The following is a 121,896-nucleotide window of genomic DNA, read 5'->3' as shown; positions in this document are numbered from 1 at the left end:
CAACAGTTACTAAGATAATCTTTGAAAAAAAAGACCTTCATTGTGACTAAACTGGCCACATGTTGAAAAAGTCTTTTAATTATGTGCTTGGTCTAATTAGCTGTTGAAAATAACAACAAAATCCAAGGTCGAGTTGCTCTATTACCTACAAATCATAGGTTTTTTATATAGATAGTCCTGTTTGGTGGTTCTGAATCCATGCCAACACCCTTTAGCTGATGCGTAATTTACCTCGCCGTGCGTAATTAACTGAGTCGCCATCAGACCCCGGTACGTGTAACACTTTATTTTGAACGGCGCAATACGTTTCCATTAAACGTTATTAAAGCGCAGGGAGTGACGAGCTCTCATTTGTCTTGTCAGGACATCTGACAACCTCGTTAGCTCCCATTTTCCCCTGTCAGCTCACAGCGCGACACGGACACTGACTTCAGCCACTCCTGGCAAGTGAGTGATAAATGCGCCTACTCAGCCCTGCGCAAAACAGCAACATTATTGTTGCCAGCACGAAGCATCAGAATCAATCACAGTCAAGTCTGAGTGGCAGGTGTCAGTCTTAACACTTTGCTATTATTATTATTATTATTTTTAACTTCAGACCACTGTCAATCTTTAATCTAATTTAAAGGGTCACAGATTTGGGGGGCATAATATCGCCTCTTTGACTTCTCACTCCAGCCTAACTGACCATGAGTAGCCCACATTTAACGCTCCACACAGGCTGGAGGTTTCGCAAAATGAACTGTTATGAATATTTGTAAGCAAATGGATGATCTCGTTACTTCGCAAAAAAGGGGCAGAAGAACACTTAATGGCATTGAATCTTTCCGCTCCGTGCACTTTCAGATGCGATTGTAGATCGAAGTCAGACTTGTCACGTTGAGGCAAAGTGAATTCCTAACATCCAGGACGTGCCTGTCTACTCCGGACAAATTGCATCCAATCACCCCGGGGGAATTCGGCTAATGTCTCGATCCAGGGCCGGGGAGCATGGAGAGAAAACAAATCAAACTCTGCACACAGAGCGTGTAGGGCTTATGAAAACATTTCGCACAGGGGAAAGAAAGGACGAAACGAGGAATATGTGTCTGTACACGTGTATGCGTGCGTCGGCTGAGGGGGTGGGCTAATTATGATACATTATCTTTGGACATTGTAGTTTTTAATTGTAAATATCAGATGTGCAACCTAAACATTTTCACACTACATGCCAGCTGTTTGAGTGGCGGAGAGCGCATGAACTGGGCCTGGCTGTTTAATCACTTCAGCAGGTTCGAGTGGTTGACTAACTTTGGTCTTATTTAAACTCATGTGGGCCTAGCAAGATATTCGTGACGCTAAATACAAACAATATGCTCTAAAAAAATCCTAAGGCTAAATGCACACGAAAGATTCTAACAAATTCTCGTTTGAAGCAAGTTTAAACGCGAGGTTCAAATAGAACTTACCTCCTTATCTCCATTGCAATTAATCCTAATTTAGATGGATGAAATGCCCCCCTTTGAACGCAGCATCAGCTCTGCGTGCACCCTCTGCTTTCTGGTAACGTGCTCGGTCCCCTGGACATTTTTCTCTGTCTGCTACAGCGACAGTAAACAATAAGCTCATGAGGCGTAGGCTATGGCAACATAATGTTCTGCATGGCTACAGAAGGGAGGTCGATCATTACACAATTTGTTTTAAATTTGATCAGTCACAAAGAGATTGGCATCTCCCTGGAAAGCCCGGGCAGGGTTGAGTTACTGTAGCTTAAATCCAGGTTTCACTCGTGTTATCCTTACAGACCCCTTCACGTCAGCATCTTCACTGTAGGCCGAAATAATGTCAGGTATTTAACTTTGGCTAGAGTGTCCGTGGTTGTTAAATATGCAGTATAGGCGGAAAGACTGGGATCGCATGCAAATGTGGGTCGATATTTGCTATCATAAATATTTGATTTGCAAAATTGTTTCCCTACTGACATAAAAATTCAGAAACTGACAGTATGATTTTAATGTGTGTGTGTGTGTGGGGGGGGGGGGGGGGGGGGGGGGACACAGAGAGAAAGAGGGGGAGAGGGAGAGAGAGAAAGGTTGGTTTGTGTAGCAGCGTGGTGACGGCAGAGGGAAAACCGGCTGGACAGATTTGCGTTTACGCCTGATCTGCTTCTGGAGAGCGGGGCTGTGTGGGAAGGGAAAGGGAGCACCTGGCTCGACCGCTGTATCCCATCTCGTTTTATTGACAGCCTGATAAGCAGGGACCAAGCCGTGCGGTTTCCAGCGCGGATGTCGAGCACCCTGCTGCGTTGCACAGTATCAAGGCCTCTTAATGGCTGTTCCTCTAAATAATGGCCCAAACACAGCCAGTCCTGACTGGCCCGTACCTGCGCTGCCCCGGTCTCTTCCTGAGAGACAAGCGGTGGCGCGGTTGCCCATTTACTCAGTCTTGTTCAAATTGACACAAACATCAGAGGTTGTGAAATAGGATTTGAGGCTTTTAGCCTGTCTTAGTAAAAGGGAAACTAAAGCCCCCATTATGAGTCACAGTGACAACTTTATAGGGCTGTAGAAATAAAAAGGTTTTAGCGCAGACTAAAACACTGGGATTGTCTACAAATATAAGTAATGTAATGACTCTTACAGCCGGAGTACGTCATAGGGAGCAGCCAGGGGGCATCTATAGACCCCGAGCGGGACTTTCCTGCATCCGTTCCCCCCACACCTGTTGCGCTCTGAGCATGCTCAGATTTAAGAACACAACAGTGTACTTGCTAATCTATTAATATTCATATGACCTATCTATGACCTAACACCAGCAACTGTTACAAGCAGTAACTGTTAATGGGGAATTTCAAAACTTGTTGTTAGGAAGATGCATTTTTGTTACTTATAGCTTGTACATTCGAAAGCTGGAACAAATATGTAAATAGCGCCAAGACTCTTCACAGTTTCAGTGTAAGACCGGATGCTCGCTCAATCTCAGCCAATCCTCTTTATTCTTAAAATCAACGGGAACACATCCGAGTCATAAAAAAAATTATTATTATTATTATTATTATTATTATTATTATTATTATTATTATTATTAATAATAATAATAATAATAATATTTTTTATTTGAAAAATATTATTATTATTATTATTATTATTAATAATAATAATAATAATAATAATAATAATAATAATAATAATAATCATACAGTGCTTCGATCGGGTGATTTTGAGCGCAAACAGCTCAAACCTTTTAAACCATACGGCACGCTTCTTGCTGAAGTGCTCTCGAGCAAGTTTTCGGCTAAGTTCCATGAATAAATAAAACACGAACAGAAAGATAGAAATCAAACTTTGGATTGAAGATAAAGTGGATAACATTCACTAAGGTGATGATGTAAATAAAAATCAAATCAATTATCAATCGGGGAGCGAGCCCGCAGAGTGAATTGTTAGCTGTCCGCCCCTGCACACAGCCGACACACCGGGAAAGTAAACAGGCCGGTGTGCTCCACATGTTGGTTACCTTGCGCACTTCCCCATTCTGCGCTCAGCGTCCTGTCCAAGGCGTGACGTCGAGTCGTCGCTCCAGCCAATCACCGCCAACTTGAGGCTGATGCTGAAGGGAAAGTTGCTGGTAAGAGTCGCAGATTTTTCCCCCCTCTCACTGACATTTCAACTTCACGACGGATTCAAAGGTAGATAGATTTTCATCGGGACCTATAAGTTTCTGTTTCTGTGACACGGAGGAGAGATCCGGGGAGGGAAGAAGCGAGTTTATATGCACAGGATATCGGTCAGACGCCTCTGCTGCCTTTCTTCCGGTGAGTTTGGCTGGACTATAGCCTACTTTTAAATAGTCTCTTTTTAAAATTTAAATCTACTGTAACTTACACGATAAACCTCTGAGAATATTTACAGGGTATCCTTTCTGTATTTTTGTATTTTATTTCATTTTATTAAATCCTGAAAAAAAAAACGCAGTTAAAAGCATGCAGACTGATTTCAATTCGGGCGCACTGGGAAAGTTGGGAAAATTATTGGTTAAGTGTTTGCACGTTGCTTTGTGTATTACAGAGTAGGAAAACACCAAAACAAAGTGGAAAACAATAAGCCCAGTTCGTTTTTGTTTTTTGTTTGTTTTTTTGTCATCTATCGCACACGCGCACACAACGTGTAATTAGCGATCTTCACACAGGAATTAAGCGCTCGTCATTTCTTTTAAAAAGCGGCTATTATTGTGCGAGTTACGCCTGGAGGGGAATTCAGCCTATACATCAGGAATGTGTACAGTGAGATCCATTCATCTATGCACGATCTATAAGCGCAATGGAAACGTCGATGTCCATCACCGGAAGATTTGATTCTGTGGGCTTTTTCATCAACATGACACGTCTGTGACATTTTGGAGAAACAGCGCGATATTTTGGTTGAAATGCTGTGAGTTAACGTTTAAAGTCAGAGGTACTGTTAAAGAACTATAACACTTTAAAAAAAAAGTTGTGAAAGCAAATTGCAAGCACGTGCTTCAAATCTTCAAAAACAACGAAGTGAAGTGACACGCGCGCCTTGGTGGTTTTCAGATTGATTTTGTTCGGAGGGCCCGGACCTGCTGTTTATGTTTGAGGTTATTACCATTTAATTTCTTCACACACCCCCTCGTCTAATTACGAGCTTTCAGTTGCATTATTATTTACACCCCTCACACATGTACTCATTTCCACACAGTATCTGGAAGTCTTTGGAAGCCTCGGGTCAAGGTTCTTGTATGTTTGGCTGCAGCATGTCTTCCTGTCACACTGGCCGATCAGCGCTGTGACACCATTAGCCCCGGTGTTTATCACAGCCCTCAGCCTTTTGCTGAGGGCTTTAGCCTTTTGTGGACTGTACACATTCTGGGAACTACACAAGAACACGCCGTAGTCTTCACTGTGTCCCCACAAACTTTACAAATTGTTAGGTGGGGTTAAACTACACAGGATAAACTAAATAAAAACAAAATTTACCTTAAACGATGTACAAAGCACTCCACACTGTGGAGGTGAATGTGACTAGAAAATGAAGCCATTAGATGAGCCACGAGGACGTTAACTGTAACAACATGCTTAAAAAAATAATAAAGAGCAGGGTTTGAGCGTGTTTGGCATCCCGACAGAGCAAGACGGGGGCCACCTTAGGAAGCTACATGCGGCTGCCCACTCCGTGATGGAGTTGCGTTTCTTTATGTTTACTCACTCTGATGAAAAATGAGTTGCCACTAATGGAGCTTCTGTTGCGGTACGCTCTCCACGTGCGCCACCACGCTTTCAAAACAGCAGATGGATAAATATCGGCGCAGAAGTCGAACAAGCAAGTGACTCTTTGATTATGGCTCATGAAAACAGAATAATACAATCGTAAACGCGCGGATGATTTATGCAAATAAACCGGCGACGTGCTCATGAGGAGAAATGTGACCGGTCGGCTCTGTCTGATGAATGACAGCTCAGAGCTTTGCAAGAATGCAGCTACACGTAAAAGTCGAAATTTTATACATCGGTGACAACAACAATAACAACAACAACAACAACAACAACAATAATAATAATAATAATAATTATAATTATTATTATTATTATTATTATTATCAACATTTACAATACTGCTTAAAAACACAAATGATAATCATTTAATTGAGAATTTCTATAATAATAAGATTATTTTAAAAAGAATAGTAGAACGTTTATAATAAAAGGTAAATTAAAGTACATTTGTTATATTCATAAATATTTCATTTATATTTATTTATAATAAATAACAAATTTATTGTATATAGAAAACTCATATTTATATAATTATTTGCTCACCAGTGAAAGTAGGTGTAATACAGTTCTGGGGCTTGTATGTGTACACCACTTAATATGTATTTAATTGTCTAAGAAAAAAAAATTCCCCTCCTATATTAGATACAATTTAAATACAGAAAATGAAGATGCACACCACACCAGGCTTTTTATTGTCTGAGTGAATCACCGTGTTTTCCAAGCGATTACTAACTCGAATCAATGCTGCAACAATATTTATAATAGAAAGCTCAATATATATATATATATATATATATATATATATATATATATATATATATATATATATATATATATATACACACACATATACATATGTACATGTATATATAATTTTTTTTCCTAAGGTGAGTAAACTGTGACCTCCAGTGGAGGTCATCACACAGTTGTCAATTTTAAATAAATAATAAATCAAAGCAGGCTTTTAGGTGTGGGGGTCGTGTCCAAATATAGTGTCAAGTTGTGAAGTGAAAATGAGTTAAAATACTCTATCTTTCCTTCACCAAAACAAGGTTTTGTTTTTTCAGCTAGCTCTCTCTTTTTCTTTTCTTTCTTTTATTGTATTTAAAAGTTTCTGCAGGGGTACGAATACCACACTGCCTCAGGGGAAAATAGCGACGAGATTAGGCTTTCCTTTCAAGGCCTGTGACATTAGTTGCTGCTAATCCGAATTGGGCTAATTGCTTTCCCAACATCACCCTTAAAGACTTTTACAGCAATGCAATCTACCTTATAAAAAGATAAATGTACACATAAGAAATGTATATATTCATAGAGAGGTGCCGTTGACCGACTTGGCATATCACTTAGGTTTCTGAATAAAAAAATAAAAAAATAATAAATAGATGAAAAACTAAAAAGAAATATCTTGAGAATGGATACAACGAATTAGCTCTTGGAGCGGATTTACAGCTTAACCAAAGAAATCAATAACATGCTGGAGGTATTGTTTCCAAAGAAAACTACTTGACACACTCATCGGGGAATCCGTCTTTCTATGAAGGCAGGTTAGTGGTGTGAATTTTTGACAGCTGCAATCTGTGACAAGTGAGTAGCAATAACATTTGCACTACAAAGGTGCCTCACAAATACACTTATTCAAGCGTCTCACCAGAAAGAATTTAACATTTAGGCAAGATGTTGAATGTGTTTTCTCGCTCAGTACTGTTACACTGATTATGAGAAGATGACATTCTACTTTTGACAACTTCCCTGTCTTATTACTAGAAACCAGCAGCTGCTAAAAGTGGCACACATCCCGTGCACGCGCGGCTGACCGAGGCGTCCACGAGGACGCAAACTTTAGCGCAGAAAGTTTCACCTTGCGAGTATTCTTGCGTCAAAGAGTCAACAACCCACCATAGATTTTTTTTTGTATTACACGTCGACTTTTAGTTTAATTCCTTTCAAATATCTTTTCTCAAATTAGCCACAACATAATCCATAAACCTGTGAACTTGAATTGCATTGATGTTTCATAATAACTGCTAATTGAAAGTTCCAACTTCGCCGTGTCCTTGATGTATTTTTTTACAGTAAATTATAACCAACACGAGGTCTCTCACTGCACAAACCCCTGTCAGGAGGGGCGACAGGGTTGGGTTGTGTGTGAGGGGGTGTTTGTGGTCTGATGCATTCTAATGGAGGGGTTCTTGACGTAAAAATGCTTGGGACCCCCCCTCCTCTCTTAACTGATATAAGCTGCGGCCATTCACGGTAGGCCTATAGGCTGAGCCACCAGTCTAAGTGAGTAGAAACAATGCAGGAAGGAGAAACAGATGAATGTGCTCGTTTAGTTTACGGGTTGTTTGATGAAGGAGTATTGGCCAAAGTGTTGTTCCTCACCGCGGGACCCTCAGTGACAGTTTGAGCCGGTCCTCTCAGCTCATTATCTCGCCGGCCCACTGAGGGCCCCATTCAAGCCGGGCAGTCCCTCTCCCCCTCCCCCCTGTCCCTTCTCTCTCTCTCTCTTCTCTCTCTCGCTCTCTCTCTCACCCTCTCTCTGGCAGCGTCGTTTGTCTACTCATTGAACCCGTAGTCAGGAATGCGATGGTTGTTAGGGAGCCCTCTTTCACCTCCGAAGTGTTTTATTGATGAGCTCGGACTTCTCCTACTTTTTCACATGTCAAAGAAAGTCAAGTGTAGGCCTCCACGACTTCATTTCACGGCCTCCCATCCCAATAAGAAGAAGAAGAAAAGGGAAAAGAAAACGCATTTCTCTCCCCCTCCCCCTGCTCATGTCTGTCCCTCTCCCGTCTCTCTCGCTCACTCTCTCCCTCTTTGCCCTTTCACGCACCCCCTTTTCTGCTTCTCCACTTTGGCTTCAGCATCCACACAAACCTCATTCTCTTCCCCTCGGTTTTCCTTTTTGGAATAAGCAACGGGGCTCCTCAGTGCCGAGACTGGTGCTGGCCAAAGCTGGGAGTGTACGCTCAAACACGGGCGCAGAGGGGGTTGATTTTGGGTGCGCTGAGGTGTGCGCTAATAGTCGGTCATTCAGCCGGCTCAGTTTGGGAGCGTGTGGCCATGGCTACGCACTCATTTGCTTTTACTTTATTTACGCGTGCTATTTGCTGTCAGGTCGCAGGAGTGACGTCGCCGTGCCTCGCAAATGTGTCCATAAAAAGCACCCGAGCCTGCCTAAAGGCCGGACTCTTTATGTACGGTGCTCTTGTTGACACGATGGGGGTGGTGGGGTGGGGTGGGCAGGGTGATACTCAAAAGAATCAACAAAAGCACGTGGTGGACATTTTTGGTTGCTTTGAGTGTGAGTGAAGGCCGGACAAGTGCAAAATGATTTTCAAAGTAAAACAACTTTCTTTTTCTTTTTTTGGTGGGGGTGATTAGATGATTTACTTTGGAGCTCAATCGCTGTGGTATAAGAGTTTAAAAGTGGTGGTTTTTCAAAGTAAAAGTTTTTAAACCTTCAAAGATGACTCCCAATTGCGGCACTTGCGCAGGTGCAACATCGCGCTACATTCAGTCCAGAAGGGAAAAAAGGGCGCTGAAAGTTTTACGCAGCGCGGATGTGCGTCTCTATAACGTTAATCGCATCTGTAGTGCATCGGCTGCTTCATAAAAGGCACGCTGCAGCTCTTTGTAATTTTAATTTGGTGTTACGAGCTCCAGCATTCCAAGTGTGCGCTGCTCCACTGCTAGTTTCCGTCCCCCCCACTACAACAGACACACACACCACCACCCACCGCCCTTGCGGCTCCAGCTAGCCTCAGGTTGGCGCTGAGCATGCCTGAGATTCCCTGTGCGGACCCAATTCAGCCTGGAAGAATAGAGCCTTCCGTCCAATGGGCATTTCCGAGGCACTTCCTTTGCAATAGGGCAATATTCAGCAAGTGAGCGCAGAGTATTTGCATGCGTGGGCTGATTAGTGGGTTGGGAAGACGCGACTCTCTCTTTCTCTCTCTCTCTCTCTTCCCCGCTTTCTCGCTCTCTCTCTCTCTCTTTCGCTTTGGCTCGGCCCCGTTTCCCGCTTTGGCTGTGGTGCAGGGGGAAGTGTTTATATGGGGGATGATGACAGAGGTCGGGTCGCGCTAATGGGCCAGTGAAGAGCGGCGGAGGGAGGCGAGGCGAGGCGCACACAGCAGACCAGGAACACATACATTAATACACTTGTTCCATCACCAATCAGCATAGGTGTGTTCATTCTCTTACCCCCACCTCCTCCTACCACCACTCACTCACTCTCCCTCCCTCTTCCCCTCCTTCCGCTCTCTCTCTCTCTCTCTCTCTCTTCCCCATCTCTCTCTTCCCGACTCTCTCATTCGCTCTCTCACACGCCAGCGCGCATCCTCGCCAAACTCCGTGCGTCCTGACATCTGAGTTCACTGTCAATCTCTGTCTCCTTCGCAGGGATATCCCCTTTGTCTCCGCCGAAGACCACTGGAAACTAAATTTTTTTTCTCTTCGAAACTTCCCGGGAGAGAGCGATCCTGGTCGCCGCTTTTTTCTCCCCCTTCTCTCTTTCTTTGGTGTGGACAACTAGGCTGCAGCCCATAGTTTACCCAGGACTTTGATAACGACGCAGGATGCCCCAAAAAGGTGAGATCCTGACTAAAAGTTTGTCTTGTTGCTGTTAAATTATGCATTATTATTTGTGATAGCCTAAATTATTATTATTATTATTATTATTATTATTATTATTATTATTATTATTATTATTATTATATCGGGTTTATTCGCGGCTGTAAGTGGAGGGTCAGTGTGAGGTAGAGAGTGTTTTATCGTTTGGACTGTGCAGCCTGGACTCCCTCAAAAGTGCGAACAGCCTTTTAGCGTCTCTGTCGGTTTTATCTGCTCGATTTTTGGTTGTTGTGTTTAAGCCCACGGATAGCTTGCTGCTTATTTATGACAGCAAAGAGTAAAAAGTCACGTTGGGCCAGGACAGTGATCATCGTGGAGAATGGGGCGCAATGACCCGTTGAGGAAAGGTGTCAGATTGATTCATGCAGGCGAGTCACCCAAGCGCCTTCTTAAAAAAAAAAAAGCCTTCATGAAGCACTTGCTGAGGAGGCCCGTGTTCAGCGTGTTTGTTTGTGTGCCGGGGATAACACAACTTTACTCCTTGTCTCTAATCTTCTCCGCTTTAATGACAGCGACTGAACTGCTTTTACATTTTAGCAGTCAAGCTGTGGAGTATTTTAAAATACTCAGATAAAGAGTCCTTGGCTGGCCTCAAATTTAAAAGTAAATGTCTCAAAAAAATTTAAAATTAATAAAAGACAAACCGAGAAACAAGCACAAATTGTTGATGCTTTGAAACTATTTTTTTAATCCACGTAAATAAGCAAAACCTATATTTTAGTGCAAAGCCTCTATTGTAATTTTAAATATAATTTTTAAAGAAAAAAATACATAAAATAATTAAAATAAAACTGCAATGAAAGAATAAATCACTCTGTAGCTTTCTATGTTAACTTACTCCTTTACTCTTAAATCAGATTAAGCTCTAATGCAATAAATGCTTTCTGTGACATGTGACTTTTTAAAAAAAAAATTAATTCGCCTTCATGTGCATATTTTGTCTGTTAGCCAACAGCAGGGCCACTGTAGTTCAGGCCTACATGTTCTCCTTCCTTGTATGAATGTTGTGAGCGCAGGATCCAGCGGTCAGAATAAGCATGTTGAATTAACACATTGTTGTTGCGGATTACTAAAGGGAAAGAAATGCAGATTAGATCGCAGTTAACCTCAGGAACAACAACGTTTGAGCTTTCGACCTTAAATAAATGATTAACCACTTGGACCTTACAGGGCTATAAGCTACTGGCAGCAGTGTATTTGCAGGCTGAAGCCGGTCTCTTTTTATTTTTATTGTTATTATTATTATTTCACGCACACATACAGAGATATTCACACCTGCTAAAACCGCCGTGACATTAAGTCGCGGCTAATAAAAATATGTAGTATTATTTACAAGTTTCCCGTGTCTTTAAGATCAGTGGGTAACTCGGCCTATGCGGGCCAGTGTGAAGGAATCTGAATTTGATTAATGACCGAGCAGGCTATTTGTTACAACATGAAAGAAAGCTACACAATCTGAACGTAACGGCGTCCCTACGTGCATCTCACCGACTAGCCCGAGACTAAACACAATCTGTTAGACGTCGACATTACAGGCCATTTTACTCTGCACACAACACAACTTTGCACGGAGAGAGAAAATGAAAACTTCAGACTTCTCCCTCCGTGGCCCCCTTTTTATCTGTTCCCCCATTCAGAAGCTTCTTTAATGCATTTGTCTTTTCCAATTGAGCGCCCTACTGCGCTGTTGTGTCTTTAAAACCGCTTTACAACCCGCACCAGCAGCACAAAATAACCACCAAATATTTATAACAAGAAATTACTTTTCCAAAAAAAAAAAAAAAAAATCTTGTTCTATAAAAGCAGGGCAAACAAAACCCCACATTCACGCACTAGCGGCGCAGGGGTCACGGTCGTGTGTGTGTGTGTGTGTGTGTGTGTGTGTGTGTGTGTGTGTGTGTGTGTGTGTGTGTGTGTGTGTGTGTGTGTGTGTGTGAAAAAGAGAGAGTGCATGTGTTTGTGTGTATGTGTGAATGGTCCCGGAGGGGGTGGATGCATGCCTCCGGCTCTTTGTATTAATCTGAACTTGTTGGTGTGTTTAGAGGGGAAGCTGCGTGTTTCTAGTCGTGGAGGCCGAGTTTTCGCCCCGGGTTTGAGGTATACGGAGGCAGAAAAGGGGGTGCATTGTTGGGAGTCCAGCAGGCTTTGTACACCAGCTTTGTACCCCCTCCTGGTGTGGACTTTTGCGGATCAGTGAGGCGAGGTAGACAGCGTGTGTCACTGTACAGTTTCCACGACAGACTCCGCAAGAGGAAGGCTATCAAGTTTTAAAAACTACACTAAAGCCTCTTGCTGGGACGATGAGGAGCTGATTTCTTTATAAGAACTAACAAGAAAAAAATGGGGGGGGGGGGGGGGGGGGGGGGGGGCACACCAGGACTATTTTTTTAAAGAGACAATGCTGTAAAGGAGTTACAGGCCCAATATCACATCATGGCTAGGCTGTTAGCTGAGATTTATTGTGACAGGTGCTTTCGGAAACAGGCCTAACAGAGACGTGAAAATAACGAAGATGAATGTTGTCCCGCGTCGATTTTAATTGATTTGTTTGGCACCAAAATTTAGGTTATCTGTAAAAGTAGGGCAAAAAAAATAAATAAATCTGAAAATACAGTAAGTACATCAGTGTAGCTGTGGCTGTGCTAATGTGTTGTTTTGCTTTGTCCTATAGGGAGACATTAAGTAGTGAAAACGGCAGATGATTGACTAAATTGTTATAGCGTGGACAGTCAACTCTGTTTCCAGGCAAGTTTAATTAAAATACATACATACACTCAGGATGTTTTTATTTAAAAAACAAAACAAAATCATAATTATGGATCAGTAAATGTTTAAGAACCAGATCCGCAATTAAAAAAAAATAAAATTTAAATCGGACGACATGAGAAACTTTTTTTTTGTTGTTCAAAGAAATGTTGCAAATTATTTGACACCTTAAAACAATAATAATAATAGTAAAACAGATCTGTACACCAGTTTTCTGATTTGCTGCTAACCACTTTTGTTATTTCCTTGTGACGCTTAGAATACCACAACCAAGCCACGTGGGAGTCTGGCGTAGCTTCAATGATGCAGAACAGTAAGTTGTTTTCTATATATTTTATTTTGAAACTTTTGATTACAGCCGCAATGTGGTTGCATGGAAGCAACACCCACTGACATTTTTCTATTTATAATTTTATCTTTTATATTTATTTATTGCACTGCTTGTTAACATACATTTCAGAAACACTATTTTTTTAAATTTGATTTTTTTTAAAGAGGGCAGATGCATGTGCAGCCATACATTTTCAGGATTTTTTAAGAGCAGGGATGATAATATTTTTAAGTTATTTGATGGCGCTTTCATTGCTGTTAATTTATTATTATCTCCCTCCCAAATGATAGGTAGGCAAGTTATTATTGAACAAGTTAATCACACGTCGTCCTTCCTTCTCCAGGGAGAGAGAGAAAGAGAGAGAGAGAGAGAAGGGGGGATTAGAGGGGGGTGCTGGGTTGAGAGGGAGATTTTTGTTTCTGCTTGAGTTGGTATTAAATAATTGCACAGCCGTCTGCATTAGCGTTAGAGCTGGCTGCCAGGCTGCATACAAGATTAGCTGCGTAGAGAAGAGTCCTGCATGAAACATGAGGGAATAGCAATAATGTCTTATGTAGATTAGTCCATATTCTTCACGGACAGACAGCATGAACTAGAAAGAAAATGCTCATATTATAACCGCAGGCCTCACTGTTAGGTGCAGGCTGAACTCAGAGAGGAAGATAAATATTAACAACCATATTGTCGTGGGTGCCAATCAAAAAAAACCCCAACCCAAAACATGGTAGATGAAGTTGCTTATAGGCCTCATGTGTTTAAAGTGGCCTCTTGCAGATGAATGATTTGTCTTGTTCCTGGTGTGTGTTGAAACCAAAAAGGATAAACATGAAACATTTTCTCTCTTGCTGCTGGACAAGAGGTGTATGACATCTGTGATGAAGGTGTGTGGAATAATTTTATTATATTATTCTCCATATACCTTGATGACGTGTCTGTGCTGTAACCTGTGCGCATTAGTCCGAGTATGTTTGAATCCAATGTTGGACCACGTGAGAGGTGGACTGTTTTATGTGTAGAGAGCTGTGATTCATAAGAAAGCGCTGCGGGGGAAAAAAACCCCCAAAAACACGAGTGGCTTACTTTTGTTTTTCTCCTACTAGATTTTTTTTCTTACGTTAAATGGCACAGCAATGTGATTTCTTTCTTTTAATCTTATCAGTTGTCAGTTATAGAGATGACAGAGCCTTAACAAACCTGTGTACAATACCCACTGGATTGATGTTAATAGGATGCTCCCCTGGCTTGGCGTGTGATGTCTGGTGCGAATTGCCGAGGAGATATCATTGGGCCCGGCCCTTTGGGTTGTCTAAAGGTCGCGACGGCCTCGCTGGCTTTTGTGCTAATAACTCCTGGGTGTATATAGTGGGGAGCGTCCAAATTGACACCATATGTTTTCCTATTAGTCGACTTGCAATAGAATACAAGGCGCATAATCAGCGCCAGCGGGCGAGATCGACTCCGGGCACTTGAGGGAATTGTGCCATGATTAAGACTTAACCTTAGGAGAGTTTGATTTTTATGTGATGTCGTTATCTGACGGGTTTTATCGATCCGGAGGATTTATATGATGGTTATAAACCAGAGGTGACGGAGCAACCCTGGAGAACCCGCAGAGCAGGGCTGCTTAATGTGGGTAGGCCAATTTCAGCGTAAGAAGTCTATTAATTCCACTTAATCCTGGAATTACCAAAGAGCAGGAGGGGATGATAATGGATTTACTATTAATCAGATCCACGCAGGAAGATTATAACACATAGCGGCCAAAAGGGATATGTTGCTCAGTTAAACAGGTTTATTCTCACTCAAGTAGCTATAAACAGGCCCGATCCCCCTATTTTTAATTTTCTTTCTTTCTTTTGTGTCATCTATATAAAATAAAGTCCGCATTTAAAGCCAACTCCTATGGCACATTTCAGCAAGAAGACGCCAACCGATTCCACACAACAGGACTGCGGTGGCTGTGAGCATTTGTTGTCAAATACAAACAAGGGGGGGAAAAACTGCATGTCACTTTTAATATGTTAAGAATCCAGGCGCGCCCTCGTTTGTGTGACCGCGCGTAGCCCCTGGCCACCTTAAAAACGAAGTCTCCCTCGGAGGGTAAACGAGTAGCGTCCAATTTTGTCTGAGTGATATCCAAATGCAGACAGAAAGGGTCGTTTTATCATGCTACTATTTGTCGTGACGATGCGATTTTCAAAAGCAGAGCGGTGTCATAAAGTGACATGCCTGCCACAAGTGCTCCAACTGATCTTTTCAATTAGCCTCCCATGCATGATCCGAGGCGACTTCCGCCTATTTCCAGAAATTAAGCTCAAACTTGACGTGCAGCTAGCTTTATTTTAAAGACAAATGTCAGGCAGGCTCATCATATTTTCCCCCTCTTCTATATTTGGAGCTTATTTATTGCTAAGGAGCCTCTGCTCCCGGAGTCAATGTACCGGGCGGCAGCGCAGGGGAAGGGAGCGGAGAAACAGAGAGCAGCTCAGGCACTCCGGGGAGTCAGCTCTCCCTTTTGGCTTCAGGTTTGCGGGCTTTTTCTGTGCTTTAGAGCGATTCCATACAATAATTTAAGGATAATTTCTAAATATCACTAAATTTTTTAGACAATAAGCAAAAATAAAACCTCATATTTTAAAGCTAAAATCTTATTGTTTCCTTGTCTTTTTGATGCGTAATTATGGCATGTTTTTTATAAAGGATTGTCATGGGAAGGATTTTAGCGATTTAATATCGTTTTTCCTACAAGATACTTTTGAATTGATGCTAATTTAACACATTATTGTAGTGGAGTGTTTATGGGATCGTCGGTGTGGCTGGTTATTGTTTTAAAGCACTGTTTGTGAGAGAGGTGCAGGTCTTGGTGATGGGAGTGGATAACGGTGCGGGTGTTTTAAAGCCCAAGTTTGCCGGTTTGCTACAGGATTGGATGAGTTTTTTCTGACCAGATCATCGACTGAGCTGTAAAATTACTATGAGGAAAAAATTCTATATTTTTTTTATTCGGTGTATGTCGTGCTGCTGTGGTTTGATCAATGTTTTTGCATGTGTTACTAAATAGCTGATGATGCGCCGAACCTCACAACAGCTTAAAAAAAGATTTCTGGAGTGCACTCCGGTTTAAGATATTTTTATAAAATCGTGTGAGAGTTTATTGTGAAACTTCTCTATTGCTGTGTGCTCTGCATCATATCACATTGCATCTATAACTCGATTATTCTGAACGCTTAAATCATTCTGCTCACCATTACTTGGAAGCCGTTAGCTTTATCATATATTTCAAGAGGAGCTGCGACATGATTTGATGACTCCGGTGCTTTTGTCTCCATGTAGGTCACAGTGGCGTAAACCAGCTTGGTGGTGTGTTTGTTAATGGCAGACCGCTGCCGGATTCCACCAGGCAGAAAATAGTTGAACTTGCTCACAGTGGTGCTCGACCTTGCGACATCTCCAGGATACTCCAGGTGACAATCCCACTCCTTTTTATGAACAGAAAACGCCTTCATAGAGACGTTGGTCTCAGTGAATACAAGGAAATTAATAATAATATCCAAAAGCAAAAATATTGAAAACAAACCGATTTGAATTTTCAATTAAAGCCAGGTTTCCAGTAGCAGTTCACGACCGCTTTAAGCCAGTAAAACCACTTATTACTTTGCAATTAAAGGAATGTTTTAAGGACAACAAACGGAAAAGTAATCTGCCTGCTGTTGTAAAGAATAAATGCCTAATATATCATTCAAGGCATATTTTCTGTATTTATAGACCCATGATGAAGTCCAAGTGCTGGACAGTGAAAAGGTGATAATTATTTGAGCCATCTTAGCAATTCCGTTCATAGTCGTAAATAATGTATGTGAATTGTGTCTTTTGTTTCCCGTCCAGGTATCCAACGGCTGTGTGAGCAAGATCCTTGGTAGATATTATGAAACAGGCTCCATAAGACCGAGAGCAATAGGCGGCAGCAAGCCCAGGGTCGCCACTCCAGAGGTGGTCGCGAAAATCGCGCAGTACAAGCGGGAGTGTCCGTCTATCTTTGCGTGGGAGATCCGTGACAGACTTCTGTCGGAGGGGATCTGCACCAACGACAATATACCCAGTGTAAGTGTATTGACTGTAAGTTGTGTGCATGATTTAATTTGCCACATGAAATGACTTTTTTCTCATGCACTGGAGGAAAAGGAGAAGGGCATCCAACCATTCAGTCTTATTAAGTGCACTGCGATTCAAAGCGTGGGGCACACATTACTGCGTATGTGATCAGCCAAACATACGCTCGGTTTTGATGGGGCTCGTTGTTCATTTGTGCGCTTTGCCAGAAACATCTTCCTGTACATATTTATTATGATTATAATGCTCGCGTTATGCGTGTAAGAACACGTGTTTTGCCCGCACGAGCAGAGACGTGCCGATGCTGCGCTCCATCCAATCCTAATCCAGACTTTTATCATATGTAATTTGTCATTCAGGTGTCATCAATAAACAGAGTCCTCCGCAACCTGGCTAGTGAAAAGCAACAGATGGGCGCAGATGGCATGTATGACAAGCTGAGAATGCTCAACGGTCAGACAGGAACTTGGGGGACCCGGCCCGGCTGGTACCCCGGAACATCAGTGCCAGGGCAGCCCAACCAAGGTGAGCCTCATTGTCATGCAGTAGCAATAAAGACACCTTGACGCACGCACAGTTGTGAGGTTCTCTACCAAAAAAGAAGTATACATCCGGGTGGTGTGCTGACACGCAGTAACATTTATGGTCACCCACAAAAGCATCTGATTTGAATTCAATGCATTAGGTTTAAAGTGAACTTAGTGAGGTCACCACAAGTTGCCATGTATGAATATGAATAGGTTTACGGCCTACTCTTCCGGTGATTCCGACCCGTGGCTGTTTGCAGGAAGGTATTGTATGGTCATGCTTTTGATGCTCTGAACAAGACTGAAAATGTAAAACTAGTCGATCAGAGGAAGCCATAGGCCATGCATGCATTCTGAATGTCTCCACTGTCCCAGACATGGATGTGCGTGACAGAAGCTTGTCCTTTCAGCAGAGGTGTCCATCCAACAGCCTGCATTTTCCTCCCCGATGGGGAGGCAGGGAGCCGGGGGAGAGCTGTGTGCGGCGATGTTAGCACAAAGGAATGCTTTTCCTTCACACGCAATGATTAGTTATGGGAACAGTCCTCACTACGTGTAATTGCTCATTAGAGAGGGCTTTGTCTCTCATTATGGCAACATGCAGGAGTGTGGAGATGGTGAGGCTGCTGTGGAAATGTTCCACTTCAGAGGGTTTCCTGACGGCCTACTGCAGGCCAAATACAGAGCAGCTTTTCTTATAAGAAACTACAACTTTGCAGGCAGGAGTTTGCGATCACGGTTTATTTGCACATGTAAAGCGGAAATGCAAGGGTTGGAATTAAGTCCGACAAGATTTAATAAATTAACTAAAAAAACAAAAACAAATTAGCATTTGTGTGACGGCAACTGGTCACGTGGGGCTGTCAACGAGCAGTAAAGCGGGAAAGATCATATTCATGGCTAAAATAATTCATTTAATGATGAAGCTATAACGGCTAATTTAAATAATAATAATAATAATAATAATAATAATAATTATTATTATTATTATTATTATTATTAGATGTAACTATTTAATGTTAGGTATTTAATTATAATAATGATCATCATTTTCATCTGTTGTATATATTGTTTTGCAACCTAGATTTAAAAAAAATCTCCAGAAATAAAACATATAATAATAATAACAATGATATAAAAATCTAAATATAACAAAGTTGTGTTTGATTAAGTATTTGGGTAAAACAGTTGTTTCAAGGGAACGAAAATATGTTTTCAATCAGACAGCCGAGTAAGCACATATAATGGCTACATGGAGAGTGACAGGGCCCCAAAAGAAGACAACTCTATCCAAAGAGAAACGAATAAAACTCCACACCGATGCTGTCTTTCATCTCTTTCTCATGCTCAGTCGCTGGCTATATGGCTCTAAATCCCGTCTATAGGATTTAGTCTCTCACTTTCTCTTTCAGTTTTAAGCGGTTTCTCAAGAGTGTTTTGATCCAGTCTCAGCAGCTGAAAGGTGCCGCAATTGGTTCGGTATCTCTTTTTTTTGCTGCTTTTCCGCCTCACTGGCTGAGACATCGTGATACTAAAGAATGAGTTTATTTCCCAGCGCTTTTATAAAGAAAACAAATCCCATCCTAGCGTCAGTGGGTCTGGCGCATGGATAATAGCTGCACATTCACTCCTTTTTATAGATTATCCGGAGTGAAGAAACAAATAGCGTGGATACAAACTATTGGCCTATAGAAGAATACTTTGGCTATTATGCAGCAATGGAAATTGTCAAGAAATGTGTCCCATCAGGTTTCCTTCACTGAACAAAAACGGACACATATAGACACACTAAATGTGTTTGGAGGCCTGCGTGATGCAGGGAGAATTTGCACGCAGCGGAACTATGAGGAAATGTGTAATTTGGTTTATTTTTCTATGAGGCAAACACGTGTTTTATTTTGTGCTATCGCTCTATAGTTCATAGAAACACATTAAGTAATTGGCTGATCTTATAATCCACGTAGGTGAACAGTTACTCGGCCTTTTTTGCACCTTTTCCCCAGTTTTGCAACAACCTGGAGTACAGGGCTCCAGCTGCTCGGCTCTGGGTTTTTTAGAACACAAATAAAATTTGCTCTGAAAAAGAAAATGCTGAAATGCCACTTCGTGGCCCCAGAGCGCCATCGTTGAGATATTACATAAACCTCTATCAACGCACCCGCTGCTTAATTTCGCATTAACTTCTTGGTGTGGTAATGATGTCCAACAACAAGACAGACATTAGTCGATAAGCCTCGCCCTGCGAGTGAAGGGGCCTTCAGGCCCACCGCGGACAAACAGCAGCAGTGAATAGATTGGCCTTATTTTGGTTGTTCAGGGGGTTGCATGCTCTCTCCTCACTCATTTGTTTCCAATTGAAGACAGAAATCCTGACTGGCGTGTAGCTGGCCGGGGGACGTGATTAATGATGGTAGTGGATAAGGGTTAACACACTGGACTCAAAGCTCTGTTGACTGGGATCCTCGTGCGCACAATGCCAAAGTACTATAGCCTGTGTGCCTCCAGAGAGAGGGGATCCTTTTGTCATCTCCTCCAAAAGCTCCCCTCCACACACACACACACACACACCCCCATCCCATCCCATCCCATCCCATATATTACACCCACCGAGGGCTCACTGCTCGTCCCTGGCTGTGTCCATAGTTTAATGGTTTCCCTTACTCCTGAAGGCATTGTATCATTCTGAAAAGCGTCTTCTTCTATTCAAAAGTTGGTGGTCACCTCAATGGCCATACCAACGCCCATATGGGAACGGCCATTGAGGCACTGCTCTGTCCTGGAGGAAAAAGGGAGGGGGTTTTGGAGCTGTGTAGAGAGTTTGGGTTTTAAATACATTTCATAGGCTCTGAAAAGAGGCTCAGCACATCTTGTCACATTTCTCTTAACCTTTTGAGAACACACGCCATTGTTGGGACACGATAAGTACGCGGAGCTTTCCCCTTAGCCAGCCTGTTTTTCCCACAATATTTTATCAACAGTTTAACCACGAAGCCGGTTTGATGTTGTTCCTTTTTCACGCAGCCAGTCGTCTGTAAAGTGGCAAACATTAGGAAGAAATTGCAATAATTCCTCCAATTTTGAAACAAATTAACCATGATGGGTGCTTTAATTAATGATGTACCACCGAGGTCTGTACAATTAGCGCTAGGCTGATACGACACGAGCCCCGATAATTAATTATTCAATTAAGCTTAAGTGAATGTATATTTCCATTAATTTCTCTCTCCTTTTTTTAGATGGCTGCCAACAACAGGACGGTGCAGGAGAAAACACAAACTCCATCAGCTCGAACGGGGAGGATTCAGAGGAGACACAGATGCGTCTGCAGCTCAAGAGGAAACTACAGAGAAATCGCACATCCTTCACACAGGAGCAAATCGAAGCACTGGAAAAAGGTCAAATATGCAGTGGATAATTTGTATAATTCGTTTTAAACACCCAGACTAATGTTTCATCGATAACACAATACAAACATTTTGGTTATTGTAAGCAAATTCAAAGAAAACGCAAACTGCGTGAGGGACTACATTTCTTCATTACACTGCGTTAAATAAGAAGCCTAATTAAAAACCTAATGTTTTGGATCCAGGGCGAAAGACACGCAATTGTTTCACTAATAGCTCTGAATAAAATTAACTGCCCTTGACCTAATCTTATATTTACTAACACTTATACCTGTGTGATTAATCCCACTGCAGAATTTGAAAGAACTCATTATCCAGATGTTTTCGCGCGAGAAAGACTAGCAGCGAAAATCGACCTGCCCGAGGCAAGAATACAAGTGAGTGATCGCAACTTTTATGAGCACGTTTAAAAGAGGTTTTAAACTTGAAGCTAAAATTATGCTTTTCCCATCCTTCATCTGCAGGTATGGTTCTCAAATAGGAGAGCAAAGTGGAGGCGAGAGGAGAAGCTGCGGAATCAGCGCCGGCAGGCCAATAACTCCTCAAGTCACATTCCCATCAGCAGCAGTTTCGGCACCAGCGTCTACCAGGCCATTCCACAGCCCACCACACCGGGTAGGTCAACCTAATCAGAGATATTACTTTGACCATATGCCCAGTAAGGTAAAATAATACTTAAATTTAATTTTTCAACTGAAATTATTAAAAGTGCAGTCCTACTTCACACACGCTGCACAAGCACACACTACTTTGTTAAAAAAAAATTTAATGCATTAATACTGTGATGGGTTCCATAGGCTCAGTGGGTTAAATATTTACTAAACAGTATCATGCCACAACCTGCGGATTCATATAAAAAGGGCAAAGGAGGCCTCGGTGGCTGTGCGCTCTAGTTCGCATGAAGAAGCGCCGTTGCTTCCCTTTGATGGATGATTGAGCAAAACTTCTCAGCTGACTATCTGAGCAATTACCGAATCAGGCACGAGGGTACACCGGCAGAGCTGAAGCTCGTGAAGTCAATCACCTGAGGCTCTCGCTGTAGAGCTATCTGTCCGGGCCCATCAGCCTGTCAAATAAGGCGTCACCTTCCGCACGCACTGCTTAACGCTAATGAGATGACTTCTCTCACCGGAGCTCAGTGTGTGTGAGATTTCTGCGGTTTCAAGCGAGTTTTCATTTTCATCCACAGTGTCTTTCACCTCGGGGTCAATGCTGGGTAGACCTGACACCGCACTCACAAACACCTACAGTGCGCTGCCGCCGATGCCCAGCTTCACCATGGCAAACAATCTACCTATGCAAGTAAGTCAAATACTCTGCATACATTACATACGAGTGCTTAAATAAAATGAATTTAAAGCTGGGTTTTTACAGTGACTGGTGTGACTATAAGAGTGGCAAAAAAAGTACAAAATTACATAGGCCTGCATACTGTAACTAAAGGATTCGTGAAATAATTTGATAGTGTTAAAAGCAGACAAACTAGATTACAGACTACTGAGCTGCAAATTATGGTTGGCTAAGCTAATGTAACATTCTCTCCTCATTTTTAGCCCAGCCAGACCTCCTCTTATTCCTGCATGCTGCCTACCAGTCCGCCTGTGAACGGGCGGAGCTACGAAACATACACGCCCCCTCATATGCAGGCACATATGAACAGCCAATCTATGACCACTTCTGGTACCACCTCAACAGGTAGGCAGAAAATTTCACTTTTTTAATTTTTTATTTTTAAAGCAGCCTGCTTGGGAGTTAAAAAAGCAAACACTGCACTCTTTGAAATATCTGCCACCTTTCCAGTAATCAGGGGATACTACAGAGTCATGTCTGATTCATGATCTGTCATCCCAAGTTTCCTTTTCCTTTGGTTTAAATGTCTGAGGATCTATATCTCTACATCGCACATCATTTTTCTCTCCGCAGTTGCATGAACGAGGCTCATTTCTTTGCCACTCTGGGCCATCATGTCAACCCCACTACTCCAGCCCATAGTTTAGTTCCACCCCATTAGGATGTTACTGAGAGCCATATATACCGGTTATAGTCATGAAGAGTTAATCATGCATAACCACATTTCCTCTGTGCTAAATTGCTAATTAATTTGATTCATTTGCTGTTGTATTCTCTCTGTTTAAATGCCATTGCCAAAGCCTCAATTTATCGAGCTTGCAAGCATTTTACCGAGCCACCACGTGCAGAGCTTTGTGACTCATTGCAGGCCCATGCTCATCTACCTATTTGCAAGCATTTAAAGCACAATGCTCTGTTAGTTAACTGTCGTACTAACCGTGCATGGTAAACCTGCTCATCTAATTTTAGCATTTAGACAGCTTTTTTTTTTTTTTTTAAACTTCCTTACGTGTTTCCAATCTGACATCAATCTTTCTCTCTTTGTCTTCACAGGACTCATCTCTCCTGGAGTGTCTGTCCCAGTCCAAGTCCCAGGAAGCGAGCCTGACATGTCTCAGTACTGGTCAAGACTACAGTAGAGAGAAGAGCTACTTCACCCTGTAACCACCCACTCCACCATCGCCCTCCGGCAGTGTTCCTCACACATACACGGCACAGGAGAGTAAAGAAGGCGAGAGAGGGTTGAAAGGAGGCAACAGACAGAAGAGGAGGGGGAAAAAAAAGAGAGCTAAAGGGACTCTGGGAGAGCCTTTGGGACGTCTGGGCTTTGTTTTTCCAGTGGGACAGTGTGCTGTTATGTAGCTCTAGGCACATTCAAACGAGGACTTGGAAGAGTGAACAACGATGGAAAGATGGGGGGGGGGGGGGGGGGGGGGGAATGGACCTCTGTAAAGTGCCCGGTGTTAAATTTATATGGAACAAAAACTTCTTATCTGTTTTTTTTTTTTTTCTATTTCCAACTTCAGTCATTGTTTCCTTTTGTTCTCTGGTGTGTTTGTAAATGGCCATTTGTATGTTAATATGAAAAACCAAGATCAAGTACTGATAGATGGACTGCTAGAAAACCATGTTGGTCTTGCGTTTGTTTGAGAGAGGAGAACCTGAGAGATTCTGCCATGACTATCTTTTAATCTGCTTATATCAAGACTTTCTACCAGCCTTTGCATGGTCTCTGGACGCTGTTGCATATCATTAAAGACGAAAAGCTGGAGGGAAGACTCTTACTGTGTCAAAGAAAAAAACACAAAAGAAGCAACAACTATTTATTGGTCTTATTTCTTGCGAATGGATATTTTAGCAGAGGAAACTCAAACTCGATCCACCCACTGAGGCTGTGGTCTTGGCTCCTCTGACGTGAGCCTGCATTTGCTGGCTTATTAGACACGGATCACTATGAACAGCTTCAAGTGTGCAAAGAAGGTGCGACACGCAACCCAACTCGGACCCTTTTGCTTTGGTGGTTGGATTGACACTTGATTACCACGAAGAACGTTAAATGTGGAAAACACGGGTGCAAAAAAACCCTGTAGTCTGTAAATGGTAGACTGCATCTTCGATATAATCCAGTTTGTTTATGTCAAAATGTAAAGTACTTGTCTTCCCTAGAAATCTTCCAGAAAGATTTCACCAATAAAAGTTGATTTCATTTATCCCCCTCCCCCCCCAGAATATTCTATAAATGTTCCATGCATCATAAAATACATTTTCTTTAGGGTCAGGTACAATTTGTCTCTTAGGTATAGTTGTATTATAGTGTCCTATGGTCAAAAAAAAAATGTGCAACTAGAAATATTTAATTCCTATAATTATGATTAAACATTGCTTGACAGAGTTTTAAACTTAAGTGTTTGGCAGTTGTTTACAAGTACATATCAGATTTAATCATTGTTGATTGTAAAACAGACCAAAGCCTTTGTATTTCATCTAGTACACAATGTTTTTTTAAAAAAAGATATTAGTCTTGTGTTGCAAAATTTTGTAAACACGTTCTGTTCAACTATATTGGCTTCGAGTTCGTAAGACTGCAGTCGAAACCCGCAGTCCTTATTTATAATTGAAGACCATGGGAGGGTTTTTCTAGCATCATCTGTCATGCTCTTTTGAGTTTTGCATTTTTATTTCAGTGTGTACGTAGAACATGGACACATACTGGGTTTACGTCTGAGCATTGCTTCTGAGATAAAACGTCTACACGCTGTCTCTTAAATATTTCAATTTAATTTTATTTAAAATGGAGCTTTCTAAATGTATTTTGTGAAAACTATAAAAAACATTTTGTACAGTAAAATTGTGTCTTAAAGAAAGCCTTTTTGCCTGGTTAATGCTGTGTCAGCTTTTACTGAGCAAGGAGAAACTCTGTTTTTTTTTTGCATCGTCGCTGCTAAAGTGAACAACTCTAACACGGGCCGGTGCCAGTGCGACAGCTTGTGGTGAACGTAACACGTTCGATTCCTTCCCAACAAAGGCGTCCAAAATAAAAAAAACACATTCCTGATGTGTGGGGCCGAACCAAGTCGACACAGACCACACAATGAGAAAGGTCAAGCAATTCAACGTCCCTTGCTCTTGTTTTAGTAGAGTTACGATGGTATGGAAAAAGAAAAAAAAATACAGGACCGATGATGGGACCAATGAGGAAAAGGAGGGAGCAGAGAAGAGAAAGGGGGGAAAAAAGTCATGAAATAAAGCAGTCAGTGCCTAGAGCGAGGTGGAGGAGCGATTGTGTGGCAGAGTGAGTTATTTTGCTTCACTTGCTGCCTCAGCAGGGGGTGGGGGGCTTGTGTGTGTATGTGTATGGATTTAAAGGGGTATGGAGGGGGAGAGAGAGAGAGCGAGAGTAACCATCTAAAAGGAAAAGTTATCCATGAGAGAGTGAGGTCAGGTAAGATTCACTCAGCATGTACCAGCTCCGAACATCCTGCTAAATTGATCAACTTCATGTAGATGTCTCACTCGATATTAAATAGTTCAGTTAGAAGTTTGCAGGATTGGAGGTTAATCAGATTTTTAAGAGGATTTTTTTTTTTCTTGGACTAAAGCAATTTCTCTGTTCATTTAGTCCAGTTTATCACACAAATGGAGGAAGTCTGTTTCGGGAGCACGAGGAGGGGAAGACGGAGCGGACTCGATGACTGCGGCAAGACAGAAGAGGAACATTAATAATTACAGAGAGATTCAAAATGCAAGAAAGACTGCAATTAGTGGAAGTCTAAATAATACACAGCTTCGGGATAAAATGGTTTAAATGTAATTCTTGTGCGGAACAAAGTCAGGCAATAGAAGTTTCTGTAAAAGTTGCAGATAACTTTTTACTTTTCGATATGATTTTTAATGAGACACAATAATTCTGACCTGGAGAAATCTGAATCTGAATTCCCACAGCAAGTGAACAAATGCTGACGCCCGGCTACTTAGCGTCTCAGCGTGAGCGTGTGCTTGAAGCAAACATGAAGTCATGCCTCCCTCATCATTATGAATACAAATAAAGAGTAGTATAAGCTTTGAGTAAGATGTTTTTGACAAGTATGGCTTAATTGGTTCTCATCTCTAAAGCAACACACAACAACACATTTGAAGGGGAATCTGCTTTTACACTAAACTTCTCAGAGAAATAGTTAATGCAGAAAAAATTTATTGAATGTGGTTAAGAAAACACCCCACTTTTTACTTCTTTAATAGTATGTGATAAAATACAATCCATAAAACCCAAGTAAAAGCAACTATATTCAAATAGTTGGCTTTAGCTAAGAAACATATAGATGTGCAATCTCCACACTACTTCAGGAAGAGCTGCATAATATACCTACAGCATCGAATGTTCATCTTATGCGACAGTAATACGGATTTCATTTACAGACTGGTAACATACCTAGTAATAAAGGCGCATTGCATTTTGAGCAACAAAACTGAATCAATCAGAAGACAGGTGACAAAACAGGCAAACACTTGGCTAATCATAAGCCGCTGCATTGTGGGAGGACGCTGACAAATCCGCTCTATGATAAGTCATATGCTAAATTCTAAATTTGATTCAAAACATTTTATAAATTAAAAAAACAATCAGCTCAAGTGCTTCTGAACCGAGTAGACAGAATGTGAATCAGCATGCTGACATAGAAACTTGGGCTAAATAATGTAAAACAAAAAAAACAACAAACTTGCATGCTAGTGAAATGGGAACATAAACACGTGTCAAAATGAGTCTGTTCTATTTTAATCTACCTTTAATTTGCACCCTGAATATGTCATCAGCAACAATAACTTTAAAAAAATGCGTTTTTATCTTTCATTCACATGCGTAAGCGACCTGCGTACGAAAACTCGTTCTTGCTCATAATATACACCTGATACAAGAGCGCTCCACTCATGTATGAATCCGTCAGGTAACACTACCCTCTCCCGACAAGTGTTGCAGATGGTTACCAATACTGCCAGTTTTTACGAGCAAAAATATTCAAACTGGCATCAACAGCAGACTGAGGAAAATAAAAATGAAACATTTAATTTTTCATGTTGATTTTTTTGTTCTCCTCTGTTTCTCCATGTCACCGTTTGACCTAATTTGTTCTTTTGGGCTTGTCATGGCAAAGCAGCTCATCCAGCAAACATGCCTGATGAGGTGTGAAGCCTGCACCCAAATTCAGCTCTCCTACCCTCTGCCCACATTCCTGCTCTGCTCTGCTTACTGGAGGTATACATCACTCACAGGCACAGTCTCAGGGTCAGATGGAGGCATCCCTATCCAAACCTGAAACCAGTCAGGCAAACCAGAGATCAGTCCCTCCCAGTCTCACAGTCTATTTTCTCCTCAGAGTTGGCGATATACACAATATAGTGTGTGCCATGTTCTGTATATTTATTGTTTATTATTTACTTTTACATAAGAAAATTTGATCAACCTGCAAAATAAACTGTATTTATAGACTTTTGTAAACTGGAGTGAGTCGACAGAGGCCCAGAGATTAGTTAAATTATTCAATATTTACTTCCGACTGTCTGTCTGTAAAGAAAGGTTAAAAAAATAATAATTAACGGCTGCACTTTGCTTGTAAACATATTCTCTAGAGGCAGAGAAAACAACAAAGAACTTACAAAATGTACCAAACCTGAAAAAAACACCCAGCTTGTATTTTATTTAGGTTAAGTAATCATCACCTTACCAGCCATTTACATTACATTTCAAAACAACACAGTGTTTCTATGTTTCTGCAGCTTGCAGGAAAAACAGAAAAAGGTTTGCTAGCAACAAAAGTGAAATGAGTCCGTAATGACAGCGTGGATTGTGTGAATATCAGCTTTCAGAGTCAGGAAAAAAACAAAAAGCATGTAGACTAAGTGTAAATAAAAGAAGAGCTGTGAAATATAGGAAGAAATGTGTCGGTTATGAGAAGAGGTACTGTGGATGTTTAGATCTTCACCCCTGGCTGTGTCAGTTGGCAGGTGGTAATGGCTGGCAGGGTTATAGATGTTGACATTATGTGGGCAAGGGAACAACCTGGTCACCGCAGTGAAGAGGACAACGCTGCGGCATTCCAGGTGTTGGTTGCCTATAGCGACTGTGTGGGAGCTCTAGAAGTCCAGGTGTTTGTTGCCGGAAGTGCCGGAGCCACAGGTTGACGCCACCGCGGCTGCTCCTGCCAGCTCCCCCCTGCTCACACGACTCACTGTCTCAGACAAGTCTGGAGGCAAATGCAGTCTCTGCACAAATCAGAGAGAGAGAAGAGGGACAGAGGGAGGGGGCAGAGCGTCAGTGCAAGAAGAAAGCTCTGCAGTGGATCAGCATACAGTAGATGTTACTCTTCAGTGATGCTTATTCGCAGAGAGCCATGTTGGGTTGAAATTGCATTAGATGCTTCAGCACTCCCCTCAGCACTGGCAGCATGGAGTAAACCTGCCAGCGTGTTGCTAAATGCTTCAGAGAGCTTTAGGTCTGTTACACCTCATGGGGAATATATATATGTGTGTGTGTGTGTGTGTGTGTTAGGGTTGTTTTGGAGAATTGTGAATGGGACACAAAATCACTCATTTATGAAGTAAGAGAAAGTGTGTGTTCCAACACAACTGTGCCCGGAAAATCTAGATGGATGCATTTGCATCAGTGCAGCAGCGCTGACTGCTTTACTGTAACACAAATTGTGCTCAGTTGTCTACAAGAAAGTCTTTTACAGTAAAGCTTATCTACAGAGCAGCCCTGTGCCAACTCAAAGCACAAAGACGCTAAGAGGTTAATGAGGGCCACTCGTGTAAACCCCCCAAACACCAACATGCTTACTGCTATAAAGCTTAAGAGGGGTTTCACTGCCTGCTCTGCTTTCTCCAGATCTGCCGTGAAAGGCTGTCGGCGGCCCTCCATGAACAAAGTCTTGAAGAGCTGTTGAGAGCGTGAGAGGAGGTGAAGTATCTCCGGAGTCAAGTGTGGCCCTGACAATGGTGCTGAGTGGCTTGTTGCCCGAGTGTCTATTGAGGAAGTTAAATCAGAATACTGCCATTCTGGGTACAAGAGAAGTTAAACCCTATAATTTCCCCCTGAAAGAATCTGCCATGACATCTGAAACCCACTGGCCAAAGCCTGCACTCCCACACCTAGCCCACCTCAACCCTGTAAACCTTCCCTGCCCGCCACGTCCTTCCCCTCCAGACATCCAGCTTTAGCAGAGCCCTTCCACTCCCACAGATACTTATCTTTTTCCTAATGACTAGGTGTTTGGGTACGGGGTTTAAGAGCGTCATTACTTAGAGATAATCAGAACAACGCCGCACTCTTTACCCCTTCAGGGTAGATGACTTCCAGCCTTTATTTTTTTAGAGTGCTGAAACACCTGAGTGTGTTTTAAATGACTGATCTTCGTGTCTGATATGAAGCCTTCTCTTCCTGCTCCTGTGGCCGACAGCTCAAGTTGTTGAGCATATTGCCTTTGTGTGTGTTTCAGAAAACCATTTGTGAGGCAAACAGAGGAAAGAAGAGTAGTCTTCCTGCAGATTATCTAAGGGAAGGTGAGAACTGAGACACTTGTGAAGGACCTGTAATTTAATGTGAGATGGTAAAGCTAAGGTTACATAGAGGCAAGGAAAATGATTCCCAGTGAGGAACAAACATGAGGCACATAATAAGCATGAACTAAGACTGGTGAGACCAGAAGATGAAGTTGTTAGAAAAACATGAATCTGTTCAACTTCTCTCTGCATGTTAGTCTTTCTTTCACTCCTTTTTTTCCCCCCACACACATGCACGCACGCACACACAAACATCCCAGGCAAACTCATACACCGGCCTTGAGGGGGCCTCCAGAAGCGCTGCTTTGCTTCCATACCCTGCCAAACCTCACCTGTGTAACCTTTCGTGTCTTCAGCTCACTCGAGTGTGATTGAAAAAGAAAAACAATGCATTGATCAAGCCTGGACTCAGTCCTGCTTAGCGCACTGCAGCGGAAACATGTTAGAGAGAGAGGTAGGAGAAAAATCAATCACATATACATCATGGGTGAGTTAAAGGGGAAAAAAAGACATCACACCGTTGTCTGGCTGTCACGCACCCACGGGCCTGGCTACACCATGTCTGTTTGGCTCTGGGCTCTGTAAACCCACTGAGCATGTGCAGAGCGAAGGTCAAAGCAATTCAGAAGTGCAGCTCAGCTCCTCTAACCTTTGAGTTCAGGGGCAGATGAGAACAATCAATGGTAACATCAAAGTTGGAGGGAGGAGCAAACAAACCAATCGATTGGTTTGACACACAGGGAAAAGACAGCCTAGTAACAGCCAGCAACCACCACACACACACACAGCCAATATAAGAGTCGATAAATGTTATCAGAGCCAAAAAACTCTCTTCTATACCAAATGAAGTAATCCTAAGCACAGCTAAATGCATGAAGACAATCAAATTATTTTCAATAATTTTGAATTTATCTTTGAAATTTACACCAAATATTTTAAAAGCATTGTAAGTACAGTAGATTATTGTAGCAATGTTTACAGCAAATGCATTACTGCCCTGAGCATTTCACACTGACAACAAATGAATGGAGGTCAGTGTAGGACTTCGAGAGACATAGTCAGGGAGGCTCTGAATCTGCTTCCCTACGTCCTGCACACTCCATGATGTAAACAAGGACATCCGGATAACCCTCAGAGGCATAGTGGGGTGTATGTGTGTGTGAAGTCTTTCTTTGCTGCCTGGCAACCTTCGCGAGGGTGGAGAAAGAGGAAAAACATAAGAAAGGGGCGAGGGGTGGGGGGTGGGTGTTGGAAAGGAGTGGACGGCGGGAAAATAGACCATTGGCTGTGGTGCCGTGGTGGAGGGGGGCAATGTGAAATTGGATGTGTGCTACAATCTTAGTCAATGTGTGTGTGTGTGTGTGTGTGTGTGCGTGAGTGTGTGTCTTAGAGCTGTGATGTCAGTGTTCCCTCCCTGGTGGTGGGCAGGGGTAAAGGTCTGTGGTACAGCTCCGCCACCACAGCCAGAGGGGATGGGGCCATGCTGGCAACAGGGCGAGGGGTGACAAAGCTCCAAACGAGCACTAAGCACTTGAAATGAGCCCTCGGGGTCGGCCCACAGACTAGCTTTGCCTAAGAGGGTTACTGATATCACCCCACAATGGACAATTCCCTTCAGCTTACCAAAGACCCCAAAGACCTGTTTCTCAGAGAATACGGTGTTTTATGCTGCCCGGTCATTTCCACTCTCTGTAGTTTTATTTGTGGATATGACGTCAGTCGTTTAAGGGTCAGAGAACACACTAAATCACTGTTTTGGGCATCTTCTTTTGTTTTGCTTGTGTGCGTTACAATGGAAAGCAGTTGTGTAATATTCCAACATCTAAATGGAGAGATTTTTCCAAGTGGAGCTTACAAGGGACCTACTCACACAAAGCAGCGCCATCAAAGGCATTCCAGTGGTGGTAACGGCTTGCTAATGACTGGAGTATTAGGTGCTAATTTAACGAGTCATTTCTTCCATAGAGTTTTAGCCACACTTTCAAATGGCCCGTGTCACTGTACAGCTTAGGACGATGGGAAACCCAACACCTTGTTAGAACACATGATGACCGGTCTGGCTGTTCCAATCAGATTAGCTGGCACAGGAATATGTTTAAGGAAGTGACAAGATATTTACCATAAACACCTACTTAATCAATCAGTGCTGTAATGCTGACAGCATTTCGTAAACTCGGTGATTTCACTGAAATTACATAAAACTGAAAATTGCTTCTCTACATTGAAGTCATTACAATTGCAGTGGAGAAAAAGTGACTGAAATCTGGGTACATGCTGTTACCAATAAGATAAGCTTGGGTCATTTTATTAATGCAGAACAATTCGACAAAATGTATTTTTAATATATAGCTCTAGGTCCAGTATTCATAGACTGCGGTCACATTAGAGGTGATACCTTTTGCCAATTCCATTTCCTTGAGCGGCACAGCTGCAGTGCAGCCACTGTAAACTAATGTGTACATCTGTCCGTGACACCAGGTCAATGTCTTCCATTTCCAGCCCCATTTCTACAACCAGCCAAGGGTCAAAATGGCAGCAGACTGTTTCACGGCTGAAACTGGTAGACTTGCTGATCTGTTCAGTGACTAAACCAAGGTAAATCGCCTGCCAGCGCTGTAATCCCTCGCAACTCTAAAGTTTCACAGCATTGTGTGGGAAATCATTTGCTGTATCTATAGGAACTAGTATTGGCTTTAGCACACCAAAAACCCACATAATGAGGTGATGAACCTTTCTATTCGACAAGTAAACTATGAGCACATTTACCCTGGCAATTTCGGAGAATACTTCCGCCACCTTCCCAGAAAAAAAAATGCAGAAACAACCCGGCATAAATCCTTTATGCCAATCACTTTGGAAATTCTAGCCCACCTGCACCTAACAAAAGCTGAGAAGAAGCTCTACCTTTCTCTTCTTTTGTGGTAACAAAGAGCGTAACACAATCCCTGGCCTTGCCCTAAGAATAACCTGTTGACTAGCAAAGTCTTTCTCCTTTAGACTTTGAAATTTTTAAGTAAAAATTTGTTCTCATCCTTTTATTTTGTCAAATTAATTTGACATTATTAATCACTTTTAGAATATTTGGGATTTTATTCTGCATTCTTTTCGGTAATAACATGGTTTATTGTAGTATATTTAACCTTCAGCGTCATTTGAATACTAGCAAAAAATACGCATGAAAGGACGGATGCATTTTCTTGCTTGTTAAGTTGCATGCTACCTGATAAAGCTTTTTCCTTTTCCTTTTTCAGGAGACAAGAGAAGAAAGAAACAAACGCAAACTACACTGGAGCTTTCTCAAGTTTCTCTTTGGTAATTGGGTGATGGTCACCTGCTCACCATGTCACCTGCTGCCTGATCCGGGATAATCTAAAAGTCAGGCATACAGACAGTCAGGAGGACTGACAGATAGACAGATACAGACACAGGCTCCTCATCTATTCCGCTTCATGGCCTAATGCATCTGACAGAGTAGGCAGCAGGCAGGCAGAAGGATGAGTAAGCATTTTCAATGTAATTATATTCCCTAACACTGGAAAAAGGGGAAGGGACTAATAACTGACTGAATTTCATTAAAAGCGAGCATGTCCAAACAGGAAATTGATTAGCTGACAATATTTCAAGTTTTTTTTAATACCTAATGGAATGTTTATTCTTGTTCTCTTGAATAGCTAACTCCTCACTTACCCTTCACGCTCCACAGACTGATAAAAAGCAGCATTTGATTGTATCTGTCATGTTACTAAACATGACATGCATGGGAATCAGTTAGCTCTGTGATGATTCTGAATAACTAAATGGACAAACAAGGGCCAAAGTGTAACTGTGCTGTAACACAACAACTTGTTATATCTGTCGTCATCATCTTCAACTAAACCCTCCTCTGGGGTCCTCCGCTTGGGCCTGTCAAGAGCTTTGACAGGAGAAGCGGCGTGGGGCCATTTTGTCTCTTTTCAGTTCAGTTTTGTTTCTCTTTGGAGGGCAGTGTTGGTAAAGACCGTGGGCATTGTAGGGTGAGGGCACATTGACCCTTGTGATGGTGGATAGTGAAAAGAGGGGGGTTAGTTGGTGTTATGAACTTGGGCATAGCCAGAGAGTGCTGGATTTCCCCTGGAGTGACATGGTGCCTGGGGAGAAAGGGAGAAGGATAGAGGGCGAAGAGTACAAACATATCTAAGTGCTGCTTTCACTACCAATAGGCCCATAGCAAAAAGTGTGGTTTCATGGGTTATGACAGCATATCTGGGGGATCTCTTGTGCCCTCCATCCTTCAAACACACATTTTACCCCTCAAACTGTGACTCTGATATTGGCATCCTCAAGCTAAAACCTCACTGGCAACTTTAGTAAGAGCAGGTTGTCTAATGTCCTGCTTTAACAATCACACTTTTGGGAATTTAAAATGATTTAGTAAGAAAAAAACAAAGAAAAGCAGAGCTATAACAATAAGATTTAAGCTGACAATGATTTACCAACTATTGGTGTTTACAGGTGAAGTGTATCATTTCTCCCTGTTTTTTGGGGGGCTACAAATCAAGTTTACTTTAAATTTTACTTCCAATATGCACACACGGGCCACTTTGTTAGGTACACCTAACTAGCTGAATCCGTTTACCATCACGACTACCTTAATTCTTTGTGGCAGAGATTCAGAAAGGTGCTGGAAACATTTCTGAGAGACTTTGGTAAATAATGACATGACAGCACTACACAGCTGGTGCTCTGCTGGATTGACATCTGGTGACTGTGGAGGCCATTTGACTACAGTGAACTAATTGTCATATTCAAGAAATACCTGCTGGAAGCAGACACTAGAAGATGGGTATACTGTGGTGATACAGAGATGGACACAATACTAAGTTATGCTCTGCATTTAAATGATGTGCAATCGGTACTAAGCGGCTCAAAGTGAGTCAAATCTCTCCCACACCATTAAACCTCCTCCAACAGCATGAATTGTGATACAAGGCAAAACAGATCCATGATCTTGTGTTTAGGCCAAATTCTCATCCGAATGTCACAGCAGAAATCAAGACTCATCAGACCAGGCAATGATTTTCTTCTGAGGTGTGTTCATGCAAATTGTAGCCTCAGTTTCAGTTCTTAGCTGCCAGGAATGATACCCAGTGAGGTCTCTCTCCGCTGTGGCCCATCTGCTTCAGGGTTCGGTAAGTGGTGTGCTCAGAGATGCTCTTCTGAATGATTATTTGGTTTACTTCTGTATTCTTACCAGCTCAAGGGAGTCAGTCCTCTGACCTATGGCATCAATAAGGTATTTTGAGTCAGAGAACTGCTACTCAAAAGATATTTTCGGAGGGGTTTTTGGACCATTTTCTGTAAACTCTAGAGAGGTTGTGTGGAAAAATCCCAGTGGATCAGCAGTTTCTGAAAAACTCAGACCAGCAAGTCAGACAGCAACTACTATATCACACTCAATGTCCCTTAAACTTCATTAGGTTGTTTTGATCCTGTTCTTATGTGTAAATGCATTGAGTTGGTGCCATATGATTGACTGATTAAATATTTGTTTTCAAAAAGATGAGATGAGGACTTCTACCTAATGAAGTCAGGTGCAAGTGTATATGAAATCTGTTTATATTTTAAATCAGAAGAATAACAGAAGTAACAATGTAAAGAAATAATTGAGATTTAGATTTTTTTTACTTGCAGAGGTGATTGGAACACTGAAACAATTCATATGTCTCACCTCAGGGTGAGTTTGGAGGAAGCACCAGTCATCATAGCTTTGCATAAATACTAGCAACAGTGGGGAATAGACTCTTTCCGAAGACAGCAAAACTATCCAGCTAACAATGCTAAATCTCACTAACAGTAGATTCGATATGCACTAAAGCTGCATGTTTTATGAAGCGCTCGTTACTTCAAAAACTCTACTACCCTTTCACGAAATCGTCTGTCACTGTTTCAGTAACCCAAAAAATAAATAAATACAAATTTGAAAAAAATAAAAAAAATAAAACCTAGAACATTTCCACAGATATTTTGTCATCTATTATTCATGTATTTTTCGGTGCTGCACTCAGTCTACAACGCACGGCTACTTTCCTATGCATGTGTCACACAGAGGTACTTACAACATGAGTGCACAAAGCAGAATTGTACATCTAGGGTTACCTAAACCCGGCTTTAGCTCCCACTAACAAGTCTTGTTCTTTCTTTCATCATTTACTGTGATAAGAGTTCACGCAGTTTACAGGCATAACATTTGGCAAAGCGAAAGGTCGTCTGGAGGTTACTGTGTCAGCCTGGGTAAGTGGCTGACCCCTCGGGAGGGGTGTGGGGTAATGACTCTCACAGACGAAGTCTAGTGTGCAAGTAAAAGACCAGAACTGAAGGCAAAATCAAAATAAAAGGAGAACACAACAATATATCATCGTCCATTTAAAATGTCTTCAGTGCTGAAGATATTAAAACTACAAGTTTATAAACTTAACCTGCTCTTACCTCTCTTACTAACAAATTGCACATAGCATTACTGCAATGTAAGCCATGAGATGCACATGACACCAGCACTCTTGTTAAGCGTGTCTGCAACTGAAAACGGCAGCATATACACTTGTAAACAAAGGCACAGCTGTGTATAAGAATTATGGGCCAATTCTTTACACTGGGGCCGAACAGTCTCTCCAATTGCAGGTTTATGCCATGAAGTTCACCTGCTAAATCTTTTGGAGCCAAGCAGCAGTTAAACAACTAAGATTTAGCAAAAGATGGTTGAATCTAAGGAGGAAGAAAAAAATTCAGGAAAAGAGAATCTGACGAAAAACAAACTGTGGGGATCACGTCAGGTTCACCAAAGAAAACTATACATTTACACATGTAATGCTTTTTATGCTGAGTGTGACATTACATACATATCTGCGTATACCTAAGACATACATGCTCGCTCACATCTTTCTCTGTTACCCTGCCCGGATGAATAAAGAAGGGTGGGTATAATCCATCACCAGTTGATAGTCCTCACAAAAAAGAAGCCCTTTTTGCTGAGAGGACAGCCCTTGTGTGGACAAAGACCACCATACTGGGGACTTCATAGGACCCAGCTGAAAAGGTGTTGCCCAGAGTAACCCCATTCACACTAACAGGCATGCTGGCCAAAGCCAGTCATTACTGCTGACTTGGACCAGCCGGGCCACACATAGACCAGCCTAGAGCCTCTAAGGCCATTCACTCCACATCAGCCTACAGGCAATCAGCCTGAACACTGCCATTGGGGAGCATCTAGAATTGTTACCATTCTATTCGACTGTCCATCTTGGGAGCTTCAATATAAGCATGCTTTCAGTAAATTTATAAAAAGCATAAATATGGTTTAAGTGGTTAATACTTATGCCTATTCATAAAACAATCATAATCATGAGTAAATAAGCCGACAGATACTTTATCACACGCTGACATCTCATTTAATTACTGAATTTTCAGTAACAATCTGTTTGGCAGCTACTCTGAGCACAAAACCAAAACAGCTCTTGTAGTATTGGTATTAATAGCTGAACACTATATATCCAATAGAACTGTACACCATGGACGAGTAGTCGTTCTCGTTATAATTTTTTGAAGTCAGCCACATGGACGTTGGCATGGAGCTTCGTTCTCAATGACTCTGACCTGTGGTGACCTTAGAAGACTTGTGGGCAAGGAAACTTAAAACACATCTGTAAGAAGTAAAAACTGGTGTTACTGCAGACCACAGACATGTTGGTTGAAAACATAATTTTTCATCTTTTTCATACAAGCCGTCTGGATTTATTTTGTAATTTTGGCTGTAAAATTCAAAAATATTCATATTTTTCAGAAATTATTTGAAGTTTCTCTCTAAGTCCAGAATGGTTAAGGATGTAATGTAAAGTAATGTAAAGCTCACATAGTAAAATCTAGGCACAGCTGATATTTCTGTTCAGACAGCAGTACCTTGTGCTTTGTGCTACAGAAAATCACAGAATATTCCCTTAAATCGCGTCTTCTCTTCTTTCCAAACCTGTTTGAATTTTGTCTGTAGCACAAATGGTGAGCTAATGGAGTTAAAGAGTGCTTGTAAAACAGGCACACCACCAGGCCAATCATTTAAAAAAAAAAAAAAAAAAAGGGGGGGGGGGGGGGGGGCGTAAATAACACAGTACAGGTGGAACACGTTTTTTCCTTTACAACAGACGATAAACTGGAAAATATCTCCCATCTGAGGTAAATTAAAACAACAAATAGGACTGAAAGTAACTACGTAAACATATTTTGTATTGAATTTCTCTTGCACACCAACATACTTCAGTCCCTCCCCCCTCCTTCTCTCTCCCCCATTTGCCCTCCATCGCCACTCCACCTCCACCTCTGCTCTCCTCTCTAGTTCCCTCCCTGTGGGCAGGTGGTTGTGTAAATTTAGCCACAGCTAGGTAAGGTGCTTCCTGGGTAGACTGTTGGCAAAGCCACCTTTAGGGTGTTCAAGATGTCAAAGGGAATGAGGCATCACCTCGGCTGCCCTGTCAAAAAATTCACCACCTTCCATTTTGCCCATAACCACTAGGTCCTAAAAACACTGTGGGTGATGGGGAATTCTTGTTTTGTGTTTTCTAATTTAGCCTGAAAAACACCAGCCATGACCTAACCCAGAGCGCTGGCTGAGTGTTAATTGTGAAGCATTACTAAAGCTATTAAAACAGTGAGCCAAGGCCTGGGGAGAACACATGCTAAAGTTAAGAATCAGACAGCGCTAAATGCATGTTATACCCTCCCTGCAAATGACCCCATAAGAGGTGACACTTCAGAGAATGTCGAGATTTTAAAAGAATGACAAGAAACAAATGTTCTGAGATAGATGGCTGTGACTATTGTTTGTTTGTCAGCATGAATGTGCACAAAACAACCAAGATGATTTTCATGAAACTAGGCTAGTCAAAAAGTATTGAGTAAGGGAGAACCCATTAAATGTTGGTGCAGCTACAAATCACTTCTTTGAACTGCAATGATCACTGTAATAAGCTTCCAAAGCAAAAAAAAGACAAAATATTCTATTTTTTAAGGATTTTACAGCAAGATTTTCAAAAAAGCAGATGTTTCATCAAACAGTGCAGATGTTTTAAACACCCTTTCATAAAATCACAGTTTTTTGTTTCACTTCTTGACCAATTAGGCATGAGAAATTTTATTTGGTGTATTTTTTCATGCTTTTCTTTTCTCTAAAAGTGCAAAAATGTTAGGTTTGTTGTTGAGGAAAAAAATTACTGCACGGAAAGTGTCATTTACAGTTATATGAGTGACTAGAAAATGGTCTTTATCATGCAGGAAGGAAGAAAGGAAGAAGAAGGAAGTGATGAATCAATGCATTAACTCAACAGGAATAATTTTAGCATCTTAAACTGGATCTTAAATAAGCTCTTATGAGGGTTTATTTTAAATAAACTAATTTATAATGTCAAGTATGACAATACAACTAGTGCAGAGATTTTTTTTCAATGATTAGATAATGTTGCATTTGTGCCAATTATGAAGCACTATTAACTTCAATATGTTAAAAGAAATGAATCGTGAGAATTAAATATGACGTGTGCAGAATGAAAGTGTTTCATGTCTTAAAGCTGTGTACCTCTGCAGCTCCAGTTGTGGACTTTTTGAAGTTATGGGCAACTGAAAAAAGTTTAATGTGAAATGTATGAACCCTTGGTATGTAACACTAGCATATTGCAGTTGTAGGTTGGTTATTATTTAGGTTAGGTAGGTTACAATCGCTCAAAATAACACAGTTTTACTAATTTCAGAAAAATGCTTTTGTAATTACTATGTGTTTCATTTTGCTGGTAGAGCTTTAGAAAACTATTGCAGTGTTTCTTTTTTTTTTTAAGGAAAAGCTTTTCTGTGGTTAGGGTGGTGAGGTTTATTGTCAAAAACCTTTGATCACAAAACCACAAACGCTTGAGGAGACTAATGAGTAAGAATATTAGTTTAAGCCATGCAATTAGTGTGCAATTATATTCTGTGAAGTTTAAAAGAAAAAGAAAGTATAGAGGTGGCTACAGAGTACCGTTGATATCAAAAGAATAGCAGAATTGGAAAGCAGTTCAGATGTGACTATCAGCTTCTTCATTCTCCCTGATGTGGAGTTAGGCGTTTTGCTGGGAAATGGGCGGCCTGCCAGATTGGGGCCAAGTCAGAGTTGTCAGGGGATTACAGTTCTGCCTTGCTCACTGCAGGGGGTGCGGAGTGGGCCTCAATTACCCTGGAGCGGCGTGTTTGATTTGGCCCGGCACTTTTGGGGACAGACCAAAAGCTGAATAATGCACCATTAGCAACTCAAAATCCTGCCGTAAAATGAGTCCACTTATGCATCACATACAGTAATTGTGTGTCTATCAAAGGCTGGCAGGTCCACACCAATTACCCTGATAACAACAAAACAATCTATGCATAATATTATCTGCTGAACACCTGTGGGTGCCCACAAACATCCAAGCTTTCCTGTTTAAAACTTCTACCGCTCATTCAAAGTCTGTCACCAACACACTGCGGGGTAATGAAGTGTCAACTTTGGAGCGCAAAAGCACTAAAATGCAAGGTTGCTCTGATATAATGTGGGAAAATGTGTTATGGTACAGATGTTTGTATTTACAAATACATGCAAGACGCTAGACTGGGGGAGAGACAGAGCGTGTCATGACAGAGCTAGAGAGCAAGAGAAAGAGAGCGAGTAAGAGAGGGAGATCCCACGACTCTGGCTACAGTTAGAGCTGTGCAATTGAATTTCACAGGATATGAGGCAGCAAATGGCATGTAAAGGCTGAAGCGTCAGACGGTTCCTGCCACACGGGCCAGACAGATAAGGGAGGTGTAAGTGAAATCATTAGGTAACTCTGCAGGACATCAGGGGCAGTTTGAGGTTGGCAGGGGGCTATGAAAGCCAAAGGTCCTCCTTGAGCTCCATTGAACACCCACTCAGCCTGATATACATGCACTTACAAACACACAGAGAAAATCACTTATACAAACACAAGCTGCAAGGCAAACAAGGACTCGAGACAGAGACAAGCACACAGCCTAGCGCTGTTTTTCCACCCCCCCAATCTCCACCCACAAACACATGCACATGAACACATATGGAAATGCGCTCATGCACACATACACACACCACTTCAGACGCCTCATTGAGGTATCAGCCCCAGCGATTGTATTTGTCCACCTGGGTATGAAAGAGCCATTCTGACCTGTGTGGCGGAGACAGCAGTGTGGTACAGCTCCAACCGGAGCCCAGCTAGGCTACGTCTGTCTCAGGATCTCAGGGAGGGGAGCAGCCAAGTGTGGATGCACCTCATTACCTCACTCATCCACACACCAATTACCCCTAAATAAATACACCCAGCCCACAGGCAGCAACAATGACATCCAGCCTGAAAGGGAAGAAAGGACGGCGTTCAGAAAGCATTTGCACGCAAAGAAAAGTGCTGTTGGATAATGATGAAAAAAAGTACGAAGAAAAGAAGCAAAAAGAAGAACATGCAGGGGGCTCCAAGTCTTTTAAGGAGCTCAAAGACGAAATGGAGGAAGAGAAAGAATGAAACAAACACAGAGCAAGCAGAGTGAAGTGATTCAGAAAATGATAATTTCTTGCTAAATTTCACCCAACACATCCGCAAATGATTGTTGTGGCGGGGGAGGGGCAAAGTTTAATTGTTTTAATGCATGCAGCCATGAGATAGCTCTGCCGCGGACCAAAATGGTGATCGCTGTAGAGCCGACACATATTTGCATGTAAGACAGACTGCTTGGGGTAATGGTAACGGCGCCGTGTCCGAACGCCAAAAAACCCAAAGCTAGAAAAAAAAGACACAGGTTGCAATAACCAGCCGCTCAATTCCCACAAAGTTTGACAAAATATCGCAGGTGGCATGAACTGTGAGAAGAAATCCTCACGCCTTAAATATGAGAAAACGGTTTAAGCTGTTAACAGTGAAAAAAAACAAAACTCCATTACTGGAGTGAGAAGGTGAGCGAAGGATGCAGAAAAGGTGTGTGGCAGAGAAAAGAAGACAGATGTGTTTTCAGTGAAGGGAGGTACAAACGAGGAGAGGAAGCCAAGAGTTCCTTCATGCCCCCCACCCCCACCACCCCACTCTCCCACCTCCCTCCATGTGGGATCTTTCTGCATGAGTGACTCTGTCATACCTGGGGGACAAAATGGTCTCTCTCTCTCTTCCTCTGTTTGTCTCTCTATCTGCCCCAGTTCTTCCTACCTCTACTCTTGTATGTCTGATGTGATAATAGTAAGCCAAGCTTTGCTAGTTGTGTGGTGCTGTGTGGTAAAACAATGTTAAAACTAAAAGTATATTAGTTCTCACTCCAGTACTGAAAATAGTTTACTACAGTCCTCAATATATACATTTATTAGAGACCCATGAATCCCTTATTTTGGCACCAAAAGCAAAAAAAGATCATGCACTTGCACATGCAAGCAATCAGGTGACGGGTGTAACTTTAAGTTGCTAAGGATGGTGCGCTCTCCGCTCTCCAGGATCATGTAGAAACTGAAAATAACCCACATGAGCAAAGCCAACCGGTTCACCTGACCACAGGCAGATTCCTGGTTGACGGAAACAGTGGCTGAGAACGTATCAGATTTCCACGCTGTTGATTCGGTTTAATAAACTGAAGATGATGGATAGAGTGGAAGTGAAAGAAGCAGGTTTATTAGGATTCCTTCCTGATGGAGAGCTAATTGAGGGAAGGCACGTTGTGCAGGTTTGGTGCCACAAGTGGGTGGAGTAGCACAGACATGCTGTGGCAGTATAGTAAGGATTCCTGGCGTACAGCTCAACCCTTAACTGGAATCAGAGTGCATGAGAATGCCAGGCTCGGCCACACAGAACATCACACAAGAGGCCTGCACGGACTTACCTACTTTTTACCAACTGCATTGTCTGCTGGACATAAAAATAGGAAGCTGTTGTGTCACCCTCTCTCTCCTTTTCTTCCCAGCTTGACATAGCCTAGAGGTTTCTCCTGAGACCTCCAGTGTTTTAATTTCCTGCACCCTACAACATCAACACATGCTGCTGTCAAACCCTGCAGCACGCTTCGCACACTGATGTATTGTGAACATATCACATTTTCTTAAAGGATTAAAATTTATTTTTTTATTTTTTTTAGATTAAGGCTTTTAGGCACGCACACACGCACACACACACACACACACACACACACACACACACACACACACACACACACACACACAGAAATTTGTATCTTCATAATTTCAGAAAGCGTGTGAAAAACCATGAAAATGCTGCAGCAATTACAGTATCTGAACCAGCTTCCAAGACAGGTTTGCGTGACTTGAGAGATTTCACACACTACCTGTGCCTGATTGGAATGTACAGGAGATATGCAACATCCCCAACACACACCCTCAGGTGTTTTTCAATCTGTACAATTCAGGAACAAACGAAATTAAATCCGCCTGCTGTTGTTTGTGTTCATCGAAACATGTCCAGTGGACAAGATTACACAAGCCAGTCATCGATGTCTCTTACACAACTGATCACTAAATTTATTCACTAATGATGAACTCGCAGCTACAGGTGTATGTGGTCTATAAATACAAACTCTCAATGGCTGAAGGGTGTTTGCACCTTAATGGTACCTCTGAGACTTATGAGTTACGGATCAATCAAATAAACTTGTTAATGTTTAGCAGAGATAAAAACTGTTTTCTACTGTTTTAGATCCCTCCTTGTTACAAAAAAAACAGAACATCATAATTATATAACAGCCACTGTTAAAAATCAATGTGTATTTTACAATGAGACAGTGTAATTCTCCAGTGTTTTATCACCAGAGATAATGTATAGTGGTTTTTTAGAAGAAAGGAAAAGATAAGACACAGTTCCTTTAAAAATAGAATTTAAGTCGTTGCTCTTGTATGTTTCCTAATTGAAATAATGTGTAGTGTACTTCTGTGTGAATTTGTCAGATCTGATTTGTCATCAGAACACAACCTGTTCTGGTGGGTACCGGTAAAGCTTGTTGCGTGAAAACAAAGGTAGCTTTTCCTATTTCTTAAAGACATAACTTCCCGACAGTGTTCGTCTGCTGGATATACTTTTTTAGGCCTGCCACTTCTAATTTTTCTCCTCCACTTGAGTGGTTTCCTCAATTTTGTTCTGGACACACTGCACACCATGAGATTTCGGACAATAGCTCTCTGAGGATCACCTTCTTGGTACAAAAATACTATTTTATGCCTGTCAAACTGTGTTAACTTTGGCATTTTTCATAGATTCAAGCAAAGAATGCCGAACAAATGTGTGTTTGTCACAGGCTGCTAGTCACAAAGTGCCGAAAGACACAATTCAGAATTGGTTCTTTGCCAATTTGTTGAACCAGTGTTGTCTAGACACAACACTGGTTCATCCTTTGAGTTAAGTATCTCTTTTTTATGCTTGAATGATTCATAGGTCAATGTTCAGTGACTAAACAAACAAACCAAAAACCTTCCTCTGAAAAGTATTAGTTTCAAGGACCCGACTGAAAGTGAGGGGGAAAAGAAGCCCACGTCCAAATAAAAACTTTGAAAGAGCTTCAGAAAGCTGGGAAAAGAATTACTCCTCAACATCACTTTAAAAAATTACAACAAACTCTCAAAGTATAAAGAAATGACGTGTACTTCATGACTTTTGCATTTCACTGTAAATAGAAGTACCAGTTATAATAATATGTTAACTTTCTATTCTTACAAAGAGCAGGAACAATGTCATGTGCTAACATTACAAAGTCAACAAGTCATAACTTATAAAAACAATATAAAAATGTTAACACCTTTGTAAACATGAGGCACCTGCTCATTCATCCACCCAACAAATCCCTAAATTAGACAGCTACTCTGTTTGTCATATACTGATTTGTGGTAAGCAGACAATGACATAACTTGGACAAGGTGCTTTGAGCACAATCTCTGAATTAGCAGGACAAAAATGGCGCATCCCAGTTTCATTGGCCATACAGACTGGCAAACAGACTTACTTCATCTGCCAAATCCCTAAATTAACACCTTTTTGGTGAGAAAGCTCAATTTGGAACACATCACACCAACACCACAGCTGGCATTCAAGGGTAAAATTAATTACTTCAGATACATGTGCTTCCTCTCAAAGTGGCAGACTTATTTGCATTGAGGAACATTCAGCAGAAGTAATCGATGCACACACAAAATACGGCCACCCAATGACCCCGGCCCCGTCTCAAAGTCCCTCCCCATCCCCAAAGCCCTGACGGCTCAGCCATGCATGGAGGAACAAACACAGGTAGCGAGAGCAAATCAGACTGCAACAAAACACAGAAACATGAATGGGAAGCATTACAATGACGGGCTGGATGCAGGACAATGGGCCCGCCATTAAACAAACGGCAAATCCCAGGATGGGCTGCGGGAGTATGATACAGATTACAGGCACCTAGTCCCTGCTTGGGGAACAGGGGAGAGAGAGAAAAAAGGACACAATATTGCAATCTGACAGCTGACGTCTTCATATAAATGTATGAATTTACATTCCAATTAGAGGAAATTTACATCTTAATCACAGCGAGCAGTGTGTCGGTCCCTCGGTTAGTGTGTTGCTACGGTAATGAGGTGGGATGCTGCTGTGCTCTCTCATCCAGACAGTGATCTGTCAGCAGACGACACCTCCCTGTTATGAGGGAGCTGCACCCTTAAATGTAACCGCCACCACAATCCAGTAATATTCGCTGAAATCTGTCTTAAATACCAACAAGGTGTGAGCTGCCACCCGAGCATAATGTGCCAAATATGGAGTTTGAAAAACATCAAACACATCTTAAATACAGTGCACTGAACCAGGAGTGTCTTTAACTGTCACTCAAGTGACAAGCTTTCAGTACTCTGTGGCATTCCATTTCAAATTTCCATACTAATAATGGGTATATTATCTTTAATGGTTTGACTTTGTTTTATGGCATTTGAAATGGATGGTGAAGCCATCTGTGGAATTACTCAAACATACAGTATTATGTCATCAGATCACATGCTTTGGCTCTAATGAAAGCAATGTGAACAGGTGAGATGGAACAATTGCGAATATATAGTCAATATCATTTCGGTCATCTTTTACATGAATGTAAATCACAGCATCCAGCACACACAAAAACTCAAGGAAATGACACTATGAGTTCTCAAACAGCATGCATAACTTCGTAATGAGGGGGAAAAAGCCAGCCTGCAAAAATAGTAGCGGGGAAGCAGTCAAATCCTCTTTTAAAAAAAAGGACTTTCCTGAGGACTTGAGGACTCTTCTTGTGGTTTCATTTAATTAGCAGGTAAGCGCCACTGGTTTGAGGTTGCAGATTCAACTTCTGCACAAAAATCGCACTTCTGATGTCAAATTTAGCAAGATCAGAAAAGGGTTGATTAAATTAAACTCCAAAATTTTCGGAAAATGCTTTAATCCAGTGAAATCATGTACAGGAACGCTGACTGCTGACAATGCAGTCAGGGAGCACAGATTAGCTACCACCAAATAGAAGACCACATAAATCAGTTTAACACAGTCCTTTGCCAGCTTCACGCTTGACTTTAATACAAGGAAGTACGAACAAAAAAATTGGAGGGAAATGAGGCATGGCTTCTTTATCACCTACCTCGTAGCCAATCAGACCCCTCCTGCCAGAGACATTGCTCTAATGGCTGATATCTATGGAAGCAGCCTATTACTGAATACTGCCTGTAATTAAGACAAGTCAGATTACACCGAGCCAGTGCATCTCCTCTGATATGTAGGCTGCCATTAAGGTCTGAATTGGTAATGCACTTGTCCGCCGCATTCAAAAAAGGGAAAAGGCCCATGTGGAAGGGGGGGAAAAAATCGACTGTAAAATATTGCGTGTCTACGGTAAGTGCTGAACGCATCCTCAAACATTACATGGGGTGATATGTGGGGCGTGGCTGGGATTTCACTTTAGCCTGCAGGCTGTTTGAAAAGGATGCCAGTAAGCCGCACACAACCCCTTTGGGTTGCAGATTGATTCCCACAGCAGTGCTACTTTGCCTGAGCACTTTTGTCCAGGCATCCAAATTAGTTCGTCTCATCTTTTTGGGGGGATGTGTGAGTCTGTGTGTGTAAGTGAAATGAGGTTCGGCGGTTGAGTTTAGCTTGAATGTTCGCCATGATTACAACTTCTTAAAACAGGCAGCAGCTTATAAGGTGCCAGGTCGACTTTGTGTCTGGAAGTAAATGAGGTGAGACGAGTGAATGCGAACGCTGTTAAGTTGGAAGCAAGGTCGTGAATGTAGAAAGATGACAATCTTAAAAAGCTGACTATGATTAAAAAGAGGACTAGAGTACGGAAGCCTCCCACAAAAGAAACAGTGAATGAGAGGGACACAGAAGGAGGGACAGCGAGTGAGTATGAGAAGGAAAAGCACTTCTTTTTCTACACAAAGTGACTCTGCTAACACTCTATCTACTCGAATATTCATAACTACACTTGCTTTGATGCACTATTCCTCACTCATCCGAGCATGCAAACCCTCCTCTCGACACACACACTCTTCATCATAAAAATTTCCCTGCCTGTTAATATCTGTGCAAGTCTCCATGCCTCCACTCACACAAACACATACTAAGATGTAAAAAAATTTACTGTACTGATTTTGATTATAATTTTGCATTGCATACCTGCCTCCTTACAAGTCCTCTGTTGATTCAGAAAGCTCAAACGATGACTTTGTTTTTAAGAATATGCATTAAAGGAAACTGTGGACTTTGATGTTTATATAGATAAGGACATCGTGTATGATCTTTCCCCTTGTTGAAGGGAACAAGGTATTACTCATATGACTAAATGAAGTCACTGAGTAGGTGAAAAATGTATTATTTATTACAAAGTCCAAAAATATTGGCAATTATATCTTAGTGTACAAACAATCAAAAAGAACAAAAAACCTTTTGGACTTTCCAATTAAATTGAGGCGCTTGAGTTTCTTGCTTTTAATCTAAAACGTTTCATTACAAGTACTGAAACACAGTTTTCATGAAAACTAAATCAGTATTTTAAAAACTGTATAGTCCATGTACACATAAATCTAATGAAAGACTAAATTTAAGCACACCAATACATATATACACTCACACCCATTCGCAGAGGGTGATAAAGCAAGTGTACAGTACATGACACCCCCATTCAAATATCCTGTGTAAGTGAGCATACAACATCAGACCATCAGATCACTTCACTCTCCAAACATGAAGCCTTTAATAGATGTGGAACTGAATCTTTTCACACCACTGAGTCGCAACTCACACAGAAGAACAGCAGGCACAGGATGGCAGTGCAAAAAGAAAACAGAAACAAAAAAAACCCTAATAATAATTATATACACACACATATGTATGTATATATATATATATATATATATATATATACATACATATATATATATATATATATATACATATACATATATATATACATATACATATATATATATATATATATACACACACACACGCACACACACACACACACACACACACACACATATATATATGTACTTGTGGCACAGGGATCAAGCAGAAGTGTATTACATTCAATTAGACTCAGACAAATGTTTGCAGACTTGACAGAAAACACACTTGTCTGAAGAGGGGAGAAAAGATTCATAAGAATCCTCAGACTAACATATGGAGTAACCTTTGTGGCCTTCCGGGACTTAGGGGTGGTGGTATGGTTACGCGGGGGGGTCTAACGCTCCAAGGACTGTAGGCACGCTAGGGAGAGGTGAGCTGTCACCCCCCATTATGATCACTGCCTGTACCCATAAAGGGGGAGGGCTAGGAAGAGAGCAGGCAAAAAAAAAAAAAAAACGAAAAAAAAAACTGGTTCCTCTCTAACCGCCATCTAGAGCCATCCCTGGGCCTCAGAACCCTCGGACTACAACTGCCTCCTGGGAAACACTTGCACGCAAGTCCTTCTCATCCCTGGCTAGCGGTGGGGCATAATGTGTGCATGTGGGCAAAAGGAGGGGTTTGTGTGTGCTTAGTTGGGCTGTGTAAGCAGAATGTATGGATTTTGCGTAACAAAAAGAGACGACTGTGCATGTTTTCATAATTGGCTCAGAGTAAGAGAATACACTGTTATTCAGTTTGCCAAAAAACAGAGATGCAGAGAAATATAGTGCATTATGAAGCAACTCTCTTTCATTAAATGTAAACAGTAATTCAAGGGCTCAGTGTAATAAGAGTCCCAGTAGAAACACATTTGACAATCAGTAACTGACATAATTTGTATTTCTTAAAACATCTGGGATGCAGTGCAGCAAAATAAAACTGAAGCACAAATAAAACAAACAAAATGTTCATGTTTATTATAGTGCAATATTATGTGCTAGTGGACGAGTAGCTTGCCTCAGATTTGACCTTTTGCTGCCTTTTGTGTAAGTTTGGGTGAGCGCTGCTTCTGTGCATTCTGTTCCCCAGATCCCACTCCTAACACCCCTGTCACTCACCATCACTCATCATTGTTAGGGACAAAAGGAAAGTTTGGTTAAGCCACACACTGGAGTGCTCTCCCACCCAGTGTCCACCCCCCCACCCTCACACGTTCATGTATGTGTGTTAATACACATACAAGCACACACACAGACGCGCACAGATTTCATTTTTATTTTTACAAAATAAATATAAAACCTCTGAGTCACACATGCTGTCTAACTCACAAAAAGGGTCGCAAACTTTTCAGTGAAGCATCATCACCTTGCCCTCTAACTTTTCTTTTGAACTGCAAGCTGTCCTTCGAATGGCCCTCTGACTCATCTACTCTGTATAATTAAAGTCTATTCAGGGCTCTATACATGCCCTAACTATCCTCCATCATCTGACTGAGCCTTTCAATGGCCACCTGTGAACTCTGAAGGACAGGGACACTTGCCCTCGTAAAATTCATGAGCACCACTACATTCAGCAGCCGGCTAACTTCACTCAATGGCCAACACCACTTTAAACAACTCTGTGTTGACTGTTGGGTGAATCCTTTTTAAATGCAACCATATTCACAGTAGCAAGGGTTAAGTAGCTGCCATGATTAGCTGAAACAAATGCCTGTATAGTGTGCTCGGGGAAGGAAAAAGAAAGAGGATCAAGAGATCCAATTTGTTTTTGTCATTGAGGGATTGCAGACAGTGAAAGTAATTTGAAAAAAAGGCTAAGTGTCCAACTGATCTGGTATTTCTAAGCCTACTACTTTGTGATGCAAACAAATTAATGAGTAAATGATGTAAGCACATTCTTTATGTCCAGAATCTAGAAATGATGGATTTCTAATACCAAGACTGTTGGAGTAAGAATGGGAAAACGAGCTTTTAAAAAAATGTTGACGTTCGAAGAACAACATGATTAAGGGACCAAGTTTCTGCTACTGTATTACTATAGTTATTGCACAATAGCACAGATATGTAAGGCTGACTGCAAATCTTTGAGATTTCACCTGACTGAACAATATGGAATCTTAACACAAGGCCACATCACTACCATTAGTAATGATGTTTTGAGAAAATTTTAGCGACAAAATGAGATGTGTGACCAAAAAGAAGCCAGAAAATGGGTGAAGAATGACATCTTCAATGTAAAATACATTTTGAATTCATCGTTTGTTATCATTGAATGGCCTAAATGCGCAAACTGTTTGCTTGTCAAACTATTTCACAGGAAGATTAAACTGTTAACAAACTTCAAATTACCCGAAAATTAAAGGAGTCTCTGGGTTTTCAAATGTATTAATATTAAAACAGCATAGCACTACATCGGCACTGAGTGGACACATACACACACTCCTCCTCCTGACCCCCCAGGACACTGAGCGGTGAGAGTGTGGGAAAGTTATTTTTAGGACCCATGCAGACTGCCTTCCTGAGTTTGATGCTCCTGCTCCGGATCAACATTCCACCTTTGAACCACACCGACCATAGAGCCGTTTGTGCTCATGATGGCAATTTTAACGTTCTCTGCGGACCAACAGCAGGAAGGACACCGTTTCATTTAAAATGAGAAAGCCACTGCCTTTTGCATTTTTTTGTCCAACGATAATCATGGCAACAGTCTTTCTGTGCAAGTTTAGAAAGAACACGTTTTGAATGCAGAATATCTGTAATATTAAGTGTTTATATCTGGATTAATGCGTTTGAAAGTTCTGAAAGTACAAATTACCAAAATTTACCTCTTTTCAATTTTACATGCAAATTTTAAAACATACCCATTGCAGTTATTTATTCAGAGGTCTCTGAAATTAACCACTGAACATTTTTTATGCTGCTGGATGTATGTTTGTTTGGGGGGGTTGTTGTTGTATTTTTTAAAATCAGGATTGTGCCTGACTATGAGGAAAAGGAATATCAGAATTTACAGTGGCAAACTTGACACTCTTGCAAAGAGTTTTTAAGACTTGCACGGAAAGTACATAAACCTAAGGCAAAATTAGACAGAGTCTTTAAAAAGATAGGAAATAACAAAAAGTAAATAAAAATGAAGAAGCCAAATATACAGTGAGACTTAGTTTATAAGCACCAGAGGGCCTATAGTTCTCCAGTCACTACCATTATGTTAATACGAGCCCTTTTTGAACAGGCTTACACATACCCTATAGTGCCACAAGACCCCATGGATGCGGGGTGGCATACACGTTATAGCCTTTTTGCCTTTCTCTAATGGGAGCTGAAGACAACTAGGGCTACTTTAATCAGGTCTGAGTCCAATGTGGCCAGTCTAGTCTGATGGGGGCTGAGTGGTCCATGGACCATGTTAAGGGTTCACTGCTCACTGATGAAACAGCTTCACTTCCAGGATGAGTTCAAGCAGACCACACTCTTACTCAATCTGGCAGGAGGAGCACATATGCCTTGTTTTGTTTTGCTTTAATACTGTCTGTTTGAAAGAAAAGTTTTGGCGTTTTGTTGATATGGTATGGAGGGCAGCACATTTGGCTGCCCCAAATATTCTCGCACTGAGCTTTGACTTGGCTACAACAAACACAACTGCTACTGCTTTTTCTCCCTAGGTGCTGGACAATGAAAAAAAAATGCTCATTTGGACTGTTTTAACCAGTGTCTTTAGTGATTTTCTGAACCTTGACCTTGCTTGCACAAGCACATCTTTAATAGCTTGGCAGACCACATATAGCACTACAGGGAGTAACATTTCCACTCCCACACATAAAACTCTGCTGATTTGTTGTGGCATTAGTGGAGTGGATTTGGTTGTAGGTTTGTGCTTGTCTTAATTAACACATTTATCAAAGGTCGCTATTTAATAAATACATAAACTTGTGCAGACAACCTGAATCGCACGGATGTCAAGTGCACCCAAAAACAAACAACCCCCCACACCTCTTAAGAAAAAAAAAAACTTGCACATTTTTGCAATCCACACACACACAAGACTCAGCCACGGTATGAGCTAGGCTTTTCAAAGACACATGCACATTTGCAGAATAGATAAAAACTCTGCTAAATAATAGATAACAATCTGATGTATGTTGAGAATATTGTTCAGCTGAGGGGTGCGATGGCGTGCTACTGACTGGCCTGCACCAAATTGTCTCTCTTGTTTTCATACACGCACAAACCATAAGCACACCTCATTCCCAAATGCAACAGAGGTTGATGTGCACCAAGGGAGGAAGTATAAATAATTCAACTGAAATATTATTCCAAGGGTACCATTCCCATCCGATCGTGATTCCCAAGCCACATGTGGGAATCACAAGCAGGTGTATGGAGTTTTCAGTGTCATTAATAGGTTCAGGAAATCCTGTAAGCCCACTGTTTCAGATTTCTTTTCTTATCCGACGAACCGTCATTATGATCTGCTATTGGAAGTAAATATTAAATGACTGGGTTCAGCTCTTTCTCCATTTCTGTTCTTCTCAGCATTGGCTTTTCTCTGATCTTTAACACTGGGCATTATTGGAGACTTGGGGAGTCTTATATACGATTAGGCATCGAATACAAACAACCATATAAACAAATGTAAAAATAAGGCCCTGAAGCTTGTTCTCTGTCGAATTCATTATGTATTTTACAATTCTTTCTTTCCGTCCCTTTTAGACGGTTTGGTGCCTCTGAGGAAAAGCCCTCATTTTAATTAGACCTGACCTGAGAATCACTTAACTGCTCCTCTCCGCTCATGCCTTCCCCCTCCTCTCCAAGTCTTCGCTCTGTTCCTCACATAGGTCCATTAACACCCTTCCCTTGGCACCCACAGGCTTCAACAGGGGGGCAGACGCAGGCGTTGTCTTAAAGACGTTTTGAGGACATGCCAAGAAACATTAACCTTCTCTATACACCTCCCTCGGACTCTTCAGTTTGTCTTCCCGTTCTTCTCAAGTCTTATTCTTTTCATCACTATCATTATCCTCTTAATATTATTTTCTGCTATCTTGTGGCTTTCCTCCAACGCACGGAAAAGTTAATTACGCACGTTCATGTCATGTGGGATGGAAGGTTTTTGGACAACTTGAGAAGTTTTGGGAGAGAGGAGTTGGTAGTGTCAGAGGTAAATATATAATATAGTGTAAAAAAAGTTCAAATATGGTAGACTCTGCATTTTTAATAGCATTTATATATGGAGATTTAAATAATAGAAAAATCTAATCAAAAACAGATTTAGAGCAGTTCTAACAAGCTTGAAAGTCAATATTTGGTATGACCACATCCATCAACGCAGCTTGAATTCTCTTAGACAAGCTTTTTCTTTAAGTAGTCTTCAGGAATTGTTCTTCAGGCTTCTTGAAGGACATTCAAAACCTCCAACACCAGTGGCTGAAGGGCAGTCCCAAACATAACCGAGCCTCCACCATGTTTTACCATGTTTTACAAACAGCTGTCGACACTCCATGTTCTTCCTCTATCCTGAACTCCTTTACACATAATGACCACAGAAGTCTTTGCTGCATTTTTTGCCATTCCTCAAGGACACGACTTTCAGATACTGTTCGACTGCTGTAGATTTTTTAAATTTATTTTTTGGTCTGCTAGCTCTGTTGTTGTCCACTTGTCCAGTTTCCCAGATTTTTTAAAGGCACACTGCACACCATGCTGAGATATGTCATTTTCAGCTACTAGCTCTTAGAACTTCACCTTGTTGGTGAAAAAATATTATTTCATATGTGTCAAACGATTTTATCTTTGGAATTTTTTGTTGATTCAGCTAAAAAAAAATGGAAACAAATGAAATGTTGACAGGCAGCTAGTAACAATGTGACAAAAGATTCTATTTAAAATGAGTTCTTTGACAAGTTGTCTGTCATGTACGGACAAAACACTGTTTCATCCTTCTAATTCTAGTTAGGTTCCTTTTAGATGCTTGAATAAGTCATAGGTCAACATTAAGAGGCTGAATTAAAAGTATTTATGCTGAAAATAAGTGAAAAAGCAACCAAAGTCCAAAGAAAATCTGAAGCTATCATGTTTTTATTTAATTTAATAACTGTACAGTACTCTGTTTATACTAACCATTATCCTTAATGTAAATATGTAAGAAAAATTGTGTATGTTTCTGTTCTGTGTCCTGTTTGTTGTATATGTGTCTTTCTGGCTGCTGTTACAACCAAATTTCCCCTTGTGGGGCAATTAAAAGATTATTCTATTCTATTCTATTCTATTATCCTTCAAAGTAAATAGCAGAAATTAATATTAACTGTACCTTGATAGGTGACAGAAATGGTTAAGCCATTTCTAGTTGACCCTGAGGCTGGTTTGGACTGACACCTCAAAAAAGTGGTGTCATACAAATGAACCAGGATGTGCAATATTATTACACGTAAGAAACTGATGTAATCCCTATATTTTATATGACCTTTGTCGTCATGTGTCATCCTTTCTTCACCAGCTTCCTTTCACTGACTCCTTTCTCTTTATAATAATGCAAAATACTCTAAAAATATAACAGTTCTCAATGACATGAAACTTTTCCTATGTATACACTACACCGCCATAGCAAATGACTTGTCAGAGCAACAGACATCTCCGCATAGCATCTCTAATAGAGGACTAATTTGACATAAATCCTTGTCTTATGGCGTATTTGACCCCGTGACCTACCTCTGGCACCCCAGTACCCCACAGGCACACTGCCTGTCAGTTTAAAGGGTCAACCAAAGGTAAAGAGAATGTACTATCTACATTCTTCAGGGCTTCATCCTTAAAGCATCTTCCCTTGTGAAACCACTGACAGAAGCCTGTATTAGCTGAGTGGCTGGGAAAATTCTCACACACATTGCGTGTTTTCAGAAAGTGTCTAACAATTAAGGCGTGTCCGCATTTCCCAATACATATTTGCTTGTGCCATTGCATGAATGTGAATATCTGTATGTGTGTGAGAGCAAGTATTGTTTGTATATGTCTCTCTGAGTATGTGTTAATCTCTTAAACACCTAACACTCCTCTACCTGCTCAGACAGGGCCACGGGTTAATTCTGGCTTCAGGCGTCGTGGCTAATAACTGCTCATCAACCGCAGCTTGAACTCTGAGAAACATCATGAGCTATCGTGGTGACCTTAAAAAAAAGAACCAACAGAATACCGATTGAGGAATGGGGGAATTTATTTGCTAAAACCAAAACCCACCATTTAAAAAATAAAATCAAAACTAATAAATACAAGATCACTTTCTTATAAATAATCCCTGCACTCTGTGAGCTGGCAAACAAACACTTTCCGCATTCCAGAAATGTTAGGGGATATAAACATGAGTCAAACAGCAGTTAAGAAATTAGTTACCAGGACAAATCTATGTGTGGCTGGGGAGACATGCAGCTGCCTGACCGAGCTGGTGAGAAGGTAGCACTGTCAATCATCTGTCACTTTCCACCACCGCATCGCAAATTAATCCAGATAGATGATAAATAGAAAGCTGCTGCATTCAGTGCCTTTCATATATGGAAAATGAGTCAACAGTTGAAAAAGGTACATAGCAACATGGATCTGTTGAAGACTGAGCAGTAGAGAAAATGTTGTATTACGTGGCTCCAGGCAGAAGAGTTGTAGCATGAGTAAATGAGGTGATTAGCAGGGATGGTGTGGGCTGTCACACGTCAGACACCAGGCTTAAAATCCAGTCACCATCTTATGTGTCAATCAGCGGCCCACCGAGGCAGTTAACCAATAGGTCAAACACAGTATACACTGAGCAATGTATGTGTGAGATGCACACCAGTAGACATATATACCCATACTCTGCAACAGTGAAGGAAGAGCACGTGCATTCATACCTTTGTGACATTTCTAACTCAGATGATGTACAAATTAATGACAGCGAATCACAATGCCAGAGAACACAACACAAAGCACATAATAGGGCATTACAATGACTAATATGTGTTTTGGCTGATTTGATGCATGACTGGTGATACGATGTTCTCTGGAAAATTCCCTAACATATAGCAATGTCTCATAGGACTGTGACATTTTATATTAAGTACGATCTTGTGTCAACAAGTGCATCCATTTTACAATCCTTAAAAAAATCATAGGTGGATATTGCAGAAGTTTTAAGCATATGTTATAAAGACACCGATATGGAAACGATATATATAAATCTTATAAAGTTTGTATCTGTCTTGTGTGAAACTTATATGAAAAGCATACAAGAGTGAAAACAGATATAAGATCCCTTGAAAAATTATATAAATGAAACTTGTATGTTTTGGATACTTCCTAAAAGAATATATGAAAGTAATGAGAAAGTGGCCACTTTCATGAGTGAATCATATAAGCCTTATATGATTCACTATATTAAGTAAGCCAAATCTTATGCAAGTCTTTTATAAGTTTTTACTATTTCTTTTCCAAATGGGCAGCGCAAGAGTATGACTCCCACTCAGCAAAAAACTTCAATAAAGCTCCTTAAACAAGAAAGGCAGACAAAGCTTGGTCTTAACAATGTGCTGCTGGAATATATGACAGGGGATCCAGGCCCCACAGAGCTACTGGGATTCTCTAGGCCTCTGAACTCCTGGCCTGCCCAATACAGAGCCTAATTAAAAGACCATTTAGGATAACTACCTTGACTTTTACAAACATAATAAATCACTGGAGTGGTATGTTGGGGAAATCAGAGAAAGGAGGAGGGATTGGGTCAGACAGAAGAAAGGGTTGGAAGGGCAGTTAAGGCGGGCAAAAAAAATGAGAAAGGATTGACCATAAGATGGAGGGAAGTTTGGGGGTGGCACAGGCATTTCTCTCCTCCCCTACAAATCCTGGCTGAAACAATAGGAGTCACTAAGAGCCATGGACCAGAGGGTGTGATAAGGTAATGATAATGTAATGAGGACCAATCATGAGGCTGAGCTAAGAGGAGGGCCCCTTAATTTCTCTCTGGAATGGCAGCTCAGTGACAGACTGATTGCTCTGCCCGAGAGTGATCGTGCAAAAGAGAAAGAATATGATCAATCATACATCAAAATGAATGAAGAAAGAGGAAGCCCATACAATCACCTAGGTACACACAGTAAAATAAAATGCAATCCAAGAAAACATTTCCACTCTAAATTCTACATAATTTCTATTATTGATGGCACAGTGGTTGTTGGTATAGGTGGTGTATTGCACTTCATTACATCATTTTGCTCTCTTGTGTATATAATATACTGGATAAAATGTTAGAAACATTCACTAATACTCTAATTAATTTTAAGTCATACATGCAAATGCACTAATGGGTCTTTAGATGTCACACTGGAATTTCAAGCTATCTTACATATTAAGGTAATGTTGCTCCTTATTAGAGTAAGCACGTAATCTGAGAGCTTTTCTTTCTCTCTGCAAACCCTGTTTGTTGCTGTTGCCTCATTCTTGTGGCTGAAAAACAAAAGTACTGAGTGCTAAACTAATGCAGGGTCACATCCTTGGATCAGAGTCATGGCTGGTAACAAATTAATGCAATCCCAACATAAAAACATAGAAAACTACATAATTAACTGTCATAAGCAGCAGAAGCAGTATTGTGTATTTATGATTATAGATGGATTTTTCTCACTTTGTTGCCTCTTGGCATTACACTCAAATAACTGTGGTAGCAACAGAGTGTAATCAATAGCTTCTCCTTTGATTTTGTCACCCAATAGCAGACAAAAGTAAACAAAGGTTGGCAGAGATTCGCCTACGTGAGAGAGTTCTCATCTGCACGAAGCAAATGTAATCTTTCTTAATAAATAATTACTTTGTATCGAAATCGCTTTTGGTTTTAGGTTAATGGCTACAAGGCAAGTTACAATTAAAATAGACCAGGGAGGTAAAATCAGAGCAACTAAAAAATTCAAACATTTTTAAAAAAAGAAAGAAAAACAAAAGAAATCTGATGAGATATCACATTATACAGGGTTTAACGGGTGTAACCCTTGGAATACCGTCTTTTTAATGAATAGATCCTGGTTACGCTGAGTACCTTTGACAACATACCTCAATACTGAACTGTTTTCTCTTGAGCTTAAAAGCCAGGTCCTTGTGGTCAGGGAGTTGGCTCGCCAGACAGTTCAGGTAAGGTACTTGGCGTACGTGTAGCAGGCCTGTGAAAGGAAGAGGGAGCAGATTAAACCTGAAATACCACACAAAGTAAGAGCTTCCTTTACTTCTTCCTGCCTTACTACTTCATTTATTACAGAGCATGTGTATTTTATTTGACTGTGCCAACAGAAAACCCCATCGTGTTTCTCACACGTGCCATTTTTTATATAAACATAAAATAAGTGACAGAATTTTACAGATTTACTGAGTTACTACCAACTAGCAAGAAATTAACCTTCATTATTAAGCTCAATACCCCTATTTTGGAAGAATGCTGTTCCCCTGCACCTTTCAAGGTAACATTTTAGTATGTAGGCAGTAGCTGTATGAGAAGAGCTAATAAAAAATTGCTAGTGACCCCACGTTGACCTCAGCAAAAACTAATATTAAGTTTGATAAATCCATTCATAAATGCAAGTCTTCATGTCTTTACAGTATTTTAGTAACAGATTATATTTTTGAATGTTTCAAAGTTTTGCAATGGCTTTCAAATGTCTAACTGATCATTATAAGGTGAAGGATTTTTTAAAGTTTGGGGGTTTGTTTTGAAAATTTGCATCTGTACAAGAGGATTAAATTTAAGGCACAAATTAATTGTAAAATTACTAACAACTAAATCTGCAATAGAATATACTGAGTAAATGTCATTGGCAGACTGAAATGAAGAAGTATTTTGTTCACATATCTGCATGTTAGACTTTTCCTATGATTTGGAGTATGAGCGAATGAAAATTTGCCAACTTACACTGGGACATACTAGAACAATAAGGACACAAGACAAAAACGCAAGCTACGGATTCTTACAAAGTTTTGGTGGATTTTTTCCCCCCCACTCTTAGTCCTCAATTAATTCACCCCAGTTTTCTTAAAACTGGTTACATACTGTAAAAGTAGGGAGGTATAAATAAGTGTGAGAGAGAAAAGGAGTGATCGAGGGAGTAATGGAGAAAGGAAGACAGACATAAAAAGTGGGGGATGGTGGGTTCTCTCCTCTGTGCACTTGGGTGATTTCCCCTTGCCTGATTTGCAGTGACAGGCTTCCCAGCATGCTTTGAGCAGCCCTCAACTGCTGCCGCAAACACGCACGCGCCTCCGCACGCACACTCTCACACTCGTACCAGATGCGTTTGCACTCATGAGCACACATCAAAACAATTGTACACGTAAATGTATTTCATAACCCAACCAGAGATTCTCTGGCTGGTTGAACAGGGCAAACATATATTTGAACAAGGTGTGCAAACAATATTAACTGCAAATTAAAAAGAACGTTCTGTTTTGTTTTTGCAAAACAAAATCATTAAAAAAAATTATACATCCTCACACTCATGTTGCATGAGCTGAAAAGCCACCTGCCCTCACAATGCAGAGGAATGTGATCACTGCTGGGATGTGTGATCTAAATAAAACATGCTGTTGGATGAAAACAAAATCTGCCATTGAATGTTTTCAATCTCATCCCTTCATCTGTCACAACTAGGGCCGTCTAACACGAGGGGGGGTGGAGGGGGGGGGTGAGAGGAAAAGCGCAAGAGCGAGTGGGAGAGTTCGAGAGGCACTGCTAAAAATACCCAACTCGCTTAAACTGACCTTTATGCGTGGAGGGTGTGATAGAGTGACAGAAAAGAGGAAAACATGCCGGAGAAAGAAGGAAAGATGAAACTGTACAGAAAAAGTGATGGTGAGGATGAGGAACGCAAACACAAACTACGGTGCCTGCCCTCCCTTCGTGTTTCCTTATTTCTTTCTCTCCAAGTGTCCCTTACCAGTGTCCTTTCCCCTACTGAAAGCCTTGCCCTCCATTTATTAGCAGAGCATGCTGGCCACGGAGACATTGACCGAGGGATAGAGCGATAGAGGCAGAGAGGAAGAGAGAGTGATGGTGAGAATATCGATTCCCCAGTGTTGGTCTGCTCTGCTCCAGAGCCTCAGGGGTATGGGACTGGGGATGAGAGTGGGCGAGGCAAGAGGGAGAGAGGCTCTGCTGGAGGGGGGAGGCAGGGATGGAGGGTGGGGGCAGTGGGTGCGAGGGAGAGGGGGTACAGCGTGGCAGCTGAATCCCCCCCGGCCTGTCTACTGAGGAGCACGTCTGATTGAGCAGCAGCACACTAACGCGCACTGACAGTCTGGCCTGCAAGGGGGCTGCCCTGCCTCCATCCACAGCCCAGCCTCAGCCTTAATGCACTGCCTGTATGTATGTGTGTGTATTTGATGGAAAAGAGACAGAAAGATAAGCGTGTGTGTTCTTACCATGGTAGTCTTTGTAGAGAGGGTTGGTCTCTCTCTCAGAGCCTTTGAATGATTCTAAGGCTATGGCATTGTCACATAGCCTGGTAATGTTGCCCATTAGAGCCCGGTCCTGTAGGACAGAAACAGACCAAGATTGAGGGAGGGAGGGAGGGAGGGAGGGGGAAAGAGACACAGAACATTAACAGGTAATTAAAAGCCTCCTGACGGGCCATCAGAGTTTCAATTAAATTAGGTCATCATTTCCTGTGACCAGGTCATTTCTGCCCATGGCTTATGTGAATGTGATGAGGGATAGAAGGGAAAGTAGTGATGGGGCAAACAAATGGAGATAAACCTTACGTCATAGATTTGAAAAAAAGAGAGAAAGAAAAGCATGGGAAAATGTGCCACACTGTAAATATTTTATTTCATCAAATGTTTCACGAAAAAGCTTATAGCTGGATAGCTGGTGCACAAACTTAAACCTGCACCCAGCAGGGGAGGACTGGGGAGAAGTTTGAGAAGTAACATAGGCTTGGAGTGGATAGCTCCCCCTACTGGTTTGCTCAGTGACTTGACAATAAAGTCGACAAATTAGGGCTGAATACAGTAGAGTGAAAGAGTGAAAGGGAGGAAGAGAGAGGGACATTGGGACATAGGGGGAGAGGGAGTCCTGCATTATTAATCCCTTTGCCTCCTGAATCATTCACATCCTTCTCTCTGTGTTGGCTGCCACCGCCTAATGCAGTTTTCATGCCTTCATGTCTTTTCCCCACTCTTTCTTCTTCCTTTTCATTTTTGTCCTACTTTTAAAGTATGCATATCCTACCAGTCAGTACCACCAGCACTTACAGAGAATCTGAAGTCACTCGTGCAGCAATTACAGCCAATTCGAGAGTTTCGATAAGCATTATTCAACACATTATTAAAAACACTAATGGCACAATATGACTCAGTATCTGAGCAATAGCCCATGAAAAACTTTATCTGTACAAATCTGTTTAGAGGATTATAACTCTTCTGTGTGCACATAAATAGATAGATTAGATTCCTTATCAAGGAGTGATTTGTTTCAAACTTTCCACATAAAGCAGCTCAGTTTAATAGCAACAGGGCAGAATGAGGTCGGTAAGACACGCACATGCGCCTCAGCTTCTTGAGTTTTTAAAGCAATAAAAGAAATGCTCCCCTCTGCTGAATATAATTCTTTATATGTTATTTATAATTAATAAAGGGCTGTAACAAGACTCGTTTGAGTCTTGTAATTAAACTCTATGCTACCTCAATAAATTCAGATTAGGTCAGTGCAAATCCCCTGAAACCCTCAGCTTCAGCGGATGACCACTGTCTGACAGGTCACAGAGAGGGCCCAATGTTCACCTCATGCTGCAACATTACAGCTATTGTTGTTTTCATTTGGCTGTTTGACTCAATGGCATACAACTAATGCCACTGGGTATACATGTCATCAAGTAAACAATCTTATTAATATGATCCCAACTCAGTCTGAGTGAGTTAAAGATGACTTTCTGATGATCAAAAGTTGAACAAAATGAAAATATGAAATATTCTCTTGAAGATATGCAAAGAAATAAAGTCAGTAACAGGAGTTATTTTACAATTGAAAAAACTGCTCTGCTCTTCGGAATTACAAGAATAGGCAAGTGCTATATTCATAGGTAAGACTGCAGCTTATATAAATGGTGTAGAGGCTATGTGGACATCTTTCTGGACGAGCTGCAATATTTACGTCAATCAGGACAACGCGTTAGTCTGAGCACCAGGTGAGTATAGATGAGAGTATAGATGCATTATGGGGAAGACTGTGAACTTTACATTTGTGTGTGGGATGGGTGTGGTAGCAGGACCAAGTAAGATTGAGGGGAACCGGGCTAAGACGAGCTTAATTAATATTTCAGATGGATTGTAGCACTGGGCTGCTGTGAGTAGGCTTTCAGTGAGTTGTTCAGCTTCCCAAGCTGCTCAATAATGCATTGAGTATTGTAGGCTAGCAGCAGTGGGCTAGCTGGCCAAGACAATAGAGCCTTGGCCAGGTAGCCCATTGCTACTAGTCTAGACAGTTTTCCAAAGGCCATACCTTCTCCATTATAACTATTTAAGAAATGCTCTGGCACAAAGAAACTCTTCTACCATGTCAAACTAATTTCTGTTATCAGTTTGAAATGAGTAGGTTTTACACACCACTGCCTTCAAATGATTAATCACTTTACTGAGTGAATGAAATTCACATTAATTGTATAACTAAATTATATAACTAATAATAAGGTCACATAGCCCTAATTACCTCTATGTTGGCTTAGTTACTGAACACCTGATTCAGTCCAAAATCTCCTCTCCTGTTCTTCCCCAACTCATTCACTTCTCTCCCCAGGGTGGAGGAGGGGGAGGGGACAGATTAAGGGTTTGGAAGCTTGGCCAGAGTGGGACAGGGGGACCGCTCCCACCACAGCTGACATCTGCTAGTTAGCCACTCTACCTTTTTTTGACTAGGCCAAGGCCGCTGTGCAGTGAGCACATATAGGCCTGGAGCCAGAGCAAGTTATGACAACACAGCTGTTCTGTAAGTTACTGACCTATATCTCTGTATAAAAGGCTCAGAAATAACAGTGTTTTCATGCTCATGTGATTGAGTGAGTGAGTAAGAAAGTAGGGTGTTACAGTAAAAGAGTGGGCAGGTTGAAACATTTTGGCAGAAAGTCTCAGATGGCTTTTCTGGTGAGTGTGCTTCTGTGGTTGACTGTCTGGGGGAGGGCTGTGGTTTGCCATATGCCTCAGCAGATGACTCCATCTTCACACTGAGAGGCCAGACTGGACACAGGCGCATGCACGTGGACTCCCCCCAATTGCCTAACCACACCACCCACCTCCTCCCAAGATTTACACTTACAACTCGCAACTGCAAGGACTAATATTAGTAAGATAATAAAATACATACACAGGCTCACACTCTGCTTAAAACTCTAATTTTAAAAACAGCACCATAAACCCCCTCACAGATTCAAAGGCCTTTAAAATAAGTATGCAACTGACTGTGTTTGCTGCAAAAGCATGGCTTCCAGGAAGTGGCCTGAGTAATACCAAGGTGACACTGAACTACAGGGTCAGGAGGATGACACAGTACAAAAGACTTCATACTATGCACTCTACTAATAAAAAAGACATAATCAAATCAAGTTTAGAACATCCCACTGGAGGAAAGAGACACAAGAATAAATGTTTTTGCACGTCATAAAACTACCGACAAACCTCTTTCAAAAAGAGATTCTCAACTATGTTTAACTGTTTACACGTGTCAACCAGTGTTTTACCTGAATAAGATGAGAAGGAACAGTAACTACTGCAACTGACAGTGATGACCTCAGTAAGGCACGCAGTCCATAAAGGAAGGTAGTCAAGGCGTGGTTATGCATGGGGTCGTCGTGGCAACTTAGGTCATCATTCCACAAAGCTGACCCAAGAGAGTGAAGACCAACACGCAAGATATTACGAGACATGGACTATAAGATAAAACAAAAACAAAAGAGAAAAAAAACAGTGTCAGAAACACAGAAAATATTCAAGAAAGAGTCATGCAAATGTGTTTTATTTTACAGTACAGTCGAATGCAATAACACTGCTTCTGAACATTATCTGAGAACCGCTTTTAAATGATTTCAGTAAGCTGCTGTGGTCTTGGGTAGTATTCCCAAACTTTGGAAGAGAGAGAATGGACAGTCTGCTTACCAGCACAGACAATCCGAACACAGTGCCCAAACGTGACTGGACACAACTGCCCAATCACAGAAGCCATCTGACACACGCACAATGGACCTGTCAGACAGGCTTCCAATATGGCCGCCACCCAGAAACTCCAGCACATTCTTGGCACCACAGCGATGCGCTGCAGCCAAGGGGGCCTGGGTAAGGGTGGAGTGCCTTCCCTTGAAACCCCCCCACCTCACTACAAGAGATCAACGGTAACCCACTCTCATGGGCAAAGAAAAAAAGTGGCCAAACAGTGGTGGGATATATATATCACTGAAACTGAAAGAATGGAGGAGCCTGTCCAAAGTGTGAGAGTTTTTTAGCCTTTAGTACAATTGCCTTTTATTTGGGGTTTCGTAAGGATGGCTCCTAATTACTGAGGTGAGAGCCAAAAGTGATTAACAAAGTCTTGGCCTAAAATCTGCTCACTTTTTGCTTTTGTCCCCCAGTCTCTTCTCTTCTTTATCCCTCCCCCTCTATTTTCTCAACCCTCCCGAAATCTCCTCTGCCCCACTCCCTCCTGCTTCCTCTCCCGACAACATGACCTAAGCTTCATTTGGGTCTGGAGCAGAATCACAGGGATCTTAGAAAAATAAACCCCATTGTTTCTGGGAAATTTTTTTTACAGTCAACTCATGTTGACTCATGTTATTCACCACCAGTGCTTCATTTCTATACCTTACTATGCTTAAATATGAGTTTTATGTGCGCTTCCCTTAAGTCACTTTCTTTGTTGAGCAGTCTCTTCAATCACGGGTTTTGTGGGACACAGAATTAGAAATTTATTTCTGATCCAGGAGATTTTTTTTTCTCTTCTTTCTCTTTTTAAGTGCCCTTTCTCACTATCCCTCAGTCATGTCTGTCCCGTCTGTAACAACTGAAAATAAAATAAATAATAACAACAAAGGTTGATCAAATGGACCAATACAGCAAGGCCGTGATGATCCATTTGGCAAAGTAAATCCATTGGGTATCCTTGTTGGTCTTCAGACAACAATTCTGACGGCTAAAGAACCAAATGGGACAGGCAAAAAAAAAAGAAAAAAAAGAAGAAATTTATTTCTATGTGCAGCCCAGCAGGGGGGAGCTGTGGTAACATCAGTGTTGCTGTGGCAACATTAGCAAGGGAGGCCAAACTTAACTCCTATAGTTAAGCCTATAGAAAAATCAGGGAACAATGCCAATAAGGTCCAGCCAGAAGCCAGCCATATAGACTACAACAAGCCTGGAACCCCGACCTAATCAGCCAGTGTTTGTGGAGGCTCACACAACTCAACGGAATCCACCAAAAACATGCACAGGGAGATTAATCAACATTGTAATCTGTTATTTACAATTTATATTAAACCATCACAATATGAGCAGTCTCCCAAAAGCAGATAAACGAATCAACATAAAGATGCATACACACTATCATCCATACTGGCCTTTTTTCTGTGTGTGCCCATGTCGCCCTGTGCTAGTCTGCATTCCTGGACTGTGCCAACAGCACATCGGGCGGCCACACTGCTTTAATGATGTCAGCAGTTAATCTGGTGTGTGATTGACAGCGCTTGGGGAGGGAAAGTGGGGGGTAGGGGAGGTAAATCTTGTGCGTGAGTGACAGGGGGGGAGAGGTGGCTCCAGGTGACAAGCAGAGGGGTCACAGAATGTAGGTGAATAAGGCGCGCACATATGTGTGTGTTCATACATGCACATGCACGCACTGGATCACAAATAATAGAGTTTACATGCTTTTGTGTATGAACACTACTTATTAAGTATTGTTTTAAATTAACAGTAGGACATTTAATAAACAAGTATGGAAAGTGAGGTAGATAAGGCCACAAATGCTTCTGGCACTCTGAAGAGAACCGGTGATTATTCCGAAGATTTATGTCAAAGATAAGACACACAGCTGGGAACACACAGGTGAGGTCAACCTGAGCAGGTGAGAAAGAGGTAAACAGGCTCAAGTAGTGGTTGGGGGTCACAGATGCAGATCTAGTATCTCCCTCTGTGCTACTCCAGTGCTTGTAACAAACATTTATATGAACAATAGCTTGTAATTAAAAGTGAGCTTAAGACGTGGTATTTGTAACCTGGTACAGTTTCAGAGTTCAGCATCGTTGCCATACACTTACCATAAACAATAATGCACACGAAACATGGTTTAGGTTATATCACAGAGATTTGGATCACCCAGCACTGATAAGTGTTTCTTTGAACATTTTAAAGGCTGCAACTGGTTGAATGGGCAGAAAGGAGCAAATTTAAAACTGAAGGATCACCTGAAGTGGATCATATTTTTATTCGATTGTTTTGTTTACAGTTTTAGCCAAAAAAGTAAACCCATAGAGTTACATCTTTCTATGTGTATTAGATGTTTTTGTTGAAGGGACGGGCTGCAATAATTGAAAATACAAACTGTAATTGCAAAATCATCCATTTCCAGACTCTCAAATGAAACAGATATAATACTGGTTCTTACCATGGGGGTAGACAAATCAAAGCCTTCTCTGTGTATGACCTCTTGAAGGGACTTCAGCAATGCAGAGTAAGACTCAATCATGCGACTGGAGAGAGCACAGGGTAGGGCAGAAAGAATGGGAACAGTGAAGCAGACACCCAGAAAGAGAACACAAAAGGGTTATTTAATATATGTAAATTGTCACTGAGACTATTTTGATAAAACTGGGCCAAGCCTATCACCGCAGTAGTTTAATCGTCTATGACTGCAGCATGTTCTTCCTGACTGTGCTTTTCTGTAGCCACTGAAGCAGACAGATGATCCATATCAAGAGATCCAATTAATTTATTTGGTTGATTAAATTACAACATGACTGGTTCTCTGTCAGCTCCCTGAGGATCTGATTGTGCCGAGACAGACAGATAGACAGATGAGACGCGCATATGCACAAACATACGCACAGCAAAGATGATACGTGAGAAGGACAGGAGAATTAATGGGTTGATATCTAAAATTAACAGGGAACAGCATTTTGGGTTTAATCAGGGGTAAGATGTGCACCACTGCCAAAGGGCATACAGTGTTATCAGAGCAACATTTAGCAACAATCAAGGGACTTCCGTGTGTCTATAGGATGGCCAACAGGAATGTTAACCCCATCTTTTTACACAAGACCCTCCACTTAAGAACGCCCCACCATTGTAATGACCACTCTGTGGTAACTCACACTGGGCTGCTATGTCAGTTGTCAATTCGACCTGCAGGCTACAAAAGCTGATACACATAGATTGGTCACACGCCAATAGCCATGTATAAAGAACAGTAATACACACTCGTGTTGATTACACTTGGCCAAGTATATCCACGTACTCTATTTCAGTTATTCAACACAACAATGGTGCCTCCTGACCCCGCTGTGGCTAATGATAGAGCTGGCTTGGTGAAAGAGGGACACCTACCCTCCACGGCCTCTCTGCCCATGCCCCAGCTCTGAGGTAGGGGGCTGGGATGGTGTGACATGTAGTTGAGGAGGTTGCTACTGGTTGGCAGCCATTGTGAGAGGCAGCATTGTGTTTTAGCTACCCCTACTGAGCAGCCCTCATTCAGGTACCAAAAAGGTCTAGGTGCTTAGCTACAGGGGCTAGTGCGTCAGCTAATTAGGATCATGCACAGGGAAGCTTCTTTATCTCAGCGTTCATATTTCAGCAAGGGAAGAAAAGAGGAGAGAACGGGGATGCTTGGTCTTAAACAACAGGATCTGTATCACCTAGAGAGCAATTTGTGCCAATTATGCCTTCAAGTGAAACGAAGCAATTTAACAGCTAGGGTATCAACATGGGGCTTTGGACACGTGCAAGGGGGAGTAGCCTGCTTAGGAGTTTGTGTGGTACATGTGCGTGTGCAATGCACTGTGTATGTGAGCACATGCATGTGTGTTAATACCGGGGCGGGCTTGGGGCACAATGCTGCAGTGCAGGTGTAGTTTCCCGCTGTCAAAATGCCTGTGAGATCTATAACCCATTCAGACACTACAACAGCACCACTATGTCAGGCTTACTTAGATTCATCAGTGGACAAGATTTTTTTTTCTTTTATGTTTTTCCATTAGGCAATGTTGAGTTATAACAGCTAGTGGTGTCCACTTTACCATCCACACTTTTGAAAGTGAATGTTAACAAAATTCAGTGTATTGGGACAGTTGCTCTGCTAAAGAGTCTGTTTGCTGACATAAAAGAAGAGTGATACCATAAAGCCTCCTCCACATCCTCTGTGCTCCAGATTGCTATATTTACCCTGTGTGTGTGTGAGTGTGCCTTCGTGTGCACTTGTGTGTTCAGCAACACTCTTTGAGTAAAGAGCCTGCATGACCTCTGAACCCTAAGTACACTCAATGCAGGAGAAATCAAACAGACGCTGAGCAAACAAGGCCCTTATTTGAATAGACATACGCAACCTTTCCAAGAGCCTGAATGACTTGGGCCAGTGGCACGCTGCTCAGAACAGAAGACAAACCAGCCAGATTTTAATGAATTTGCATCAGTATATTTTTGAAAGTGGACATTTGACTCAAAAGTACAAAACAATGTGGATACTTTTGAGCAGGTATGTAAAAAGCACAAAAAAGCGATTTCAGCCTTACAGATATGACATTTTCGTATTTTGAAGAAAATCAATGAAAAGCATAAACTATTAATGCAAAATTTAGCAAGATGCATGCTTGCTTTGCTGCTATAACTAATGAAAACACATAAACTTGACTGATTTGGGGAATAACAGAAAATTAGGAAATATAATAATCATGTTTCATATAATTAATTCAATAGCAGTGGATCCTAGACTCAAAAAGGGACATATACATGATAAATTATGTTTTGTAAGCCATTAAAAAATATACTGTGTAAAATTATAGACATTAAAAAATGTAATCAAGAAAAGAGAATATAATGATTATTAATCAAATAACAAGGAAAGCAATTATACCTTGCAAGCCTAAAGTTTAATAATTTCCTACAAATCTTAACCAAAGGGAGAAACCTCAGTCCTCTCATACTCTCTTCTTTAATTCATGTGACAGTTACAATACAGTAATGTTACCTTAAAATGATGTTGGTCTGTTTGCATTGTACCTGTATTCTGTGAAAAATGCCATGTTTGCTTACCTGTGTTCTGTGGATGATGTCTTATTTGTATAACTGTGTTTTGTGGGTGGTGTCGTGCTTGTGTGCCTTTGTTCTGTGGATCGTGTCTCATTGGTTTCCATGTGTTCTGTTGATAGTGTCTTGTCCTTTTACCTGTTTGTTGTTGATGACTGGGTGGGATGTTCTGGAAGGTAGAAGCGGTGGCACTTGGCTGCCTGGCGAATTTCTGGCTCCATTGTCTTGGAAACATCATAGTAATGCCCAAATCGGGAAGAAGAGGCCAGGGCACTCTGAAAAGGTCAAAGGGTCAATTTTTGGAAAGTGAAACAATAAAAAATCTAACCCAATTAATTTAAAAACCACTTTCAATAAAATCGGACACCTCTACCTGCTTTGAACTTTTTTAAATAATTGGTGTGTATTTAATGTTTTTCAAATAAGAATAGAACAGTTCACAAGAAAAAAAAACTTATTTGTTTTCCTAATTTGTAAAGAGTTTGTTTTTCCGCTCCATGGTAAAGCAATTGCATTGTTTATGGGTCATTCCTCCACATTCCTACAGCAGAGAAGTTAAATAACCACTATGACCACACTCTTAATCATTTCTTCACATAAATGTCCACTTCTGGCTGTGAAAGCAAACGCATCACGGACGCAGGGAAGGCGGATGTTTTCCTGCAGCTGAAAGAGAGAGTTTTAGCTCTTCTCTCTGAGTGAAACCAGGGATTCTATTGTTAAAGGGGCCCTTAATCTACTCCTAATCTGGATTAGGGCCCCCGGTGTGTCCCTCTCCTGGCGGGACGAGGGGGTCAGGAGGGCAGGGGGGTCAGGAGCTCATCTTCTCTTTGTGAGCTAGGCAACCCGCTTAGCGTTCCATCCCCGCCCTGACGGCCTCACCTTTGATCTGATGTCTTCATCGGGAGAGCAACTCAGTGGGCTATGCCAGGAGAGGTGTGTGTAAGGGGAAAGTAAGCGTTGACTCTGCGGGTGAATTTGGGATGCAAATCCTCTGGTTGGGCTTACTAGTGGTTTGTAAAGACGATTTTACAGGGGAAGGGGGAGAGGTGAGGAAAGGACACAGATATAAAGAAGTTTCCAGGGAGAGAGAAAGAAGGAGAGGATCCCCAGGGACACACTGTGTGCTGTTAATCCACATAGCGATATGGATTATAGAGCAACGGGGGTAGACTGCAGAGAAGTAGAAGGGGAGGGTCACCTCTCCTCAAAGCGGAAGAAAGAGTGTAGGGCTGCCGACCCTAGCAGGGGGAAAGGCAGGGATTTGGGGAAAGACAGAGGCGCAGGTCTGGGTCATAGGGTTGAGCGAGCAGACATGTCAATGCACAGGCTGCAAAGTACTCTTGTTTCCCAGGCTAAGCAGGGGTGCAGGCGTGTGTATATGTGTGTATATGCAAGTTGGGGACCAGTGAAAAGCCTACCTATTGCCAGTTAAGTGTGAGTAATCTGGCCCAGCTCTGAAAGGAGAGGCTGAGGCCTCATTCACCCCACAAAGGAGTTTAGAAGCTGATAGATTTAGTGGTTGAGACAATTGCCAAACCACTAAAGACCAGAGTGCCAGTGCAATCCATTGGCAAATCATCATTAACAGAGACACATTTTGAACTTTTAAAAATTAAAAAAAGATTACCTTTACTCCAACACAATAGGAGACATTATATATAATGTATATATCAATCTGACTACCTGCACTTTAGGTAGATTCTGATAGCGCCAGGCAATCTTCATAGCATCCAAATTGTCCTGGGGTTCACAAGACAGCCTGGGCTGTTCCACAGGCTTGTGAATGGCCACATCGTCCAAGATGGGAGCAGGGAGTTCCTGTTCAAAACAGTACATTACACTTCATGTAACTGGTATAAGGGTTAGTTATTTCTATTGGTATGGAAATTTTGAGTAGAATATGGGGACTATGGAAAGTCCCAGTGTAAGAAGAACCTGGGCATCAGTTTATTATGATAAAAAAATTTTTTTAAATCCATATAAAAGAATTAAAATAAACAGATACCTGTCATTATTACCAGTGGTGGGTCAAAAACTAGATCCTGAATGATTTAGCATCATAAGTGCCAATGAGTTTCTAATAACATGGTTTTTATAAAAGTTTATGTGCAGGCCAAATATTTTAAACTAAAAACAACTGTAGTGGCAACACAGCAGGATATATAATCATGTGTATTACATTACAAAAAAATAATAATCTAAAGACTGACTCATTGCAGAATTTAATCTCAGTTTCTAAGGCTTAACATAAATACAATGTGGAAAGAGATCCTGATAAGAGACTCAAAACTAAATCTCTCTAGTTAAGTAACAACAATACTACAGTGCATCACAACTTCATTTCTCCTTCTAAGCACTTAACTGCATCTTATGGTAATCCATAAAGAGGAACCTTAACATCAGAAAACTAGAATACTGCAAATGTAGCTGTGAAAACACTAAATGATGTGATATATTCCCATTGGGAGCCCCCCTCTCTTAATAAGTCTTTGATATGTAAAGAGAGGGTGACGCCATGACCCCTCCCACTATCAATCAGTGGGAGAGAGGCCCCCCTCCCTTATGCGGGGTGGCAATCAGCTTCTGGGGCTATGGTGCTCCTCACAAAGTGATACGTCGGGAAACATTTCAACAATGCTATAACCAGGCCACCCTCGACCTCCCAGATACCCCCATTGACCCTGACACATGTTAGCAAAAGCTGTGTGCCTGCACTGTAAAGCAGGTGGGGGTTTATATTATGAGCACAAAAAAATCTATCATATCTGTGTGTGTGTGTGTGTATATATATATATATATATATATATATGAATTATACAAACATCCACAAGTACTTTCCAACATTCAAACAAAGTTCTTTTTGTTTGACAGTTGTACGGGAAAATGTTAAAGCAGACATAACAACACAAGGCCACCTTGGCGTCAAAACTCGCAGCTTAGAAAAATAAATCATCCTCTGCAGTACCTCAGTTTCATTTCAAGTTGTTACAGAATGGCTGACACCTCCCCTCATACCTGTAAGATGTCATCAGGGTTATCTTGAGCTGATGCAACAAAAAGTTCATGCCGACACACCACTCCTTCTGCCAGGAAGTACTTGAGGATCATGCGAGAGTAGCTATCAAATCGGTCCTCCTCTAAAAAGAAATATTGATAAAACAAAGACAACAATAATTAGAATTTGATAATAAGTGGAAAAAATCTCTGTTTAATGCCAAACTGTTTAATGCCAAACATTGTTGATATTCTTTCCTTCTTCAACATTCATTCACACATCACAGATCCAGCAGTTCATGACCACATCACAACTGCAAACTGTAATTGATGTAAGGAGCACATTCTGGTTACCTTAGGAGGGACATGAAGTGGCAATCGACATGTCACAGGGACATGTAGTGTGATCTGACTATCAAAGTGGAGATGACATCTTCACCTTTCTTGTTAGGGTCTTAAAACAGTATTTCTATCATTTCGCCACACAGCAGTGGAGGTGAGACAAAGACACCTGCCTTAAGCATTCACCTGGACCCTCCCACTAAATGGAAAGGTACTACAAGTGACAAGAGAAGGCAGAAGTAGGATAAGGTAGGAGCTTCTCTCAAAATGCTTCCTGACACAGGTTCACATGAATCTCTCAGATTTTTGTGTGCATTCAAGTGGCAATGGCATCCTTTCACTATCATTCTCACATCATTTCCATCAGGTGTAGTTAACAGTGTAAAAAGTAAGTTGTGCACGGTGGGCAGATCTCTGCTCTGAGGGGTGACATTAGAGCCACATTAGAGGAGGCATTAAATGGACCGGCACATAATTCTAAACAGCAAACACACTTTCCCAAAAGTAGTCTTTGTTCTTGCGTACAAAGCAGCCACCCGTCCATTCCTCACCCCCAAACCAGCAGAAAAACCTGCATCATCAATATGAAACCCTACAGAGCAGGGCCCAGAACCCTTCACAGCATGCTATTGCTGCTTCCTGTCACAATCACCATTTTGTAAAGATTTCATAGGCCTCTCTTCACAATGACAACCAGTGGGCACAAGGACAAAGGCAGCAGTGACAGTTGAAGGTAATGGGCATACAGCTGACAGCTTGGGAATGACATCCTGAGGTGTCATCCTCGAACATCCGGAGAATTCCCTTCTCCTCCCACGTTCCTGGTCCAGGTCCTCACCTACGGACTCAGGATGGCTAAGGAAATTCCATGGCTCTTCAATTTGTTGTCGGTGGGGCTCCCTGTTCTCTTATTGATGGGTTTCTAGGTCAGCAGGCCTTTGTGGCTTTCAGCAGGCCCCACAAAGACTCCCAGATGGGCCCTCTCAAGATGGGGCCTATTGTAGTTGTGTTTCTATGGGAGCCTTACAAATGGAACCTCCAGGAGTCATTAGGCAGTTGAGGCGGGGGGTATGAGGAGGAGGCGGGAGGTGGCAGGGTATAGGAGCAACAGGGGGTGGGGGACAGTCATATCTTTGAGGTAGATCAGTCACTCTGGACAGTCATGGGATGATTTTTTCCCCCATCTTTGTTTTTTGTTTTTTTTTTGGTTATTCTGACTAAGGGGAATGCCTCTGCTTCATTTGCCTTCAAACAAGGGAGCAGGAGAGAAAGAGTCCTGAATCATATCTACTAAAGCTGCAGGGGAGAAAATATCTAGGTCACAATGTTTCCCCTTGTATGTCTTTGGTCCATAAAGTACTATTATTATTATTTCTACTGAGCAGCTGAGTTAAATTTAGGACACATAGCAGGTAAACAAAAGAATACAGTTGTTTAAAAAAGCTTTCAAAAAGTGAATCACTACTATAAACACTACTACAAATAAGGGTTAATTTAGCAGCATTTGCAAGCCTTTAATGTCTATTAATGTATCTCCAGTGGTAGGGTTCAACTCACAGCTGCCATTTGTCTTTGCGCAGTTTATTAATGTTAGACCTATGGTGTTATGATTTTTCTGACTGATCACCTTGACACCAAAAAATATACCTTTAAAACATATTTAAAATATTTGTGTCCTTAAAGCTCAGATAAGAAGCTATTCATAGAGAAAATACATAGAAAAAACATCTCTATTTCCTCCAAAAGAAAATACTTTTAATTTATATGTAAGTCTTATAAGACCTACATGATTCATGTTATTGTTCACAATTCCCTCATAACATACACTTGATTTATACGTAATTATTATCGAGTTTTAACTGAGAACCTTTACTTGATTTTTCTTTGCTTTTATCACTTCTTATAAAGTTTTTTGTTTACCATATATTACGAAGGAATATTAACGTATATGTGAGCTATATTAAGCCTTAACTGAGTTATTTATCACCAAGAATACCCATTCAACCAATAAAAATAATTTTATTTTGATTTGGCAAAAAAACGAGTGATTTTCACATCTCTTTCAGTAGGCTCTGGGACAGTTTAATATTAAAACGTATTGAGTTTAAAGTTTCAAATATCTAATCTACGGATGTCACATCAGAAATAAAAATAACTAAAGTGAAAATGTTTATTTTATTGCTTTGTGCTAAATCCCAATATTAATCACTTTCTGTAGCATTAATCTCTCGTCTTTTGCTATTAGATTTTTTTTGTGTTCTATCATCATTAATTGTTAATGTCTCCAACTGAAGTAGGTGGCACTCGTAGGGATCAATTTGTGCAGAAAATACAGTCATATGACTTGTGAAATCCTCCTTTTTTTATGCGAGCATGCACATAGCTTGAAGTTGTCAACTACTGTTGTGATACCCGTTATCTCTGACTGGGGATTTAGATTTTGTCAAGCCAGCCAACACAAAGAAACCCCAGCTATGTTGAACTTCCTTACTTCATAATATACCCTTCAGTTATCTTTTGTTTTTCATCTAAATCTGACTAAACTGAACCAACTGGCATCCAACCAACTCTTAAGGCCTCTTCAAGCCACCTATGCCACTAAGCATCCTAGCAGGAAATTCTACCATAATAATAACAGTTAAACATGTCATCTTCTCAATCACCATCCACATTGTGGTCAATTCTCAACATAGTCCATATGTATATAGTCAAAGAGCACCTTTATTCACATGTCATAAAATGTAGTGAAATTTAACGGTGATGGCTGATTAAAGAAAAGAGACATTTACTAAAACTATAAGAATGAGACCATACATGACCAAAATAATAAAAGCTTGGAGGCTTTGTTCCTCCTCTTGCAAAAAACACAGAGATGAGAGATCTTCAGACAGCAGCCATACTGGACTGATCCCCCTCTGGATGACAAATCAGGATGGACAGCTCAAGACACTTCAAAGGCAGACAACGACCAGTCTGATAATTTTATGTCTGTGTCTCACAAACAGGCCATCACAGCTAAAGGGGCAGAGTGTAGGAGATGACTGCCTGAAACAAACACAAACAAACACACACTCCAAACTCCCCCCATTCCACCCACCCACACAACAAAACAGACACAGAGACACCACAGTGTACACACACACACCATCTCTCTCTCTCTCACACACACACACACACACACACACACACACACACACACACACACACACACACACACCACTCTTTGAGAGACAAACACAAGAGAATGCACACACACGCATTTCACCTTTACTGTGTCTCTCATTACCAGATGAAACCAACCGTACATTGATTCACAAAATGGAAGGGAAGAACGCATTAGTGTGTAATCACTGACTCCTGCATCGATTGGGGGGATGAATTAAAGGGCAAAGCAATATCATCAGTTGGTATAGGCCTTGGCTACACACAAATTACAGCTTCAAGGGGAAACATGACTATCTTAACCTTACTGTCCACCAGTGCATATAGCCTAGCCTATGATGAATGATAATAATAACAATAATAATACAGTGGAAGACATTTATGTCCCCAGAAAATCCACTTGCTTTGAATGTAATTCTGAAAAGTTCTATAACACATCTGCAGATGAGCATATTAATTAAGGATCACAGTAGAAGTGTGAACACCTGGGATTCTAACTGGAGACCAAAGGGTCATCAGTCTATTTGCCATTCTGCTAGACAGCGACATGTTAAAGACAAAGATGGAGAGAACAACCAACAATATTGTCAGCTGTAGCTTGCTGATTTCATTTCAGGAATACATTTAATTTTGGCTCTACACGAATGAATATATGAATATAAGAATAAAGAATAAGAATAACTTTATTGATCCCAAAGGAATATAGAGGATAAAGTAACTATGTGCCTTGAAATCTCTTCATTGAAACTGCTGCGGAGAGTTTCTAAAAAGCTAATTATGCAACAGACTGAATTCCAAAAGGCAGAATTTCATGTCTTCTATATTAATCACATAAAGTGGAATATTTTAAAACTTTTTTTTCTTTGAATACCTGAAATTATTAGATTATTTATCTCTGTGTTCAGGTCCTGCAAAAATATCATATATCTCTTGGTGTCATTCAGTATAAACAATCGCAATCATGATGAAGACTGCTGACTTGAAAGTTGTCCACATGATGATTACCGACATACTCCACAAGGACCATAAGACAAAGAAGGTCACTGCTTAAAAGGCTGGCTGTTCTCAAAGTGCTGTATCAAAGCATATTAATGTTAACTTGACTGGAAAATGTGACAGGAAAAGATGAACAAGAGACAAGAAAAGGAATGCCATTGAGAAGATTTTCAAGAAAAGTTGATTCAAGAACTTAGAAAGCTTTGTAACGGGTGGACTGAAGCTTTTGAGCACTTTAAGTCATGTTTTTCGAATTTTCCAGTGGATTCAATATCATAAGGCCGACCCTACTGGGCAATAAGCTGAAAGTGATGCAGGTGGATGCCTCTCTTGTGTCCTGGATTGTTGAGCACCTGACAGAAAGACTACAATATGTGCATCTTCAATATTGTGTGTCTGAAAAGGTGATCAGCAACACCGGGCACCACACGGGACTGTCCTCTCCCCTTTCCTGTTTACCCTCTACACCACAGACTTCAGCCACTACACAGAGACCTGCCATCTTCAGTATTCTGATGACTCTAGAATGGTTGAATGCACCTTTGAGGGTGATGAGACAGAGTACCGGGCTGGTGGACTCCTTTGTCACATGGTGTGAGCACCATCATCTGCAGCTCAATGTGACAAAGACCAAAGAATTGATGGTTTAGGAGGACCAGGAAACCTGTGATTCCTGTTTCAATCCAGGGGTTCGATCTGGACATTGCGGAGGACTATAAAAACCTCGGAGTACACATTGATAATAAACTGGACTGGGTTAAAAACACCACTGCACTCTACAGGAAGGGATGCAGGGATGGAGCTGGATGGAGCTCCCTTAAAGTAGTGTTGGAGAGATGGATGTTGTCCAAGATAAGGACAATGATGGACAACAGCATTGTGGGAAACATCCACTCCCACCCAGACCATGATGTGCTGACCAGTCACAGGAGCATGTTCAGTGAGAGAATGACTTGACCCAAATGCACCACTGAACGACATTCCTGCCTGTGGCTCCCAGTACAACTCCTCCATGTAATGCACAGTACACAAGTTACACCCTTTTGAACATCCTCTACAGTGAAAACAACAAAATAACAAAGCTTTTAAAGTTTACAGTTTAGAGTAGAATGTCAATCATATATCTTTAATCTTTGTAATATTCTGGATATTTATAATTGAGCTATTTGTATATATTAGAGCTATTTCTTATATTTTGTATGTTTGTAATATGTTGTATTATTTAATTTAATTTGGTAAAATAAATATAAAAACCTAAAATGCCTTTGCACACATATTGAGGCTTAATATACAGTAAGGTGAAGATGAAAGTTTCCACATAGCTTTATGCAGTCATGTGAAAAACTAAGTACACTCTTACTGCTTCCATAGTAGGGCTGAACGATTATGGAAAATAATCTAATTGCGATTTTTTGCCCCAATATTGCGATTGCGATGCGATATGCGATTATTTTTTAAGGTCTTTGTCTTCTGTATTATTAAACAAAGACAAGCAATACATCATATAGTATGGCCAATACTATATTACATTAATTTTAAACTGTTCTTTCCTGGAAGACAGACCTCTGTTATGATGACATGAGGTGATGCATGAATTGATGACTGACATTTTTATTTAACTTCTTCAATCACAACAGTATATTTGAACATACACAATAGTTTATTTTTAGCTTACAAACATCTGAGCATAAAGTGCTGACAAGGAACCCTGGTGTAAACATTAAAATGAAAGTCAGTACAATGTGCAGATTGCAGAAATATACATAAACAAAATCAGTGGCTTTACCACACTCAGTTTTTCGACATCTGTGAACTACTAGACAGTCATTCAATTAAAAAATAATATTAAATAAATAAAACTAATAAATAAAAAATACACACATCTTACTGATCTCTGCAGTCAGTAACATTACACATAAAGTTCAAACATAATAGCAATTGTATAAACACACACACAAACACGCCTTTAAAGTTTAAAGGCGTGAAATTGGACGGTCTAGTTCTGATTAGCGTCACCGCTGTCTCGGTGGAGTTTAATAAACTCGGCCGTCTGCTTCTTGCTATCTAAAATATAACCAGACACTGGTGTAAATTCTCGACTGTCTCATACTTCTGTTTAATAAGTTTTCTGTTTGACGTTTAGTCAGCTGTGTGAAAACCAAGGAGGAACCCACCCGGGGGATTAATAGTTTTATTTTATCTAATCTAATAACTTTAATCTCAGCCAAACCGATTTACTCACGAACAAACAAAACACTGAACAAAACACTGAAAAAAGCCCAACAATAACATTTTTAGGTTGTCTAAGTGACTTATATATTACGTTTAACCCGAGCAGCGAAACTCCGCGGTGATCTGAAAATGATGTGCCGGGAGTTGTGCCGTTCTCGGCCGCATCAGTAACCCTCGAGCTCCCGGCTAGCTGTCGAGCTGGTGGGTAGCAGACGCCTCTGAAAACGTCGAAGCACTTTTGCAAATATGGGATATCTTGATAAACCGAGCAGATATTTGATGTTTACACAACTACTTTCTCGCCTGAAAATATGTTAAAAGTTTATTTTGTGACCCAGAAAGATTAGTATGAGTAATTTTAAAACTTAGTAGCGGCCGCCATTGCTGGAAACTGGAATTTGGCTGGGCCGCGCTATGAATTCTGGGATATGGTAGTTTTTTTTTTTTTTTTTTTTTTCTTTTTTTTTTGTTTTTTTTTTGTTTTTTAAATTTTATTAGTAATATAAACATACAAACAAAATGCACCATATATTACAGATTCAGAGAATAAACATTTCTTACATATTAGCAACTTTCATATATAGTGAAAATAAAATATAAAGATGGGGTCACATAAATTAACAGATTATTAACTCACTAAATCAAAATCTTCTATAAAGGAAACAAAAAAAGCAGCCTTTTTCTTTTTAACTAAAGTCAAAGATTTAACCAACAGGTTTAGGTCGTTTTTCCAGTGAGCCAGTGTTGGTTTAATCTTAAAAAAGCGACATTTATGTATAAAATACTTACACAAGATTAATAACACATTAACACCATAATTAGCTTTCTTTTCTTTCAAAAACACTCCAAACATTATCATATTTAAGGTAAATGGGGTAATTTGAATCCCACTGGAATAAAGCCAGGTATGAAAATCCAACCAAAATATTTGTATAAAATTGCACAAAAAGAATAGATGGTCCAAATCCTCCTCTTCTGTTTCACAAAATACACAATTACCCGTTTCTATTTTGAATCTATCACTAAGGAGTCTATTTGTCGGGTAAATTTTATTCAAGATTTTAAATTGGACTTCTTTCCCTTTAGGAGGGATAGGGAAGGTGATATAATCAGTTCTTATTTTTTCAATTTCTTCCCTTTGGAAATCTTTTAATATGTAATTACGTCTAAGTAAATTTGGAGAATAAAGACTCCTTAATGAAGATCTAAGAAACTTATTGTTGCATTTAACATCACAAAATCGAATACCATCTATATATAATTGCCTTAACTTGGGGGAGATGTCAGAATATATTATATCATTTACAACTATGTTTTTAAGTGACAATGGAATGGATTTTATAACCCGATTAAATTTACTTTTAGAACATTGGATATTAAACTTTTGGCAAAAATCTTGATGTCCTAGAACATGTCCTTCCTCATCTACAAAATGGGCAATTGCCCAAACACCTTTTGATAACCAATCTTGAATAAAAATAGATTTTCTGTTCATCAGTATATATCTATTGTTCCAAATTGGGCTATTATGTGGAGTGAAATTATGTTTAAATAACATTTTCCAATAAAGAAGGACCTGTTTATGGAATTCAGAGAGTTTAGCAGGTAGCTTAGTAATTTCAAAGTCACACTTTAGGAGAAAGTCGATACCCCCTAGTGTGTTAAAGACCTTACTTGGTATAAAAAACCAAATGGAGTGTGGATTATTTAGGAAGGATTTTAACCATTTAAGTTTCAAAACACCATTCATTATGTCAAAATCAATTGCGTTTCCACCGCCTTCAATGTATGGTTTAACCAAATCATCTTTAGATATATAATGGCACTTATTCCTCCAAATAAAATTAAAATTCAAGCTATTAATTGTTTTAATAACTTTATTCGATATTGATAGAGAGTAAGCTGGATATATAAATCTAGATAAACTATCCATTTTGGTTAATAATATTCTTCCAAAAATTGTGATGTCTCTTTGTAACCACTTATTTAGGATTGTCTTACATTTGTCAACATTATCTAAAATATTTACTTTTTCTAAGACTTTGTGATCTTTTGAAATTGTGATGCCCAAATATTTTACCTCCTTCTTCACCTTTATATCGTACAGTAATTGTGAATTACACTCCTTTAATGCCAATAATTCACATTTATTTAAATTTAACTTTAAGCCTGAAGCTTTTGAGAATGTAGTGATTATTTGTTTTACCAGGGGAATCTGATGTTCATTTTTTAAGAAAAGAGTAGTGTCATCCGCAAGTTGACTAATTATTAAAGAATTGTCCATAATCTCAATTCCGGCAACGCTGCTGTTTTTAATTAGAATTGCGAGCATCTCCACAACCATTATGAACAACAACGGAGAGCTTCCACACCCTTGCCTAATTCCTCTTTTGACGCTAAATCTTTTACCAGTGCCATAGCCTAATGACACAGAGCTATTTATATCATTATACAGTATATCTATTATCTTCCTAAATTTATCCCCAAATCCAAATCGAGTTAGTGTTTCTAAAATAAAAGGATGTTCTACTGAATCGAAAGCTTTATAAAAGTCCAAGAAAAGAATAAAACTGTCATCACTAATCAGATCATTGTAGTCCAGTAAGTCTAAAACCAATCTGATATTATTATGAATGTTCCTGTCTTTCAAAAACCCTGATTGTGTCTCACTAATTATACTTGAAACCCCTTGTTTGAGCCTTGTTGCAACTGAGCTAGAGAAAATTTTATAATCTGTATTTAATAAAGTTATGGGCCTTAAGTTATCCAATTGTCGTTTATCTTTGTTTGGTTTAGGAATTAATGTAATTAATCCTTGTTTCATGCTAGACATCAATTCTCCCTTTTCAATACTGGCCAGTATAGCTTTGAATAAAATTTCCCGTAAGTCTTCCCAAAAAAATTGGAAGAAATTAACTGTAAGCCCATCTGGACCAGGGGATTTATTAAGTGCCATTTTCTTAACAGATGCATCTAACTCTTCAATTCTGAAGTCAGATTCACATAATTCCTTAAATGATTCATCAATTTTAGGGATCAGATTATCTATTTGATCAAAAAAGACATCACAATCTGCTTGGGAGAACTGTGAGGAGTATAAATTGGAATAGAATGTATAAGTTTCATTCTCCAAAATTTTAGGGTCGTCACATTCAATGCCATCAATTAACAGAGAAGATATAAAATTTCTTTTCTGTCTGCTCTTTTCTAAATTAAAAAAATATGAAGAATTTCTTTCCCCCTCCTCAATCCACTTGGCCCGTGAACGCACAAAAGCTCCTTCTGCTTTATTTAGGTAGAGCTGATCTAATTTAGTTTGCAACTCCATAAGTTTACTCCTTTCTTGGGTATTTAGATCATCTTTACTACAGCAATAAGTAATTTCTTGGAATAATTTACATTCATATTCTCTTTGCTTTTGACTTATGTTTTTACTGAATTGAATACTAAATTCTCTAATTTTGAATTTAATGAATTCCCATTTATTGATATATCCTACAATTAGATGATCAGCCATAATATCTTTTATAATTTTTTTGACTATGTTGCAGTAGTCTTCATTTTGTAAAAGTTTGGCATTGAACTTCCAATAAGTTCTTTTATTTGATTGTCTAATTTCCGATTCTAAGCACAGTTCAATAAAGCAATGATCAGATAGAGGTGCATTTGACATTGCAACTTTTACAGTGTGGCTAAGAATGATGTCACTTCCTAGCCAATAGTCTATTCTAGATTTACAAGCTCCATTTGGTTTAAACCAGGAAAAGCTCTTAATTTCTGGATTTCTTACTCTCCAAATATCTGTCAAGTTGTTATTAATCAAAAATTCTATAATTAGGTTATTTTTTTGTGGTCTACCTGTCCTTGAGGGCCATCTATCAGTCCATTCATCAGGAGTCATATTCCAATCACCACCCATTAAAATGTATTCTGTAGGGTATCGACCTTTAAGTTCAAAAATATTTGAAGTTATATCTTCTAACATAATTTTATTCTGACTTTCATTGTTATATCCATAAACGTTGACTAAAATGAAAAACAAACTTTCAACTCTCATTACAGCAATCAACCAATGACCATTCAAGTCAGTTCGTTGTATTACAAGATCCCCGGGAAAGTTATTGAATAAAATTGCTACACCCCCCGACCTCATTGAGCCATGGCTAAACAGGATTTTGCTACCCCATTGGTTTGACCAAAAAGATACATCACTATCAGATGAATGAGTCTCTTGTAGAAAAATACAGTTTGATTTTTTACCTTTGCAGTACAAAAATAAGGCTTTTCTTTTAACAGGTTCTCTTAAACCCCTAACATTTAAAGAACCAAAACAAATGTTAACATTCAACATGAACTATAGACAGAATATCACTCACCACGTGAGAAAAAGAAGGAAAAAAAAAGTACTAAATGCTGAGCTCCTCAGACCGCGAACAAGTTTCCACTATTTCAGTTTTTGTCATTTTTAGTTCTCCTGTCTTTCCTCAACTTTGCGTCCATCAATGAAGGCATGTGGACCACGAAAGTAGGCCCGTTTACCCGCACGTCTTGCTTCCTCCACCAGAGGCCATAGGCGCTGTCGATCTTGTATGTCCTCCTGCGGCAACATCTCCGCGAAGCTGATGCCTTCTTGCTTGCAGGTTGAAGAGTCTTTGGTGCGCCTCCACAATTCTTCTTTAATTCGCCTCTGTGTAAATAGAATAATGATGTTTCTGTTTCTGCCATCAACTCGTTTCCCTAAGCGGTGGACAATATCAACGGCCTCTTCTAAGTTCAAGTCAGGGGCAATCTTCTGAAGCGTTTGCAAAACCTTCACTCTAATGTTTTCATCTTTGTCTTCCTTCACCCCTTTCAGTTTTAGGCACCACCTCATTCGGTAGCGCTCTTGTTCTCTCACTCTTCTTTTCAAGTCTTCATTTTCTTTATTAAGCAGCTGTTCATTCGCATTTGCCAGTTTAACAACTTTCAGTTTGCAATCAACTATCTCTGCAGCATTAAACTCTACAGCCTTAGCCAAGCTGGCAACCATAGCTGCACTTTGTTTGTTTTGTTCCTTGATATCCTCCAGTTGTGCTTCAAATTTTTTGTCAAGTCCCATAATGGCTTCAAAAATAGTTTTATTGGAGATATCATCTTCCTTCTCTGAAGATTTTGTTCTTTTCTCCTCTGGCGGTTGTTTTGAAGGAGTTGGCGGCGCCGAGTCTGTTCCTCGTTCTCGCTTGTTTAAGCCCACGTTGGCAGCTTCAGTGCTAGCATAGCCATGGTCACTGACTTTAGCATGCGACGACGTCTTAACAATGGGGTTTGACGGCACAAATTGCAGCTTTGCATTCTTAATAACCTTTTGGGCATCCATAGTTATAGTTCGAGTGGAAAGAGAATAAAGTTACTTAGTAAATTTTGCGGTCTTTCGGAGCTCCTGAAAAAACACGACTGTTCAAGCCGCCATCTTGGTGCCTCCTGGGATATGGTAGTAATTTGGACAGCCTTCGGCGCGTCGCTGTGACGTAATCGGTCTACAAATGCGGCCTCAGGAGGATGCAGCCCATGAATTTGGACATGTCCAGAGTATAATCGCAGCCTTTGCGGTTAGAAAATTGCACTTGATCATGTCGCGATATTATCGCAAATGCGATATATCGTTCAGCCCTATTCCATAGGAATTAAAAGGGCGCTGCTAATCAAATGAACTTGAATAACTTAACTCACTTAACTGTCTGTCAGCAAGTGTGACCACTTCTGTAAATAATACTAAGAAGGAAAGACAGCAGCAAAATCAAATAGCTTGGAGTCCACAGTAAGAAACATTGCTCTCAACTGGAAAACAGTGAAAGTCCTAGCAAATTCATCCCAAGGCCAGACCTACATCTCAGAATCCAGAGGGCTTAGTTAGCATGTTAAATGTTAAAAGTTCATGACAGTGCAGTTAGAAAAAGACTGACCAAGTATGGCTTGTTTTTAAAGAACCTTAAAAGGCTGTAAGAGAGCAGTGCATGAACACATACCCACAAATCTTAATGAACTGAAGCAACATTGTAAAAAAAAGTAGACCAACTCATTCACAACAATGTGAAAATGATTCTTTCAAGTTATTGCTGCTAAAAGTGGTTCTATAAGCTACTGAATCATGGGGTATATACTTAATTTTTCACATAACTACAGAGTCCTGAGAAAACATTCTTTTTTATATGACTGTATCAAGAAATTATTTTGTTGCACAAACAATTTTATGGCAGAAATATAATTTATAAGAAAAGGAATCAAAACAATTTTAGGGCTGCCAAAGCTTCACTTTTGACCCAAAATTTTAGGATTAAACTTCCTGACAGCTGTGGGCAGCAGGGATATGTTTAACTGAGTTGGAGTCTGATTGGAGGAAGCATGTGAAGTTTGTATATTTGTTGCATTGTGGCTGGACAGATCCTTGCATTCACAACAAACTGCAGTGGATGCAGACATCAACACAAAGCCTCACAAACACGTTCTATTGATTCAATTCAAGTCACTCAGCAGACCCTAGCATTTCTGAAGATGTGTGGAGTAAAACACTGGAGCAATAATAATAATAGGAAGAAGAAGGAAGACGCTGAAAAATTACAGTGTCTGTTTGGTGATTAGAACTATTTGTTACTTGGACCCCTAAATATTTAATTATCTTTTAAGACTGATTTCAAGCTTTCTCATATTGAGCCCATTCAACCTGAATTAACAGGATAGCTAGATAGTGAGCTAGGTAGCTAGCTAGCTAGATAGATCCTTTATTGCCAGAGTAGCAACACATGTCTGCTACCACATATCTCAAAGACCAAACCAATATTTAATCATAATAATGTTAATACATGTATAAATAACAGCCACTAACTAATTAGCAAGTATGCAAAACATAGATAACATCATACTGGCATCACTGTACATTAAACAGTCTTATAGCAGCTGGTAAAAAAGGACCTCCTCTTGCTCTTTGGTCCAATTAACAGAAACCATAAACTAGTCAATACTTAGACATTTAAAGTGACATGCTCACCTATGAGAAGCACTGTTCCAACTGCTAATCCACCACCTGTTTGCGGAAACAAAAAACAAAATATTGTTTACATGTTAGTCTCATATATACAATATATCCAAATCACTATGAACCCTCCTTTTGTTCAACTGCTGCTAACATCTCTGTCCTTTTGGATCTACACAAGAGACACTTAGACTTGTCACTATGTCAAATGAACCCATGAACCCAGTGAGCACAACAGCAACTCTCTACAAGCTCCAAGTCGTGACAAGATTATGTTTCCACGAGCACTGCCAATCACTGTTCAGTAAAGACGCGTCAAAACATTTGTCTGTCTGTTCAACCAGGAACTGTACTTTCTGTGAAAAACTATTTTTATGGCCACATCAGCTGCTCATCTGACAAAACGTTTGTCAAATGACAAATTAGAACGACAGGTGCAACATACTGACAGACAGGTAAACAATTAATAGACAGTACAGTTGTCACAAAGGTTCTGTCATAACTAGAGAGTATTTTGACGTTGTGGAGAAATATTTTTTCACAGGTTTAGCTGGCAGAGACAACATGAACATGTGAATATAATTGTAGTACTTTTTTTTTTCAACTGTTAGATGCTTTCAGGCAACCGTACTTTTTACAGAAATGACTATTTGAATAATAAACCTGCCCTATTTTGTTATGCCAGGAGCTTCATTAAGAGTTAGACCTTAAAATGGCAGATATCCTTTTTTTTGCTCCATTTAACCCACACCTAACCTAAGACTAAAGTGGCCTTAATAGATTTAGTCTGAATTAAGAAAAGCAACAACTCAGCAGGTGCCACACTATCGAATTAGCTTACCACAGTGCAAGACAACTAATAAGAATGTAACTGATTATATAATGTCCACAAAAATTAATAGGGAAATGGATTTAACTGGGAATGAATAAGGCCCTCTGGGTATTTTGTTATAATCAACATTTATTGTGAAAATTACCTAGTTGTTTTCACTGTTTTCTCACAGACAGCTTTTCCATCTAGTACTAATTAGAAGATGCATTATGCGTTTAAAATAAAAGCATATTTGTCTTGTCCTGGCAATGTCAAACGTCATAACTCGTCCTTAATATAATGGCTTTTCTTCTCATTCTCATTGCATTGATAATATGAATACAGTACGTTGCAGTAACGTGAAATCCAGCATGCGAAAGTTAGATTGAGAAATACTGCTAGCCTTTGTAGCTAGCATCCTAATGATAGACTGACCGAGCAAATAGTCGAGTGACGTGACACCGGTGGAGACTAGGAGCTGTCCATTTTGAACCGAAGGTCTAGTACCAGGTATGGATATTAACTTGCTCCTTGTTTTCTTCTGAAAACTCGTACTATTGAACGGTGGACGTTCGGCTGAGGGTTTACCCACACTATTCACGGGGGCTGCCATACTGTCAGTAACGTGCTGACGCGTGCTGATGTTTTGGCACGTGTTATCCAATCAAATAGGAGTTTGGTGAGGCTCAACCAATGACATCCGCTGTTGTTACAGTGCCGCTCCTGGAAGTCGTAAAAGGGAAGTTCAACTGTTATTGTAAGTGCCCGGTGAGAGCTTTTAGTCACACGCTACAAAGTGAGTACAACTCCACTCATTATATAGTTTAAATGTCTTGTTTTTATATTTTTCTACAAAAACCTAAGCTTATCTGTTGTTGTTATTATAACAGGAGTTATTCAGAAGTCGCTCAGTCCCTAAAAGTATATCGCGTCTCCTGATTATGACCTCGTTACACTAAATCTGAACATTGTGTTTTATAAATACGTTAATGAATGACAATACTTGTATGTTAAGCAGCTTAAACTGAATTGCTTTACCTTTATACTATACAGTATTTGTAAAAGAGACTATTTAAATCGTTTTGTAATTTAATACACAAATTACTAAACGATAATGCATTACGTTGAAATTCTAAATAATATGAATATTTCGTGATAATGTACGATAATGTGTTGCGGTATTAAGCCACTCCTCAATATCTACAGGAGATTTATTGTATCTGAAAGTCATGTCCATAAGCAATGGTTAAAAGAAATTACTTAAAAATAATCTCACTGGAAGGGTGGCTGTCAAGAAGACATTCCTAATGAAGGGAAACGGATAAAAAGCGGAGGTATGCTAAATTACACAAAGACTGGACTGAAAATCAGTGGCAATAGGTATTGTCAAATGATGAATCCAAATTTTTAATTTTTAGTTCAAATTATCATTATGTATAGAGGTCAAGAGAAGGGTACACCGATGAACATATACAGGTATCTTTAAAATATACGGCGGAGGCTCTGTTGTGGTTTGAAGCTGCATGCAGCCAGTGCTGTAGGGGATCTTTTCAAGATTGATGGAATTATGAACACAGAAAACGCGCAATATCAGTCACTGACTGGCCAGCCCAGAGCCTGGACCTCAACATTACTGAATTAGTGTGGGGTCATCTTGTCAGAGAATGATACAAAAGGCAGCCAACATCCAAAAAAAGAACTTTTAAGAAGATGTAAAACTATTCCTGGAGACTAATGAAAGAAAGCTTGTCTAAGAGAATTCAGTCTGTGTTGAAGAATACAGGTGGTCATACCAAATGTTGACTTTCAAACGCTTTTTTTTTGGGGGGGGGGGGGGGTGCTTATATATTGTATTATATATATCTATATATTGTATGTTTGAGCATGTTTGCTCAAACTGTACCTATTTACCATTTTCCCATTAAATTATGGGACTTGAGGCTTGCACAGTTCTCTATTGTGCTGTAAAAAAGTACATCACAATATTTGTAGTAGTGATTTGTTGTTTTTATATTCTGTTTTGCATTAAAGGATGGCCATCTTGATGTAAGGATTTTCAAAGTATTCAAGCCCAATTTATGTTTTAATTTTATGCCAGAAATTAACACAGGGACTTTAAAAGAATAAAAGGTTGTGTGTTAAAAAGCAAAAGGACAACTAGCAACAAATCAATCAACAACAAGTGCTTCAGAGAGCAACTTGGTGTTAGTATCTCGCCCAAGGATATTTGGCATGCAGACTGGAGCAGACTGGGATCAAACCACAAACCTGGTTAAGCGCTCTGCCACCTGAGCTGCAGCCACCCCATAGACAACAACCTTTTCAAGGGAGGCCTTGCTTTTTTTCAGCAAGTAGTATCAAATCATAGATTATAAAAGTATAGCTCCACAGACCCAGTGTTAAACTGGCCTTTGTGCAATCAAGACCAGACAACAACTGGAAAATATTTGCAGATTAAAGAAGAGGCCCCAGGAAGCCAGTAAAAAACTACATCAAGCAATAGCATGAAAAATGTTTTTCTTAGTTTCCCAACCCTAAAACAATATCCAGTAACTGAGATAATTGTGATATAACATAATAGTACACATGCCCCTGTCCCAACCTATAATCTGTTTCTCATGTCAAATGTATTTATGACTGTGGCCGTTGAAGGTGAAGGTAAATAATGGAATAGGAGACATTTGTGTTAGCCTTTATGTGGAATTGAAGGCATTATCAAAAATTATATTACTGTTATTCTTCCAAAAACCCTTGCACCTAATTAGTTTATTTTTAATTTTATTCAACATGCTCAAGTAGCTGTTTGCATCTCTGTTGCCAGTAGGATTAATTTACAATAATTAAGTATAGTTTGACTGCTTTAGTGTGATCAGAAGTCAGTTTTTAGGGTAGATTTACACTTTTATGTAGAGTGTAATGCACATGGGTTTTTGGCAGATACATATATAATAACATAAAAAGCTGATAAATTGCAGTAAGTTCCTTTGATTTCAAGGTACTCATATTCTGCATGCTAGTTCACTGTCACACTGCCGTGGGAAATTTGAATGGGATTGAATAATATCAGGAGCATTTGTGCTTTTCCAGAGAATTCAAAATGTGAATTTGGCAGTTCATGACAAAAACTATTTTGTGAAGAACTCCTACTGTTTTGTTAGGAAAAGCTAGTGTTAGGAAAAGTTGACTGGTGAGTGAATGGTGTGATCCTTAAGACATCTGCAAAAAGGTTTGTGTGGCAGAGAGAGGCCAGAGGCAGCATAAGATCGCAGGATGCTGTGATGCTCCAGAGGAAACAATTGCCCAACTGCTCACTTTACAAATGCTCTCAGCAGACAGTCCTGCTGTTTTGACAGCACTGTGAGATTTATGTGTGCTGACAGGGGACCAAGGGAATATATCATGACTGACAACGCTGGGCATTGTGGTAAGCCTATATGAGGCAAATAAGATGCGCTGACTGGCCTGGGTCTCAAAAGGAGGAGGACCTGCTTCAGCAGTGCAACTTGCGGGATGTATGAATGCGTCTCTTTCCCTACATTCTCTGTACATTTCCTTTCATCTCCTTTTTAATTCTCTTAAATCTCAGTTTAAGCCTTTGGCTCTGTTGCACTCTTCAGTGTATGATAGTGTACACAAAGCAGTCTAACTGCAGAAAAAATAGCACAAATTTCCCCCCTTTCAAAGTGTGATCTAGTGTTTTTCTGTGGTGTTTTTGTCATTTTAATCTGTATCTGATTGAGCAATATAATGGCAGCAGTCATAACATGTCAAACCTTTCCTGGTTTGACTGTTTGGATTTCTTTAGTCTAATTCTGCCATCAGCATTGAACTGCGAGAAGCGGCTCCGTTTGTGTGTTGGGAGGATGCAAGATTATCATCAACATGCACATATTTGTTTTGTTAACACTGAAAGAAAAGCATTATTCTAAAGGAACAAGTGCAATCAGCATAGGACAGGTCTTGTACACAACTAATTTTGTCTAAGGATTTGCCTTTTTCCATGTATTCACCATCCCATATTTTGAATAGCTTTATTTCGGTTTCCTGGTTTTTTTTTCTACAGATGTAGTTTTAAAATACAGTGAGTCATATTTAGCTGACCTATACAAAAGGGACGTAGAAAGTATGGAAACATGAGTCAAAGGAAATCGCATTTTTAAAAATTGTAGGTTTGCTTTACAGTTGAGGTTCCTGTCAGTAGTTGTTAAAATATAAAAGGCCATTTCATTAGCTGGACAGTGCATAACCCAAGCGACTTTGTGAATGTGATACAACACCAGATAAAATCTGTCAGCACAAGGCCAGCACAACACAATCACTTGTGCTCTGCACAATAAGGCTTAGTGACTGATTTTTTTCCCCCATTCAGTATTATTGGCCAGGGACTCTGTCAACCTACACTTCCTTTCAATTCATAGCAGTTGTATTCATATCACTTTGCTATTATTTGCTCTGGTTGACCCATTGATTGCAGGTTTAAATCCTCGGCCCCAAATAGTAACCTCGCTCAGCTGTGTCACGGCTGTGTTGCCGTTAGCAACAATGAAAAGAGCAATATGGAGATCAGTCCCTTCAATTAAGCTTCTGATAGAAGGCAGACCTAGGAGAGATGGGGACCAGACATGGTACTCAGTGACTGGGACTTTTACATCTGTCACTCCCCATCAAGCCAGGTGTCTGTGTTTAAATCAGCAGGATTATCTGTGATTGCACTGATAGTTGAAACAGACCCCCTGTGTTGCCAAGCCTCCTCCTTTTTATAGCTCACATTAAGATCAAGTCAAGCTCTGCGCAACAGGACTTATGCCCCACCCTCCCCTGCCTTCTGCTGCCCAGAGGAAGACATCAGAGGTAGGATTCATCCCGTCTCTGCTCTGCCTGCTTCTCCAGACTCCCTTCCATCTGGGATCCTTAGGGAGAAGAAGAATATCTGACAAGGGGCTCGTAAGCCTCTTAGCCCCCCTGTTGCCCAGTTCTCTCTCAGCCCATGTTTTCCTAATTTAGTTGTGTAAGAAGTCCACCGCAAGGCCCTTGTGTGCTGTTTGGATTGAAATTCCCTTTGTGGCTCTAATAGACTGGCCATGTATATCAATTAACACTATTCAGCCATGGCAGGGTCAAATCTCTTGAGACTAGTAGCCGTAATTCCTTTCTGAATATTTCCTTATGGCTTCAATAATATGAGTTTAATTAGGTGTCAGTTGTGATAAGCTTTTATTGGCTTTTGGCTGTTTTTCTCTGGGGTTGTTTTTTTTGTTTGTTTGTTTACTGTTCATATATTGGCAGACTCTAATTGAAACAAATCTGCAGTGGAATCATTTCACTGATTATCTTCATTTTTGAGGCGTTTTCCCCCTATGTTTTTTCCAAGCAAATACATAATATAGTTCAGTTTCTTAATTACAACCTTTAAGAAACATCTCATGTCGATCCATTAGTAAGCTGATAGTACTGAAGCAGCATTACTTTTGCTGAAATTAAAGAGAAAACATTGGAAACACTTTTTTTTTTTGATTGGCTTTTATTTCTTTCTCCTTGTTGTCATTGCAATATTCAGGAACCCTTTTTTATGTATGTGTTCTCAAATTTTGGACTAATAATGTTTTTGACAGAGGTTTAAATGTCCTGATAGGCTTTTCCACTGCTGCAGCACTTTATGCTCATATTTGGTATAGCAGAATTCACCCCCTCCTAATTCATCTACTTATGATTTCTGCTCTGAATGAGCAGGGCTTCTTCAGGAGTAAGATCACAGAGTTAAACACACAATGAAATGTTTCCATCAAAAGCTACTCATTTGGGCTCCCCCTTTCTCGTCACTGTAGCACTGTTCTGTGACAATGGGAGGCCAATGGCCACAGATGGTTCTGCAGCGAGCGCCACACTAGCTTTTTTTTTTTTCCCATGAACATGTTTGGCATGTAATCCTGGATTAACAGTGAGACTTTTTGTGAATTTACAGCTGTAATACAGCATTCATTTAATGTTGATATCCCCCTAATAAACATGCGCTGGTTATTAGAAGACCGAGATAGTGTGGGTTATCTGACTCTTTGCCCAGGGGATTTAGAGCTAATAGAGATCACATCAGAGGTCTCTGTGGATGTCCACCTTGTTCTGAATCCCAGTGGAGTCTCTGCAGCTAACATATACACTTGCCATGAAACACATAGGTAATGCTATTCTCTGTGCACATTGACACACCAACACACCACATGCACACGCACAGACACACACTATCAATGACAGAGGGTGCCTCAGAAAACCAGCCGGCTGCATATGGACTCTCTTGATATCAGTCACTGGCCGTGTGATCTTGTTATGCAAAGTCCCTTAATCCCTACCTATGATGAATGCATGCTGGAATGGAGGGGGGTGATGAAACAGAGATATGAGGGCAGCTGTACGGGAGGCTGTCCACTGTGCTTTGAGAATAAGTGCTAACAAAGATTCCTGATCCCTGGTCTAGCAGAGGGAAGAGCACATGTGAGATCATGTCTGAGACTGCAATACAGTAACAGAATGGCAGAGAACCTGGTGGAGTAAGCTGAGAGCTAGACGAATATAGATGAACATGTTGCTTTCGTGCAGACCTGAGGTTCACATTAACCTTTAGACCATTTGCATCCCAACAGAGGAATTATGGGGCCAGAGGTGTTATTGTACCAGCTGGGGGAGGACTGAGTTTATAGTTCCTGTGGAACAGAACAAGACCGGAGCAAGCTGCAAGTGGAATAGGGCACTTCATCTGGGCCCTGTCCTGACTGTATATGTCTCCCTTCACCTGCTCAAGCTTTGTCATTTGAAGTAGTAGTGAAAAGCAGAGGGTTGCCAGTGGTGATCGGGGAAAGAAACAGAGTAGCAGCACAGAGGGAGGTGAAAGGATGGAGTTGCTCTTTTTTGGATCAGAAAGGTTGGTGAATAGACCAGAGACAAACCATGCTAGGGATAAAAGAATAGAGGGTATAATAGGTGATGTATAGTTAGAATGAATGAGAGAGCATTGTGTGTGTGTGTGTGAGAGTGGAGAGTGGAGAGGAGTGGAGGAGGGTAATGGGATTAGGGGTAACACCTTTGGCAGGGCTGGGAGAGCCACCTGACACCCGGTCTGTTGAGAACCTGGGGAGAAAGGGAGTGGAGGTGGTGGGGGCAAAGGAGAAATCGGGGGTCTAATCCTTGTCCATCTTTGGGAAGTCATTCCCAGAGCTCTGAGGATTTGGGGCTTTGGTTTCCGCTCTGCTTGCTTTGGTTAATAATACCCTGGGAGGGAGAGAAGACATGGAGAGAGAAAGAGGGAAAGAGACAGGAGGAAAAGAAGAGATGGAAATGAAGATTTCTTTACCCTGTGGTGGACTGGCAGGACAGCGGCGTGAGCTAAAAGAAAATGTTTGAGGTGCAGGCTAACATCAAAACCAAGCTGTATCTATTGTTCTTCAGTTTGCATTTGTGTTTACGCAGGGGTGTGTGTGCGTGTGTTTGTGTGTGTGTGGGCTCGCATATGCACTTTGTACAACAGTGTGTAAATACTGCCTCTCTTTTCTCCAACCACCCCACAGGTTGCAGCTTGAGTAAAAGTCAATAACCTAAGTGTGCCTGGGATGTTTGCTTAGAAGACACATGGGTGCTCATTGTGTGTGTTCATGTGGCAGTGTTTGCAGGGCAGTTGTTTGGGTGCTTTTGGTGTCTTTTTGTTTCTATGGTGCTGACAGAAGTTGATAACTACTCTAATGACTGTGGTGGTGATGGAGGCAGCACAGTGTCAGGGACTAGCTGCCGACAGTGCAGAGCTGCTTGGCTGGATGTGTCACAGCTTCTGTGTTTGTCCATCACCTGAGCACAAGGTGTTGATTGGTCCATCCTACGCAGGATCAAAGTTCAGGGCAGTTTTCTGGTGTGAACTGGCCGCTCAGCCTCTGTGAATGAAACACCATAGAATGTGCCATCTTAGCAGTAGGCCAACTGTGACAACCTTGTCCACACCTTCAAGCATTAACCCTAAAACAGCTTTTGTTTTTAGAAATCCCATAAAGAACATAAGCCTACCATAAATGGATCAAGCATGTACTTCGATGACAGTGCATTATAATCCATGGCTGCTTTCTTCTGTAGGTTGAGATGTTCCGCCGTGTGCTGGGGAAGACCTTTGGTTTTGTGGGCTACACAATCCAGTATGGCTGCATTGCACACTGTGCTTTTGAATACATTGGAGAGTTAGTCGTGGTTCGTATTAAAAGATTACAGATTTAATGACTTTTTTTTATTTTTACAAGAAATAATTAAGAAAGAATTTTTTTTGGCTTTTATTCAGTGTTCTGGTCCATCCATGGAGCCCACCATTGTCAACGAGGATATTGTCTTCTCTGAACGGATGAGTCGGCATCTTTGCAAAATACAAAAGTAGGTTGCACTTAGTTTATGCAGTCGGGGAAAAAAGATGACAGCAAGCATTTTAGAATATTTATAGCACACATTTTAACATTTCAGTGTGCATTTGTGATTCACTGCTTGATTTGTGACCATTTCTCTGCTTTTTCCCCCTAAAAATAAAAGAAAGCACAACAATACTAATATCCTACTAGTCATTTCAAATGGTGTCTTAGATCATATGGGATTTTTTGCATTTTCTTATTAAATAATCGTGTTTTATGGTTTCCTTTCAGGGGTGATATAGTCATTGCAAAAAGTCCATTTGACCCAAATATGAACATTTGTAAAAGGGTAATTGGATTGGAGGGTGACAAGGTCTGCACAAGTTCCCCATCAGATTTGTTCAAGACCCACACATATGTAAGTATCTTTTCATCACGATCATCATCATTACGCCCACATTTTCTGAAGATGTCATGCTTCTTAGCTGCTTTTCTTATACATATTGCGATTACCTGATTTACCAAGTAAGGTTTCTGGTGGCGGCTTTGCAGTTTTACTTCAAACAACCACAACTCAGTGACTGTCTTTGAAAGGGAAAAAAAGGTTAAAAAGATACAGTGCAAATAGAAAGTGATTGAAGAAGGTGTTTACAGCAAAACACTTGATAGTTTGTTTCACCCTAAAAATGACAAGCAGAATCTCTATGCATAATGCAAAACTGTCCCTCGCTTATTCTTTGTGTGTACCACAGTCTATAGGCTATCATCCTGTTGTTTACATTTTAGACCACACACATCCATTTTGTGTCATTGGTCAAAATATCAGTTTTGACAACACCTATATTTCCTCAGAACAGTGATAAAACCAGAGAGTGAACAGGGGTTCTGCTGCTGAAACCACTGTCATTGCTTTTCTATTACTACTCTCCCCAACACCCACAGCTCAGGCCTGCAATCTCTCTGAAGCCTGTTAGAGTTAGTGCCAGCCGAATGGACAGACTGATGGGCGGGAGGCTGTGTGTGTGTGGGTCTGTGTGTATGTGTGAACCGAAGATTTTTATCTTGCATGGTTTTTAAATCTGTTGTGTATTTAAAAGACTTAAGACACAAGGCCTGTAAGCGGCATTCACTGGATGAAAAAGGATATGTATATATTTTCTCTTTTACAAACAGCATTTTCATACTATATACATACGTATATAATCTTCCATATATGTGTGTCTATATATATATCCACCTAGTGGCGCATCTATCTATCTATCTATCTATCTATCTATCTATCTATCTATCTATCTATCTATCTATCTATCTATCTATCTATCTATCTATCTATCTATCTATCTATCTATCTATCTATCTATCTATCTATCTATCTATCTATCTATCTATCTATCTATCTATCTATCTATCTATCTATCTATCTATCTATCTATCTATCTATCTATCTATCTATCTATCTATCTATCTATCTATCTATCTATCTATCTATCTATCTATCTATCTATCTATCTATCTATCTATCTATCTATCTATCTATCTATCTATCTATCTATCTATCTATCTATCTATCTATCTATCTATCTATCTATCTATCTATCTATCTATCTATCTATCTATCTATCTATCTATCTATCTATCTATCTATCTATCTATCTATCTATCTATCTATCTATCTATCTATCTATCTATCTATCTATCTATCTATCTATCTATCTATCTATCTATCTATCTATCTATCTATCTATCTATCTATCTATCTATCTATCTATCTATCTATCTATCTATCTATCTATCTATCTATCTATCTATCTATCTATCTATCTATCTATCTATCTATCTATCTATCTATCTATCTATCTATCTATCTATCTATCTATCTATCTATCTATCTATCTATCTATCTATCTCAAAATTAATAAATAAATCTGCCACTAGGTGGAGAACTATTATTATATGACTTTAGACTCACTTTACATGTCCTTTCACCTTAATTCACTCATTTAAGTCCATTCAGAGGTTTAGTATCTCAGTTGGATGGATTATATATCAGGTTACTAAGAACATCTGAATCACAGCTTGCCAACTAGTGATCCAATTATCATCATCATTGACGATCGGTAAAAGATATGTGTATATTGGGGTTTCAGAAACCAGGATATCTCTTTGTGTAAGCAGGTGCAACACCACAGTTACCAGTTAGTTTCATTGGTTGTTTTGCTTTTTGTTTTGTTCACTTTTAAGTAGAGCATTTATTTAAAAGGGCAGTGTCTCTTTGTAACATCTTTGCTAGATTAAGTCAAAGTCATTATAATTAATTACAGTTTGCACAAGTATGTGTGTTTGGTGCTTTTTACCCACCAGCAGATGGATAGATCTGTTTGTGTGATTATTACAATAGTGTGAGGCATTATGGGTGGACCTGTAAAGATGAATTTTGGAAGGGAGTGTTACACCCTGTCAACACCTCATTTTCTGTTCTGACAGACAGGCAGGCCCTCTCCACCCTCAGCTATCCAACAACACACTAATTGCCCTGTCACCTTTTAGGAATGATTTCTGTGTCAGAGCTATTGTGTCAAAACAATGACACTTGATCCCTAATATTATACCAGAGATGGAGAGACAAGAAATAAGAGCGATGAAATGACGCTATGCTTTCTGTTCTTTGCAGTAAAGATAGACAGAGCAATATGATGAAAGATGAACTCAGTATTCCTGTATTAAGCTTTAACATAATTCCCCACCCCAATCATGTTAACATAATGAGCACTTTAATGGTGTAGCTGTTAAACAACACACCTCCACAGTGAATACAGCTCCTGTTTCAGCTCTTCTCGACATGTCTCTGACAGCTACACAATGCCTGGCGTCAACCCAACCTGCAACCACAGGATGGGTGCAGTCATTGCCATCCATCACACCAGAGTCGCAGGCGGAGCTGATCAAAGTGACTCCGCCTCTAACTGCAACAGCTCTGGTTTTGAGCCTAACAGGATTTTTGGAAATACATGTGGTTAGAAATGACATTTGTTGATAACGGCTCCTCTGTCAAAATCAAACATGTTGGTGCTATTATGTGGTAAAATGACAAATTACTGGTTTATGTCAACACCCTGTGGACAGAGAAACATCTTAATTACAACCTTAATGTGTACCCAAAAAGAAATCGAGCGTTCCTCATAGTCTTCTCTTTACCTGTGCCTGAAACTGCAGTTTTCTTTGAAAAACACTCTTTGAAATGTGCATTGTTTGGTTTGTGACTATCTTGCATCCATTTCATTGTAATTAAGAGATTTTCTCTTGACCTGCTAATTTATTTATTTTTATTTTTTTTTTCCTTTGGATTATTCACACACCTACAAAGTGATATGAATAAGCGTTCATCCTCATGCTGGTCGCAGTGCAGCAGGTTCAAGTTTCAGACCTCTTCACTTTTTCACTTGGTGAAATACTGCCTAGTGGATCTTTAAAGTCAGACTTTACTCAGGTTTTGGTTTGATTCATAAACGCTGAAACAAAGTGCTGTTGTCAGTCAGACGTTGCTGGTCTGAATCAGTGTTTTTGATTAGGCCTTTAAATAGAAATTTTGCCATCAGGAGTTTTTGCTTTTCAATGATTTTTATACTACGCACAAATTCTTAAGAGGTACTGACTAAGTAACCTTTAAGATAAGCACAGTAGAGATAATATTTTTAAAAAAGATGAGAATGTGGAGAAACGGGGGGTTCTGATTTGGCAGATGACAAACGGTTGTGTTTCTTTTTCCTGTGCTTGGGAGCCAGCATATGTTACCATGTTAATGAGGTGTAATGGTGAGAATCCAGCATGCTGACATATGGTTCTCAGATGACTCCTTTAATGATATTCATTTGTGTCGTCGTTATTCAGTGAGTTGTTTACCTCGTGTTAGGTCAACGTGTCACTGGCTTGTGATTATGTCACATCATCTGTCTCAATTATCAAATATGAAATGAAATGCAGCATCCCACAGTAGTACTCAAGACTCTAATCAGAGAGCCGACTGATAAGGAATACAGAGGGAAAGATGTGACGTCACCTCAGTGCGGATAATATTCTGTCTTTATTCACGTTATTCTCTTCCTCCAGAGGACTTTTGCCGTTAAAAAGTTAGGCAACACAAAAATAGACTCGCGGATTGTGATGCCCATTATGACAATATAATGTGTTGTTGATCCTGTCTGCACATATAGGGAGGACAGCGCACTTAATTAGGGACTTGACAAGCCCACTCTCCTAAAGTGATGAGATTAATCATAATTGGTGTCACTGTGAATTAGAGAGCGCTCGGATGACCGCCCCACTGGCAGGTCGGACTGCGGTGGAGACCCTTGGACACTGCTGCTAGCCGCAGCTTAGCTCTCCCTCATTCTCTCTCTTCCTCTCTTGCTCCCTTTCTTTTTGCTGCCCAGCTATCTCAGGCCTCTCTCTGGCTTTGCCCTCCTTGGGTAAAAGGGGCTCAGATCTCAGCCAACAGCCTAATGACCCTGTTTGAAGTTCTTCTAAATCCCTTCTCGCCGACCCTGCCCGTTACCCATGACCCCTCTCCTAAGACGGTGCAAGGTTAAAGAGGGACAAGCAGGTTAACGTTAAGATAGGCTAAGGAGGGAGGGTTGTCTGGAATATGGGGAGGGGTTCTCGCTAAATGAGATCAAATCACTTGTCTCTTAAAGTTGAGTAATGGTGCAATTTAAGACTATAAGACTTCTATCTCATTCTGTTTTTGTGGACTGGAGTTGTTTACATTATGAACTTTTTTTTTTGCCTTTTGTGCCAATGTTTCCAGGTTCCAAAAGGCCATGTGTGGCTAGAAGGGGATAACCTTAGGAATTCTACTGACTCAAGGAACTATGGCCCAATTCCCTATGCCCTCATCCGAGGGCGTGTTTGCTTAAAGGTAATGGGGGAGGTCTACTCTACATTGTCATATATGTATATTTAAAAAAGCATAACAAATGTGTGGGGTATTTGTGGAGTTTCTTCCTATAAGAGTTTTAGTGACTGAGCTCATGGCCAACCTATATATGTGTGTGTGTGTTTCTAGTCTTTTATTATTTTTTTAAATTATTGTTATTATCAAACAATGTCTGTTTTAAGCACAATTTAATGCCATGAGTCAGTTAAAAGTTCAAAGCAACTGCATCTGATTGACCAAAGCCTAGCCAACATATTGTTTAGCTTTCCATTCTGCTATGTTGTCGTGTCACTGGATGTCATATCAACCACGACCCTGTAAACGGGTCAGCCAACCTTCTGTCCATCTGATTGGACAGCAGCACTCCACTGGAGGCCCTACTATGACAGCTGATGAAATCACAGGATTTGCTATGATGTCAATGGTGTCATTAAAATTCATATTAGCAAATGTGTCACACCGTGTGATAAAGTGTGCAATATGGTTAGAAGCACCTTTATTCTGTACTTATGCCAGTCTTCTCTTTCTTTTAATCCATTCTTTCTTTGTCGCCCTTTGTCCCGTACAGCTCTGGCCACCACATAGTTTTGGGACCCTGAGTGAAAGTCCAACAGAACGGATCATTAAAACTCAGAGCGACTCGGACTCAGATTGACTTGTCTGCTTTGTTTATATTTGTACTTGTTCTTGACTTTTTCATTTTTGAATAAAAGTGTTAATTCTTTTAAAAAGTTAATCGTGCCCATTTGATTAAGATCAAGATTCAAGATTTGATTAAGATGCAGTAGCGAGAGACGCTGCATCTCTGTGGAACTGCTAATGGCAGAGCTGGCAGGGGCAAATATGCATAAGATTTAAAGCCAACTTAGTAATAGCAGCTATGTCAATGTATTAAAAGCCTAATCATACCAAACGGTGCAAACACTATTCAGGAATCAGAAGTTACGATTGAGTGAGTTCAGTTGCTTTATTTAAGTGATGCTGAAATGCACCAAAACTGTACATTTAATTTTTTTGTTGGCTATTTGTAAATCTTGAAAAAGTGATATCTGTCTGAACTAAAAGGAAGTATTTCAGCATTATGTGTCACATTTCCTTTAAAATCCGTTATTTATTTCATGTTTACCCTTCCTTGGTATTACGCTACAACAAAAACTCTCTGAATGTTTAATATTTCATCAGGCTGCCAAGGCAATTGAAAAAATCTTAGCACTTCCCATTTAAACATACAATATTAATACGCACTTAGTAAGGGGCTCTGTGTGTGTGCGCATGTGTTCATGCGTGCATTTAAAAATATCGAGTCTCACACTCAGTATGTTTACATGTACTGGTTATCACTGCTACTGCAGATTTCTACTTGGAAAAACGTCATTCCTTTGTCATATACTGTATAGGTTCTAGGTTTTACAGAACTGCATGGATGTGTCTTAGACCTAAAAATGGGTGTAATCATTGCTAATCATGGGTGCAAAATGGGTACATCATTAGCTATATGTCCTTGTTTTGTAAAATAAATCTTTTGTAAGTAATGTGGTTTGCACCTCTGAACAGCAGGTAAATATTCAAACACAATCACAAAGAAAAAATCCAATCCTATGAGCTGTGGGCAGAGAATATTCACAGAATAGAATGGATCTAATTGCAAAACCAAGCTAGTTGTGATATATTTTTCATCAGGGTGTTAACTCAAAGCATTGTGCTGCTGCAGATTTTGAAGACTTTCTCATCCTGCTTAGGCCTTTCTGGACACAGGGACATAGCCGTACAGTGGCATACTGATGCTCAGCTGGTCATTCTCTGAGGCAGAGAGGGACTCTTCTTCTTTAAGCTCCCCAAGGGAAGTGAGTTCTAGGCAGCCGTGGGTCCCTGTCCAGCTGCTTCCTCTGTCTAGAGGGGGCCAGAGGGTCAGAGACAAGGCTCTCTGTGACACTGAATTATCTGCCTGAGTGTGATTGTGCCTGCTGGGAGGGACACTCAAGATTGTGTGAGCGTGTGCGTGTGTGTGTACTATATTTGTGTATATAAAAAATACTTTTGCAGGGCTTTGCTTCAAGCACATTTTTGTTTTTTGTAAGATTTTATATTCATCTGTTGTGTGTCAACACAATGCCACCGCTAAGCTAGAATGCTGACACAAGTAATCTTAGTGTGTCCCTTTAAAGATACTGCCCCATAGAGGGAGCTATGGCTGTTCACTGGTGTAGCTAAAGCCCCGTGGATGAAAAGCTGTTTATGATTTAAGTAATGTTAACAAGGTTAAAGATGAAGATAGCGGATTTACTCCACCTCAGGTCTACTGGATTAAGTACGTCTGTCACACATTTCCCCAAGTATAGAGGCACTCTGAAGTAAATGTTTTGCCATTAATGTAAAAAACACTGCATTAAGCTGCATTTTCCTTGAGGTAGGGTAAACAGATACACAATGTACAGTATGTTGCCTTTGCTGTCATACTTTGAGTTGTACCAGAGTTACAAAGAGATGACTGGGCAGAGGTGTATATCATTATCATGCTGAGTGGGCACAAAGTGGGGAGTGAGGCAGGAAGAGATAGAGATCGGAAGAAACGGACAACAGACAGCTGTGCTGAGGTATGCAGCACTGCAAAGTCAGGCTGTGGGTTGTCAGTGGGGCAGAGGTGTGTCTGCTGCCTCTGTAAGAGGACACGGAGACATATAAAGTTGATTTTCAAACAAATGGCACATCACAGATCAGTTGGAATCCACACATTGAAGAGGTACGTCGCAAGACCTGTAAACAACCTCTGAGGTGTCAAAGAAGTTCCCTCTTTTTTTGCATTTTTAAAAATAGTTTTTAGTGGAAACTCATTGCATTGGTAGTATATACTACATCTAAATCAAATTGAATGATGCAGAGCTAAAACTAACAATTATCAGCAAGAAACAGCAGCAGACACTGAACTGAAATTAAAGAGAGTAGATATACATAACATAACTAAAATACTTCATGCATAAATCACATGCTTTGTGTTTTAAAGCCTCTATATAAAAATATAAATGTAGTCACCAAGTTAAGCCAATTAGCAAGTTCCTTTAAGTAGGCACATTGCCTCCAATAACCACTCATCTGATTTATCCTTTGGTGAAAATAATGATAACAATCATTTCATTAATTCCAATGCTTTGTGTTTTAAAGTGGGATAATCACATCTCTCTCTTTTTTACAATTCTTGTTTATTTTGGGGGGTAGTCTGCTATGTCATCTCCCTTTTACACTGCATTATGTGAGGTCACTTGTGTGAAGGGACTTAGATGCTGTAATGTGCACACGCAGCTGTAACAAGCTTTTTGATTATGGCAGACATCGAGGGTGTGACTTTACTGTCAAAGAATACCATCTTACCATAACAAATGGCTGTTTGCTGCTATTTTATGTTAAAAATCTCATAGATGATTAAACATTTCAGAAAAACACCTTCAACTTTTTCTTTGGGGGTACTGAGGGTATTTCCTGTGTCTGGCCTGTGCTTTTGTGGCTATGAGCTGGTTTAGTGTTCAAATTACTGATGATCCAGCCTTCCAATTGCTCTCAGAGCAGCAAATTACCTTGATAAAGTGTCTTTTACAAACATGTAGTATTTATCTTTCTTTCGTGTATTTACTAAAATCCGAAGTTCTTAAATTTGCCTTTTTCTTCTTCTAGCCAGTGGAGATTTCATGAAAAGATCTGACTGGGAAACAACACGTTTCTTAGTTTCATTGTAAGCTTTTCTTTATTTCTCTTTTTCTTTAACTGAGCACAGGGTTCTCCCTCGCTCTTGCTGTATTTCCTCAAACTGTTGCACGTTAAGAAAAAGGAAGATGAGAAATAGCTGGAAGGAGCAGATGGGACAAAAGGGAACTGGAGTGGAGAAAAGCTGAATATAGGGCAGTGAAGGGAAGACAGGCGGTATCTTTTTGCTTGATTCCTTAGTTCATTTCAGGTTAATTGAATCCTTTAAAAGTGCAAAGACACGTGAACGAGGAGAGCGGGAGGTGTGGGTAAAGAGAGTAAGAGAACCACCCATCACTGGTAATGGCCTGGTTTGTTTGTTTTCATACCCATGGTGGAGATTGTGACCCAAAAATAAACTTGGGTCAGATGCAGCGGCATTACCCTGACAGCCAAATGTCTCTGTTAGTGCTGCATGCAAACGAAAATATGCTCATTCTCAAGCTATATCTCCCTAGCAGAAGGCCACTTATGAAAACCTGTCCAGTCTTAATTGCGCTGAACTTTTGCTTGTCGATGCTTTATTGAAGTTGAGGAGTTGAAGTGATATCAGTCACGCTGCTGTATGAATTCAGTCATGCCTCAGTTCCTTCTCTGTTTGCATATTTCCCATTCTATTGATGCATCCTGTTTTCTTTCTTCACTTTCCCTTTACGCTCCCTCCTCTCCCGTCCACTTGTGTTGCAGTTAGCTGATAAGGGAATTACTCCTTTCATTGATGGATCCTTTCATTCTCTTCTTTTAATCAAGCCTGCTAGTACTTCTTAATTAAGACATCACAGTAGCGTTTGATCACTTTTGCTTTTCTGTGAGAGAGAGGGGGATGGAGGGAGAAAGACAGTGAAAGAGATCATGAAAAAGAGTGGGTATACTCCACCAGTCCCTATTCTGTGTGTGAAGATGACTGAACAGCTTCAATTGGGGCATACACACTTCCTTCAACTCTGTTCTGCCAGCCCTTGAGGCTTGTGGTGTGTACATCTCCCAAGCCAACAGACGTCAACCTCCAGAGATCCATAGTAGACAGATGGTATTGGAGGCTGGGTCGGATGGCTATCGAGCTCCCTACTGTCAGTTTGTTGTGATGATCACACACAGCAGGCTGTCAATACTCACAGTCCACTAATCAAAGAGTTTAAAAAAGAACTAACAACAAAGACTATTTAGAAGGCAAAATGCAACTTTAGCTTGGTTCCAAAAAAGAAATAAGAACTTGTAAATACTAAAAGTTATGCTTGTATAGCTTGTGTTGAAACAGGGTATGGGGCATTAGCCTATCTTTGGTCGTAGTTCCCACTCCCCCTCCTAAAGGCAGTGAACAGAGTGAGTGCTTCTTTCCTCTAATGGAACGGGTGGGTGAGATGTGCATTGGGTGTGAGGTCTCTACTGTACATACAGTACACTTACTGAGGGTCCAAATGGACGAGGTATGGGAACTCAACCCTCAGGCTAGGAGTGATGGAGAAAGGAGGAAGGGTGAGGGCTGATGACAGAATCCTTAGTCTGACAGCCATGACCTATATCGCTTTGAGTGTAAGAGAGAGAAGTAATGCATAATTGGAAGATGCACATTTGCTCAGTTTTTGCTGAAAGTCTATCAACCCAAATAATCTTGATTTCTCTGTGATATCCTAACATAATCAGTATATACCTTTTGCACTCAAACACACACACCCACATTCACATATATACAGTGTGTGTCTGTCTTTCTCGCTAACTGTCAGTTAATTAGTGAGTTGATGTGTGCTTGTGAGTCAGGGAGAATAAGGTACTCCCATTGTGCGTATGTGTATGTGCCTGTGTATGTGGTCCCCCTGGCATGTCCTGGATCCCGTAGCGGGATACGCAGTCCTTTCTGCCTGGTTTACTGATGGGAGCTGTTTGGCTTCCACACAATTTAGCAAAGGAAACTCTGTACAACAAACATAAACAGACAGAAGCTGATCCTGGCAATAACAGTGAGAGCATACACAAAGAAACACACAAACACACACACAGATGGGACACGTGTAGTCACGTTGGTGTCACATAAAAAGCTCGGATGTCATTCACCAGAGCAGCTTTGCAACTTTCTGTGTTGATAATTCTTCAAAGTAAGAAGCAAACTCACGAGTCCTGTCTCATTTCTCTGCGATGGCTCTCTGCTGCTTCACCCCTTTTCCATCTACGAGCTGGCGATTCTCCTCTTCGGAGCTTGCAGCCTTTCTTTCTCTCAACAAGTAGTCCATTTGCCCCCAAGGTACATGAGGGTAGGAGCAACAAAGGGAGGGGACAAAGAAAGAGGAACTTAGATCCTTAGAGCGGGGCATGGGCCCGAGTGGTGATGGAGAGCTGGCATGGGGAAGCAGAGCATTGCGTGCGTGTGTGTTTGTGTTCCTCTTTGGTCACTGTAGTTCAAAAGCTGAACTGCATCCAAGCCTTGGTAATGATGCAGCCGTCCACAACAGACTACAATAACCAACAGTCTATTGCTGGCCAATTACTGTCCGCAACAATTATATTTCCAATTCAGAGGTAACAAGGGAAAGTGGCCCAACTCAACTAATCATTTCGAGCAATTACTTTTAAAACTAATTAGAATGTCAGGTTTGGCTGTGCATGCCTGAGCTTGGGGGAGGTTTTTGTTTGTGTTTTTGTTGCTGTTTTCACTTTGTCAAATGGGTGGACTTGAAAGGAGAGAGCAGGGGGAGGGGGCAATATCAGCAACAGTGCAAGCCAAACATCAACCATCACCATGGGTTGAGAGACTTGGTCATTACGGCAGTTCTGTGAGTTTGGGGAATCCATTGTGTATGAGAAAATGCTGTGTTCGTTCTGTCGATGCCAGGCACTTTGCTAGACTGGTAAAATGAGTTCTTGGTGATGTCAGCTGAAACGCTGTGAGAGAGCTAACGGACCACAGATCTCTGGAGCCTCTAAGCTGAAAAGAGGGTGATGTGAAGGGGCACAAGCTATTGAAGGCTAAAAGCTGAATGTAAAAATGCTGTTTCGATGAGCTGTGGCGAATAAGACATGTTTCTAGAAAGGATGAGAGAGGACAGGCTAGCCAATATCATTTGAGTGCTGAATTACATGCTACATCCTCTCTTTCCTTTCCTTTGAACACAGGTTAACTGATTTTGTGTGATTTAATGTACTTTCCCATAATTGAGATTATTTTCTATTGTATAAGATAAGATTTAAATTACTATTGTGATAATAATTCTTGCAGAAACATTAAACAGTCACAATCATTGACTTAGGGAGGAAGTCAAGGTCAGTACTAATGCTATCTGTAATAGGCATATTTACAAAAGTGAGGAATAAAACTCACGTCTTGATCTGATACATTAATCCAGATCCCTACAGGGGTATTACACATTTTTAAAATGCATTTAACCAAGGGATACCTTGTACAGAAAACAGGGTGTATATTTCAATAAATAATGAGTCTTTTAGGTAACACTTAAATCAAATGAACCATCTCATATCGCACAACTAAGGAATGTGACATAAAATGGAACAACAGACTCCAACGGTCGAATTTATAAAACTTGTTCTTAAATACATGATGGTGCAGCAGCGTGTGAGAGCACATGGAGTTTGTGTGCACCAATGTTTCCAATTGGAAAATCTGCAAGATCGGTTGTGTTATATATTTTATGAGACCTGGGGGTTTCTTTTTATACCATACCGTTGTTAGACACGCAAATACCTTATGTATGTACAGCTGGTTAAGACGCACACACACGCACACGCTGACTTGTAAATGTAAAACGTTCGCCTTTAAAAGAAGCAGATTAGTCACATCAGTGGGACTGGTTAATGCATAGCAGGGTTACGGCAACTCACGCGAGTCTGGTGAGAGTTTTTTCTCTTTGTGTGACACTTTTCTTCCCGATGATTGTTTCATTTGTCAATAAATGTAGGGTAATGTGCTAACTATTCCCTTTCTTTGCAATAAAATTTTCATGCGCATCACTGCAAATGTACTACAGGCCTTAAAAAAAATAAATCCTAGAAATTTGCATTATTCAGTGTTGGCTTTGGGTCATGAGTGTCCAAATATATGCACACATGTGTTGTACACAACCACACACATACAAAAAAACCCACTAAAATGCCTCTAGTAGTTGTCATAACACACCACCCCTGATGGAGTGATGTCTCATTACTAGACAGCTTGCAGCAACAGCATGGCGTTACCTCTCCCACTTTTACAGGGCCATGGTGACAGTTGTGATTTTATCAACAAGCCCAATGAATGTGACATGAGTCAGTAAGTTTCTATTAAAGATTTTATAGAGTAGGCAGTTAAAGGTATTTGTAGCAAGCTGTCTTCATTTAGTGAGAATAAATTTGTTTTATTCTGCAAAGAAAACAGCTAGTTTCGGCTTCTATATCAAAAGTCACACCCTAATTGCCAGAACATTTAGAGAATTAAACCATACAGTAGGGAAAAACAAACTGTTTAAGAAGCATATGTCCAATTGAAGGCTTCAAGCAATGCTGGATGAAACATGCTGCACAGTATGAAGTGAGTTCTCTGAGGGAAGTGGACATTTGTGAAATGATACATTTCCACAAATGAGCCTAATTATATTGAGCTACTGGCCCTGCAATTATTTAGCTTCTGTACTTTGGCCTAAATAAAAAGAAATTAAATAAAGAAGAAAATACTGTATCACTTCACTTGATATCTTTGGATTTAAGATGTCTTTGGAAATTAATTCAAATAACCACTGCAAATTGAGTGGTTTGTTACTAAAACCCAAATGCATTTTCACTCAAATTGTTGTTTAATCACCACTTAGATTACGCTTTTTTAAATGTACACAAAATTAAAAAAAAAAAAAAAAAGACAACAACAACATCTTTTGCACTAAAGCAGCATAAAATGGCAAAGACAAGATGATAACAGGTAAAGCTGTAGCTGGAACCATAGTGTACATGCACATTCAGGATGCCATAAAAGGGCTGTCTGATGAGAGAAAACAAATCCTGTAGCACTAGGAGATAAGATAAAGAGTTGAAGCTACCAATAGGCATTTAATGCTCCGGTGCACTTATTGCACATGCAGTGGATTAAAACCTGTAACTAGACTCTGTGATGTACACATATTCTGAAACCTACAACTCTAACTTCCCCAAGGAAGGAAATACATTGTAGTTAATCTGGGAAAAGGGAAATAGTAATGTATATGTTTTCCACAATCTCCTGCAGTCTGCAGGTAGGCGTTTTCAAAAACTGTTTAGTCATCATACAGTTGATTTTTTTCTTCTCTTTTCTTTTTTTTCCTATTTGCTATTTTCCTCCAAGTGAATAATTTAATTCTTAAAACATTTTTATGATTAAGTCTTGTATGAAACACAAGACTTTTTCCCTTTCTGCAACGCAATGTGACTGCGTTGTTGTTTTTGGCGGGGGGGCTGACTCGTTTTCTTTCTGCTTGAATAATGCGCACACATTTCTTCGTTTTATTTTTTAAGCATTAATATCTGGATGATACAGACTCAGAGATACAAATTAAATTGAGAGGGGGAATGCACTTTATTCTCACAACAATTTGTTTCATGCCAAACAAGCACAGTCATGTAATTATCGTCGTGGTAATTACTAATTAGGTAAAAAGAGATTCACAATGGTTGATTGTTATTTGTTATCTACGGCACTAAGGGACGAGATTAAAAAATATCTTTGCAGAGTATATTCCAGTGTTTGTTTTCAGTTTTTGCGTAACTTTCTCATACATAATTAGCTGACCCCTTTAAAAGCCTGATTATTTACAATTACACATCTGTAATTGGTGTTTTTCCTTTGGTTTCCCCAAACACTCCTTGTCAGAACATCATGCCCATTATGTTCACTGTGATGATATCCAGGCTGGAGATTTAGTCCAGAATTTCCTTCAGTGGGCCTACTGCGAAGGAGAGAGACCAAGATGGTCGAAACAGAGGCACGTAGAGAGGAGGGGCTGTTGCCACCGAAAAAAAGAGGAGAGTTACTTTGATTGACAGTTGTCTGGCCTGGTGCCTGCAGAGGTTGTTCCCCCCGCCGACTGCTATTATCAGCAGAAGGACTTCCCCATCGCCTTGGCAGCGACTGTGTCACCCCTCTCCCTTGGAGGATGCTATCCCATTTGGGAGGAGATGAATAGGGGTCCCCTCACCCCATATGAGGTCTCTGTGGACAGAATCTTTACAGAGGAAGCACAGTGGAGTAAACAGACTTTATGTCAACACCAGCATCTTCAACATCTTTGAACACACACACACACACACACACACACACACACACACACACACACACACACACACACACCTGCACACAGAGAGAGAAGGAGAGAAAAAATAGTCTTTCAGTACTTGGGCTTCAAAATAGCAAATTTGGGAGACATTTGTTTTTCCCAAATATGATATCGATATTCTTGCTGTAAAAGGGAGACCTATCTAAATTGTTGCCTTCCACTTAAATATGTATGATTTGAATGCATCGGGCTATTCAAATATGGCAAATGTGAGTTTCTGGACTGATGTTAATGTTTAAAGATTCTCCACCTGTGGATTAACAGCAGTTGTTCAGAAACCGCTGTCTGTCACCACGATTTATTTCTTATTTTGTTTTTTAAAATTTAACATCTTGATATAAATCTTAAGTTTAAACTACAGTGAGGTTGCATGACAATAGCTAGCAGCCGAGCTGCTCTAATTCATTTGCGCACTCTGTGATGAATCACTGAGGTATAAATTTAACATCTTTTTGAAAATTCTGAGCATTAGTCATTCCCTCATGTTAATTAAATACCATCTCAGTGAGTCTGACATGTAACTGATGGAACAGCTTGTCGTGACATTTGTCCCCACTTTAGCATTTAAAGCTGCATGTCTGAGAGTATTTTAGGTGCACAGTTAATTTCTAAAGGAATGCAGACAGCTCACAGACAACACACAGACAGCTGCAATGCTAGGTGATTGGCATGTTCAATGTACTGTGTGTAATGCAAGTAAATCCTTCACTTAGGCAGGTGTGTGTGATAGAGAGAAAGAGAAAGCACCAGGAGACGCAGAAAGAAAGAAAGTGTGTGTGCAAGTGTCATGGACAGGTTTTATTAAATTTTGTTCTTTTGACAACATCCCTGCAGCTGTGGGCGTGGAGAGCCTCTTGACTCGCACTTAAATATACATGTATTGTTCTTTCTTACTTTTGGATCAGACGCGGACAGGCCGTGAGAGGGTAGATGGCTACATTTTTAAGTCCATATCCAACATTATCTTATCATTCTCCTCCATTAAAGAGCCATCTGGGTAAATAGTAATGCTTTTATCAGTCGCGACTGTAATAAGTACAGACGACAGTATCCATGGTGAGAAACTGCAGGTGTATTGTGTACCTTATTTATGTCAGTACACCTGAACTCACTCACCTGTGCTGTCATTCCAGCTGCCAGCTGATAGCTGACCATATTTGGCTCACACAAAAACCTTTATTCTTAGCCAGCCACACACACACACACACACACACACACACACACACACACACACACACACACACACACACACACACACACACACACACACACACAATCACACATCACTTCCTCACTCTCAATTTAACCTTAGTGTGATGGGGCCCATGTTTAGGCTCCTTGCGGGTGTTAATGGCCAATGGAGCAGATATCGTAATGAGTGATCAATCTAGTTGCTCGCCGTCACAGCAACACATTAGCCATTCATACAAATTCAGTCCACTCGCCCAAGCAGAAGATCTGGATGCATATTTAATGTTTATCTTTTACAGATCTCATTTAAGCAGACCTGTTTGTGAAGCTTTGAAAAGGTGGCAAAGTCCATACATAGTCTGCTCCTACCTGACAGAATCAAACAAGTGTGTCTTGCATCCACGCAAGTGATGTTCTTTTTTAATGAAGACCCTGGAAACGCTGCATCTGTGAATAATAACTTGATGATTATTGTGATCAGTTGAAGCCATTTTACAATTAACACTCGTGCTTGGAAAAGAGGCATCACATCAATTAAACAAGAGCCAAAAACGAAATAAATAAAAATGGTCCAGAGATGAAAGAGAGCTGATGCATACAGTATAATGTCAGGATATAAAACGCAGCAACCCTGGAGATGGAGAGAGAGGAGGACAGTCACTAAGAGTGTCTGCTTTTAAGTACCTCAATCATGCACCTGTCACTCCGTTTCCTCACATAGACATCAGTGTTTACCAAAATGAGGGCTGACAGAAGACATCAGTGCTGGTTTGTGTGCAAACAGCTTGTTTGGACAGCCTCGTGGAGCCTGCCTGGTCTAGCACACGGATGCATTTTTCTTAAGATCAAATAATAATCCATTTAAAGTGTTTAGAGTAGGAGAAGCAGATAAGAAGAGCATTAAGAACCAATGTTGTATTAGCTTTCTGAGACAGTATTTATATAGCTTATATATGAGATATATAAGCTCTTTCTCTGTCTTTATAGATAGATAGATAGATAGATGACATTGTATATACATGCTAATATGTGCAGCAGCACTGTATTTCAATAGGCAGTGAAATGAAGTGAGGCACAGTCACGAATCACACTGAGTATTTGCGTAAGTTAAAATAACCCTGAATTCATTTGCAATGGATCTCCCGTTTCTAAAAGCTCAACAATTGCAGCATCATGCATCCCAAGTCACCCGAGCAAAGTCTGAAAGCAGGTTTCAGGCAAGGCTGGTTCCAATTCAACTGTGATAAATGGGCAGATAAGACAATCAGTGCGCACTGTGACATAGTGCAGCGTCAGACCAGCACTCTGCTCGGGAGTTCAGGTGCAGCCATGGTCCTGCAGCCAAGAAAGGAGGGAAAAGCATAGGCACAAGGAGATGTCTTGTACCTTGTGTGTATAAATACCCAAACTACAGTATTAAAGGTGACTATTAGTTTGAGCTCATCTTGTTTGTCTATTCTACTGCCAGCTATGTGGTACTAAGGCCTCTAAACGTGAAGATTCACCTTTTTTGGGAACTAAAACAAGTATCTTAAGGACTTGTATCAACTCAAGCAGGAAATCACTGTGTCCTCAAGCCAGCATGGAAAACGAGTCTGCAGTTGAGAAACTTATACCTGTGTGAAGTGGTGAGTTGGCCAGATACCTAAATACCATTTGTTAGTTACTGATAAATGAAAACTGTGTTCTTGGCTGACTAAAGAATGTATGAGACTGTTTGAAGTGTTTCTGTTGTCTTGTGCTGGGAAATGTGTACACGTGTACATGATTCACTGTCTCCAAAGGGTGCCAAGTCACAGCAGGGGAATGCCTGCATTGCATTTCCCTCATCCCTACGATAAAATAATGAATCTAATTGTGTGTTGCTCACTTGTACAAATCATGAGGCTATTATGGCTTCTCTTTCCAGCTTATTCTCAGGGTTGGAATGAATGCTGCTCCGCACGCATAGATCCCACCCACCCAGAGCAACACACCTCCATATAACATCCGTGCACACAAACTAGACCCTGAACAAAATACGTCAATGAGATGAATTCCTGGTTGTAAAGATTCTCCCTTTATTGTCTTCATTTCTGTGATCAGCTTTGTGTTGTTGTGGTTTGTACAATGACTGAGGAACCCTCTTGAACCAACTGAAAAGGTTTTTGTAATTAAAAAAAATGATTTTAGACTAGATGCAGGAGGAACCCAGGGAGGAAAAAAGATCCCTTTAATGTGTTTTTTATATACATGTTAAGTCATGGGTTTAATGTATTCCCTTTTTCAATAGCTTAAGCAAATTCTGCATTTTAAGCAGGAGGAAAAACACACAGGGAGATTACTTTATGTACACATCAAGGAAGTGCAGCAGTTGTCCAAGTATACAGTGTGTTCAGATATCTGTGGATGTTGAAAGCTTGAGCATAGAGAGGTTTACACGGTGAAGTGAATATGGCAATACTGCCACCTAGAGGTGTGTGTGGGGGGGAGAGGAACGAGGTATAAGGACTGTTAACGCCAAGCTCACTTAGTTACAGTTGATGACAAAGTAATAACTATAAGAGCAGATTCCATTTTACAGTATAAATCCTGGATCACCAAAACGAATGCAAAGCCTTTATGTGCCTGTGTGCATTTGTGTGCACCAGCATGTGTTCGCCTCTCGTCTGTGACTATCAAAAGAATAGAAAAAGCAATTCTGGCTACATTATGGTTACATCAGATGGGCCATCCACCGAATCCCATCTCCACTGAATCCCATCTGTCCTGCAGAAGTAACCCAGCACATGCTGACCTGCTCTCATTTGCTGTCAGAGAGACTGAGATGCGGGGCAGGACTATAAAGAAAAGACGAGGCAGTGAAAGAGAGAGGGCTCACCTGTGAACCAGAAATGCCCTGTTCAGGTGGGACCTGTTTTGACCTGTTGCCACAGGGACCCTAATGTAAAGGGTGAGGGGGGAGTGGCCATCTGGTGTGCGTTTGTGACTGTATATATGTGTGTGCTTTTGTTTATGTGCCAAAAGGCATTAATAGGCCAGTGGATGTCTCAAACAGCTGTTACCATAAACAACATGAAAGCATATTAAACATTTTCAAATGCTGTTGTCTACAATGTGAGAATTTGCTTTCAGTCACACATGACATAACGCATACATCAAATTAAGAAATCTCCATTCCAGGGCATCGAGTACATTTGAAATATTCTTTTTGACGTGTGCAACTCAGCTAATGTGGAAACAGAGCAGACAGCAAAAAAACGTATGTTACCTAGAGTAGAGTCCATCTTACAAACTGTTTTAACATAAATATTGTCATCATCCAGTTATGTTGCGCATGCTAATATTTTCTGTTTCAATGGGGAAAGGAGAGACTATAAAGACTCCTCTATATTCTGCTTGTCTAATAATTGGACGTTAAGTGTTTTTTTTCTGGAATTATATACTTGATTTATTGATGTATGCTGTATAATTTCACAATCAGTTCTGAAATTGCCTGACAATGACAATAATGTGATCTTCTATCTTTTACAGTCAAAGGTCAGCTGTTTCTACAATTGTAACAATAACAGTCAAAACAAAATCACACACACTAATCGGAAAAATAACATGCAACGACTCAGACGTGGAATGACCTTTGTTGTTTATAGAAGAGCTGGTTCTCTTACAATCCACGCTCATGCATGTGAACATACGCTAAAGCATTCAGGAGTAAATATGGACACACACTCACCTCTTGAGAGACTGAAAAATCTAATTGGGATTTAAATTGGTTAGAGGCCTGGGGCAATGTTTGGCTGTGTGGCTCGTGTGTGTCTTATTCGTTGCTCTCTAAGGTCATTTAGAAAGCGCTTGTTTAGGGATGAGTGATTAGCAGAGATGTCCAGGGGCTTCCAACTCATAGGAGGCTTCCTGGAAAGGCGGGATAGACCTGCTACAGTGACATGGCTGAACAGTAAGGGCTCCAGGGCTTTGCCATCCAGTACAGTGGGGATTTTTGCTGCGGTTGTGAATCAGCGTAATGGATACTTATCTGTTTGAGCTGCATGTGTGAAATTACATATCAAAGGTGAGTTGCAGGATTCCTGAAGTGAAGGTATTTCACCCGTTTTATATTATTTCTGTGACCCGAACCCTTAACACCAAGAGACAACATGTTACCACATTTAAATGACAGCACCGAACATATTTATGCGCGCGCAGGGTGTCACATGCACACAAACAGACGAGCATTCAATGTAACAAAGTCCTCTGTTGAACCTGACATCCAATTTAACAAACACCAGTTTAAAGTCCTGTTGACAAGAAGCAGGAAGCGAGAAGAGAAAGAGGATATGACATGAGGAGAAATCGGCTCCTTCTGTTCCTTGTCACTCCAGATTATTGAAGACTTACCCAACATGCACCTGGGGGAATCAGTGTCTGTCCACCCAAGTCTCTCAGTCTCATGTTGCTCTGCTTCTCTCTAACACACAGACGCATACACAAAACACACACATACTCTCTTTCTGTCCTCCTCCCTCCTTTCCTCCTTATCAAACACGGGCCTACTGTACACCCTTATTTGCATTTTTTTCCCTTTGTCCTTAAAAAATATATATTATTCTATTTTTATTTTCCAACCAAGTGTTTGCAAACGGTTCAACGTGGGCATGTATGTCAGCCTTGGTATCCTTATACATATGTGTACATGTGTGAGCAGATGTTCGCTTGAGGCAGTCTTGCATGCTTGTCCCTGATAGCTCAATAGAAATATGGGACAAACTTGAAATCACAAAAGAACTTTGCGTCAAGACGTATTCGGCATATAAACTGAATAACTAATAGGAGTGAAATCAGTTCATCTCCATCAAATCGCACTGTCCACATTTTTGGCCTGACTATTCATTACAAGACAATTTATTATAATTTGTATTATTTCTACGTGTTCAAGGAGGAGGAAAAATACATCTGTTAATAGCGTGAATCCCTTGATAACGTCCCCGCAGAATAGGCTGCGGCTCTCCATCTGATATTAATAGGTCTTCGAAACACCGCTGTAGTTATTACAGTTATTTATACATTTTACTTCACAAAGCCAGCATACCTCAGTGAGCACCAAATACATTTTGTCAAACTCTTTAATGGTAATTTAATGAACCGTGACCTTTGGATGACAATTAATGCCAGATGTATTTCCACAATATTCATTTACTACTGGCTAATTTTACCTTGCCTGCGTTTTCTCCTGTGCAGATATTCATGCAAGTCTTGTTTAAATGAGCTTTTCATCATTAGTTAGCCTCACTGGGACAAAGACTTGCCTGTCCACTTGCTGGAACTGAATTTGAAAATCCACCTATCAGTCCTTAATGAATATGTTTATAAAACGCAGAAGCTCATGCATTAGCTGCCCTTTCATCATGAGTGGTTTTGATAAAGATGATAGATCCAAATGGGTGCGTTCATTATTGGGATACAAACAATTTCGAGCTGGACTTTGAGATGCGTGTCACAGAGCTTCTAAGAGCATCTAATGTCCCCTATTGATCGGGTTATTGACAGGATTGATGCAGAATCCAACAGACTCATGAAGTGCTTTTAATTTAAACCTTATAAGTCCGCAACATTTTTTTGGGTTCAAGTGAGATAATAATCACAAGATCTCAGAAATATCTAGTTTCCTCTTGTTCTTTTTTTCTCCCTCTACCCCTTCTCACTATGTTTCCAGTCTATCATACATCCCCCCCTTACTGGGATCAGTGGGGCCATCACGCGCACACCTTTGATGTCTCCTAGAGTTAAGCTGGTTTTGAAGTCAGATTAGTGAATTGTAAACACCCTTTTAGACCTTCAGACTCTCTCCACAGAATGAGGGAGAGAGCGCGAGGGAGAGAAAGTGAAAGAGTTGTGGGATTAACCCATACGCCACAGCTCAAAGGTTAGCCGATCCAAAACCACGCTCCATATTGCCATGTGCACAAACACGAATTGAGGTGTTCAACTCATTTATCATCTGCTTTTCTCTCCCGTCTCACCCTTTTTCATTTCGTTTTATTTTGGTGAAGCTACGGAAAAGGCTGGATTGAAGCAGACAGTAGATTTGTGTGGGAGGAAGAGTGCCCTCCCTGCTCACACACACACACACACACACACACACACACACACACACACACACACACACACACACACACACACACACACACACACTGACGTGCATGCGCACACATATATACACACGTGTACGGAGAGAGGGCAGTGTTTTTCAGAGGAGAAGCCCTTCTGTCTCTTTCACATTCCATTAGTTCCTGGAACTACATCAGAGGGCAGAGGGAGCACACAGACATTCCTGCAAGACGCAGATGTCAGGATCAAAAGTCAGACTGACTCCTGTACGCAGCAGGGGAGAAAGACAGAGAGGAAGAAAAGAGAGGGAGAGAGCAAAGGAAGAAAAAGAATTTATGCTGGGTACGGCGAGAAAGTGTGGCCGCATCTTTTTGAACATCCTGTGTGCTGAAACCCTGAAAGAATTATTCACTCCTTCAACAAATTCTCCAATTTTCTGCAAACAAAGGCCTTATCCACTACCGCGTGTTTCCATCTACACCTGTAATGCTTTGTGTATTTACTGTTCTCAGGGCTATAGTTGCTATTGTTACTTACTGCTCTCTTGCTGCCAGGCTGATGGGAAACCATGCACCATGCTGCCTACATCTTGTGCCTTGTTTCAGTTATTAAAAGGCACGGGACCAGATGGTGCATGTGTGCCTGTGTTTTGTGCGTGCGTGTGTGTGTGTGTGTGTGTGTGTGTCTGTCTCCAGGTCTACACTTTGGCTCCAGGCTCTCCCAGAACTGGCACAAGCCCAAGTGGGTCATCCATGCAAAGATTCTCTCTCTCTCGCCTCCTCACCAAGAGCGCATCTGTGTACGCCTTTACATGGGGAATGCAGGCGTGTGTGTTTGTTTATGTGTGCTTCTTGTGAGGATACATTATGGGTTATAGAAAGGATGTGGGTGCTGGGCAAACAAAACATAATTTCTGTTCTGCATATGTCCATCTCTCCTCCTGGGTCTTTCAGTTTCTCTCTTCTCTCTGTCTGTTTTCCATCTCATTTGTTGTTTTTTTTAATCTCTTCCTTTCTCTAATCTCTAGCCAGCAGAGAAACCAGGTGAACATTCAGTCAAGTGATCAAGGGATGTTTTTTTTCTTTCTTTCCTTCCTTTTTTCCTGCTATTTTCACACGATAACCCTAGTATGAGAAAGAGAAAGAGAGAAAATAAATAACCTCGCCCTCAAGAGACTAAGAGAGGAAGCAAAGCAAGCCAAGGTGGGTAACGGTGAACTGCAGACATATGTGCAGGGACACTGAAGTAAATGGCAGAGGATGGGAAGGTAAACACTTTCAGCATCGGCTTCGGAAAAGGAAGACAGAAGGAGTTAAGAAGAGCCATGGGCCTAGTAGAGCTGTCAAGACGGCCAGGGAGCTGCAAAACTACAGACTGTCAGGAAACATTGTGTCCCTCCAAGATCAACCAGAACTTGTCTCGGCTTACAGTGCAGTTGTGATTTCACAGATACGTCTTTAAGTAGACAAGCACTGTTTTTAATGCGCTTGGAGATTCCACTCCCTTTTTTTTCTCTAACATGTCACTATTACATTAAGCAGACTTGAGATCCAGCATCAGAGGCTAGGATTCAGCTTAGAGCATCGCTGCAGAATCTTCATCTATCATGTTGTGTGCATTTCTGTTACAAAACAAAGATTTTGTCAAGTGGGAGATTGTCTGTATTTGCTTGAAGAAATGCTTTAACTCTGTGTAACCTCAAAAAAAGAAGGAAATTTATGTCTAAATCTGTGCTGAATCTGTTTCCCCTCATGTTCTCACCTTGCATAATAGATTGTATTAAGTGCAAATGTATCTTAAATACTTAAGAGATCCCCCACTGTTTCCCTCCATCCTTCTTTTTCCCGCACCTGTCTCACTGCTATTCGTGCTGCTCACCACCTGCCTTTCAGCTTGCAGCGGCAGAGGGCACTGATTACATTAGTCCTCAGAGAGCTGCCCGGATCAATACAGCGCCACTGTTCAATCCCGTGCAATCACAGCCACTCGCTAATGAGAGAGGGAAAAGTACAGACGGAGAAAAGAAAGAAAAGAAAACCGACGTTCGCTTCTGTTTTCATCAAAGTGGAATTGTATTATAGATTTGTCCTTTGACGACCACACATAGTGGAAACTTCCTTGATCAATACTGCATCAGGGTTTTTCCACATTTAGGTGACTGTAACAAGACCTCATTTTGTTCCATGGGGTTTCTTTCATACGAAGTGCCCGCCCGTCTTCCATTCTGCTTCCCCATTGTGTATCACACGCTCTCGTTTTTTGACTCCCTCTTTCTCTCTCTTGCACATCGCTGTTTAATGATGGTAATTTTCCACCCAGGTCCGAGTGTGAGCTGATGTGGTGAGGCTCTTGGCCCCCCACTGTTCCTGATGAGGCATGATGGGAAATTACCCAGAGCTCTCTGTTGTCAGATTGTAACTCACTGTTTGGTTGTAATAAGCAGGCAAACCCCTGCATGTGTGTTCTCACACACACGTGCGCAGACACCTCTGATTGTGTGCATTAATTACACTGTGTGAGATCACCACAGTGACCACAGCTGTGTGGGCCATGCCTTGCTTTCCAGGTCACTTGGGTCATCGGCTCCCTATAACAGCTACAGCACTGTCACTGCCAGACACAACAGCACATAATGAGACTTCTCCTTGCTGTGCTCGCTGTTCAGATACCAGTGAAACGTTCTTCTCCATCAATCCATCACTTCCTTTCTATCACCTTCCCTACACTGTCATGTCGCTCCCCTTAACATGGTGATGCGAGTGCGTGTGCGCGGCTGCCTGCGGTTTATTGATGGACACGAGGGAGGTACGGGGCTTACTGGGGCACCACCGCTGGGTTAGAGTGGATGGTGGTGGAGAGTGTGGAGTGGGGGGGCTGCCCCTGTCACTGTGGTGTGTCACCTCTGCAGCAGCGCTGTCACCAACAAATGGCGCTTTAGTGGAACCCTGTAAAGAGAGTCGTGCTGAGGTACTGTTTGAATCAGCTTGGGGCCAGTGGGGGACTGCAGGTTCTGTTTGATCAACATCAGCGGATGTTGGGAGGATGTCCACTGTCAGCCTAACTACAGATGACCATCCACAGTCAATAGAGACAGTGGGTATATTTTTTTTATCACTGTATATTTTTCAAGATTTAACAGAACACAATGTAAAAAAAAGGGGGGGGGAATCAGAGGTCAGTAATCTCATATATTATATACTGCATAGTCTTTCTCTGGCATTACAAAAATCCAGCATACATGAAACTGATACAATTTTAATTTCATTTCTGGGCGCAAAATATCTATTACTGTTAATTCAAAGTCAATTTTCAATTGACTTGAACTGAAAATTGACTCAATTCAAAAACTGAGTCAATTCAAAGTCAATTTTTAATTGACAATTTGCAGTGAGTTGGAGTAAGTGTGTTTAATTTTAGAACCATTGTTTTCCAAATGAGTGAACATACATGTCTTACCTCCACACCGAAGGTAAGTGGAGGCTTTAACAGATGGATTTGATAGGAGCTAACATAATTTTGCATGATGTGGATGAAACATACATGAAACACGACAATAAGCATTTGTGACTGGAGGCGAAAATGATTTTGTACATTTTTACTCCCCTAAACCTGTTTATGTTACACTTCATTCCTGCTGGGCACCAATGTTTCCTCACTGGATTTCAGTTTAAATGTAAAACACTTTATTTCCAAAACATATGCACATTTATATACTTCAGATCAATTGCTTTCGATGGCCAGGGAGTTTTAAACAGTCAAAACAGCTCAAAGGAGACAAATCAAATCTAAATTATAATTATGTGAGCAGAAGTCGGATGTTCATTATATAATTATAATTATAACCAGTGTGCTGTCATTTTTTATGATAATTTCAAAGACTATTATTGTATATTGTATTTGGTATATTTAAATGACCATAATAGAGTATGATATGTATTCAGTAAATTGGGATTAAGGATGATGGAATGATCCCCATCAGATTACCCGTTTTGATAGTAGATACCCACATCAGATCTTTAAGATATCTCTGATCGCTATATTATATTGAGAGTGTTGTAATTACTTTTCTCCCTGCAGCGCTTGCTGCTGTGCCGAGCACCTCCTTGCACTGCCGAGGAGATACCCTTCTAAG

At 40.6% G+C, this 121,896-nt stretch overlaps 3 protein-coding genes across 5 annotated transcripts; 2 read left to right on the top strand and 1 right to left on the bottom strand.

Annotated features, from left to right (window-relative positions):
* Positions 1-9,855: 9,855 nt before the first annotated feature.
* pax6b (paired box 6b) lies at positions 9,856-23,537 on the top strand. 3 transcript variants are annotated; one of them, XM_085353905.1, is made up of 13 exons: positions 9,856-9,868; positions 12,936-12,989; positions 13,865-13,888; positions 16,341-16,471; positions 16,773-16,808; positions 16,893-17,108; positions 17,477-17,642; positions 20,881-21,039; positions 21,343-21,425; positions 21,513-21,663; positions 22,238-22,350; positions 22,602-22,743; positions 23,452-23,537. In XM_085353905.1, the coding sequence occupies exons 1-13, from the start codon at positions 9,856-9,858 to the stop codon at positions 23,535-23,537; spliced, it is 1,374 nt and encodes a 457-aa protein (XP_085210031.1). The 3 variants fall into 3 exon arrangements, with proteins under 3 accessions (XP_085210031.1, XP_085210048.1, XP_085210040.1); XM_085353922.1 differs by lacking the exons at positions 13,865-13,888; positions 16,773-16,808 and adding an exon at positions 17,824-17,833 and having other exon boundaries at positions 17,477-17,620; XM_085353914.1 differs by lacking the exon at positions 13,865-13,888.
* Positions 23,538-27,863: 4,326 nt separating this feature from the next.
* On the bottom strand, positions 27,864-87,784 carry elp4 (elongator acetyltransferase complex subunit 4). Its single transcript, XM_085353892.1, has 10 exons — positions 87,601-87,784; positions 86,370-86,405; positions 72,635-72,756; positions 71,303-71,437; positions 69,755-69,891; positions 66,984-67,068; positions 64,078-64,266; positions 60,770-60,878; positions 58,415-58,521; positions 27,864-28,656 (listed from the first exon to the last, which is right to left on the bottom strand). Exons 1-10 carry the CDS (start codon positions 87,776-87,778, stop codon positions 28,528-28,530), a joined length of 1,227 nt encoding a protein of 408 aa, XP_085210018.1. The 5' UTR covers positions 87,779-87,784; the 3' UTR covers positions 27,864-28,527.
* A 117-nt stretch (positions 87,785-87,901) lies between these two features.
* Positions 87,902-101,122, top strand: immp1l (inner mitochondrial membrane peptidase subunit 1). The gene is made up of 6 exons (XM_085353880.1): positions 87,902-87,961; positions 95,275-95,385; positions 95,474-95,562; positions 95,826-95,952; positions 100,339-100,449; positions 101,036-101,122. Exons 2-6 carry the CDS (start codon positions 95,281-95,283, stop codon positions 101,120-101,122), a joined length of 519 nt encoding a protein of 172 aa, XP_085210006.1. The 5' UTR covers positions 87,902-87,961; positions 95,275-95,280.
* Positions 101,123-121,896: the final 20,774 nt, after the last annotated feature.

This window comes from Diplotaxodon limnothrissa, linkage group LG1 (assembly GCF_057381915.1).
Source record: "Diplotaxodon limnothrissa isolate DT_005_m linkage group LG1, D_limnothrissa_male_GT1.1, whole genome shotgun sequence".
Classification (NCBI taxonomy): domain Eukaryota; kingdom Metazoa; phylum Chordata; class Actinopteri; order Cichliformes; family Cichlidae; genus Diplotaxodon; species Diplotaxodon limnothrissa.
Note: the sequence above shows the minus strand (reverse complement) of the source record. Positions and strands in the feature narration are given on the sequence as shown.

Bases quoted from the DNA above. Each gene is read 5' to 3' on its own strand.
- immp1l (XM_085353880.1), top strand. From the start codon at position 95,281: ATGTTCCGCCGTGTGCTGGGGAAGACCTTTGGTTTTGTGGGCTACACA. The intron at 95,386-95,473 runs GTTCGTATTAAA...GCTTTTATTCAG, and splicing joins ACATTGGAGAGTTAGTCGTG to TGTTCTGGTCCATCCATGGA. The intron at 100,450-101,035 runs GTAATGGGGGAG...TGTCCCGTACAG, and splicing joins GAGGGCGTGTTTGCTTAAAG to CTCTGGCCACCACATAGTTT.
- pax6b (XM_085353905.1), top strand. The intron at 16,809-16,892 runs GTGATAATTATT...TTTCCCGTCCAG, and splicing joins AAGTGCTGGACAGTGAAAAG to GTATCCAACGGCTGTGTGAG. The intron at 21,040-21,342 runs GTCAAATATGCA...ATCCCACTGCAG, and splicing joins AATCGAAGCACTGGAAAAAG to AATTTGAAAGAACTCATTAT.
- elp4 (XM_085353892.1), bottom strand. From the start codon at position 87,778: ATGGCAGCCCCCGTGAATAGTGTGGGTAAACCCTCAGCCGAACGTCCA. The intron at 72,757-86,369 runs GTGAGCATGTCA...ATTTCTTTTTAG, and splicing joins TGGAACAGTGCTTCTCATAG to AGGAGGACCGATTTGATAGC. The intron at 60,879-64,077 runs GTAAAACACTGG...TCTGTCCTACAG, and splicing joins TTCCTTCTCATCTTATTCAG to GACCGGGCTCTAATGGGCAA.